The 105,753-nt window shown below is 36.0% G+C and overlaps 2 protein-coding genes and 4 long non-coding RNA genes across 6 annotated transcripts; 3 read left to right on the top strand and 3 right to left on the bottom strand.

The window, feature by feature from the left end:
• Nucleotides 1-5,940: 5,940 nt before the first annotated feature.
• On the bottom strand, nt 5,941-18,553 carry LOC123549048 (uncharacterized). Its single transcript, XM_045336826.2, has 6 exons — nt 18,183-18,553; nt 14,732-15,958; nt 13,044-13,283; nt 9,023-9,091; nt 8,526-8,724; nt 5,941-6,459 (listed from the first exon to the last, which is right to left on the bottom strand). Exons 1-6 carry the CDS (start codon nt 18,472-18,474, stop codon nt 6,087-6,089), a joined length of 2,400 nt encoding a protein of 799 aa, XP_045192761.2. The 5' UTR covers nt 18,475-18,553; the 3' UTR covers nt 5,941-6,086.
• A 2,637-nt stretch (nt 18,554-21,190) lies between these two features.
• LOC123549049 (syntaxin-16-like) lies at nt 21,191-50,945 on the top strand. Its single transcript, XM_045336829.2, has 8 exons — nt 21,191-21,349; nt 26,825-26,919; nt 34,352-34,404; nt 35,385-35,491; nt 36,733-36,895; nt 37,885-37,985; nt 38,751-38,894; nt 45,860-50,945. Exons 1-8 carry the CDS (start codon nt 21,269-21,271, stop codon nt 46,040-46,042), a joined length of 927 nt encoding a protein of 308 aa, XP_045192764.1. The 5' UTR covers nt 21,191-21,268; the 3' UTR covers nt 46,043-50,945.
• LOC128557711 (uncharacterized) lies at nt 35,751-51,540 on the bottom strand. Its single transcript, XR_008371342.1, has 3 exons — nt 51,402-51,540; nt 50,929-51,106; nt 35,751-36,065 (listed from the first exon to the last, which is right to left on the bottom strand). It is a non-coding gene; the product is annotated as an uncharacterized LOC128557711 (long non-coding RNA).
• A 595-nt stretch (nt 51,541-52,135) lies between these two features.
• LOC128557710 (uncharacterized) lies at nt 52,136-57,221 on the bottom strand. Its single transcript, XR_008371341.1, has 3 exons — nt 56,873-57,221; nt 55,568-55,846; nt 52,136-54,769 (listed from the first exon to the last, which is right to left on the bottom strand). It is a non-coding gene; the product is annotated as an uncharacterized LOC128557710 (long non-coding RNA).
• Nucleotides 57,222-64,030: 6,809 nt separating this feature from the next.
• Nucleotides 64,031-72,291, top strand: LOC128557709 (uncharacterized). The gene is made up of 3 exons (XR_008371340.1): nt 64,031-64,329; nt 67,705-67,790; nt 68,971-72,291. It is a non-coding gene; the product is annotated as an uncharacterized LOC128557709 (long non-coding RNA).
• Nucleotides 72,292-78,135: 5,844 nt separating this feature from the next.
• LOC128557708 (uncharacterized) lies at nt 78,136-101,623 on the top strand. Its single transcript, XR_008371339.1, has 2 exons — nt 78,136-93,496; nt 96,100-101,623. It is a non-coding gene; the product is annotated as an uncharacterized LOC128557708 (long non-coding RNA).
• The last annotated feature ends 4,130 nt before the right edge of the window (nt 101,624-105,753 follow it).

The raw sequence follows: 105,753 nt of genomic DNA, 5'->3' as shown, positions 1-105,753 counted from the left end.
TGTTTATATAAGATGAAGGCTAAATGAGGTTCAAGATCATCTATATACAGGTCAGTTTTTAGGTCTTGTCACAATGATACTGGTAGTGGAGTGTGAGTATGAACGAAATCGGGTCATTAATGTGGGTGGTAGCGTCGAAATCTGACTCAAACGGACTGGCGGACTAACGGACAAACAGACGGACAGTTCAATCCCAATATGCCGAGGGATTAAAAACGATTTTGATGGAGGTAATTTCCATTCTAAATTTGAATAATTTTTGTCATCAACTTTTCTTTTTAAAGAAAAATTCAATTTTGACTTTATTTGTGAATAATAAATTTGTGATTGTGGTTAAACCTTAAAGATATCTTAGTTAGAATAAAAACAACATTTCCACCAAAAAAATTCAGAAGCTGAATATTTATCGAAATTGTAACTTTGCCCACTTTTAGAATTCATATCCACTGTAAACGTAAAGCATGTAGTTGTTTAGGGCTCTCATCTCGCTAAAACCTCGGTCTCCGGGCTGCCAATCTGCCAAGCTGTGTCGAATTGTCATATGTTTGGTAGATTAGTTTATACATAATTTATTTTAGGTCGATTGTGAAGGAAGTTCTACAACTTTTATTAATCACTCTCGACACCTAATTCCTGGTGGAATCCATCGCCACGAGGGTATGAGAGAAGAGGCCAGTTTCTGCCCTTTTAATGCTGAGCGCCAAGCAAGGGAGCCACTGGTACCATTTTTCACGTCTTTGGTATGACGCGGCCGGGGATCGAACCCACGATCTCCCGCACTCGAAGCAGACGCTCTACCACTAGACTATCGAGGCGGTTTGGTAGATTTCTATTGTAAGAAAGAGAATGTTCAAGACTACATTTCGATACCATAGCTACACACACACTGAAATAATTTTATATATCTGTATAGTGGACGCAACTTGACCCCGATGGTTGACTTTTGCATTATAATACATAATAAGGCACAACCTATTATTGAAAAGGAGTGTACGTAAAACACGAGCTGCACGAGAAAAAGGAAATGTAATTTTGTGTAAATATAAATTAGTGTATTGGAAAGTTTTAATTGATCAAATGAAAGTATATATACTTTGATACTGCACTGTATACAAACTAATTCCATATAAATATACACGGCTACCCTAAACACCCTTGATTTCTATAATGAAATAACCGATATGAATAATCAGCCTAAGGTCAACCATCGCGGTCAAGTTGCGTCTACTTATAATAATAACGAATCGTGCAGCAAGTCCGTCCACAATAGCCATTTTCATACGTTTTTCTTAGTATAATGTAGATTTTGTGTTTGATACTCTTTGAACCAATTAAGAATCTATTTATCTTTGTGAATAGAGTTATTAATCAAGAGACTGTAGACTGAGTATGTACACTAGATCTTGCTGTACTGAAGACATAACTCAAATTGATTTCTGATTTCAAGTAACAAAACATGCTGAATAACTTGTGCATTACCAACTGCGCATAATATTTTATGAAATGCACATGACACCCTGTAAACATGAACAACTTTTAAAGCTTTTATTTGCTATATGATTATCAGAAAAACCGTAGACTGATGGATTTTGGAATGACATCAAAAAGAGTTCCAATATAGGTGATATACAACCACGGATCAAGGCATCTGCCTTAGGGCACACTGATTTCAAGATGACGGTCTGATGAATATACATTGTTGATATTAATCTTACAAGTACAAGGCCTTAAGTAGGAGTCTACCCACTGAAGAGCTGTTTTACAGACACCATACTGTGATTTTAGGACATTTACAAGAATGTCTTGGTCGACAGTGTCAAATGCCGCACTTAAGTCAAATGCAATAAGGGCCATGACTTTCTTTTTATCTGAAGGATATAGTTTTGGCGTTGTCCGTCCGTCCAGAGATATATCTAGGAAGTGGTGAAGAATATCTAAATAAAACTTCATATACATGTTCACCACTATGAGGTTATGCGGCCCGTCAAGTTTCAGTCAGATTGCCCAAGTAACACTAGAGTTATGGCCCTTAGAAGTTTCTAGTGTTAACTATATAGGGTACTATAAATATGGCAATTTCTGCTTCATAACTTGTGATATATTTGACCTAGAACTATGAAACTTTAACTGAATTTAGATCACCATAATGTGGTTGTGCACACACAATTTTGTCCGGATTTCTTTAATAACTTTAGAGTTGTTGCCCTTTAATTGTTTAAAAATCCACATATTTGTACATAACAAACTTACCATTTGGTAGAATTTCATTAAACTTCTTTCATTCTTTTCCATGAACATTTATTATAAACATGTGAAGTTATGTACCCACACCTGGTCACCCCCTTGCCTTGGTCACACCAAAAAAAATCTAATATAAGGAATGTGACCATCATTCCTTATATTAGATTTTTTTTTCAAACCTTCCATGAATATTTATCAACATGCAAAGTTGTACCGTTCCCTAACCTCGCTCCTCCACCCAGTCATGTCCATCACCCCGACCATGCATCCCTCTCCCAACATTTTTTTTTTGTTTTTAGCTCATCTGATTTTTTGAGAGAGAAAAAATGATGAGTTATTCTTATCACTTGATCGGCGTCTGCGTCTGTGTCGGCGTTACCTGGTTAAGTTTTATGTTTAGGTCAGCTTTTCTCCTAAACTATCAAAGCTATTGCTTTCAAACTTGCAACACTTGTTCACCATCACTAACTGATTCTGTACAGCAAGAAACATAACTCCATCCTGCTATTTGCAAGAATAATGGCCCCTTTTGGATTTAGAAAATATCAGATTTCTTGGTTAAGTTCCTTTTCTTCTAAACTACCAAAGCTATTGCTTTAAAACATGCAACACTTGTTCACCATCATAAGCTGACTCTGTACAGCAAGAAACATAACTCCATCTTGCTTTTTGTAAGGAATAAGGCCCCTTTTGGACTTAGAAAATATCAGATTTCTTGGTTAAGTTTTGCCTTTAGGTCAACTTTTCTCCTTTACGGTCAAAGCTATTGCTTTAAAACTTGGAGCATTTAGTCGCCATTAAAAACTTACACTGCACAGCAAGTACCGTAACTCTGCATTGCTTTCTGCAAGAATTATGGCCCCTTTTAGACTTAGAAAATCATGGGTAGGTCAATATTTCTATTATACAGAGACAAAAAATCAGATGAGCGTCTGCACCCGCAAGGCGGTGCTCTTGTTAATTTTCCATCAATATTTATAATCAACATGGGAAATTTTGTACCCTCACCCGTCCCCCCTGAAGCTAACACCTTTTTTTAATGTCAAAACCCTCAACATGTGAAGTTGTAACCACACCCGCTGCCAGCCATGTTTAAGATATCTTACGTGATTGTGCTCTCTTAAGGACATCTGTTCTTTTAAGTTAAATGCACATGTTAAACAGCAACACTTGGTGCCAAACTACTCGAAGACAATATTTCGTTCTAGTTACCCTTCAAGCTCACATTTCAAGTAACTCCATTTAATACTAGTACTTAAAGCGGAGCTTATTACAGTAAACATATTCGATTCAAAATTATTTCTTTAGTCAGGATCGACGTAACATACATTTATTGTGTACACTTTAAACATTTGTTTTCTGTTAAACTGATTTTGACTAATGAAATTATTTGCTTCTTAGTAACATCCTTAACTTTTTGCTGGATATATTTGTTTGCCATTCCTCACCACAAACCCTTTCGGCGGGAGATACCAATTCATCGAATTTGCTTGTTCTCCTTAACACTTAGAAGATCATTAACCAACCAAAACAGCGCAGATTTATAGGAGTGGTATTTCCTATATGCAGACTGGTTCCTTGTAGGATGACCTTTGACCCTTAAGTGTGACCTTAACCTTGAAGCGAGACATCCAGGACATACGCTCTGCAAGTCATCTGGATGTGATAAACATTTGTGCCAAGTTTCTTTATAATCCTTGAAGCAGTTCAAGAGTTACAGAGCGGACACGAAACACACTCATATGATTATTGATTGACTTTGAAGCGAGCCACCCAGAACATGCGCTCTGCACGTCGTCTCGATGTGGTGAACATTTGTGTCAAGTTTTTTTTGAAATCCTTCAAGGGGGACAAGAGTAACTGAGCGGACACGAAACACGCTCCTATTACCTTTGACCCCTAAGTGTGAACTTGACCTTAAAGCGAGCCGTCCAAAACATGCGCTCTGCACGTCGTCTCGATGTGGTGAACATTTGTATTAAGCTTCTTTGAAATCCTTCCAGAGGTCCAAGAGTTATAGAGCGGACAAGAAATTGCTAACGGACGGACGGACAGACGGACGAACGGACCGGAGGTATAACATAATACGTCCCTTTGGGCGTATAAAAATCACTGCCGGATTCATAATGGGTAACCGAGTTCAAAGAGAAAAAAAGTGCCCAAAAGTGACGGTCAACAATACACAGTACATTTCTTGCAGTTTTTCGATAGTTCTTGGATACTAAGTACGTAGTTCTTTCATACTGAGTAAGTGGCATCAAAAGTTAACGTTTAAAGGCCCATGACCGGAAACATTACAATGTGGGCCTATGGAAATCACTTGTATATTGTTCGTTTCTGTTTAATACACGGATTAGGCTTGCGCAAAGGGAAAAAAATATAGATCTACATACTGTATAATAAAGGTGTTAGCTTTAGACTGGATACATATTTAATTGTACATATCAAACTGTTTGTCCATCCGATATAATATTTCCATCCATTTGTTTTGGACATATCTGTATTGTTAATGTCAAAATTTCGTTATCAAATGAATATTAAAATGTTATTGATTGTAATATAGTTTTTGCGAGAAATAAATTTATGTTCTGTTCTGTTCCTCTACTAAAAAATGTGCTTCCATAGTGAAGTCGAAAAAAAAGTCTCTAAAAAATAGATGCAAAGTTTTCCATATGGGCATTTTTTTTCAATCGTGAAATGAATTTACATAAAATAAGACTTTATTTCGTGTTTATAATGCGTTTTGAACATCGTCTCATTGCCATATGACGGAGAGATTTGACCTTGTTGTTACCTTGATCTTTGACCTACAGACCTGATTGATGCACTGTGCATATCAGATTATCACCGCCTATGGTTATAAAGTTATACTCGGGACAGGAGATATGAAGGACACATTTGACAGTTGAGCTTCATTTGTAATATTGACCTTTGATCTACTAAACTGATTTGTGCGCTCTCTACATTGACTCATCTCCATAATTACATGTAACCCTATTTTTATGGAGCGCTGTACGGGTGACTGCTTACTTAGTATATGGATTTTCCTGTTGGACTTTTGTTCTGTGTTTTTTCCTATTTACCAAATTGTAACAAAGTCTTGCGTGTGATAAGCCAAAATACAAATGTATGTCTTAAATACACCCTGACCATGATGAATTTTTTTTTCACTTGTGATTATTCTTCCTAGTTTTCGTCTAAGTTTATTCCTTCTTCCTGTCTAAATATTTGTCTTGCCTTTGTAAGTGTGGTACTCTAAATTCTGTGTCCTAACTGCAAATGTTCTAGGCGTTCGATCTTCATTCCCGGCTGTTCAAAGCACTAGTCTTCGCGTACATCAACAGTGCAGTCATCCTGTGCCGTTGTACCAGCTGAGGAGGCAAGATAGTCCTAAGTTCCCATAAATCCGGTGTCGAGTTGAGTTTTTGGCATCAGATGCTGAAGCAAATTTAAGTACCCGGTTCGAGGTCAATGGACCACCAGCTTAGAATAAGCGAGACAGACGCCTTTCGCCCGTTGTATCCGAAAGATATCGTCATTCGCCATGTTTCGCTAACTTGGACATCTTGACTTAGCGATATATGTGGCACTGACGCGCATGTGACGGATGGTTTAGGTCAGAGGTTTCATATAAAGGCCTAATTTACAATCGCGTTTTATTCACAATACTTTTGGAATTTAGAAAAAACGAAACGGGTCTTGTCTTTGATTAATAATCTTTAACATTAAAAATAGATGCGAAGTTTACTAATAAATGAAAATACAGTCTCATATAAACAGTTTACTTTGAGAATATAACTTTGATTTGAAAATGGATATTTACATGAGAGTTAGTTTTTACATGTTCACCAAATAAATAATGGCCCTTTATCTTTATGAGCCATATAATGGAGGCAATCAAGGATTATAAGCATCTCTTCAAGTTCCTGTTCGTCTTCTGCAAGCTGATGTAACAACACTCTCAACACCGCTGGCTCATGGAGGCCAATATCCTCTATAGTACCAGGCTCTGGGGTGCCGTTCAAGAGCCCATATTTGTTGACCATATCTTGCGTGAACTCTGAATGGCGTTCAAAGTCGTAACTAAGGCGCTGCAAAGTCTCAAGAATATATTCCAGTCTCATTCTGAGATTTAAATCTACTCCCGGGTCATGGTCGGCGTGTCGAACCTCTTTCGCAATCAGCAGCATGATACTTGCAACACTGTAGCCATAGTAACTGAAAAAAATGTGTAAAATAAACATATCGATCATACATTCGTAATTTTTATGCGTGGACCTTTGTTAAATAAAAAAGGAGTTAGAAAAGGAGACTTCGACTTAAATAACATGTTCATGGACTTAATATACACTGTGATCTTTTCTTTTTCATAAGTATAAAAACAATGCACGACTGGAAATGTGTTAAACTGATTGCATACTGCGACTTCGCCGTCGCTTAGAAGGTAATATTTTCGTTATTGTGCTCAGAGACCTGCGGGTTTAGACAGTTTAGGCAGCATTGACTGATAGAGGACCAATACCCGAAATCGACATTTGACTAAAGCACTGAAAATGAGAGGTTAGCCGTCGATTACCAGACGTATCATATTCCTGTCCTTTTACACCACCAGTCATGAAACTTAACGAACTAATTCCGCAATAAACTGGTTATACGTTCTTTGTATGGCAAAATAACATTTTTTAATTAATTTGGTAATGAGGTAGACGCAAATCATGAGTGAAAAATAGAATATGCTTTTGTAAAAATGCACATGTCTCCCTCGAAAGCATAGTCATAGGCAAGAAGTCAACAGGGGACAGGAGCAAAAGTCAAGGTGACCTTAATGATTTGTTAAGCGATTGAAATGCAATAGTGATAACCTAGCCATCTATATGGATACGGTTTTCAATGTTCAGGTCCCTGTGGTCTTGGGTGGCGGGGAGACATACTCCTCAATAAGTCAAATCGTCATAGGAAGTGTCAAGGCTCAGGGTCAAATGGTTCTCAAGTTATGGATCAGAAACTGATATTCATATTTCAGGACCCTTTGAGCTTGACTTTTGACCTAACCCTAAAATCATTAGGGATTATCTGCTCGGCACGTCCAGTAAATCCTTTAAAGTTTCAAGGTTCTGAATCAAAAGGTTTTCAAGTTATTGTTTGGAAACGGGTTTTCTCGTATGACTTTGACCTTTAACGTAGTGATCTCAAAATCAAGAGGGGACATCTACTTGGCATTTCCAATCATCCTGTGAAGTTTCAAGGTTCTGGATCAAGTGGTTCTTAAGTAATGAATTAGAATTGGTTTTCCACGGTCTTGCGCCTGCGGCCTTAACCTTTCACCGAGTGACTCCAAATTCAATAGGTTCTTCTATTTCACATGTCCAATCATACCGTGAAGTTTCAAGGTCCTGGGTCCTTTGATTGAATTACCCAAAAACAATAAGTGTCTTCTACTCTGCATGTCCAATCATCCTATGAAGATTCAACATTCTGGGTCAAATAGTTCTCAAGCTATTGATCGGAAAAGTTTTCCATGTTCTTGCCCCTGTGATCTTGACCTTCTACCAAGTGACCCCAACAAGGAGTCATCTACTTTATATTTCCAATCAACCTGTGAAGTTTCGACGTTTTTGGTAGAGTGGTTCTTAGGTTATTGATCGGAAATGATTTCAATGTTCTGCCCCCAGCGACCTTAACCTTCCACCGAGTGACTCAAAAATCGATAGGGTCTTCTACTTTACATGTCTAATCATCCTATGAAGTTTCAAGGTCCTGGGTCGAGTGAATCTCAAGTTTTTGATCGGAAACGGTTTTGCATGTTCTGGTACCTGTGACTTTGACCTTTGACCTACTGACCCCAAGATCAATAGAGGTCATCTTCTATGCATGTCTAATCATCCTATGAAGTTTCAACATTCTGGATCTAGCGGTTCTCAAATTATTGATCGGAAACGGTTTCCACCTTAAGGTCCCTGTGACCTTGACCTTTGATGGAGTGACGCAAAAACAACAAGGGTCATCTACTCTGTAAGTGAAATGGTTCTCAAGTTATTGATCGGAAATGAAGTGTGACGGACAGACAGGGCAAAAACAATACGGGGAGACATAACGAACCTTCGTTTGGCCTCTTACAGGCCACTTTTGGCTACTTTCTTCATGCTCAGGAAGCAGTATGTCGTCAATACGACATACCTAAGCCGTGTGCACGAGAAAGACTCATAGATAAATCATGAGCACGAGACAGACGTATTATAAGTTGTGCGCAGTAGATATCCTGCATACAACATGGCATCGCTTACCGAGATCGCTTTGTACTACAGTGTCTATCATTTGTCCTGGCGAACACAAACTCGAGTATCCGTCTGTCCAGCTGGAATGCTATTTCTCCTATCAGACGCTTGTTTGGTTTTGTCATTGCCAGGATCATTCCGACTTCCTCGGAAATAACTGGGTAGTAACCAGTCAGAATATCAACCGGACGGTGAATTATGTACTTCGCTGCAAAATAGTACATATGATTTACATAGTCCGTATACCTCAAGCTTTGCACTAGCCTTTCCTAATTTTAATTTTAACCGATTATTTCCCTTTGTTCTCAAAGCACGGGTAAAGTAAGATTTGTATGAAAAAAATGAGATGATATTTAGTGTTCCGCAATTCCTAAAATAGTAATTTACATACAATGGTTTCGATGTTTCTACTGTACTTGTTTTCTAAATCATCGATCATAATCTTTTAAACAGGCATATACAAAAGCATATTGAAGAAAACGACTGGAGATACATGGCTGTCATACCCTTTTCAGTTGCTCCTCTACCTTTGATACCCATGATGTCAGCCAGTAATACAGTCGAAATTCTGTTCGCTGAAGAAAAAAAAATCATTAATAATTATTAAACCGTGTACTTAACATGTATATGTAAGTTGTAAACTAATAGGGGTCAGTAGCCGATTTATGCTGCAGTATTGGCACTTCAAATGTCTTATATATATACTGCAAATATATTTTCATTAAACGCTTTAATCTACTATTTCATTCACATATTAATGATATTTCTTAAGAAAAGTGTCAGGAATATAGAAAACAAACATCAATACCCGGGCTGGTGGAAGTTTTGGTACCAACGGTTTGAATTTTCAACATACATGGAGTCGTTTCTATTTGATAAGATATAAATCTTATATTTATTCATTTATTTCAAAATTGTATCTGTTTTACACTTATGTGTTAATTTTAAATTGCCTAAGCTAAGAAATCCGTACTTTGATAATGATCGTTAAAGACTCTGTGAGCCAATAATTATTATGGTTGCATATTTCTGCAACGAGAATGGCTAGGTAACGATCACGATAATATTGTTAACTTTCCCGGAAATGTGTGCATTTTTTCTGGAAACATTTCAGCAATAAATAATATTTTCTAGATATTTTTATTTATTTCCTGAAAATGTTTTAGCGAAAAATTTTGCGTTAATGCTTTGAACTGCCACGAGATGCTGGGGTATAGCTATCGCGATAATATTTTAAGCTTTCTAGCAAAGTTGTGCATTTTTATTTTATAAAACTTCATCGCAATATTTTTTTCTAGATATACTTTTTACTTCCGAGAAACTTTAGGCTGATGAAATAAACTTTTCAGAAAAGTCCGAAATATCAAGATAATTTTTGCAAGTATTGAGATAACTATCTAGCTGATAAATTGGCAGCTGCTGGCATTTACACAAAAGATATCGAGATAATATAATGTAAAATATCGCAATAATATTTCCAGGAAACCTTCGACTTTTCCAATAATCTTTTCAGAAAACTTCGTTTTATTAAGATAATGTTTTGAAGTATCGCGATAGCTACCTAGCTATCCCGTGGCAGAAATATGTCACCACCTAACTATCTCGTGGCAGAAATATGGCACCATTGCGACCTAGCTATCGTGGCAGAAATATGGCACCACCTAACTAACTCGTGGCAGAAATATGCCACCATCGCTACCTAGCTATCTTGTGGCAGAAATATGGCACCACTAGCTGTCTCGTGGCAGAAATATGCCACCATCGCTAGCTACCTAGCTATCTTGTGGCAGAAATATCTGCAGAAATAGGTCATCACCTAGCTATTTCGTGGCAGAAATATGACACCATCGCTACGTAGCTATCTTGTGGCAGAAATATGGCACCACCTAACTATCTCGTGGCAGAAATATGACACCATCGCTACGTAGGTTTCTCGTGGTAGAAATATGGCACCACTAGCTGTCTCGTGGCAGAAATATGCCACCATCGCTACCTAGCTATCTCGTGGCAGAAATATCACACCACTTAGCTATCTCGTGGCAGAAATATCACACCACCTAGCTATATCATGGCAAAATATGCCACCGTCGCTACGTAGCTATCTCGTGGCAGAAATGGGTCATCACCTAGCTATCTCGTGGCAGAAATATGGCACCATCGCTACCTAGCTATCTTGTGGCAGAAATATGGCACCACCTAACTATCTCGTGGCAGAAATATGACACCATCGCTACGTAGGTTTCTCGTGGTAGAAATATGGCACCACTAGCTGTCTCGTGGCAGAAATATGCCACCATCGCTACCTAGCTATCTCGTGGCAGAAATATCACACCACTTAGCTATCTCGTGGCAGAAATATCACACCACCTAGCTATCTCATGGCAAAATATGCCACCGTCGCTACGTAGCTATCTCGTGGCAGAAATATGGCACCACCTAGCTATCTCGTTGCAGAAATATGCCACCATCGCTACCTAGCTATCTCGTGGCAGAAATATCACACTATCTAGCTATCTCGTGGCAGAAATATGGCACCTTACCAAATTGTAAGATTTTGTAGGCTAAAATGCTTTGCACAACAGAAACACAAAAATGTAGGACTTCTCTAATTTTAGTTGGTATATCAGCTAACAAATCAGTCCGTGAGAAATCGCATGGGGAACATTTAATGGAATATTGAAATGTTGCTTTGAAGACGCGGTCTGATATCTAAATTAAGTCTGTTATAAACAGCATCTCTGATTAAAGCAAGTTTACTATCATTTATTCTTGTGATATCCGTCATCTTAAATATAAAGGGAGGTAATTTACAGACTCCTTACTTTGAAGAGGGATTGCAGGTATTTTATGTTTCTTTATTTCATGGTGCAGTCTGTCATCATTTACACTGTTGCAATTATTTAATAAGAGGACAGCGCTCTTGAAGTCCCACATAAATGGTATAATCGTTCAGTCAGACTTACAGAATGAATCCAAAAATCTGTTGAAGTCTTTCTACAGGCTTGGAATTAAAAAGACACAGAACATTTATTTTTCCGTTACAGTTTAACTTGTTTGAAAGAACTGACAAAACTTTTTGTGTAAAGTATATATCGATATAGGAACTGCATGGTTCTTCCTAGTCCTAACCTATGATTCTAATTACTTCCCCTGGCATTCTGTTTTACATACATTCAAAATTATGATAAAATACCATACATTTTTGTTTAGGCAACCGTTTCAATATTATTATTGTTAATTATGGAACAATGGAATTGAAATTTGAGATTTTCTCCAACTAAACTAAATAGAGTTTAGTTAACTGCATTTTAAATGACCCTGAGTACATGTGGCTTTCAAAGTTTTACAACACTTTCTTTCTGAACTGAAAAACAAACCATTTTAAAATACTCCAGTCAAATGCCTCGGTACTATTGTAATAAATTTCTGTTGTGATTTTTTTTTCAATTAAATAATATTTTCATGAGACTCGCAGTATCATATAACAGGAATGTGATTTTACGGACTATTTTCAAGCTTTGAAACGACAACTTTGAGGGACAACTGTTACAACTAAAATGATCTTAAGGAAGTTTATCAAATTTTATTCTCGTATCTCAATAACCGCTTGTCGGAATGTAATAAAACTTGTACATACACTTGTTCATTGTAATGATCTGAAACGAAATACACAGATGCCATAACTCTGTTTTTGCTTTTTTTTCCCACAAACTTATGCTCCTTTACGACCAAAGCATTTTGTAAAGTATTTGTATGTAAGCTGCAACAAGATTTTGATTACTGACTTACTTTCGTTTAAGCGAAAGTATTATCCTTGTCTACTAGTTATGCCACTGTATTCGTTCTTTTGACCTTTTGTGGCAATACTTTGAATAGTCGAACGTTGCTGTCCTCCGACAGTTCTTGCTCTTGTAAGGCATTCGTGTATATGGGCTGAAGTTTTTTGGCAATTATTTGTCAATATATCATCCGGTGTAAACAATGACATTGCATCGACCTCGCGATTTACGCAGACAACCCCGTATCAAAATGTATGTTGATAGGAAATAGTTCATCAAGTTCTTTTCTTCTAGAACTATATCATCTGATTAAAAACAAACAAAAAATGAATATAGTGAAAACCCTTTTGTAAATGTACCAAATTTCCGCGAAAGTATTAGTACCTATCACCAGCTGATTAAAAGAAGAAACGATGCCGACCTTCAACATTAAGAAGTGGCAGTCAGTCGCCTAATATGCTTCCTTAACCTTTACCCTGCTAAATTTCTAAAATAGACTTGTCCATCATTCATTTTGAGCAGTACCACTTATTATTTAAAGGGATGTTCACTGAAAATTTATTGCCCGAATAGCGAACAGTGCAGATCATGATCAGCCTGCACGGAGGTGCAAGTTGATCTTGGCCTGCACTGGTCGCATAGGCAGAATCACTTGCCATCAGCATGCTGGAACTATTACTTTGGCTTTCTTGTGCTGAAGATTTCAAGTTATAGTCTTTACATACGCAAATAGAGGATGTTTCCCTACCTTTTGGTGATCTCTGCTCCACTGTGATATTTGTATCACGTATTTCGGGGTTTTTCTTGTGTACCGTCGTTTTGTTATGCCCAATGTCCCTGTTGCCTGACAACTCATACCTCTGCAATTCTTCTTCATTGTCGTAAGGCAATACTGTGGTCTCTGCACTGCATTCGCATTGTTCACTTGGTTCATATCCGACAGTAGGGTTATTTGTCACACCCCGAGAAATATCGTTGAATTCCCTGTCTAAAATTTAAAGAGAAAAATGCGCCTTTTTTGTCTTTGATTGAATGGTTTGGATATGATTTAGAAAGATTGTGAATATCTGGCTCTCCGATATTTATTATACTAGTATATAACGTTGTCATTAAAACATTGCTACTAGTGTTCCTGTTACAACATACACTTAACAAAATTCCTAATTGGTCAGTTTATATTGTATTACTATTTTGTTAATAATGCATGTATTTACAAGAAATTTCACATACCGACATTTGAACAGGTACTGCAGCAATTATTGATTTATTTTGGACGACTCACGGCCAGCGTAACAGCATTAGGCGTTTTGACCAATATTGCATATTTTGCACGTGCAGGGCATGCGCACCAATATGCACTTGTTAGTGAACATTTTTGGCATTACTGACGAAAGTCCTACTAGAAAAACACATATCATTGTGAAATTGACACAAGAGCAACGCGCCCGGGCTGTCGGAATTTTACAACAAAACTCAAAATCGGTGACTTCAATGAATTGTTCTTGGGTTAAATTTTGCCAAAAGAGCGCGGATGGTAGATAACCAACGACTGAAGGTTCTTGTAAACGGAAATAAGGTTAAAATGGAAATAACCATCAAAATAACAGCTACAAACAAATTATATCAAAATTCCTTTGAAATTGCAAAAATAATTACACACGTGTCGTAAATGTGTCCCGGCTAGCAACATTCCGACAGCTCGATCGCGTTGCTTTTGTGTCAATTTCACCATGATATGTGTTTTTCTAGTAGGACTTTCGTCAGAAATGCCAAAAGTGTAAACGAACACGTGCATGTTGGTGCACATGCCCTGCACGTGCAAAATATGTAATGTTAGTCAAAACGCCTAATGCGGTTACTTTGGCTGTGAGTCGCCAAAAATAAATCAATAATTAGCTGCAGTACCTATTCAAATGTCGGTATGTGAAATTTCGTGTGAATACATGCATTATTAACAAAATAGTAATACAATATAAACTGACCAATTAGGAATTTTGTTGAATGTATATTTAAAATTATTTATATCTCTTTAGTTTAGACTTCAACCGTATCATGCCAAGGAAACCCGGATACAATGTTGCTTTAAGCAGTTGTTCCATATTGTCCCATTAAATCAAGAGAACTCTAGGCATTTAATGAAATGTTAACACGTCCGATTTTTTTTCCTTCTAGAGCAGTTTAAAATGTTTAATATCCTCATTATTTGCCAGTTGCTATGATATATGTTCACTGGGTTTTATTTTTATTCTTTCAATTTTCACTTTAGCCCAACAAAATTTAGTGTTAAACTACAGATCGATCAATAGCACAAACTATTGGCCTTCGATTTATATGTTTTAATACATTTTATTGAATCCAGACTCCTTGACAAAATAATTACAAGAGTTGTAAGATATTATTGAAGAGCCAGCATCGACAGCCTGTTGAAATACCAACCTTGTCTTTGAGTGGCACGATTTTGGATCGTTGGTCGCAAAGGTGTAGATGCTGCTTGCGGCAAACCGACCCTTCCGAAATCGTCCCATTGACTACCTGCTGAAGGCATTTGTGTAGAGACGCTCTGCTGAAATGAACTACATTGGAGACTGTTTGGGCCAGTACCAGTAGACTGTCTTTCCGAATCGTAGGCTGTTTGTTGTCTATCCTTTCTACTGCCTTTTGTATTGTTGACAAAGGAAGTCTGCGTGCCCCGGTTATACGCTTCTTTTGCTTCAGCCAGAGTATTTTCATCTCGTCCGACATTTTTGGTATATTGAGATTTGATCGAACAGTTTTGGGGTGCTACGGTAAAGTTTACAGATTTTGCAAGATGACGCTTTCCAGACCTTTCAGTCGCAGTGGTCGGCAGTTTTGACTGGTCACTGTCAAAAAAGCTGTCAAGGTTAGCAGCGACACTGTCATACAGTAAATGCTGTGCTGTAGGGTAATTACTAACTGATGTTTCATTTTCTCTAATTCTAGCAGGCTTTATATATTTAGGCGGCGGCATTTCCTTACCAATGTCCGGTATGGTAATGGCTCCTGTATCGTTTTCAGCCCACGGTGAATGACAGAAACACGTCGTCGGTGATATCTGCACACCGCATTCTTTGCAATGTTTTTCAGTTTTCACAGGCGAAAAGGCACTTTCTTTGATTCTCTGAAATTCTGGACTTTCAAATACACTTTTCAACCGCATGGACGGAGCGCTAGTTGGACGCTTGTAAACGCCTTTTTTCAATTGACTTCTGCCAAAAGTGTCGTCTGCTTGAGTCTCTCTCTCTCTTGATGTACTTCGTATGTTGTATTTGTTACGAGAGGGTAAGTCTTTTCCTCCGGAAAGCTGTGAATTTGGATGAAAAGAACTCCCGATCTTGGACTTTCCTGGCGATTTTTCGTAAGGACTTTTTCCCACGCCGAACCTCATTGGCGGACGTAGTGATCCAGCTGAAAGTGCAGGAGAGTATTCCGGCCGAGGAGATGATTTCGTAGAACGGAACGTTGACGTTTGTAAGGTGCTATTGCGTAGATCATTTAAATCAATGTCTTGAAACGATTTCCCGTAACTATTAGAAAGTACTGTGTTTTCATTCAGTTGTTTGATTCTCTTAGCTGACGATAGGTAGTCAGACGTTGTACTGGTGCCTGTTGCGGTAGTCCTTGTATGAGTTTCTGTAAGCTTGTCTGAAAAAATATAGTAATCTTTTGCTTAAATTCAAAACAAACCCATACATAAAAGTAGATTATAATATCATTAATTTTCATTTTTTTTTTTTGATAATTGGTGGTAGCTGTAGTGTTCAAAACCCTAGGGCCGTGGGCCAATACGGCTGCCAAAGGACAAAAAATAAGGCCAATAAAAATCAATCTTAGGGGAGCGGTGACTTAGTGGTTAAGATGTCGATCACTCAACATGTGGGTCGTGGGTTCAAGTCCCGCTGGGTCACGACCACGCCTTCTTTTGGAGTTTTCATCACAATCGAGCTAATATAAGATCACTTGGTTGATGATTTTAATATTCAACTCTGTATTGCGCCCCCACCCGCCTTCCCCCTCAATTTAACTGGTCAAAATGCTTGAAACCTTGAAAACCGTATTGGCAAAGCTTTCTCGTATTTGCCCTGTTTATTTTTTGTTGTTGTTTTTTCATACTGACGCTGACTTTCTCACATTGACTAAGATTAGTTTGATATTGGCCTAATCTGTTTCATATAATACAAAAAATTGCTAATTACGTTGCTGAATGATAAATTCTACGTAGTATAAATCTCCAGCACTATAAGATCCCCGAGGGGTGACTGCGATAAAGTTATAGTTCCCTGCTATTCAACACATTCAAAACGAGCTAAGATCAACTTGAAGACAGTAGTTTAAATGAACGTACAGCAGAAGAGAATTATACAATACTGACAATTAAACAGTATAGGCTGAAGTTGATTTAGTAGCAGAGTTCACGTGTTTTCAAGGTAAATGTGCTCGGCAAATTAAAAGTTCTGCTCACTTGAGTTTATAATTAGATAAAATTTGAATAAAGGATGGCACTTATATAACGCATATACCAAACGAAATGTTAATTACCTCCATGCAACCTTTTGAAGAAACCGATGTTGATATTTATTATATACCTATAAAAAAATCTTTCGAAAAACGGCTTGTATAAACAAGCAAATACGAACAGGCAGAAAAAATCCGTATTGTACCTTTGACGGACTACTTCAAAGTTTTGCACGACCTGACACAGTTCTACAAAAAAAAAACTTCACTCAGTTAAAGTAAAGATAAATTGAAGATTTCGTTCGATAACAAAACAACAAACAAAAAAGGGTGAGGTATAATAAAATGGTCATTATAACAGTAGAAAGATATGGGTATTTGTATTCATGCAGCTCCTGTGGATTTTGCCTGGTCCGGGATCACACTCGGCGCAGATCAAGCTACTATTATTATAACCCTATTTTGTTTAGATAAATACTTTGCCACCAAGCACACTATATATCGGGTGTCAGAAGTTGCAATACAACTGGCATAATATGCACGAATAATCTTTCGAACAACTTGAATTTGCAGATTTCATGCGCAAGCAATATTCGTTTGCTCGTACTATAGTCAAGCATGTTTTGCAACAAAATACCTCAAATGTTTACCAAATAAGTGTTTTTCTGAATTCCGGGCATATAGTATATGAAAAAAAAGTTTTTACACTACAAAAGAAAATGGACTGTAAAAGGCTCTAATGTCGTTGTTTAAAATGCGGCTATCATATATTCCATGGCAATATGAGCATTAAATATATTAATTTCTTGTTAAATCCTGTATCTGATAATTGTTTTCCCTAATATTTGTCAAAGGTTTGAATACTTATGAACATAGAAAGTTTGATTGAATATATTGTTTTTTTTTGGTTGTTTTTTTTGGGGGGGGGGGGGGGGGGGGTTCGGGGGGGGGGGGGGGTATTTTGTTTTACCTCTCTTTATGGCTCTTAACTGTGCAGTATTAAAAGTATCGCTTTTATAACCATGTTATTATCATCTATTTAGACAGCTGTTTTATCTGTTTTTAACATGAATGGAATTTTCAATCACTCAAAACAAAAAAAAATGTTTTTGTATGTAGATCTATAGGCTATAGTTTCAAGAGTTATAGTTTCCGAAGCGTTTTTTTTATTTATTTTCTACAATGTAGCATTTGATTAAACTTATATTTTTCAAACCTTCAGAGTATTCATTGTTCTTAGAAAATTCGGCAAATAAAAAAGCTACCATCGACTGCTTGATTTTTAGACTGAAAATGTGTTTATAAAAACGGCAAGAAAACACTAAATGTCTCTTTAAATGATTATAATCTTCAAGAATGTAAACGCCACGCCTTGATAAAGGCCCAAGACTAACAATTTATTAATACAATGTACCTGTTAAGAAGTTTCTAAGCTTGTCATCACACATAGACATGACAGAAGATAACACGTTCATTGTTTTAAGATCCGAATTCTCTAAAAACAATCGCAGGCAACGGCGTAACTTTTTATTCTCGGTGTATAACTGCAGATTGTTTGCGCCAATGCTGTTTGTGCGGTAACTTCTCTGGCCGTTGCAGGTTGCGGGTGATCGGTTAAAGGTTTGCTGTGTCGACTGTTTCTTTTGTGGAGTAACTGAGCGAAGTGCATCCAAAGGAAGAGTGGAAATGTTCCGATTTGTTGACATTTTAAGGAATTTCTCGACGGAACAAAAATGTCGCAGCCATCACCCTATTTTGGTGAGCAACCTCTGGCAACTGACGTACTTGTCGCATAGGAACGACGTCACATTCTCGTAATGCGTCGCGGTGATAATCAAATCTCGCGCTATATAACAGTTGTATTTTATTTATTGTTATCCAAATAACGTAGATTAAAGCCTGAATTCGGCGTAAGGAAATGGAATTCATTTTATGAATAAATGACCTTCCGTGAGTCAATTTATTACAACAGCAACATAACTATCTTTCTAAAGTTAAAATATGATATTTAAACATCTGACACGTTAAATAATTCCAAATAATGTCTTAAAATCAGCTGGAAATGTGGGGATCTTTTTAGTTATAGACAAATATTACAAAAACAAAAGCATGGATAGTACATTTTATTTTACCGTATTAAAGTTTCATCAAAATTTACATTGCAGAGAAAAAAATCTATTCGCGAACATGTTATCAAAATTGTTATTTTCCCACAGACTCCCATTATGAAAACTTGTATGAGGTCCAAGTTTTTCAAATCAGCAAAGCAAATAATCCAGCACACGACCCTATCTTTTTATTTGCCAAATTTTCTTTAAGTATATTCTTAAGTTTTGAAAAATCAGGGTTTAATGCAGAACTACCTCAATCCAAGTAAATGCTAGATCCTTCACATCACTCGCATCAGGAAAACCCTTGAGTCAATATAAGTCTCATGGTCAAACATTAGCGTCATTTAAAGATGCAAATTACCTTGGTGTCGATATCAGTAGAACACACATATATCAAGAATCACAACAAATGCAAACAAAACATGTAAAGATCAAACTTAAATAAGAGATGGTCCAGGTGCGTACAATCAGATGGGTCAAAAACGACTATTTCCGTCACGATAGTGTCACACAATTGAAAAACACCCTTGACTGGCTTACCCTTTACGTTTAGATTCTAACGTGTCATATTCTACTAGATATATCATCATCATATGTAGTCATCGTTCCTTAGTCTCCGGCAACAACATGTCAGGTCAAATTATTTCAAGTACTCCTTTTTCCCCAGTAAGTAGATCTATTCCTACCTTCCCAATATTGCAACACTACCTGTTTTATATTGTTCATGCTAAGGGAAGCGGTAGTCTTTGGGTTAATATGCCGACCCCTAAACCCACGGGTCGTGGGTTCGAGCCCCACTTGGGTCATGACCACGCCTTCTCAAATGACACCTGGCACTGGTTTTAATTCCAGGAAACGGACTCAAGTAAGGTTGAAGCTTTCATCACAATTGAGCTTATATGCTGCTTTTACTTATCAACCATATTATTTTTCAAGTTCTCACTGTAGCTGAAACTGTTTGTATGTAAGTTTATTTGTAATCACCATGAGTAATCTATATGTGCGACTCCTCCATACGACTGTTGGTAAGTGTTTCAGCTGCAAGATGGAACAATATACACAGAAAAAGAACCCCATCCAGTTTAATTATAAACTTCACCATCATACTCTAGAAACAGTTCAGTCATCAAAGTATCTAGGTGTAACTTCACTTTAAAACAACTTGAAATGGGATAAGCACATAAACTCAATCACTAACAAAGCAAATCAGTCTCTTGGTTTTGTGCGTAGAAATTTGAAAAAATAACTCTTCTAAAGTGAAAGAACATGCATATAAAGCTATAATAAGACCAAAATTAGAATATTCATGTACTATTTGGGACCACACATACTAAAAGCCATATAGATCAAACTGAAGAAGTTTAGAGAAGGGCTGCCAGACTTGTCACTAATCGCTATCATAATACAAGTTCAGTTCCTGATATGTTAACAAATTTAAATTGGCCATCATTAAAGATAAGAAGAACTAGAGTTCGCCTGATAATGATGTTCTTTAAGATTGTCCACCATGTAGTAGCCATATATCCTGATTTTTTTTTATTAATTAATACCAGCTGCTTCAAGAACAAGGCATGGACACGTTAACATCTACAGCTTAAACAGACACATTGGGACATCCAAAGATTCATATAAATATTCAATATCCCCTAGAACGGTAGGTCAGCAGAAGATGTTGCCCGCTGTCGCACATACAGCAGTCACAGTTGACTCCTTCAAAGCCTTTGTCACTGTGCCTGTCCCAATCTCTGCCCTAAATCTTTAAACAGCAACCAGTGTACGAAGTTTTAATAATGTAACATTTGGAAAGTTTTATTGTTTTGGCACATGTACAAACTTGATATATGTAAAAACACCATAAAATTGTATTCAGCGCCTACTGCACACATATAATCTTCAAAGTTATGAAGGAGTGTAGTAATTTGAAGAAGAAGATACATAAGTCGCTCCAATGCTAGAAGCTTCCCTGGTGGTATCATGAGTTCATATGTTGAGTCTATGAATAGCCTCTCGGTCGGTTAAAAAGTTCATTCAGAGTTTAAATCACACCTAAACGGGACTCTTATCAAAAAATTAGCTCAAGACCCTTAGTTTCGTAGTTAGTTTTTTTAGGCTTTTATCCTCATTAACAGACGACGCGTGAAAGAAAGATAGGCTGATTACAAGGCTACATATGAATGTTTTCTCGAAAAAAAAAAAAAAAAACCCTGGAGACTGTTCAGACTTCCTTGGACGCTGGCTGTTTTAGTGTATTACGCCCTATTAGTAATCTCCACAATATGATTTTCTAACGACAGTCCGGTTTAAAACCAAAATGGCCGATTGACAACACATTGAAAATTGAGAAGTTAAAATTGTTGCAGTTTTGGCTTTTTGTACAAAGATATATATAATGGCGACTCGAAGCTTAACAGAAGTTTTTATTTTGATGAGAAATAATGCACTGCAAAGTCGTAATATCTTCTCAGACCAAGTAAGTAGTTAGTGCGACAAGTTTTTTGTTGAAAAATTATTTCATAAATTTAGTTTGGAAGTGGCTAAGGGTCCGGTAACCGTATCTCTAGACCCGGAGTCTAGAGGTCCGGTACTCAATATACATGTACTATTATGTATTGTATTACCGCTGTATGAGATAATTGGTGGTAAATGTTATGATTAATAATTTGTCATAAATAGGCTGGTAACAATTTGCCCGATCGGGCTTTCGACATAAAAACTAATATTTCGTGAAAAATAATGAAGGTATTTCTTTCAAACTTGGTTCATTTATTAAGCAGAACACAGTTTTTGCTTTAACCGAAGCTTCCCGAGAGAGAGTTTGTACCAATCAAATTGATGTGTTAATTTCCGTATGACTACGAGCCAATTACGTAAATCATCGATATTGACTCACTGGTTACTATTTATGCTATTCGTGGACGCTTCATTGTCGGAAAAGTATTAGAATCATTCGCGCACTTGACCTTGACCGAAACTAAAAAAAACTTGAAAAAAGAATTATTCGTCAAAATATAACAACGTGTGGGAACTGGAATTTCCTTGGCTTAGAAAAGCAAACAGTGGACCTAGTTTTGCTTTCTGCAAGCTATGTAGGAAGTAAGTTGTATGCACAACCGTTTTTCAGGTGCAGGTTCAAACCGAAAGTACATTTCAAATCGAAAGTAGAATATGTAGATCAGTGAGACGTTTGTTTGTATTAAACATTTAGGTTCATAGATATCACGGCTGTAATAAAAGCTCAAAACAGTTTTACTGACAAAATCAGTTATAAAATTTGCATTATTAATTTTATTTGTTTTTTAGAAAAATAAATTTTCTTGTAGATCTATCATGAAATAAAATTAAACAAAAAAAATCATGTTTTTTCCATATAGACTGTTAAAGCAAGGCAAAAAAGAGTGGACCTGAAATTCATATTAATGGTCTCAGAAAGCACCAGAATGCATACTTTCATATATACTTTAAAAAAATTCTTTGAGGAGGGGGGGGGCAGGGGATCCCCCAACCCCGCCCCTCTCCCAAGAGGGAGGGGGAGTCCCTCCCGCACCCACCCCCATTCGTCACGTCGCTTTGCGACTCGCACAGATCTCACTCTTTCGTATTTTGGAAACTTGACAGGTATGGATCACATAAAAATATCCTTTTAACCTTGCGCTTTTTTGCGCCAACGTTTCCAAATACCCCCCTCGGGAGTCCCAGCAGGTGCACTCTAGTTATAAACTTCTAAGCAAATTACTTCCCTTGACAAATACTCTTCAGTTTTGCGAATAAGATTTGTCCTACTTTTGACAGATGAATTGCTGACAGGTTTAACTCATTATAACTTTTTAACAGATAAAGCTATTAAAAATGGTTTTCACCATTGTTTCTCTTAAAAATAGATCTTTCTAACAGTATATAGCGTGTGCCATTTATTTAAAAGAAAAGAAATTGTTTGTTATCCCTACCAGGGGTATGGATCCATGCCTCTAGAACCAGATTCCAGAGGTATTGATCCATACAGGGCTGGACAAATTCCTTGGGAACAACTTGTCCTGCATAAAATTTTCAACTTGGCCTGCTACAATTCTTACTCACCCTGCAGTTCACTAAGCAAAAACGACTGATACAGACAGCATCTTTTGTCTGTTTTAATTAGCAACCCTGATAAGCCAAGCGCTTATCAGCAAATCGTCTGGAAAATCGGCAAATTCTTATACCTTGTTCAGAAAAATATTCATAAAGTCATTATCAATTATCTCACTGTAATATGGTTACCACCAATAAAAAGCTAATAAAATTGCCTTCAAAGTGAAATTTTATGGTGCCCCTGTTGTGTGTGTTTATTACACATAAGCATGAATTACGCAAGTTGCGTAATAACGCAACTTGCCAAAATTTCGGCTGCGTTGTTAATTGCAGATCTGAAGCTACCGCCGGTGACACCTGCTTAAAGTTTTGTAAATTAACAAATTAACATTGCGACCACCTGCTTCTTTTTGAATATTGATGAGGCATACATTTCTTGAAAGCTGATTGACTGAAGTTTACAATGATGTATGTTTCCTTTGCATATCCCTCTTGAGAACAAAGAAATAGTCCACGCTATTCTACTTAAATTATAGAACTGAAATTTAAAATATTCTAAAATATACGGACATTAAATGAATCTACACACTCTAAATTTTATTTTGATACCAAAATCATTAAAGTCCGATGTGATTTAGCGGGTCGCATTTATATTTGAAGTTTGCCATTAAAGAAAATTTGTGCCAATGGCTGCCATTATTGAAATCGAGTGATTGACTGCATCGTCAAATTATTCGATACTAAATTTAATGGTGCAGACCGTAATTTTGTTCTAAACTATCGAGCGTATAGCTAATGCGATCATAATGCAGTACCATAGCAAAGCAGGACAGAATTTAGAGTTGCGAAAAACAAATCAACTTCCTGTTCAGATCCTCAGCTATCCAGCATCTGTGCTACTCCGTTGTAATCTGATTTATCATATTTTTGGTTAAAAATCGAACTCATCCTGCAGGATGAGTACTACACCAATTTCCACTCGCCCTGAGCTGATTTCTACTCGTATTTACTAGCGGACAAGTGGATTTGTCAAACCCTGCCATAACTCGTGACAAGTCTGCTCCTAGAGTTGGATTATTTAGTCTGATGTAACAGGTCTGTAAAATGGAACCTTGAATCTTAGTGTAGTCAGTCGAATCAGTTGAGAAAGCTGATGGATGAAGATGGGATCTTGACAAGAGTAATGCCATGTATCTGAAGCTTTACACATTATTATTATACCAGATTTATATAGCGCCCTTTTCATGATAAACACGTTCAAAGGCGCTTTAGATATAACAAACACAGCTACACAGATCTGGTATAATAACAATGATAATAACTTTAGGACCTCTTCTCAGTTTGAGAAAAAAAGCCCGGGTATATTTTATGCCAGGTTCTGCAAATTTTAGAAGTACCATGAGGTTAAAAAGGAGATGCTGTCTAGTTACACACATAAAATACATTCTTATCCATCAGAAGTTTTGTCATAGTTCTTCCACTTACTTGGTGAACATGCACACTCATTTGCAGTGATTTTAACCATTTAATGTCCTCTACACCATTTGTCATTTTGAAAATTTTGGAGCAGGGTGTCGATTTGTACTAAATGTCTGTTTGTATGATCTTTGGTATTAAACAGTATGGCATTCATTATTGCACAAAATTTATATTGCATTGTCAATTAATGGTCAATACAAAGTTTGTTTGATACCCATTTTTAAGTTGAGGGAGTCGGTTTTGGCATTGTGATTTTGTAGATGTTTATATTTTACGTTGCTTTGTTTTGCCATCTGTCTCCATTTCTATTGTTTGTACAGGTAGTTTATTCTTCACATTATTATTCTTTGAACAAATATTCTGTAGTGGTAGAAGATATGTATAGTGGTATTAAATATGTAAGTTCAATTGACAAAACCAACAAAAATAAGAAAAGCAGTTTTGTTTATATGTCTTATCTCTGCAACAGCTTTTCTGTTTCTAAAAGTTGTGTTTTAATGATATGGGTAGATTTAAAAAAAATTAATGAACAAGAGTTATTTTTGCATGATTAGTACAAATGATAATGAAATTTATACTTCTTGAACTCATTCTTAGCGCGATTATTCAAAGAATAGTGAGAACTATTACTTTTACCTGTTTGTTGGTGTTGGTGCCGCACTTCAGTGGGTTAAAGTTTTGCATGCAAGTTCATATCTCAGTGAGCATTGCATATATTGGATTTAAACATTACAAAAGACTTTCTAGACATCAAACCTACAGAAATAAGTTATTTAGATAACTCACTCTCTGGGTTATATTTGAATTCAAAATGTGGCCCTTTTTTTACTTCGAAAATTTTGTGGAAGTTTTGCGTGCAAGTTGTTATCCTTTTTAACTAAGAAAATACGGTTAAAGTTATGTGTTCAAGCTGTATCTCAGTAACTTTTACATTTATTTGATTGAAAACTCCCACAGTGCTTCGCAGTCATCAGAGCTGACATAATCAAGTTAGATAACTCTTGGTTGAATTAAATTCTAATTATGACCTTTTTTCAACTGAGAAATTTTGTTGAAGCTTTGCATACATGTACAAGTTGTTATTGTTGCCATAATTATTTAAATAGAATTTAAATTTGTTATATACTGTAATTAAAATAACTCAGTCTTGCCAAGTTATGGCCCTTGTTCGACTTATAAGCTGTTGAATAGTTGAGCAATCTGTCTTGTTGGATTTAATTTTTGATACAATTGTTTCACATATACACCGAACAGAAACAAAGACCATATTCTACCAAGTTTTGTTGTTTCAGAATCAGCTAGGGGATTCACATTATATGTCACTATTGTTACAAATTTCTGTGTAAAAATGTGTAGAGGCATAGCATAATGAACAAAAACACATTGGAAATAACCTTAATATAGGTGATAACGATACGTTATCGCTTGGATATCAAGCATACAGGTGGGAAAGCCGCTAATGGGGAATGAAGTGGGCTCATGTGATTCATAAACATAGGAATTTGGTGAATATCACAAGGTTGTATAGCAATTGCATGAGGAGCCTTGATAAATTTGTAACCAATTTATTGCATTATCGAAGAATTCGTAAAAAACACCGTTTTATGCCCCCACACATTTATGTGGGTGGGCATATAGCGTTGCTGCTGTCTGTCCGTACGTACGTACATCCCGGATTTCAGTTAGTGCGTACTTTCCAGTTTTGGCATATGACATTGTGTGAATGGCTCATTGGTCATAATACAAAGTTTCTTTTGGTTTGGTTTTGATTCCTTTTCAGTGTATATGTGTAATGGCCTTTAATTATGTAGACTTGTTTTTCATTTTATGGGAGATTGGGGCTTAGTTTGTTTAATTTGATATACAAAATGGGTAAGAACAGACAGATGTTCAAGATGTTTAATCATGAATAAAGTAAAACAAGAAATAACAATAATGTTTTTTTTTTCTGTTGTTTTTTTTGCAAACTACTGAAAATTGACATATTTGGTTTGTACATTTGCTTTTGTTTTTTTTTTTAGAATATATTAAATACATGTATTGTCTTACCAGTCAAGAATAATTGAATAATTATTACTTTAATGAAAGATTGGCAGAGATAACACTTTTTTCACCAGGTAATTACATTTGTGTAATGAAAGTTATAGTAAGTACCCCAAGCTACTTATTATTGAAATAAAATTTCTAATTGGTTTTGTTTAAAACTAATGCCTATGATGTCAGTTCTTGTATTTTAAGGTGGTATTTGGCACAGGTGTAGGCGTGACTTTCCCACAATGCAAAATTTACCTCGTACCCAGTTACTTTCCCACATTGCAAAATTTACCTCGTATGCAGTAACTAGATTGTTAGATTTATTTGCAATAAGAGATAAAGATGAAGTGCTTTTTTCTTCTAACAGATATCCGACGACAGAATGGGTTTGATGTCAAATGTCAATCTAGATCTAGAGGCGGGTACAGTTAACACACGATCAAACAGACTGCCACCAGAATGGTAAGTTTTTCACTTCCAGGTCTGATTTGCAGTTTGACATTTGTAATGTTCTGATTATATATATGAACATTTCGGACCCTTAAAGGGATTTGTATTCTAAATGACTGACCCAAGACGGGATTGTTTAACACTACGTTTATTCACTACAGCTAATACAAGATAACTGATTTAACAGTATAATACAAACATGTATACGTTCTTAGAACCGGCACGCTATACGCTAGTGCGGTGCAGGAGGGAGGAGCTACATTTCATGAATGAGAGACCATTACATCCCTCCTATCTTCAGATTTAAAATCTTATAATAATCGTATTTTCTAAGAACAAAATATGATGTGAAGCTTATAACACAAACAAAAGAAAGGCATCAAACTTTAAAGAAAATAAATATCAACAGTATCCGATCAATTCCCTATTTACTCATTTGTCATGCATAATGATGTGTTCCTTCTCATGAGGTTAGAGTCGTTTTCCCAGAATGAAATAAATGTCAGTGTCAAATCATTAAGCTTCATATATTCAGATTTACGATTCATTTATAAGTTCGTAGTTGTTCTTGAGAATGTCATTATTACCTGAATACAAGAAATAATGTCTGTAAAATTAAGGGGTTATCATCTAATGTTCATCATGACACCAGAATAGTCTGTGAAAACACCATGAAATTTTGTTTTAAATGCTTGTAAAGTTAATGTCCATTTTGTCCGACGCTCATTAATCTTTCCCCGTGATAGCGTTCGCTGATATTTTATTATCCACAGCTGTGCAAATTAAAGAGCTAGTTTGTGGAACTAGATATTTAGATTATAAACAAGAAAAAAAAACACTAGACATTAAATGACCACCAGCAGTGGTTATGCTCATTTGTTTCGCAATAGAATATGTACTTTGCAGGTTTTATTATGACCTGGCTATAACACTTCGCAGTATAATTGAACTTTTTGCACTTTACAGGTTTTATTATGACCTGGCTATTTAAAACACGCCACAAATAGAATCGCACTTTTTTTTGTACTTTCAGGTTTTATTATGACCTGAACATTAGAACACTTCCAACTAAATTAATCCATAAGTGTAAGAATTTTTTCTTTTGCAATTGAGACACATTTTTTTAGGCAATTTATACACACTGTATTTACTATTATTCATCTATAGCCTTCTAGGGGGTCTTCGTTTCCTTCCTGATTTTCGCAGTGAGGTACCGTCGGCGTCGGAAGAGGATTTACGCTGGTCGCTGTCGTTAAATGAGTTTACAGGTTTGAAATGGGATATGTCACGGGTAATTGTACAATCATTGTGTTGAACTGTGACCATAGAACCTTTTCTCGAGATTACCTTACCGACTGAATAGCTGAATGGTGTGTCAAGTTTATTCCTTATATTTTGTTTCACAAGTACCTTGTCTCCAGGTTTTATTGTTGAATACTTCGTTTTCCGTCGGATGTCGGCATAACGTTTATTTTTCATCTTTGCTTTAGTGTCTCTTTCTCTGACATACTTATCCTTTCTGAAAACTGAAAACTGGGGAAGTTTTGTTTTCATTTTTCTGTTAAACATGAGTTCATACGGAGAAAGCCCAGTGCTTGGATGTGGGGTACTCCTATAGTTCATGAGGAAACTACTGATTTCAGTTTTAAAGTTCTTTCCTGATGCTGATGCGGTTTTCATGGTTTTAACTAAAGGCTTCATAAATGCTTCTGCTGTACCGTTTGCCATCGGATGAAGTGGTGTTACTTTTCTATGTTTAAAACCAAAACGATCTGCAAAGTCCGAGAAGATTTGACTGTTGAATGGAGATCCATTGTCAGTTTTCACGACACTTGGGATAGAAAACAAACTGAATAATTTCTCAAGATGTGGAATAACTGTTTGCGCAGAAAGGCTATGGAGTTTTTCTACAACAGGATATCTGCTATAGTCACATATGACTACCATGAAATATTCGCCTGACGGGAAAGGTCCACAAAAATCCACGGATACTTCGTCCCAAGGTTGTTTTGGTAACGGACTGGGTTTTATAGGCTCTTGTGTTGTTGAGGGAGAAGCGGACATGCACGGTATGCAGTTTTTACACATTTCATCTACACGTGTATCCATGTATGGAAACCAACATGTTTCTCTCAAAAGTGCTTTGCAGCGAACACGACCCTGATGACCTTCGTGTGCTAGCTTAACGACCTTTTGTTGCAGCGAATCAGGAATGCACAGTCGCGTGCCGCGCAATAAAACATTTCCTTCATCGAGTGACACGACAGTTAGCTCTTCGCTCACAGTTTGATAACTCCTGAAGCTGTCATCTTGGTAACATAATTGTTTCGACCAACTGTTATTCGGTAACGCGTCCATTACGCACTTAATAACACAGTCTTTCTGAGTGGCAGTTGCGATGTCAGACATAGTTAATGAACTTGGCACTGACGTGTGAGCAATAAACCTGACGTAATCTTCAGCAAAGCTTTCAACTGGCTGCTGTTTAACTGGATGTCTGGAGCAGTAGTCTGAGATCATTTGGCTTCCGGCGCGATATTTCACTTTGAAATTGTAAGTTGTCAATTTTAACCTCCATCTTTCAAGGCGCGCTGACTGAATTTGCTTGGTGTTATTGAATATTGATTCTAAACAACGATGATCACTGATTAATGTAAACTCTTTTCCAAACAAATAAAGGTGGAAATGCTGGCAACCAAAAACACAAGCCAATGCCTCACGCTCTGTTTGGCTGTAGCGTTGCTCTACGGGTGTAAGTGACCTACTTCCATATGACACGATTCGATTATCTTGAACTAAGATCGCAGAAACACCAACAGGACTTCCATCAACCCACAGTTCTGTTTGTTTTGACGGGTCAAAGTATGCCATGACCTTGTCACTGACTAATGCATTTTTCAGTTGATGAAACGCGTTTTCCTGCTGTGTTGTCCATTCAAATGGCTGATTTTGCTGTGTTAAGCGTCTGAGGGGTTCTGAGATTGTAGAGTAGTTTTCAATAAATCTTGACACGTAATTTGTCATTCCAAGGAAAGATCGAACCTCGCCCTGATTTTTCGGCTTTTCAACGTTCTTGATAGCAGTGATTTTCTCAGGATCTGGTGATATTCCCGATTCAGAAAAGACATATCCGAAGAATTTTATTTTGCTTTTTCCAAATTCACATTTTTCTTTGTTGAGTGTCAGATTTCTATCTTGTAGCCGTTGCAGAAGTGCTTCTAAGTTCGAGTCATGATCTGTTTGCGTTTTCCCATGAATGATTATGTCATCTGAAATGTTCAGCACACCATTTAATCCATTTATCACTTGTCGTATTTCATTTTGGAAAATTTCTGGGGCTACACTTACACCGAAATTTAGCTGTTTGTACCTCCAAAGTCCAACATGGCTTGCGAACACGGTCATGTTTCTTGATTCCTCGGAAAGTTCGAGCTGATGGAACCCTTTGTAAAGGTCCACCTTTGAAAACACGGTGGAGCCATTTAGTTCCATTATTATGTCATCCACTGTAGGCACGACATGTCTTTCACGCTTTAATGCTAGATTCGCTTTTCTCATATCTACACAAATTCTGACATCATTCGGAGACTTTGTGTTTCGGAGCAACGACCAAGTTCGAGACCCAGGGTGTCGCACCTGTGGCTTTTTCAATTACATCAAGTTTTTCAAGTTTCTCGAGCTCTTGTGCAACTTTATCATGGACGTGAAACGGAATGCGTCTAGCTGGCTGGGCAGTAGGTATTACACTTTCGTCTATGTGGAATTTGATTTGCTTATCCTTTAATTTTCCTAGCCCATTGAACACTGGTTTGTATTTGTTATATAAGTCTGAATACTTCTCATTTTTTACTAGATATAGTCTGTATGACTGGTACAATTTCAAGCTCCACGGCGGTTTCATAACTTATCAAATTTTCCGATGCACCGTTCACGACATGAAAATCCGTTGTTGCGAATTTCGGACCCGATTCTATGACACATACGTATTTCCCTTTTATAGACAATGGTTTGTTTTGACCGAATGCATATGCTTTTGTTTTTGTTTTCTGGATTTTCGGCTTCGGTCTCATTTTGTCGATTAAAGACTCGTTGAGAATATTCAAGCTACTTCCTGTGTCAACAAGAAAAGTCACATCAACACCATTTACTTTTAAGTTTACTTTTGGCACTTTTTTGTTTGAAATTTTCTTTACAACACTAAGTCCAAAAGCCACATCCATTTCAGAACAAGATTCGTCTTCACTGTTGGTTTCATAGCCATTGTTATTTTCGGATATTTCGTGTAGTTGTCCTTTTGAATTCAGCCGTTTACGACATACCTCAATGAAATGGTTTCTTTTATGGCAGTAATTGCATTTTGCGCCAAACGCTGGGCATTTTCGCGCATGTGGATAAGTTCCTCCGCAGTTTCTACACTTCTGTATTTCTTTCTGATAAGCAGGATTTTCAGGCTTTCGTCGCTGGGAAGGATGTTTCTTAATTTTGTTTACCGGAAGACTGTCATGTCTGTCCATTGCGTGTGCTTGTTTTTCCGCCATTTCCATACTTCTTGCTAAAATTAGGATATCTTTCAATTCCTTTTCTTCTTCTAAGCACTTAATTCTTAATTTCTTTGATACGCATCCTTGTATTATCTGACTTTTAATTTCACCATCCTTATCACTGAATTCACAATGTTCCGCTTTCTGACGTAATTTCGTTACATACATATCTATTGTTTCGCCTTGATTTTGCTTCAGATTTCTAAACTCAAATCTTTCGAATTCTTTATTCTTTTTTGGCATGAAGTAGTCATGAAGCGCAGATTTTGTTTCTGTATAATTGTCGTCGGTAGTTCCAAGGTTGAGCGTCTCGTATATTTCAAATACTTCATCTCCGGAGTAGTGTAATAACAATGCCTTTTTTCTTTTATTTTTGTCTATGTTCATTCCCACAAATAAATTCTCTAATTTCGCGACATATTTGTTCCATCTTACACCTGCAGACTGTTCATCACTGTAAACTTCAAATTTCGGAAATTCCGGAATGCTAGCCATAGTTCAATTGTTCATAAATATCCACTGTTTTATTGCACTGATTAAATTGATAAATTGTATTCCATAATTCTTCGAAAGCACGCTTTATCCTCGTCGCCAATGTAATGTTCTGATTATATATATGAACATTTCGGACCCTTAAAGGGATTTGTATTCTAAATGACTGACCCAAGACGGGATTGTTTAACACTACGTTTATTCACTACAGCTAATACAAGATAACTGATTTAACAGTATAATACAAACATGTATACGTTCTTAGAACCGGCACGCTATACGCTAGTGCGGTGCAGGAGGGAGGAGCTACATTTCATGAATGAGTGACCATTACAACATTTTAACCGATCTGTTATGTATTTCTGAGTCAAATAGCACTGACTGAAAGGGGTATTCAGGTCAAGAAATATGTGGATGATTTTTTGTACAGTTTGTCAGTTCAAGGACAGGAAGAGGCTGTTTTGTAGAAATAAATTTTGATACAATGTTTGCTTCTTGACTATGTGAACTTTTGAAAATTCTTGACAAATCTCCTGTCAGGAATCTGAACGACAAAAATTGGGCACCTTAATTGTTTGTGGTAAAAATGAATAAACTTAAATAGAAAAGTGGAGTATGCTGCTTTAAAGCAATTTCCTGGTGTAATCCTTAACTTGACATGCATAGATCAGGAGGTTGGTATTTTGCTGCAAAATGTGCATTTACGTCATCAGCGTAAGAACTAGGCTTGTCAACGAAAGTTAGAAATAGTTTCTATAGCTGTCAGAAGGCCTTTATTTTTAGCTCGACTATTCGAAGAATAGTCTAGCTATTCTACTCACCCTGGCGTCGGCGTCACACCTTGGTTAAAGTTTTGCATGCAAGTACATACAGCTGTCATAGCTGTGAAACTTTTTTTTTCTTTTTCCAGGTCAATTACCAACCTCTTTGGGTCAAGTTCCATAACTCTGACATGTATTTTGAGCAGATTATGCCCCCTTTTGGACTTAGAAAATCCTGGTTAAAGGTTTACATGCAAGTAACTATCTCCAAAACTAATGCAGATATTGAATTGAAACTTCACATGTGTCTTTGGGATTATAAGACTAGTTGATAGCATCAAGTCCCATAACTCTGACCTGCATTTTGGCTAAATTATGCCCCCTTTGGACATAGAAAATCCTGGTTAAAGTTTTGCGTGCAAGTACATACAGCTATTTATACTAAAAGGTATATGGATTTAGAACTTATTTTTTCTTTTTCTAGATCAATGACCAACCTCACTGGGCCAAGTCCCATAACTCTGACATGTATTTTGGGCAAATTATGCCCCCTTTTGGACTTAGAAAATCCTGGTTAAGGTTTTACATGCAAGTTACTATCTGCAGAACAAATGCAGATATTAAATTGAAACTTCACATGTGCCTTCGGGGTTAAAAAACAAGTTGATTGCATCAAGTCCCATTACTCTGACTTGCATTTTGGTCAAATTATGTTCCCTTTTGAACTTAAAACTTCTGGTTAAAGTTTTGCATGCAAGTTACTATCTCCAAAACTAGCACAAATACTGGGTTGAAACTCTGTAGATATTTTAACATTTAGGGTAATATTTTCCTGACAATATTTCGAATAGTTGAGCACTGGCTGTCTTGCGGACAGCTCTTGTTTATTTCTAGCTGGACTGTCTGAAGAAAAGGTAGAGCTATTGCACTTGCTCTTTTGCCGGCACTCATATTTGGTTAAGTTTTTGGATGTAAGCTGATATTTCAGTAATTGTTTATTATAATGGATTGAAACTTCCATCACTTATTCACTGTGGTGAACTGACTTGCAGTGCATAGGTTTAATAAATCTACTTTGCATATTTACAAAATTATACCTCTTTTTCAACTGAAAGATTTTTGGTTAAGTTTTTGTATATAAATTGGTGTCTCGGTACCCAGTTATGGGACTGGATTGAAACTTCACATACTTGTCCACTGTGATGAACTGACACACATTGTATAGAGACTATAACTTTGTTTTGCATGTTTATAAAATTATGCCATTTTTTCGACTTTAATATTCATTCAGTTAACTTTCTTTAGTGACAAGGCTGTTGGATAGTCGTGCATTGCTGTCATCCGGCAGCTCTTGTTCTTTCAGCAGGCTGATAGTGATCATAATATTATGTATTATGTTTTATGCACATTGGAGCACAAAGACTGCTTGATGAGCTATTGTGATCAGTGGTTTTTATTGTCTGTCTGTCCAGATATCGGTCTGTTGTCAATAGTTGGCTTCTTAGCACTTGTGTGATCTTGAGACAAGTGCTGTATCACTTTGGGTTAACATATTTTGCATTTAAACTCATACTTTTGACAAAATATTTCCACAAATTTATGCTTAGTTTCTCAATATTATTGAATTAATATGCTGTGTTTTAATTGCAGGGTTGACGGTGTGGAAGAAATCCAGTATGAAATGACGAGAATCAAATTAAAAAGTAAGACGTTTTAAAATACTTAATAACATACATAAAAGAAATCTCACAAAATGTTGTTAAGTTGAAAAATTTGATACTTGGCTGATGAAAGTTGAAAATTTCTGGTTTATGTAAAAGTTTAGTCAATGAATTTCTTTGACATTAACAAAATTTAAAGCGTGTCAGTAGAGAGTTGTGTGCATATTATGTTGCAAAAATATCTTAGTACCATTGATGCTTCTAAAGACATTTTGATGTAATTACTGTGAAATCATTTAAATTCGCTGACATGAAATTTCGCGCAAACGTGAAAAAGGACTGTTTCGCACGGGCTTTAATTCACGCATTTTCAATTTTAGTAATGAAAAAATATATTGAAAAAATAATAATAGCGCGGTCTTAAATTCGCGCATCGGTCCTAGCGCGAAATACGCGAAAATTCGTCCTACGCGAATTAAAATGATTTCACAGTATGTAGCTAACTTTATGTTACTATGGTAACTAAATGATGTAAGAGTGTAAGATATTTTAAGTGAACTTAGTCTGCATATATAATCATTATAATTGAGGCATAAATTAAATTTTCTTTTGCATAACCTGACCCTATTTAGCGAAAGCTGCTTATACTACTACCGGTAGATTTTTCCCAGTACTTTTAACAACTTGCAGAACATCCCCTTGTCTTATCGCCTGTTTAAGTTTCGAACAACTGGGTTCAGGTGTATTGTTATGGCTTCATGGCAGTGCAGCAACTTTAAAATCCATACTTAAATCATTTTAGGCTTACGGAAGGTCGTTGGTTATACCCTGATGTTTGCCTGTGATAAAATAATGCCCGGATCGAAAGACGCCATATGACATCAAATTGTGTCGGTGTGACATTAAACAATACACAAATGAAAAAGTAAAATCATTTTAGAATTCACATTTTGAACAAATAAATGTTTCTGTTTTAAGCATAAAACTAAGTTTTATTTATTTAAATTTATTTTGTATTTTAGTGAAGGAGCTTGCAGCTTTACATGACAAACATTTAACACGTCCAGCATTTGATGACAGTATTGATGAGGAACATGCTATAGAAATACAGACACAAGAAATTACACAAGTAAAATATCCTGTTTTTGTTTATTAATTATTTTGCTCTTCCAGTCAGACATTTGCATTTGTACCACTTGACCATTTCAAATATTACTGTGAAATCATTAATGTTCGTAGGGGATTAATTTTCGTGGATTTCGCGGTTGAGTCAATCAACGAAATTTAATCCCAACAAAGGTAAAATTCCCATTCATTTATTGTTCAAAAGTTGAAATCCACGAATTCATATCTCCACGAAATTGCTGTTTTGACCAAAACCACGAAATTAAATGATTTTACAGTATCTAATTCTTATTGTATACAAGATAAACCATATTGGTTGATTTGTCTCTCTGTGTTGAATTCAGAGCTTGACGTGATACTTCTGTATGTGCTTCATTATCTCACAAGAGCACAGCGTACTTAAGGTGAGATATTGTGATGTCTTACCATTGTATGTCCTTCAACATTTACTTCAAATGACTTCCTGTCTGAAACCATTATTTGGAAATTGATGATTCTCCGCCTGAATGTTCCATGGGTGGTTCTCTTCTAAAGTTGTTCAAATGGTTTGGCTTGTTTATACATAAGGACAACCAGAGCTAAAAATAGAAAAATCCTCATATGACATCTCCTTGGCTACTGGTCTAGTCTTGAAATACTTATAGAAATGTTCCTTGACTCAAATTATTCAGATAAAATGAAGGAAACTTTAAAAATCTTTTTTGTTGTCAGAAACTGTTGGCTTGATTTTACAATGGTACAACAATGGTACAACTCATATGATCATTCAATGACTGTTTACCAATGGTTGATCCTTTACTAAGATTGTTCAGACTATTCTGATATGTCAAACAATATGGTTTCCAGAGGGCATGGTCACTCTTCGATTTATGTATATAGAGGAAAATTGAAAAATCTTGCCATAAACCACTAGCCTGTTTTTTGCTCATCTGAGCACAAAGCACTAGAGGTGAACTATTGTGATCACCCTGTGTCTGTCGTTAATAACATAACCTTGTTAACATTCTAGAGGCCATGTAGAAAATGTTTTCTACCTAATCTTCATAGAACTTTTTTGGAATGTTTGTCAAGATATGAAATTTAGGTTAAGTTTGAAACTGGGTAACCTTAGGTCTTAAACTAGCGGACTTCATTTACATTTCTTTTGTAATCAGATCTCTTTCATATATTGTTTTTGAGTGTGAATAAATATCCGTCATTTGAGAGATGGCTTGATAGAATTTCGTATTGTGTTTATATTTTCAGATGTTTTCTCATTGTCAAAGACTAATACAGCAGATAACAGCTCGGAGTAGACGAGGAACAGATCAGGAACTACTACTCTCGCAGAACATGGTTATGTCCCTTGTTAGATCTATACAGGAAATGTCAAATAATTTTAGAAAAAGTCAATCTACATACTTAAAAAGTGAGTCTGAAATCTCCAAACTGTTGTATTTTGAATAAAGGTGGGAAAATAACTGTAGACGAAATAAACAAGCTTGCTTTAGAGGAGAAAAAGTATTGACTGACCCCTTATAAGTTTTAATAAGAAGCTTTTATATGCATCAGAAGTAAGAGCCAGTGTTGTTTCAAGTATATTTGTACACTATGTACTTATTTTTTTGTCATATAAGGTAAATTTAGCTTTGTAAAATTTCTTGCCTGTTTTTTAAATGCCTCGATTATTATTACTTATGTTATTGTAATGTTAATGACTACTTGATTTCATACTGGCCTTTTTATTGTGCTGAGGCTTCAGGCCAATACAACTGCCTTCAGTACCATTAGAAGGCCATTAGAAACTGTTAAAATTATTGAAAATTATATTAATTGCCTATATAATATTAATGACTTTAACGTGAATTACAAAAACTCTTTTCTGAGAACTTTTTAATGTAACATTTGGAAGAAGAAGTTTCATTTTTCCAAGAAACCTACAAAAGGAAACGAGCAGAAGCCCGGTAGAAATCACTTTCTAAGTGTGAGTAAAGATGGCTTTTTATGTCTGGGTCATAGCGTTGAAAGCCATATTGAATTTCATGATTTGAGCCGTGCCATGAGAAAACCAACATAGTGGCTTTGCGACCAGCATGGATTCAGACCAGCCTGCGCCTCTGCGCAGTCTGGTCAGGATTCATGCTGTTCGCTAACACTTTCTCCAATTCCAATAGGCTTTAAAAGCGAACAGCATGGATCCTGACCAGACTGCGCGGATGCGCAGGCTGGTCTGGATCCATGCTGGTCACAAAGCCACTATGTTGGTTTTGTCATGGCACGGCTCAATTTTTATTTCAACTTGGATTTCAATACCTTTAAGTTCCTGTCAACTTAATCTGTGAAGAAAGTCATAGTTTTTCAGTATAAATAGTAATTGAAATGAATTAAAATGAAGATTTTTTTCATTGCAATTTACAGAATTACGGAGTCGGGAAGAAAGATCTCAGTTTTTTGACGCAAATATAGGTCCAGATTCTGGAGCACTTCAAGAAGATGACATGTATGCAAGTTATGATAGAGTAAGTAAAGCAAACAACATGGACAGATACAGGCAATATTGGCAGATACAGACATATCTAGGGATTTTCTGTCTAAAATACAGCTTGTATTTCACCTGCAAGTACAGAAGAAAATGATAGAAGAACTCCTTGAATTAGCTTTGAAATCAAATGGTACATCAGAAATGACATAATGGTGACATCAAATTCCATATGTTAAAATTTCACAATTTCAAAAGAGCATTAAGTCTTATATGCCTAAAATTAGAGTCAGTTTTGGCAAATTTTGCTGTAGAAATATGTAGGGGTTTATAGTAAAAGGGGGTCATTTAAACTGTTCATCTGTAATGATGCATTTGGCTCTCAAGGATTCCGTCAGGCTGTATCACATTCTGCTCACAGGAGGTGAATACAATAATGCAGACAGGGGTACTGTTATAATAACCCAGTAATAATCTGTATAAATACAGATATTCATTTACTCTCTTCAAAAGTCTGATTTTAGATTCATTCAATTCAACGATAATACAAGCCTGAATACATGTATTTTGTTTATCAGGTCGTGAAGATAGGTATTGATGACTTGATGTCTCATTATACATGTATTCCCAAATTATTGTAGTTGTGGGGAAAAGGTTTCTTGATTTTGTTTACTTGTTTTTTGAAAAGTTCTAGTTCTATTTTGATAAAAGAAAAATATCTTAATACTCAAGTAAGAAATTACCACACTGACTGGAAATGGGATTATTTCTGTCTTCTTGATGAAATTTTTTTTTGGTTTTGCAGGGCTTTTCCTCCGAACAGATGCAGTTAGTGGAAAACAATACAGAGGTAGTGAATCAAAGAGACAAAGAGATTGCCCACATTGTACGTTCTATACAGGATCTGAATGAAATATTCAAGGATCTTTCACAGATGGTTGTTGATCAGGTAATCCATTGTTTGTTGGTTCATTTTGTATTTAAATTTTTTTAACAGCTTTTGCGTATGAAATGGTGATCTTTTTTGCATTTATTTGATAAGGCCACACCAAATCGATGTCTTGTTCTTCGGATTTTTTTCAAAAATATTTGGGGCGAGTGAGCGAAAAAAAAAATTTTTTTTTTTCCAAATCATCATTCATTGAAGTGAGCGAAGAGCAATAAAATAAAAAAAAAAAGAGAGTAAATAATCACTTGTTTCAAGTTTAATACCAGATCAAGTGTGTTTCTGTTCATAAGCCGGATTTTTAAACAAATGTGTCTGGAGTAACATTCAGACAGCAATGTCTTTGGAGTATTGAATGTTTAATGTGTGATACATACATTAAAAAGTAAGAAATATATCAGCACTATTATTATTCTGGAATGTCTTATTTATCCCATATCACTTAACAATTTTCTCTGTTTGTGACATTAGACCTCCTAACCCTTAAAGTGCAGGACAACATATCTATTACAAATGCAGATCACATTGCACTCAACTGAACTTGCTCATCTGAGGTGGTACTATTCAGTGCTAAGTCAGCAGGCTGCATTTTACTGTAAGAAATGAAATGAAAATCCAACACTTCTAGGGTTTCCCTGAGGGTTTGACTATACAAAGTATACAAAAACAAAATGTTGACACTTTTGAGTGACATATAAGCAAATGTCTAGAATATCTGATGTTTTATCATGTATCATCTTTTATCACAGACCAAATAAAGAATCTTACAACAATCAATAAAAACCTGCATTCGAGAAACACAGATGCCCCCGGCAGGTTTTACACGACTGTATCTATGGAAAGATTCATCTTATTGTATAGCGCAGCAGCCCTAAACAAATCTGTAAAACTGGAGCTTGGGGAAATCTCAACAGCTGTTGCTGGAAATACTTTCCATTTGTTGAGACAACAAAGACATAGGGGGCTGCCATATTGTTATGCCCGATTTTTAAAGCGATTGAATATTACAAAAATTTAATCAAATAAACTGATACTGCCGGGGTAGGTACTCCTTCGGTGCGGTAGGGAGACTGTGGCTGTGTCAGAGAACATGTTCTTCCGATGTTTCGATAAATTACAAGTAAGGTGCGTTTAAACTTCAGAATTTCCTTTTTTTTTTAGCTCAGGTGAGTTTTTCTGATCGCTCGATGTCCGGCGTCCGTCGTCCGTCGTCTGTCGTCTGTCTGTCGTCCGTCGTCTGTCAACATTTAGCTTGTGTATGCGATAGAGGCTGTATTTTTCAATTAATCTTCATGAATATTGGTCAGAATGATAACCTTGATGAAATCTAGGCCGAGTTCGAAAATGGGTCATCTCGGGTCAAAAACTAGGTCACTAGGTCAAATCAAAGAAAAACCTTGTGTATGCGATAGAGGCTGTATTTTTCATTTAATCTTCATGAATATTGGTCAGAATGATAACTTAGATGAAATCTAGGCCGAGTTCGAAAATGGGTCATCTCGGGTCAAAAACTAGGTCACTAGGTCAAATCAAAGAAAAACCTTGTGTATGCGATAGAGGTGGTATTTTTCAATTAATCTTCATAAATATTGGTCAGAGTGATAACCTAGATGAAATCTAAGCCGAGTTCGAAAATGGGTCATCTCGGGTCAAAAACTAGGTCACTAGGTCAAATCAAAGAAAAACCTTGTGTATGCGATAGAGGCTGTATTTTTCAATTCTTCTTCATGAATATTGGTCAGAATGATAACTTTGATGAAATCTAGGCCGAGTTCGAAAATGGGTCATCTCGGGTCAAAAACTAGTCACTAGGTCAAATCAAAGAAAAACCTTGTGTATGCGATAGAGGCTGTATTTTTCAATTGATCTTCATGAATTTTGGTCAGAATGATTGCCTTGATGAAATCTAGGCTGAGTTCGAAAATGGGTCATCTCGGGTCAAAAACTAGGTCACTAGGTCAAATCAAAGAAAAACCTTGTGTATGCGATAGAGGCGGTATTTTTCAATTGATCTTCATGAATTTTGGTCAGAATGATTACCTTGATGAAATCTAGGCCGAGTTCGAAAATGGGTCATCTGGGGTCAAAAACTAGGTCACTAGGTCATATCACGTAAAAACCTTGTGTATGCGATAGAGGCTGTATTTTTCAATTGATCTTCATGAATTTTGGTCAGAATGATTGCCTTGATGATATTTAGACCAAGTTCGAAAATGGGTCATCTGTGGTCAAAAACTAGGTCACTAGGTCAAATCAAAGAAAAACCTTGTGTATGCAATAGAGGCTGTATTTTTCAACTGATCTTCATGAAATTTAGCCAGAGTGATTACCTTGATAAAATCTAGGCTGATTTGGAAAATGGGTCATCTGGGGTCAAAAACTAGGTCACTAGGTCAAATCGAAGAAAAACATTGTGTATGCAATAGAGGATGTATTTTTCAATTGATCTTCATGAAATTTGGTCAGAGTGATTGCCTTGATGAAAACTAGGTCGGTTTTGAATATGGGTTATCTGAGGTCAAAAACTAGGTCACTAGGTCAGATTAAAGAAAAATCTTGTGTATGCGATAGAGACTGTTTTTTTTCAGTTGATATTTATGAAATTTGGTCAGGTTGATTGCCTTAATGAAATCTAGGTCGAATTTGAATATGAGTCATCTGAGGTCAAAAACTAGGTCACTTGGTCAAATCAAAGAAAAAACTTCTGTATGTGATAGAGGCTGTATTTTTCAGTTGATCTTCATGAATTTTGGTCAGAATGATTGCCTTGATAAAATCTAGGTCGAGTTTGAACATGGGTCATCTAGGGTCAAAAACTAGGTCATATCTAAGAAAATGCTTGTTCTATCGCAAGAGACCAATTTTTTGGTCCAATCTTAATGAAAATTGGTCAGAATATTTGTTTCCATGAAATCACTAGGTCAAACATGTTTTACACTGTTATGGAGTGTTTCTTAGGTGAGCGACCTAGGGCCATCTTGGCCCTCTTGTTTACGTACCTACTGATTTCGACCCAGCACAATAAATACGCCAGGTGCGAGTGGTCAAAAAAAAATTTTCTTTTTTCATTTCCCGTCAAACTGGTGCGGGAAATCCGACAAACAGGTAATCAGTTTGGTGTGGCCTAAGTACAAATATTGTATTAAGAAGTCTTTCCTGTCATCATTTGGAGCGTTATACATAAACTAATACTGGTAGCCCTGGACATGTAAATAAGTTTTGAAGATGTGAAATTATACTTTGATGTACATATTTATACCCCCACCAAACATGTTTGAGGGGGGTATATAGGAGTCAGTTTTGTCACGTCGCGTCCTGTCGCGTCCCGTCCCGTCCCGAAATCTATAATCTCAGTTATTACCAAATGGATTTGATTCAAACTTAAAATACATGTTCCACCTAATCACCCACATCATTTGACACAAGGTGCATAACTCTTGACACCAAGTTTTCATGAATTATGTCCCCTTTTACTTGGAATTTAAGGTTAATTTTGTTGTATTTTCACTATATCTCAGTTATTACTAAATGGATTTGATTCAAACTTAAAATAGATGTTCCACCTCATCACACACATCATGTGACACAAGGTGCATAACTCTGACACCAATTTTTTATGAATTATGCCCCTTTTTACTTAGAATTTAAGGTTGATTTTGATGTATTTTCACTATATCTCAGTTACTACTGAATGGATTTGATTCAAACTTAAAATAGATGTTCCACTTCATCACCCACATCATGTGCCCACATCATGCGACACAAGGTGCATAACTCTGACACCAAGTTTTCATGAATTATGTCCCCTTTTACTTAGAATTTAAGGTTAATTTTGTTGTATTTTCACTATATCTCAGTTATTACTAAATGGATTTGATTCAAACTTAAAATAGTTGTTCCACCTCATCACCCAGATCATGTGACATAAGGTGCTTAACTCTGACATAATTTTTTATGAATTATGTCCCCTTTTACTTTAAATTTAAGGTTGATTTTGATGTATTTTCACTATATCTCAGTTATTACAAAATGAATTTGATGCAAACTTAAAATAGATGTTCCACCTCATCACCCACATCATGTGACACAAGGTGCATAACTCTGACACTAATTTTTCATGAATTATGCCCCTTTTTACTTAGAATTTAGGGTTGATTTTGATGTATTTTCACTATATCTCAGTTACTACTGAATGGATTTGATTCAGACTTAAAATAGATGTTCCACCTCATCACCCACATCATGTGACACAAGGTACATAACTCTGACACTAATTTTTATTGAATTGTGTCCCCTTTTACCTAGAATTTAAGGTTAATTTTGATGTATTTTCACTATATCTCATTCTGATTGGCTTAGAGCCAAAAGGAAGTAACCTTTTTAGCTCATCTGATTTTTTGAAAAAAAATGATGAGTTATTGTCATCACTTGAGCGGTTGTCGGCGTCGGCGTCTGCGTCGGCGTTGCCTGGTTAAGTTTTATGTTTAGGTCAGCTTTTCTCCTAAACTATCAAAGCTATTGCTTTGAAACTTGGAATACTTGTTCACCATCATAAGCTGACCCTGTATAGCAAGAAACATAACTCCATCTTGCTTTTTGCAAGATTTATGGCCCCTTTTGTACTTAGAAAATATCAGATTTCTTGGTTAAGTTTTATGTTTAGGTCAACTTTTCTCCTAAACTATCAAAGCTATTGCTTTGAAACTTGGAATACTTGTTCACCATCATAAGCAGACCCTGTACATCAAGAAACATAACTCCATTTTGCTTTTTGCAAGATTTATTGCCCCTTTTGGACTTAGAAAATCAGTTTTCTTGGTTAAGTTTTATGTTTAGGTCAGCTTTTATCCTAAACTATCAAAGCTATTGCTTTAAAACTTGCAACACTTGTTCACCATCATAAGTTGACCCTGTACAGCAAGAAACATAACTCCATCCTGCTTTTTGCAAGATTTATGGCCCCTTTTGGACTTAGAAAATATCAGATTTCTTGGTTAAGTTTTATGTTTAGGTCAACTTTTTCTCTTAAACTATCAAAGCTATTGCTTTGAAACTTGCAACACTTGTTGACCATCATAAACTGACCATGTACAGCAAGCAACATGACTCCATCCTGCTTTTTGCAATAATTATTGCCCCTTTTGGACTTAGAAAATCATTTTCTTGGTTGAGTATTATGTTTAAGTCAACTTTTCTCATAAACTATCAAAGCTATTGCTTTAAAACTTGCAACAGTTTTTCACCATCATAAGTGGACACTGAACATCAAGAAACATAACTCTATCCTGCTTTTTGCAAGAATGATGGCCCTTTTTAGACTTAGAAAATCATGGGTAGGACAATATTTCTATTACACAAAAAAAATCAGATGAGCGTCAGCACCCGCAAGGCGGTGCTCTTGTTTTAACTTTTGTACTGAGTTTCTTTCCCTTAAATTCCAGGAATTAGTCTATTTTTAGAAATCCTATTTTTAGATTTTCAATATTTTAGGTATTTTTATAACTTTTTTATTATAAGTCCTATGTAAAAAGTAAATACATTTTTCTGTGGTAACATGGGTCGGTAAGACATTTTTTTGTATTCACTTTTAGTGTATCTCTAATATTAGAGATTTAATATATTTACTAGTATCACTATACTAGTATTATACTAGTATTACTTATATGTGGAAGCCCAGGATGAAGTACTCCAAAGACTAAGTATTTTTAAGATTTCTTATGGTTGCCATTCTTCTGTGACAAGACCGTATGGTGGGGGTATGAGTCACTCCTGTGACAGTTCTAGTTCTTCCTGTGGTAATTTTGCAAAAGGATCAATTGATTTATCGATGACCATTTGATTTGTCAGTGATCAGTTGATTAATTGAGGTTTTATTGATATTCGCCAGTTAATGTGTCAATTCAAGGTCAATAATGGCCTTAAATACAAGCTGTGAAGTTATTCAAATTTGTTGGAAACTGATTTATGGTTGTGTTAATCCATAAAGTTTAATTTGACTGAACATATTAAATTATTTATCCCATTTTCAAAGTTTGCAATCCACAAATGTGTATTCCCATGCCCCCTTGAAGTACAAATTTGTCTGGAAAAAAAAAAACAACTACAACAAAGTTTTCTGTCAACAGAACTAGAAGATTCTGAGTACTGTGAAATCATTTATGTTTTGTGGGAGATTAATATTTAAAAAAAATTGTGGTGTGTCAATTCATGAAATAAAGTGGGAACAATAAATAAATGAATAAAATCCTATTCATTTTCCACATTTTTATGTCCCAACAAATACCTGTTTTTGCTTAAAGACATTGGTCCACCACACTTATCCTCATGTGCCATGGACAAATTATGACAGTTTACTGAATTTACAGTTAGACATAGCTATTAGTTTACAAATAAATTTTTTTAGGTCTGCATAGAGATATTTATTTGTTGCCATAACCGACTGTAATTTAAAGAACTTGTCCCACCGTAATTGTTTAATGAATAAAAGGTTGAAGTGATATGTATATTCTGTTTTAATTACGGAAATGTAATACCCAGTGAATTGCTGTAGCTGTCATAGTATGTGCAGTAACCTGAAATTATAACAAACGTACCTCAGAGGTAAACACCTGGCATGTAGGGCGTCAAATTGTAGACCATATTTACTCAGTTGTCAATCAGTGTATCCACTACTGTCAAATGAAAATTATTAATAATAATAGGGGCAAAATTTGAATAGGCTGGATAGATGTCTTTAATCCATATCATGCTGGACACAATTGATTCTGCCTTTGCCACCAGTGTAGATCATGATCAGCCTGCACATCCTTCAGTAACTATTTGGTATGCACCCCTTTTAACTGTTAAGGGTACTGTCCAAATTGAAAGATGGACAAGTTTATTATAGAAATTTACCAGGGTAAGGGTTTATCCATGAATTTTCATGGCCATGGAATTCACAAAATTTTATTTTCTTCTTTTTTTTTCAGGGAACAATACTGGACAGAATAGACTATAATATAGAACATGCCTCAGTACAGGTAGAAAAAGGACTGCAACAATTACAAAAAGCTGAAAAATACCAAAAGAAAAATAGGAAAATGCATATAATTTTAATTTTAGCATTATTGATTATAATTCTTATAATAATACTTATAGCAACAAAAAGCTAGTAGTTAGTGAATATAAAGAAAATATGTTTATTTATGGATCAATTACTCCTGTATATTTCGTACTTTTATTAGCTGTTATTTTTTACAGCAAAATGGCCTCATTTAATGCCTTTATTCTGTGATTATCCGCAAGGCCAAAAGGGATTTGAATAGTTCTTTAAAGGGGCAGGCCTCCAGATTAATTAAACAAAAAAGAAACTTAGAAATATTGAGTACAAATATTTATTAAGTTAGTGACCTATACAGTATTTACTTATTAAAACACTAGTTTTGGTACTAAAATATATAGAACTCTCAACTACTTAACTCATTTTAATGTAAAATACCATCTATTGCCTTATTAATGTCCCCAGGATGTTAAAGTGTTGCAGAAGGTTTGGTGCTGTTTGGTGTATTAAGGCTCTTAATTTTTTTGTGTGTGCAAAATACTGGATGGGGGAGGAGCATTAATGAGGGGGAGGGTGTTAATTAGGGAACATACGGTAGATTAAATTTAGATTTATTTCGTGTCATACTGCTACATTTGTAAATTGCTAAATTATCGATATAAATAATTCCTGTTTTATGATTTTTTAATCCTAAAGTAACCTTGTATATGCTGATATTTGTTTTCAAGATATGGATATTTTGTTGTACCTTTAGAGGCATGCCCCTTTAATTAGTAAATGCAAAGATAGGGTTCCCATTTTTATGAAATCAGGGTCTGCAGAGAAAAAAGAAATTCTGTTTGTGAAGTGTGATATGTATTAAATTATTATGATCATAAACCAGTTTGGGGTAAATAGATGCACAAAAAGCCTCACTTGTAAAGGCATCTTAGAAATCTGTATGATAATGCAATGTTTTTGAGAAGTGGAAAAATAATTATTGCAAAGGTTTATATGCATATTTATTAAAATATGATTGTGTAGTCTAACTAAATTTTAAAATTACTTTCCATAGTTAAATCAAAAGAGTGGTTATTTTATGGAATTTTGATCTAGTTTTGTAGCCCTCAGCCCTCACACACCCCACAACCCCATGGTTTGCGATAAATGTGCAATACTTAGGTTGTTGTAGCAAAATCTACTTAAATATTGTAGTACATGATATTATATTATGATAAATTATTCAAAATGTTGTTTAGTCAGACAAAGTGTTCAGTATAGTGTAATGTCAAGATAACTTCAGTGTAAGTGAATAGTTACAAAATGTGTGTTGGTGGAAGGAAACATGTCATACCTACAGCTGCTGTGTCATGATTCCAAAAGAAAGTGCCACGTTTCAGGACCACAAGAATTAAGATGCCATATTTCAGAATCAAAAGCATCAAAGTGGTTGGATTTATTGGATTCAGGAGAAAGGTTTGTGGTATTACTATATGACATTCTAGACTAAGTATGTATATTTCGCTTTGAAGAGTGCTATATTTCACATAAATTTTATATTGAAAATGAGACAAACTGACAAATGCAATGGTAAAAATGCTCAGTTTTATCACCTCAGGTGTTAAAGGGCTATTCATCCAGGTGTCAAACTATTTGAAATACATGTACATAGAAATTCTATTTGTCTGTAGATAAAAAGGTAGAAACAGTGGGCTTCAATGAGTTTTATTCAGCTTTTATTGAAAAGAAAACTTCAGTAGGCTTAAAAATGCAGAAAACCTATCTATTGCATCAGTGGCACAGTGAACATTGGAAATTTAACCAGCAGAAAATTAAAATTGCATAATGCTTTTTTGATAATCGTAACCTAATGTAAATAGTTCAGATTTTAACACCAGGGGGTCTTAATTAAACCATTTTAATTACATACTGGTAGATAAAATCTGTAGATACAATGGCTTTGTGCAGAGGCAATTTATTGCCAACAGTTAATTAAAATAGCCTAAATGTTCCTGTGATTTTAATGTTTGTAAAACAAAGTGTATTTGCTGTGATCTGAAATGTAGTTAATGTAAGAGAGGCCCAGTTGTTCGAAACTTTAACAGTTGATTAAGCTTAAAGTAATATTGCAACATTTTAGAAAACTTAGAAAAACAAATGTATGACTTAAGGATTATGAACACTAAAATGTCTTTACAGTAAAATTCAAACATCGTTCTAGTGTTTCCCACCGAGACTAGTATTTTGAATCAAACTTTAACAGGCGATTAGTTTAACAGTCTGTTAAAGTTTCGAACAACTGGACAGATACAGATAGATTATTTCTTACCTATTCATGAAAGCAAAGCTTTAAGTAAACATTCCTTGTGTAATACATGTACATGTATTTGGAAAAAGTCATTTATATATGCATCATGAAATGATGAGAAAATAAATATTTTTCATGAACATAACAACACATTTTAAATTTCTGGCAGAAAATAAATGAACTTTAAATTTGACAATGAAATTATGAAGTTGTAAGTTAAGGATTGTGATTAATGTATTTTATCAGACACTTAATTACTTTTGTATTACCTCCCATATGATTCTAGTATTTACAATGGTTACACATGGCTACCCCTATATTTCTTGGGAAAGTCAGTAGATTTTCATGTCAGTCTATGCTAAAAATAAGTGGTCGATAAAAAAATCAATTATAGGGTTTGTTAGTGACCATTCGTGGAAATATGTGGAATCAGTACGATAAATATGGGTGAGGCATTTTTCCCCATTTATCATACTGACCCAACATATTTCCATAGAGGGTCAGGAACAAACCCAAAAATTAATGTTATTGAGCATATAGTTACTGTAGAGTGATTAATTATCACACAGACTTTATATAGGGATTTCATGCTTAGCAAACCTCATTTTTTGTGTTAAGAATTCACGAAACAGAAGTGTTTTTAAGACATGACGATGAATATTGTTCACCATATTCGGGAGCAGCATTATTTGCAAATATTTATAGTGAAATTAAAAACACTGCGAACATTACCAATCTTCAGTAGTTGAACGGCCTATTTTTAGCTCTACTATTCCAAGAATCATTACTTTTTTCAGGTTTTAGGTATCTTGTATATGTAATAGACATTACTTACACTAGGATTCGCATTGAAGTCGGTATATAGGGATATAACATGATATTCTTTGTATTTATAGTAAAATCAAATTGATTCTACAAACTGTCTGTATTAAAATGGTATAAATAATAAGATTCCTATATATTTTGCTAAGTTATGGCATTCAGATGGATCTTACCACATTGAAGTCATAGAAATGTTGACATTCACACAGGTTTTATAGTGTTATGACATTAATGTGAAACTTACATCAAAATATTAAAATGCAACATTTCTTTGAATCTTTGCCGCATTCAAATTATGACATTCATGTGAAATTTACAACATTTTAGTGGGAAAAACATTCGATTTTTACCACATTAGAATGGTAGAAACTAGTACATCAGTATGGACTTTACCACATTTAAATGATTGAAATAAAGGCCTTGGAATGGATGTTACCACATTGAACTGGTAATTTGTTAGAAATCATGACATTGATATGGATCTTGCCTCATCAAATTGGAAAAAAAATACGATATTGATATCGATTTTAATACCTTGAAATGGTACAAATGCTGACATCCAGATGGATTAAATAATAATATCAGTATAGATGTTACCACATTAAGACAGTAAAAGTTATTCTTACCACAATGAAATGGTAGGATTTAATACATACAGATAGATGTCTTAATATTAAAAATCAGTTTTTCAACACTTAGGACTTTGACTACCTCAGTATAATGGAAGGTATTCTTACAACATTCAAATTTTGTGTTGTTTTTTTTTTTTTAGTATAAATAATATGTGACATTCTTACCTTTAGTAAATGTTTTTTTTTATCTTTCATTGTGTTCAGCAGAAACAAATCTGATGCAGTGACATTATTGACAAATATGTAGTTGTAACTAAAAAAATCTTAACTATGAAACTGGTTAAAATTAGCTTATGGGGAAAAAACTGGTATAATACCTGTTTAAATAAAATAATTACAATTTTATTCCATCATTATTATTGGTATATTGTCGTATTACATGTGCATTACTAATCTCACCTGAATGTCATTGTCTCACTACTGTGAAATCATTAATGTTCGTTGGGGACTAATTTTTGTTGATTTTGTGGTTGAGTCAATCCACGAAATTTAATCCCAACACACAAGTAAAACTCCCATTCAATGAATGTTCAGAAGTTTTTAATCCACAAATTCACATCCCCACAAAATTGCCGTTTTGACCAAAACCACGAAATTTCATGCCCACGAAATTAATTGATTTTACAGTATATCTAGAGTATAATTATAATGGTTATAACATGAGGCAGTTCCAGTTGATCCGAATGTAGTGGTTGAATAGACGAATATACTTTAAGTGGGTGTTAACTGATGGTTGCCCATAAATCTAGCCTCATCATAATCTAAAGTATTCAGTGGGTGCATGGTTTAAAGACTGTCTCCTTATTATTATGTCGATAAACTAAATTTTCCTTGTCTGTTTCTACTTGAAATATTTAATTTTTCTTATGAAATATGGGTCTTTTCTCAACCATAATCATGTAATAAACAAAAGAGCACTTAAACAGTTATAATAATGTGTGCTGCATCTCAGTATTCATGTGCATGAAACACAAACAGGTGACACTCTATGGCAAGTGGAAGTTACTTCTAAATTAAATTTTCTTAGATTTCAGTGTAAAATATCATTCGAATTTACTGCAAGTAAATTTGAAGCAAACTTGTTTTAAGTCTATTTCAAATGCAGGTAAATTTCATTCAACGTAAATTCCAGTAAACTTTATAATTTTTCCACATTGTTATATGCTACAGTTCTGAAATAAAACCTTTATTTAAAAGATTTTGGATTACGCATAAAAATCATAAAAAGTCTTTATATAAATGGATTAATATGCTTACCCTTCAGAAATATCTGATACATCTGGCAACATGGATAAAACTGGTGGCTGGTCTTCAAGGGGAGTAGATATTGTGGGTTTTGCTACACTGGTAATTTTTTTCTGGTGTTTTTTCTCCTTCAGTCTGCATAACTTCATGCCATTCCTCACCAAGTGATTGCTGATCATGTTTCGACTCCCTGTCATAAAAAATATTTTAAAATAGATTTCATTTTTCTTTTGGTAAATGCAGTTCAGAATGTGTAACGATTACTGAAGACCTGCGCCCCGTGGGGGGCCTCTTTACTCAACGAACTACTGTGATATTCAAAATACGACTGGTATATTGAAAATTCTACATGCGGATAAATAATTGACACATTATAGATTGACACTGCCTCTCAACATCCAAAACAATAGCAAAATCTTACTGAAAATAACTTACGGAAATACAACGATTTTGCAGCAAACCGAAAGTTGCACTTTTCAGCTTACCAAAGATTCATCAATGCCGTGGCCAGTTCATCGTGCGTTTTAAATCTATGTTTTGATTTATTCTGTTGCCACCTTTCCCATATTTCTGTTCTTAACCTCAGAGTGTGGTGACTTTCTTGGTATTCAAGTTTTCTTTCCGGATTATTTTAGCGTACTCTCGTTATCGTTCCTTCGCCACCTTCTGCCATTTTATGTTGTGTAAAGTAATGTACGCATACGCTAGCATAATAAATGAGCTAATTTACATCTCTCAAGATGAGGCATCAAAGTTTTTACCCGGTAATGATTTATCATGTACATTAAATATTCTTGTCCAATGTTTTCGCAGTTTCTGGCTTTATTGTTTGTTACGTATCTTTCCCTTGTTATTTACCCAATGACAGTGCTTCGCGGGAATTTTTTTATACCTTCCCTGGAATGTCGCTTTAAAGCTTTCTGTCTTATAATTAATGCTACTTAAATTATTGTTTGAATTTCTGGCAGCTTTGCATTCTTGCTTCCAGTGCCCTTGTTTTCCACATGAGAAACGGAGTTCCAGCTTACTATGATGCATACTAAGCATCACTGTCATCTGCGCAGGTGGATATGTAGGTGTATTCTGTCTGAGGGGTCTTCTGTACGGAAACGAACGTGCAGCATGTGTTTTCTTTACTTTCTCTGCCTTGGCCTTTTTGCTTGCCTTAGCCTCGGCCTTCAACATGCGTTTTTCATCATCATTGTGAAGTTCTTAACCAGTTGTTCTCTTTCTTTGTTCCAAAGATAAATATTCCTCTTCATTTTGTATTATTTCATTTACAATTCTGTCCCTAATTTCTGAATGTCGGTCTTCTGTCCCAAACGCAAGCACACTGCCTGTTCTTGGTAAGCAATTCATTAATACCTATGTTTGCTTTGAACATTTGCCAATTTCTGTCTTTGTTGTTATCAGATTCAGGTTTAACATTTTGATTCTCTTTGTTGGTTTGACCATTACACTCCTTTTGTAGTTTTTAGCTCCACTATTCGGTGAATATGGGGGCTATTCTACTCGCCCCGGCGTTTGCGTTGTTGTCTGTGTGAGCTTTCTTGGTTAAAGTTTTTCGGCAACCTTTGTTTTTCTTTGTTACTTTTGCTTATATCTTACTGTAACTTCACATTAACATTGTTCAGCATGCAGATAAAGTATGTGCAGGCTCTGGCCCATTATACCCAAGGTCAAGGTCACCAAGGTGTTATACTTGGGTTATTTTTAAGGTTAAAGTTTTTCGGCAACCTTTGTTTTTCTGTCATATCTTTGTTACTATTGCTTATATCTTACTATAAGCTCACATAGACATTTTACAGCATACAAATAAAGTATGTGCAGGGGCTGGGCTAATTATACCCAAGGTCAAGGTCACCAAATTGTTATACTTGGAATTATTTTCATGTTAAATTTTTTCAAAAGCTTCGTTTATAGACATATCTTTGGTACTTTAAAAGATAATGACTTGATATTACGGTAATACACTTTAGAAAACATGAACAAAACACCATTTACATGCATGAAACAAATGTATAATTCTCACAAATAAGGAAACAATTATTGATATGTATAAACAAGGGTATCTGTAGAAACAACAGATTATTAATTTATTATGATCCATACAATCATTCAGAACCATATATGATCAAGCGAGATAATTCAAAATAGTTCTACTGTGAGTAAAAGCATTAAGATAAACTGGCCATTTTCATAACGCTTTGGTACAAAAAAGTGAACAGGTCACAGAAAGACACAGATGGTCTCATCAGCTCACCTACAGCACTTCCTGTTCAGAGGAGAACTAAAAGTCATGAAAATAGACCACTATATCTATTGTGTTATCAACTTATCAGCAGATATTCCTAAGAAACTAAACAAACAATGACATTTTTCAATCAATCAAGGAGCATAACATAATGGCAGAATCATCAAAATTTAACTTAATAGTAGTATTAACATTAATGAATATTAAAATGGGAAAACCCAAGGAATGCTGATTTGGGATCACCTGAATAATGATCGGCTTAAACTTGAGGTACATGTGTAAAAATCAACCAAATGTGCGGCTTAAATCTGAGATACATAAATTTCAATTGAATAAAGCACTGCACATGCATAAAAATCTACTGAATACTGCCTAACTATTATTACATGTATAAAAATTACATGAAGAATCATATATGGTTAACTTTGACTCAATGTACATGTATAAAAATCAACTGAAAATGTCTGACTATGACTACAGGTTCAAGTAAATTCATCTTAGATTAATACAGGACTTGAAATTTAGGCAAAAGTATAAAAATGTATGACTAGGATTATAGATGCATGCATACAAATCACATTTAATGTTGTTTAGTCCTTGTCAAACAACTTAATGTGATTTACTCACTCTTTGTCGTGAGTAAATCAATTATTCACCAATTCCATGTTCCTAACTACAAAAACAACAAACACGAATATAGGATACAGGTCTTAGTATTTGACAGCATTCCAATCGAGCTAAACAAAGAAGGTAAAAGATTCATTTAGAAATATCAAATGTTTTAGTAGTGCTGTCTAAAGTGAACACAGCACAGCCAAAGTAAATGTAACAGACAACGCCTAAAAAGTATAAGAGCTTTTTTCTTTGTATTTTTGGGAGTTTCTGACTCATTTTCGGATACTTTACCCTCTTTTTCCTTCAGGATTGTAGCTTCTGCGGTAATAATCCAAGCACAATCACTCAAAATAATAAATTTGGCAAAGAAAATTCAAAATAACTGGTAAAAAGTTTTCTCAGTTTAAAAAACGTGTGACTGCAGTGGCGCAGAAAAATTAACTGGGGTATAGAGCATCTAGTGATGTAGACTACGCATGGTCGATGATGATCATCTAGACGCTCATTAATTTTATGCGTGTTACTCAATGGTCTAAGGGAGATAATCCTGATGTATATTTCGTATGGTAAGTTAACAACGGAATGAAATGAAATTAGAATTTGATAATCAAAATAATCAAATTCTATAATTTTCAATTGAATATCTTAAGTAGTTACAGAGATATGAAACTTGCATGCAAAACTTTTATGCAGACGCTCGTGCGAGTAGGATAGCTCTCCTTATTCTTGGAAATCACTTTAAAATGTTTATTAGGACTAGAGGTAATTCAAAATGTATACAAATCACAATGTTTGACTAGGAATGGAGGTGCGTGTATACAAATCACAGTAATAATTAACCAACTGAATCTTCTATTTGATCATTGATGCTTGTTCCTCCTTGTAGCCTGCATCGTTTCACAGTCTGTCTAGCTGAAACCATTTTTGTGTTCCAGCGCTTTTTAAAGACTGGTATAGGCACCTTCAGATGTTGTGTAGCATAAACTGAAAATAAAGTATATAAGAACTGCTCAAATGAGATGTAACAAATATGAAAAAGAATAAATATGTACTTACCAGTCAGAGGTGTAACTGTTTTAAGTTATGTAACCTATTTCAGTTACTTTTTCAAGCATTTTATAACTTGTATTAGTTATAAAATGTAAGTTAACTCAGGTAAGTTATTCAAAAAAAGTCTTTTTGCTGTTCTCACAAAGTGACCTATACAGTGAGATAAGTAGCAATCTGTGGTTAATCAAATTCTCTTTTAGTCTGATCATGACCTGATAAGCATAATGGGATGCTAAAAATTTTATAGCTTAAAACCTTTTGCGTAACACTTTATCAGCCTTGCGAAAAAAAATTTACTGCATAGCTGGAAAGATAAGAATTCAAGGATTCAGGAAATAATTGCATTAGTCACATTCAAAATGAGGAATTGGCACAGGAGGGCTTTGTAATATTTCATGATAACTGAAACAAGTTATGAAAATATAAGCAATAACTCAAATGGGTTATAAACTGCGATAACTTGAAACAGTTACACCCCTGACTGCTTATTGTTACCTGTTACTTGTCTCTAGAGAATATTTTCAACCATTCGTAGTGGGGATTGATTAACAGTTTGTCAAAGTGAGGGAATAATTGGTTCCTAGACATGCATTATCTGCCTGCCCCAGTATTTTATTTGCTCAATCAAGGACTATAGTTTCTTTAGCCTATTAAAGAATTTAACAAGCCTTTGAAAATAAAAATAAGTTTTAGTTTTATTGCTATCATAATAATGAATACAAATCTTCTTACACTGCAAAGCATAAAACACAGGGTTGTCCTTGAAACTTGTTCCTCCATCCACAGCAAGGTCAAAGGGATAAAAAACCATCCAGTATCGCTTTAAAATTTTGACATCCCTGTTTTCCCTTATGTTTGATCCCTTATTCTCTGCTTTTTTCTCCCTTTTTTTTTTTGTTTTGTCAAAGACGAAAGAATGCCATGTAACCATAGGGTATTTACCGCTATGTTAGCACCCGGGGCCAGTACATGAAAATTGTCTTGAACAATATCACTTGGTCCGATTTCAATCTGAAAATTCCAAAAAAAAACATAATGTAGACACAAACAGATGGACAGACATACAGACAAAGCAACAACAATATGCTCGCCCTTCAGGGAGCATAATAAAACATGGACATAATCTGCCATTTGTACAATTTTCTCTACTGGGCAGTATTTGGAACCTTAGTAGACTCTACAAAAAAAAGAAAATATTTTTATTCTGCTGATTTTATATGCATGGCACTTTAATTTTGTTTACTAAGTACTACTCAAATCAAGTATTTTTTTTACTTACTTCAAGTAAAACTTCAAGTAAAAAAAGTTGTCAGAAATTCAAGTAATTCATTAGTAATACTTAGCAATGAATTACTAGTTAATTACTAAGTAAAAGAAATACTTAGTAAAAACATTACTTGTTCAATTTTGACTATTTCATTTACGTCAGAAGTGCTATGTTAATTACATTATCAACCCCAGGTCATTTTTTGCACTAACTAATTTGATGAAATTTGGAATGCAGAGAGATCATTTACTACTGCCTTCAACAAGCACACTTAACCCTTACCCTGCTGTATTTCTATAATGGACTGGTCCATCTTTCAATTTGGACAGTACCATTTATTATTCAAAGGGGTTTGCACTGAAAATTTACTGACTGAATAGCGAACAGTGCAGACCATGATCAGACTGCACGGATGTGCAGGCTGATCTTGGTCTGCACTGGTCGCAAAGGCAGAATCATTTGCCGCCAGCAAGCTAAGGGTTAAAGGACATTAACTATAGCAGGACACTAACTGTGTCCAACACAGTAAACATGTCAAGTTTATTTTTTTCACTTCATATTTCATTTCTGCATGAATGTAAATCAACAGAGAAAATCAACAGTGTACTGTTGTGCCACATAATTAAACATTAAATAGCTATTTGATGTAATGACCTGCTAAAGGTAGGTGATTATACCTTAATTATATGATACATATATATACAAGTGCAATATCATTTAACGTAAATGTAAAAATTTCACGTCATGAAACTAGATTGACAGCTTCTAACTAAATTCTGATATCTGGTATCCGTCCCTCCCACATGCCGTCATAAAATGCTGTATGCCTGGACATAGCTTCTGGCTAGTTCCAGGTGTCTCGTTCCTATTTACCTTCAGGATGGAGTTTACTTTCTTTTCCACTATTACATCAAGTTTTTCCATTATTCTATTCACTATTATGTCAGTTTGGTCTGGGTGCGTTTCATTGGATTGTAGCTGCAGTGTTTGCTTTCCCAAATGTATTGTATTATTTTGCACCAAGTCATCGTTAATTGTATTTGATGTTGACCGAGTTGACACCTTCTGACGTTTTGGTGGTATTCATTTGGCTGAGGATTTCCCACGTTTCCTCGTCGACATTGCTGAAATTATAGTACACATGCATTAGTATTGTCCCTTAGTGCTGGTTTCATAACGTTGAGCCTCTGAAATATTTTCATATATGCGATAAGTATAGTTAAATGTGGAAAATATGGTGTGTATAGTATTTTTGAAAATTCGTGGAAGTGGCTGCACTAAAGACAAGGTTCAAGCAAAATAAATTATTAAGATTCCATTATATTGTTTTGCACACTAATAAAATAAGCTAATCTAGTGATCATTGATTGTAGGTGCTATAAACCATAATAACATTTGCATTAAAGTCATAAGACAGTGTAACGTGCAGCTGCATATTCTGGATGACTAAACATTCAAGTGATAGTGCCGAAACATAATAATAAAAATAGGTATTAATCCACTCCGCTTACAGTTTAAGAGGCTGTGATAAAGCCTAAGGCTCCCAGACAGTGGTTAGTTTAAGAATTCTCATAAACAGAGCAATAAATAATGACACTTCACCATCATCAGTGGCTGCGATAAAGCCCTAAGGCTCGCAGAAAGTGGTAAGCACAAATATTCGCAATAACTTGGCAAATAGAAATCAAAGCCACTCCACAAACCATAAATGCGGCTGTGATAAAGCCAGAAGGCTAATAGAAAGTGGTCATTGCAAAATGTTCCTAATAACTTAGTAAATAGAAATTTAAACCACTCCACAAACCATAAATGTGGCTGCAATATAACACCGGTGCTTGCAGAAAGTGGTAGTTACAAATATTCGCAATAACTTGGCAAATGAAAATGTGACATAAATATATAGTTAACACTCGACAAACTATAGCTGTGTTCAAGTTACAGTGTCTTCTGTAAATTTATTATTATTATTTATCTATTATTTTTTATTTATTTATTTATTTTTACAAAATTAAACTTAAAAACACATGTATTTAGAGGCCATTTCGTTAGAATGCAAAATACCCGACCTTGACCTTTCCACACACAATAATATTGTGTGGCTAATACCAAAGAGTAATCCTACCAATATTTATCAGCTGGAATAATCATTATTTTACGTTCTTGTATACTTCATGAATAAGTCTAAATATGAGGAAATTATTCCTTACATGTATATATTTCAAATTAATTGCATGTACATGAAGCATTCACCAACACACCGAAATGTGCATACATGTATTGCTTTATTATAACACACCAAACGTGCATACATGTATTGCTTTATTGTATAAACTTCTACATGTATAGATGTCGATCTATATGAAATTTGTATCATTAATCAAAATATACTCCCCTAGTGCCCCTGTCTAACCGCTGTCATTATAGCATGCCTTAGCGATCTGTAGAAGCGCCGTTGTCCAAACAGGACAACATGGATACCATTGTAACTGAAGATGGGAGATTGGGCTCCGAATAACTGCCTGTGTGTCCAGAAGCGTACATGATCATGGATGACCAGCAATGTTTTTAAAATGTGATTTGCTTGCATCCTCTTTTCTTCGTACTGTTGAACTGTCACAGATCTTGGACTGGCTCGAGTGAATAGTTCACATATTACAACTTTTATAGTCTTTTACAAGCAGTCATCAATACGACGAATAAAGCTATGACCAATTATACCGACACGAATATGTGAATATGCCATTCTGTGCTCTGTATCATTCACACAAGAAGCGAAACAAAGAAAAAATTGTTTAAGATAGTTAATTTATATGTTTATCCATTGTAAAAATGTTCCAATCTTTCAAAATCTTGTTGTTTATGTCAAACGTAATCAATTTTGCCTTTTGCACCAATAAATTTCAGATTATTCAGGCTATATAATCCACAAAAATCGAAATGCTTTCTTTGTTTACTGAGCGCCCATGCGAAAAAGGCTGGTCAGAACTGGTTTAATCCAGTTTGATGATTGACAGCTTCTAACTAAATTCTAATATTTGGTATCCGTCCCTCCCACATGCCGTCATAAAATGCGCTATGCCTGGACATAGCTTCTCTATATACATTTACAAGTCTCTGTAATGTAAATTTCTTACATTATACTTGTACAACCATTTTACCATAACTAAGATTATAGTCTTCAGCATTTTACCATAACTAAGTTTATAGTCTTCAGCTTTCAAAAGTACACATATTTGAACTTCTCAAATATTTTTTTCAGTACAGTGACTGTCATTGATAGGGAATCGGGATCGAATCCCACTACGGTAACATACGAGGGTATCCAAACAACACATACTATCCAAATAAAAAAATATGGAGTTCCGGTTTAGACCATGGGCGTGCGACGACCCAGATGAAATTCGGGATATCACGGTCTTCGTTAATGTTAATAAGCGTCCGTCAGATCAGTAGGCGAAACGCAATATCCGCACAATAACATGTCTGCGACCCGAAAGAATATTCAAAGTAAGCTGTTAATTTTGTTGCGTCAGAAGCTAATCAGCCGGTAACGTGACTACACTGATATAATTTGAGATACAAACATGCTTTATTCCATACTGAGCAGCATTTTGAAACGGCGACATTTTGAACTTTTTTATATTTAGAGTGAGAGTGGATACACGTTACACTGGCGCCGACATTTTGAAAATTTGAGGAAACAAAAACATTCTCCAACGAGTTCTTCAGCTCGGGGAATGAGAGAATAGATTCACCTTTGTGTCGCTTTTCAGATCGTATTTTAATTCCTTTCCAGTACTTTAATTTCTTTGAACTTCTCTGTTACTAAGCCTATATTGAATTTTTAAAATTAAGGGTGCTTTTGTTTGCAAAAATCCGGTTTGGGTTTTAGGTTTTGGTTTGGATAAAAAATAATGATAAACTTAAACTGGTTTCAGTTAAAATGAGTTCTTGAACAAACAGGCGGTTTGTATGAACAAAATGACGAATCTAGAAAAAATGGTGATTAAATTTATTCTAAATGGAGATAAATGACAGATTTTGTATCTAAGAGCCAAACATATTAAATAACATGTACTACTATTACCACTCCTCATGTGCCGACACTATTTAACATGTGTACATAGCAAGGCTAATTATGGCATAGACAGTTGAGTCACTGCCTTTTGCACTCAACAACATTAGACCAATTGAGTGAATACAAATGATAGTTTTTGTTAAGTTTAATGTCAGACTGACAGAATTATAGGTCATATATCAACTTTCAATGCATTATTTAAGGCATGGGCGGGCAGCTAGGTTAAGCCCAGCTGGATTACTTAAAAATCCACACATGAAAGAATTCTACACCCTGAGCAAGGTTTCGGACACACAGCAGTGAAGGACAAATAATTTAAAATCAGCTACCGTAACCATCCGGCCACAAAGACTAAGACTGAGATGTAATCATATAACAGTATCCACTATCCAACAGACTTTTTTTTTTATTTCAATTTGATGAAAATTAGAGATTAAGTGTTTTGTAACAGGGATAACTCCTAAATTGAAATCATTGCTGTTTCCTTGTTTTGAACACACTCAGCAAAGTTTGACAGTTGTGATGGAGTTAATGTGCAAAAATAGATGATGTTATACTACTCAAGGTTCAAGCAAAGCACATATACTCTGACACTGGTGCTGGACTGATTTAAGTAACCAGTTGTATTTTAGGCCAGCGAGTGTATCTTACCTCACAAAAACTTGTTTAAATAAATATTAATTAAGATTCTTCAAAAATGGTTGACATATTTAACCTCTGACATTTTTTTCTGATGATGCATTGTACATTCAAAATCTGGCAACAATGAGTTTGATGGCATCCAATGACACCCCTGACTTGATCAGATAAAACTTAATACTTTGAACTTTTATGTCACTGTATTAAGGTGGGGGCGGGGGGGGGGGGGGGGGGGGGGGTCAGAAACCATGGATATACATTATTAAACATAACTGATACTTATGTATAATATAATTATATGTATTTCGGTGAATTGAAATTTCTCTACACTACACGCAGCCACAGGAAAACACTGCAGCAATTACAAGGCAGAGACTGAAGCACTCATGAAGGCCGTCTCAATGATTGAAGACTCGGCAGAAGAAAGTTCCTCAGTCGTCTTTCTTACAGATGCACTGTCTGTCATGGAAGCTCTGATCAACAATAAAGCTCCGCAGCTAGCCAGGAGAATGCAGCGCCTGAGTATAACCTGCAAAGTAGCACTTCAGTGGATTCCATCCCATTGTGAACTTGCAGGCAATGAAGAGGCAGACAAACTGGCTAAGTTAGGAGCTCAGTCAGAACAACCAACAAAACCTGTGAGTCACAAGGGGAAAATCACCATCATCAAGACACTAATGAGACAATGCATTATCAATTGAAACAAACTTGTGCAAACTTGTTTTCGAAGTTAGCATTGTAATAAATTGTACATTTGACAACATGGATCAGCTCTTTTTACAGACTTAATAGTCATTTTATTTTTGTTGTTGATAACTGCTTTGTCTATATTAAAATGGCTATTTCATGAGGACACGATTTTATAGAATTCAACTTTTGAAGATAAAAACGATGATATTCATGGCTTGTTAGAAATTAATTACACAACTATGAAATCCATGAAAATTAGTCCTCCACAAGTATTTATGACTTTGCAGTGTTTTACGGCCATTTTTCTGCATATGTTAACAGGTCATAGAGCTGTCAGTCAAGTTATTTTCAATTAATATCTTGTCAGGGATAAAAAAAATGGAAATTTATTTGGAAATTGAAATGTTCATTGATATGAATAGTTGTATGCATGAAAATAAAAAAAATACTCATTTTGCTCTTAAAATTTAGTCAGACTAGGGAACTGCTTTGCATATGTATTTATATACTAATGATGTTTATGTGCATATAAAGTTATGTCAATGTGCATAGGGCTTCTTGCTAGGACTTGAACCTAGAATTCTTACAAAAGTAAGTGTGTTTCTTTACACTACAAGAAGTGATCCCTTTCTTAGCAACAGAGACATTTATTTAAATACAAAATATTGCATATGTATGTTATCCTTCAAAAACAGACACATTTACTATAAATTAAAACTTTATACTATAAGAGATCACAGAGTGATCTTGGCGCCCACCAATGTGCCATTTTTGAGTGTTCCAAATTTCAAGACTTACTGACTAGCTCAATGTCAAATTTCATTTCCGCACACAACACTGTGCACGTGGTCAAAATTTGAAAGCTGTAGCTTGAGAAATGTGAAAGTAGGTCACTAGATCAATTTCAAGGACAAAGTTCTTTGTTACACAAAACTATGCATGTGCATCAAGTTTGAAGGCTGTAGCTCGAGAAATGTGAAAGTAGGTCACTAGTTCAAAATCATGGTCAAATTTTATTTCAGAACACAGAACTGTGCATGTGGTCCAAATTTGAAGCCTGTACCTTCAAACATGTGAAAGTAGGTCACTAGATTAATGTAAAGGTCAATGTTTGTTTCAGTACACAAAACTATGCATGTGGTCCAAATTTGAAGGCTGTAACTTGAGAAATGTGAAAGTAGGTCACTAGGTCAAAATCAAGGTCAAATTTCATTTCGGAGCACGAAACTATGCATGTGGTCCAAATCTGAAGCCTGTACCTTCAAAAATGTGAAAGTAGGTCACTAGGTCAATGTCAAGGTCAAAGTTTTTTTCAGTGCACAAAACTATACATGTGGTCCAAATTTGAAGGCTGTAGCTACAGAAATGTGAAAGTAGGTCACTAGGTCAAAATCAAGGTCAACTAATGTCAAGGTTCACCTTGCCACTCAAAACCATACATGTGGTCCAAATTTGAATGTTGTAGGTTATTGACAAGAAGACTTTAAAAGCTTTTCCCTATACAAGTCTATATGAACCATGTGACCCCCAGGGCAGGGCCATATTTAACCCTAGGGGGATAATTTGAACAAACTTGGTAGAGAACCGCTAGATGATGCTGCATTACAAATGCCAAAGCCCTTGGCTTTGTGGTTTGGACAAGAAGATTTTCAAAGTTTTTCCCTATATAAGTCTATGTAAACCATGTGACCCCTGGGGCGGGGCCATATTTGACCCTAGGGGGATAATTTGAATACTCTTAGTAGAATACCACTAGATGATGTCACATACAAAATATCAAGGCCCTAGGCCCTGTGGTTTTGAACAAGAGGTTTTTCAAAGTTTTTCCCTATATAAGTCTATATAAACCACTTGACCCCCGGGACGGGGCCATATTAGACCCCAGGGAAAATAATTTGAATTATCTTGGTAGAGGACCACTAGATGATGCTTCATACCAAATATCAAAGCCCTAGGCTCTGTGGTTTCGTACAAGAAGATTTTCAAAGTTTTTCCCTATATAAATCTACAAATGTATGTAAATTATAGAAATAAACAAAGGGCTATAATTCACTAAAAAATTGTTGAACAAGCCTGATTTTCAGGGGGACACAACTAGGGTACCAATACATCATTCTGACAAAGTTTGGTCAAAATCCCCATGGTAGTTTCTGATGAGATGCGATAACGAGACGGAAGGACCACGTACCACGGACGCAGAGTGATTTGCATAGCCCACCATCTGATGATGGTGGGCTAAATAACAGTAGTTGGAGTTTGGACTGTTGGAGGTCGAATAATCTTGGAACGAAATGAATGGAATATTTCGATGGTTAGAGAAACTGATTATAACGATGTATACATGCCAATCAAAGAGAATGTTTTCAGAAGTAATTATTGACAAATTATTGACAAATGAATTCGGCTGAGCATAAAGATTACCAGAAATGAACCAATTCTTATTTTTTTTTCTGTACCCGTTTCCATTGTGGTCCACACGGTCCGCCATTTTTTCCCGAACTGCAATAAATTTCGGATACAACAAACCGAACAAACCGCCTCCGGGGGCAGTTTGGTCGGTTTGACAAACCGGTTAGCGGTTTTTGAAAACAAATGACACAAACCTTTTCGAGATCAAAACCAGTTTTACAAAATAAATCGAAAGTTTGGCAAACCGGTTTGAAACCGAACTGAGTTTGTTACAAACAAAAGCGCCCTAAGAAATCCGTGATTTTACTTGCAGGCATGACTGATTAATGGAATTATTTTACTTTTATATAGAATATGGACGGCACTCCAGTACAGCATGTGCATGGTTGGCCTGTTGACAATTTTAGAAACGTGAGTAACTAACTTTCCATTGTATAATAATAATGTAAACAAACACCCCACCCATAAATAGCATAGAAATTCCTTATTTTTTACATTTTTATTTATTCATCAATTTGAAATGGGCCTTTTAGATTATTATTTCTTAAGGCTCGATCACTGCATGTATACACAGCAGTGTGCGAAATTCAGATTTGAATCCACTAGACCATTTGGGCTACCAGATAGGAAATTTTTCAAGCCCGACACTTAGTCTAAATAATGAGACCTCGAGTAGACCGATATTACATTTTGATATTATATGTTGTCTACCTAGAGGAGGCGGATATCGACAAGTCAAAAAAATATAACGATATTCAACTCTCGAGTACAATTATTTGGACTAGCCCGACACTAATTTCACTACCCCGAACTTTAACACCTTAAAATATAAAATACTTAATTTTTGCACCATATAACATTTTGTAAACTATAACGCCCGATTTTTTTAGGATCGGCACTTGACAATTACTGCTACTCGGACTTTTGACAATTTGCAAGATATAATAACGAGTGCTGAATACACATTTACACACACACAGATAGCATAATTTAAGCTCTGCCTACTGCAGGTACTTGTGAGAGGTGATTGTATTCAGCCAATTAGCGCTGTGGTTACATCTTTGACACTTCGTGTTTGATTGTCAACACGTGAGAGAGCAAAAAAAAAAACACAACAATTCAATAAGCATTCCTCAGTCTGGACTATGCGTGATGCCTTCTTAGTGTTTATTAATGGAGATCATATGAAATCACCATGCTGTACGAGTTTGTTTAATTAGCATGATTTTTAAAACAAATTTATAGGAAAATTTAGTAGCCTGGTCGGGCTTGTACCTGCGGAAAATCGGTAGCCCGAGTTGAAATTTGGTAGCCACAGGCTGTCAGACTACCGCGAATTTCGAACACTGACACAGTGATTAAGTTGAGCTTATGATTCTGCCGATAAGCTGTGCTCGGCCTAAATATAGGGAATCGGATCGGCTTATAGAAAAAAATATAGATTTTAAACAGGCTGGAAACATTGCCCGATCGGACTTTCGACATAAAAACTAACATTTTTTGAAAAATAGTAAAGATATTTCTTTCAAACTTGGTTCATCTGTTCATATGACACAAATTGAAATAAAAATAACTTGGTTGCCTTCAGTTTTGGTAGAATTATTTCCCCTTTTCAGATTTTTATGACGCATAATTTTTGAAGTCCAAAAAAATTATGTGTTAATGCATTACATTATGCTATTGGCGTTTGTTTCATTTATTCCACACTTATTTGACACCGTGCAAATTGTCAACAGTCAGGATAGCGTTGATAAGCGCAACTTGGCGCAGACATGCAATTCGGCTCGATCTTTCTTTGGAATATATGTAATACTGTTTACATGTCCTACTGATACAACCACATTTTAAAATAAATTCTTCTTGATACATCCACATTTTAAAATAAAGTCATATCTGATCCCTAACAAGTTTGTAATTACAAAACTACAGCCCTTAATCTGGAGTTCTGAAGCATGCTCGATTAGTTGGTCAGAATTATGAAGGAATTGAATTCAAACTGTTCCATAAATGCAAGAGTTTAAGAGTTTGTCAGAACCATAATCATGCAGAAGATGTAATTACTTTCACAAATCACAGGGCTCAAATTTTGGACTCGCTAAATGCAAGTCAGTTTCATGGAATGCAAGTTAAAATCAAAATTTCACACAATTTATTTTGCAAATACAAATAATTTAGTCAAAACTGTTGCGGTTTTTGTTAATGTTTGTAGATTCGCTTTAAATCTAGAATGCAGGCTATCTTACTAATTCGTACATGTATACAGTTGAATAGCTATTTATAATATTAGGTACGAAAATTTGCCTTGCCGTAGTTTCAGCCAGTAGTTAAGTTACGCCATCAATGATGCGTTCCGAATTACTTTGAAGGTTATTTTGAGTTATAACGAACAAAATTGTACGCCAAGGAAAACCGTGCAAACAATATTGATGTTCTAGCATGATTTTTTAGGATATTCTAATTCTTAATTGAAAGTCTAAATTTGCAAATAGATTTCAGACTAAGCAACAAGAAAAAAAGCTACATGCTACAATTTTTATGTTGGTCAAAAAAGTTAAACTGAAGCCGCTCACATTACTTTTTGGTCCGATGCATTCAGTTCCTGTTCTCCTAGGAATCCCCAGTCGAGCATGTCCCCAACAATATGATGAAGTATTTTGAGGGTATGAGCTAGACCAGTTGTTTTATGGTTCAAAATTCAGCTTTAAGTTCAGGCATGTGAAATTGGTGTCAGGCTTGGAAAATTTTCTATCTGGTTGCCAGCATGGGTTAGTTGAAATCTGAATTTTGTACACTGCACACATACTCAAATACGTTTAAAGTTATACGTTTATGAATCATGACCATCAGATACCAATAAACAATTGTAGCATTTTGTCAGCTCCTGTGTTCATACTAAACTGAGGAAGGCAGAACAGATTCTTCTAGCTGATTACCAGTCTGTTTTTGCCTTTTAATGATACCGAGCAAAGTGAAGGTCATAGACCACCAAGTCAGAAAGGTACCTGGAATTCACTGGGTTAAAGTAATGTTTGGCTGTTCTGGCTGGTCAGTCGTGTAAACAAACCTACTCATACAGTGACTTTTCTTTTTTCAAAACTGAAATTTTTAACCGCATTTACTTCGTTTCATTGTACATTTTGACAAAATTTGCTACTGTTTTATTTTCATTAAAAAAAGTTTTATTTAAAGTGGTATTATGCGCATCTTACTGCACATAGTGTGTTTTGGGCGAATGTTCTATAAACGCAATTTTCGGTTACTGTACATTAAAATGTGTTAAATCAACGATGATGCCGCATAAGCATTTGAAATTGATGCTTTAGAAATAAAGAAATGGACTAATAAAATAATAGTTATTTTCTTCAATCTTCTACGAAGTGATCTCCCTTACCTATAGGTAAAGATTTCTGAAGTTGAAGGGAAGCAACTCTTTCGTGCAGTTCGACTTTTTTTAAAATGACCGCCCCAGTCCAAATAAGAAAAGTCATATTTGGAAAGTTATTATTTCGTACAGGTAACAAAATAGTTTAGTATATTGGGTTAAAAGCTATAATTTTCTACACCCTGTTTACACACACATTTATTTCAGCCAGATTTTTATTTGAAAAATGTCCATAATTCCACTTTAACAAATTTCTCCCGCCATGCCAATGATATAATTGGGGTCATCTTATTGGCATGAAAATTGAAAAACTGCGAAACGGATATTAGCTCTTAGACCTTTGAAATTTCAAAACAGCTGGTTGCCCATGTTTTCTTAATTTGCTCCCTTTTCACTATTTTCAGGCATCTTGGTCTATTATACAGAGTATTGTTGTACTGCTCCAAAGTGCTTGTTGACAGACTGAAACCACTTGCTTGCGGCTCATAAGGTATTTCTATCATTCTGTTTCTTTATCATGTAGTTGCAGCTGTGGGAAGCAGTTTCAATCATTCAAAAAGTATGATATACTGTATACAAATTAGTATTTGGGTGAACAGATTTTTGCGATTGAGTCAGTGCATAGAATCAAATACCAAGGAACATTAGGCATAAAAAAATTGTCTGTTTCCTGTATCCTGACCTACCATAAATTATTGGCCCGACCCTAAATGGACGGTCCGTCCGCCTTTGTCTTTGAGAACATTTTTTTCAACTTTTTGATAAAAAGTTGCAAAACTGCACTTTTTATGCTTTAAACATGGACAGTGATGTTATAAATCAACTTACTGATGCTCTAGAGGCATAACCCCCCCTATTTGTATTCATTTTTTGACACAAAAATAATTTCCAAAAAGTCTCCCTAAAAATAATTTTAAAAAATCCGAAGAAAAAGTTTTTCCGACCGACCTACCCTAATTTATTTTAGCATGTTACTGGAAACAAATTTTTTTTTAGACTTAAGTAAAGACTCCATTTCATTTTCTTGATGATAAAGCATTTCTGGACAAAACCATAAAATTTAATACATGTATGCAAATTTAAACAATTATTAGCTCAATCACCTGTCACAGGGTGACAACATGAGTTGATGTCCGTCATGTGCCAACAATTTGTAAAAAATCTTCTTCAGAACCTCTGGGCAGATTTACACCAAACTTCACAGAATGATCTTTGGGTGGTCCTCTTTCAAAATTACCCAAAGAATTTAATTCCATATAGAACTGACCGGAAAGAAAAACTTTGAAAATGATTTCTTGTCAGAAATTGTTAGCTGGCAGGGCTTTTCATCCTTATATGACAGAGGCCTGTATTCGGCCACTTCCCAATCCAAAAATATTGCATTTTTTTCCCAACATCCCAAAATGAAAGGTAACATTTCCCAAAAATCACATCAACAAATGGTTTAATTTGTGACAGGAGGAAGCGGTTCTCAGATATTGATTTTTTAGCTCACCTGTCACAAAGTGACAAGGTGAGCTTTTGTGATAGCGCGGCGTCCGTCGTCTGTCCGTGCTTCGATAAACTTTTGCTTGTGACCACTCTATAGGTCACATTTTTCATGGGATCTTTATGAAAGTTGGTTAGGGTCTCTTTTTATCAATTTACAATATTTGATTTCTGTTTTACAGGTTCACTTCTTGAGAGCAGGCAGCTACAAAATGGAAGGTCAACAAATCCAGTATACTTGAAAAGCAAGAAAGAAACACCAGAAAATATAAAAAGACAGAAGAACAAGGGAACTTTAAAAAAAAAAACTTTTAAGGATAGGAATTCAGGATTTATTTAGAAACTAAATTTATTTTGAGAAGAGCAGTGTTTGACAAAGCGCTCTGTTACTTTAAGAGATAATGTATTATCACATTGGTTTTGTTATTGTCGAGCCCGCTTGTGGAAGCGAAGACATAGTTGTCCAAATGTCTATTTGGCATATGTGCGTGCGTGCGTCCGTCCATCCGGATTTGTTTGTCCGGACCATAATTTGGACATGCATGGAGCAATCTTGTTTATGTATAGTATGAATGTTAACCTCAGTGAGACGGAGTGTCATGCGCAAGCCCCAGGTTCCTATCTCAAAGGTCAAGATCACACTTACAGGTCAAAGGTCAAATTCAGAAATGACTGTCCGGAGCATTTCTTCTTCATGCATGGAGGGATTTTGATGTAACTTGGCACAATTGTTCACCATCATGAGATGGAGTGTATTGCGCAAGAACCAGGTCCCTAGGTCTAAGGTCAAGGTCACACTTAGAGGTCAAAGGATACAAGAATGACAACTTTGTCTGGAGCATTTCTTCTTCATGCATGGATGGACTTTGATGTAACTTGGCACAAATGTTCACCACCATGAGATGGAGTGTCATACGGAAGAACCAGGTCCCTAGGTCTAAGGTCAAGGTCACACTTAGAGGTCAAAATTCAGATACAAAAATGACTGTCTGGAGCATTTCTTTTTGATGCATAGATGGATTTTGATGTAACTTGGCACAATTGTTCATCATCATGCGACGGAATGTCATGCAAAAGATCCTAGAATTACTTCCCTTTGTTGTTACTATAAATAGCTTACATTTGTAACTTTTTTATTACTGGTCGTAGGGAAAAATCAAGACTACTTTTCTGCAGTACAACATGCATGTTACATCCAATTTTTAGGTGTATTTTGACCTATCTCTGCTGGTGCGGATTTTTTTTAATTTTTTTTTTTTTAATTTTTTTTTTAAATTTTACGTTCCTTTGTTGTTACTGTAAATAACTTATATTGTAACTTTTTGCAATCTCTTTTATTTGGCATAAATGTTTGCCTCAATGAGACAAGGAGTGTCATGCACAACTCCCAGTCCTTTTGACAGCTGGCGGGCTTGACATATTGCCCGTGGGTATCTAGTTCTCATATTTTTCATGAGATTTTAAAGAGAATGTTCTGTTTTACCCCCATGTAGTAAGCTTGTTTGTCTTTCAGTCAGTAGGTTTTCATGGCTTCCAGGTGATAACTCATGAAAAGCTTGACCGCTTTAAATATTTTTTGTACATAGTTACAGGTCAAGTTCGACTTCGGGGTCAGTAGGTCAAAGGTCAAGATAACTTGCAAACGCTTTGGCCTGGGATCATAGCTTTTGTAACACAGGTGTAACATGATAAAATACAGGTTGTTTGAATTTGAGGTCAATAGATCAAAGGTCAAGGTCACAGTGACCTTGAACAGTTGAGCCGTTTCTGAATGATAACTTGAGACCTTGAGCCTAGGATGATAAAGTTTGGTACACAGGTGTCACATCATGAAATACAGGTCAAGTTTTATTTTGAGGTCAGTAGGTCAAGGTCACAATAAGGCAAAACAGTGAAATGTTTTTCAGATTATAACTTGAGAATGCTTGTGCCTAGGATCATGAAAATTGTTAGGGAGGTTGATTATGACCAGCAGGTGACCCCTAATGATGTTGAGGTCACAGGTAAAGGTCACACTGACCCGGTTCTTTAAAATGATGCACGGAGGGGCACATGGGGTCTTCCTCCACCATTAAAACTGGAAAGTCGCCATATGACCTATCCTGTGTCGGTGTGATGTTAAGTTCAACAAAATAAATAACTGTTCTTTAAAACGGGTTTTGGACAATAACTTCAGGATGCTTTGGATGAGAAACACAAAATTTAGTACAAAGTTGGTTTTGACCAGCAGATTACCTGTATTGATTTAGAGTTCCAAAGGTCAGGATGACCCGGAACATTTAAACCTTTTCCATACAACAACTTGAGAACACTTTGGCGGAGGATCATGAAACTATAGAGATTGAATTTGAGGTCATTAGGTCATAGCTCAAGAAAATGCTGCTTTGATATTGGCTTAGTTCTGTGATAAGGCCATATTGTAGAGTATAATTCGTCACTCCTGTGACAACTCTAGCGTTTAGCTCACCTGAGCACAAAGTGCTCAAGGTGAGCTTTTGTGATAGCCCTGCGTCCGTCCGTCGTCAACAATTTGACTGTTAACACTCTAGAGGTCACAATTTTGACCTAATCTTTATGAAACTTGGTCAGAATGTTACCCTCAATAAAATCTTGGACACATTTGATATTGGGTTATCTTGGATCAAAAACTAGGTCACCAAGTCAAATCAAAGGAAAAGCTTGTTAACACCGTAGAGGTCACATTAAAGGCTATATCTTCATGAAACTTGGTCAGAATGTTAATCTTTATGATCTCAAGGTCCAGTTTGAATCTGGGTTATGTAGGGTCAAAAATTAGGTCACTAGGTCAAATCAAAGGAAAAACTAGTTTACACTCCAGAAGCCAAATTTATGACCATATCTTAATCTTAATGAAACTTTGTCAGAATTTTAATCTTGATGATCTATAGGCCAAGTTAAATCTAGTTCAGGTGGGATTAAAAATTCGGTCACTAGGTCAAATCAAAGGAACAGCTCGTTAACACTCCAGAGGCCACATTTATGACTGCATCTTCATGAAACTTCACCAAAATGTTAATCTTGATGATCTTTCAGTCAAGTTTGAATCTGGGACATGTGGGGTCAAAAACTAGGTCACCAAGTCAAACCAAAGGAAAAGCTAGTTAACTCTTTAGAGGCTACATTTATGATCATATCTTAATGTAACTTGGTCAGAATGTTGATCTTGATGATCTTTATGTCAATATGTCAGGTGAGCGATACAGGGCCATCATGGCCCCTCTTGTTTATTTGTTCTTGTTGTAAGAGAAATTGTACATTTTAGAAAACAGATTACAGCAAGTCACATTTTCTTTATTTTGACAATACTTATTTCAAAGCCTGACAAAAGCATCCAGTACTGTTATTAAAAGTTGTTATTCACAGTTCAGCTATATTTCATGTATGGATAAAACAAGTTGTGTGATCTGTGATCATTATAAATGTGTATACAGATAAAACTTAAACATGTGAACAGTTTATTCAATAAATAAAGTGTAATGCAATTCTTTTTGATGTGTATATAAAAACAAAATTAGGATTTGTTTTACCAGTAATTTCAGAATTACAATTAACACAAATAGATAAAACCAAGCCTGCACAAGAAGGCTAATATGTCTCCCTAGACTGAGCTCTTAACCTGCCGTGGTGCAAATACATTGTTGATGTGTGTCTGTCTGTTAAGTCTTGTTAACAGTGAGTTGCAATCTAGTAACTTTTCAGTTTGTATGATTTTTAGCTCACCTGAGCACAGTGTGAGCTGTTGTGATCACCTTAAGTCTGTCATTGTGCTTCTCAACAGTTTGCTTGTTATTAAACACCCTAGTAGACAGTTTTTTTTTTAAATGTTAAAGGGATGAGTTGAAGTCTGATCGATTCCCGATTGAGGCAGTGCCTTATTTCATATTAAACCATATTCTGCTAGAATTCACACAATCTAGAATAAATCCAGCCTTTAAAACAAAAGTGTGTTCTACTGTTTGGACATCTTCTCTACCTGGCCAGCTGAAGTAATGGGTTTCCTTGTTGGTGCCATAAATTTTACAAGAATTTTCTTTTCATTTTGTATAGTTAACACAACACCAGGGTACCATCTGTCCTGATAAGCAACTGCTATGTATTCATTTTGATTTATCTCATCAAAGCTTGGTAGAAGTTCAAGAAGTTCATCTGTGGAATTTTCGTTACATTTTCTTGTCTTACCACATTTTAAATTTAGGTCATTTTTGGCTTTTCGTTTGTTTTTCACTTTATCACATTTATTGGTAATCTCTTCATTTATTTCAATTAGGACATTGTTATACCATGAAAAAGACAATTTATCACTGATTTATTACATATAAGTTTTTTTTTAATGTCAGTTATGAAATAAGTTGATTTATTTTGAGTTTTCTGAACCTGGTATCGATTTTTTGTTAAATTCTTAACAGTGAGGGCTTATCAGCCGGGGTTGCTAATTACATTGATAAAGTTTCAAAAAGAAATATAAACCAGAAAACATTCAGAAAAAATTCAAGGAATTATCCTCTCACTGTTAGTTGGCATATTTCTAAATTCAGAAAATTTCTAAGAAGACTATAATTTGGAAATAAATGTCTTTTTGCATGTTTTAAAACAATATACATGTATAACTGTAAACTTTAATTTTTCAATCCATATGATAATTACTGTTGAATGAACATAAAAATCACAATATATGCATTTATACTAATATACTAATGAAATTTTTTGACACGTTTACTTTAATACATTCTACATTATTGAATATTACAGTCCAACTAAATTGTTCATAATTATGAACTCACTACGCCAGTCAAAATTTGTTCCAAGCCATAGGTAGTTCGAGTTAATCCACTTTACATTTATTAATGCCATAAAGGTCAAACTTACCAGACAAGCATGTAGATCTAAAGCACACCTAAAGCACAAATGTTTATCACTGAGAAACTTTTTCTTTTCATTCTTTTAAAAACTCAGCACTTTTCCAACTGTGTGGAGTTAAGTGAATTGGACATTTATCATCTGTAACCATTGTTTTCTAACAGTAACTGGTCTGTTGTTCTAACTATATGTGGATCTTGGAGTCGCAGTTGCAGTTGGACCCGATATATGAGCACCAAAGTTGAAGCTTGGGTCATTTCTGATTCTACTTTGCTCTCGAACAAACTTTGCGAATTCGCTAAACGGAGGAAAAGCTACATTGTATAAATGTTTGTATCTTGTTGCTGTAATCGTCCATTTCTCTTGCAAGAAATGCGGAAGCTTGCTCACGATTGGATTTACCCCGATAGCAGCATCAAAGTACACCAGAATCTATGAATACTTGGAATCACATTTGTCAATTTCTGATAATATGTCAGAAAGATCATACAACTGTAAAGAGGTTTTTGCAGATATTTTGGGAAAGGATGACAGTTTTGTCATAATGTCGTGATAAACATTTTCAGGAGTTCCAAATCTTTCATCAAGTCTTTCCCAAATTTTACACAGACCTTCAGTTGGATCAGATATAAAGGTAGCCTTCAAAGAAGTTGCTTGATTCTTGGAACTGGTTCCTAACCACTTGATAAGCAAATCTGTTTCCTCACTTGGGTTTGCATCTATTTCTGTCATCACTGACTTAAAAGTTTGTTTCCATTACTGATAAGTTTCTGGTTTTTCATTAAACACAGTCATTCTAGACATTAACAGATCTTTCTTCTAGAGCTTTAAAATGTATTCCAGATATAGATATATTAATTAAGGAATATCCGGAGACCCTTAACAGCTTCTGATAAATTATCTTATTTATACTATAATTCAGAACAATCATACCAAAACACATTTATCTAAAGAAGTTAAAGGCAAACGAAAAATTGAAATAAATTAAGACAGTTATGAAATTATTTTAAATTGCAAAACATCGAACAATATCACGTAATTATAGATAATTTAACCTTCCCTAAATTACCACCTTTTGTTGGTAGAGCGAAAAGGTGTTATTTATGTCTCCCACCACACAGTGGTGTGGGAGACATATTGATTTACTCCAGTCTGTGTGTGTGTGTCTGTCACAAAGCTTGTCCGCACTCTAAGTCGAACATTTCTCATCCGATTTTCACCAAACTTGAACAAAATGTGTTTGACCATAAGACCTCGGCCAAGTTCAATAACTAGCCAAATCGGTCCAGGCATTTTGGAGTTAGGCCCTTGAATTACCAAAAATCGGTCTTTTTACTCTTGTCCTTACTATAATTCGAATATTTCTCATCCAATCTTCACCAAACTTAAACAAAATGTGTTTGACCATGAGACCTTGGCCAAATTCGATAACTAGCCAAATCGGTCCAGGCATTTTGGAGTTAGGCCCTTGAATTATGGAAAAATTGGCCTTTTTACTCAAGTCCGCACTCTTAATCAAACATTTCTCATCCGATCTTCACCAAACTTGAACAAAATGTGTTTGACCATGAGACCTCGGCCAAGTTCGATAACTAGCCAAATCGGTCCAGGCATTTTGGAGTTACGGCCCTTGAATTATCGAAAAATCAGCCTTTTTACTCTTGTCCGCACTCTAAGTCGAACATTTCTCATCCGATCTTCACCAAACTTGAACAAAATGTGTTTGACCATGAGACCTTGGCCAAGTTCGATAACTAGCCAAATCGGTCCAGGCATTTTAGAGTTACGGCCCTTGAATTACCAAAAAAATCCGTCTGTTTACTCTTGTCCGCTTTTCTCATTCGATCTTCACCAAACTTGAACAAAATGTGTTTGGCCATAAGACCTTACCCAAGTTCAATAACTAGCCAAATCTGCCCAGGCACTTTTGATTTATGGCCCTTGAATTACTGATTGGATCCACTCATCCAGACCATCTAATTGGATCCACTCGTCTAAAACATCTAGAGAAACTAACATTTTTCAGAGGGGCAGTTGTGGGAGACATGCGCTTTTCTCAAAAGCATCTCTAGTTACACTATAATATAATCGTCAGGACAGCAGATATGGTTCAAAAGTTATAGCAATCCTTGTTTGTGTGATCTGAGGTAGAACAATATATGTAAAATATAGGGATTTTGACGCAACAGCATGTGGAGTTCCAGCTAACGAAGTTGGACTGTACTATAAATCATAATTACTCATTTTTCAAATTATGTTAACTGTCTTCAGTCTTTTGATTTTTATCATTTTGTACAAAATGTTTTCTTCCGGCACAATGTCTATAAATGATTGATAAGATTTCATTGCTTTGTTAAGTGTTGCAAGGTCCTTGTCATGTATCGGGTCTTGCAACACTTTCTGCTGAATGAACAGCAACAGATCCATTCAGGTTACTTGGATATGGAACCTCTGCTAAATAATATGCCCCCATAAGTGACAGAATGACCTCAGCTGCTGAGGAGCACTACAGCAGCACTTCTTCTTTATTGAATAAAATAAATGCCATCCTGTCTCCTATTTTTTGAGCCATGACCCAAAAGCTCGCATCTGCTTGGCTTCTGTGTTCTCGCACCACATTCTGCCAGGTGTCCTCAACCTGTAAAAACATATTATCTGTTTTGAATTTTGTTCCTAAATTTTACAATCATGATTAGATCTACAACTTTTTTAAGGTTTCCCTTGATACACAAAAATAATTATGTATTTTAGCACACTATATTTTCAAATTACCCCACAAATTGCTCTGAACATTTCACTGAAGACGTAAATGAACTTACAACATACAGAATTTTTGCCAGTGGGAATTTTCGTACTGGAATTTTAATGGCTTACCAGTTAATAGTCAGAACTATAATTTTAAGTGTGTTATTACATGACATCATGAATAAACTTTCATAATTGTTCTACAAGTTTTGACTTAGCCAAGCACAATTAGGTGTTGAACTACAGTCGAAACTCGGTATCTCAAACTCGCTTACCTTGAAATTCCGCTTAAGTCGAAGAAAGTTTCAAGTCCCGTCAAATTTCCTTCTTTATATATGTAATTCAACTCCGGTTACGTCAAAATTTGACTTACCTAGACTCCGGATGTGTCGAAAGGGATTTTCAGTCCCGTCAATAAAATTCAATTGCATTATAAACTCGGTAAGTCGAAGTGAGAAAAATATGCGAGGAAATTTTTCACATGTCATTGTGAATGTGGTTGGTTTTTAACACACGTCCATGTTTGTTGCCTAACCAGTAACCCGTGATGCCGACATATCAAAGGTACGGGGATTATCAAAATGAGATGATGTCATACTTGTTTGCATGTGCCATAATGATAATTGTTTGCTGTAAACATTAGATTTCTTTAATCAGCGGTCATTTGTTTTTGAGACGTTCTGAAAATTGCTTTTGATTTAAAATAATGAATTAATCAGTTTGAACAGTTGGGGTCTTGAAGAAACTTAAAACTTTGATAAACACAAACTGTACGGAATCGTGTACGCGTTAAGTGCCAACAGCGCGGAGTTTACACGACATCAAGGAAAAAGATTTTATTTTTCATTAAATCTTTTCGTATTGTGTCGAAACCAGAGATCAATTTTGTAAGTTGTGGAAAACTGTCCCGCATATCCAAAGATTAATAGACTGAAATCAGTAAAGTTAATGTTTCTTCCTCTGAATTCACCCAGCGTCACGCAAACTATGGATCAAGGTGTTATAAAGACCTTAAAAGTCCATTACAGGAAACTAGTAATTACAAGAAAGATTCGCGCCTTGGATAGTGGCACTGATATGTGTATCAATGTCGTATACGTTCCTACTCATAACTGGAATTTCGGTTATCTCGAAATAAAAAGCATGGTTCTTGAAATTCGAGATACCGAGTTTCGACTGTATATAGACCAGTCAATAGCACAAACTATGGTCTGGCAACTAATATAGTTTTTATGGTTGTTTTTTTATTAGTTCAATGTCCCAGCAAGCAACAGTATGTATAGCCAGTAAAGCAAGGAGAAGGCAGAAGAAAGGAAGAGGGTGGGGGTCACATCCATGCCAATTGCCTGAATTAAGGATAATGTATAAAGTTTAGGTAACACTGTTAATTAAAGTGTTCCAGTCTGCTTCAGTAAGTGTTACAGGATGCTTCAGTAAGTGTTTCAGTCTGCTTCAGTAAGTGTTTCAGTAAATGTTTCAGTAAGTGTTTCAGTCTGCTTCAGTAAGTGTATCAGGATGCTTCAGTAAGTGTTCCAGGATGCTTCAGTAAGTGTTTCAGTAAGTGTTTCAGTCTGCTTCAGTAAGTGTTCCAGGATGCTTCAGTAAGTGTTTCAGTCTGCTTCAGTAAGTGTTTCAGTAAATGTTTCAGTAAGTGTTTCAGTCTGCTTCAGTCAGTGTTCCAGGATGCTTCAGTAAGTGTTCCAGGATGCTTCAGTAAGTGTTTCAGTAAGTGTTTCAGTCTGCTTCAGTAAGTGTTCCAGGATGCTTCAGTAAGTGTTTCAGTCTGCTTCAGTAAGTGTTTCAGTCTGCTTCAGTAAATGTTCCAGGATGCTTCAGTAAGTGTTTCAGTCTGCTTCAGTAAGTGTTCCAGGATGCTTCAGTAAGTGTTTCAGGATGCTTCAGTAAGTGTTTCAGTCTGCTTCAGTAAGTGTTTCAGGATGCTTCAGTAAGTGTTTCAGTCTGCTTCAGTAAGTGTTTCAGTAAGTGCTTCAGTCTGCTTCAGTAAGTGTTTCAGTAAGTGTTTCAGGATGCTTCTGATCAAGTTTGGATAGAGAGTTAACGGAAACATGCACAAGGAATCCCTATGTGTTACTAGTAACACAACTGTATATGATAAATGGTGAATTAGGCATCCCTCCATCCAGTTTCTGATGATATAAAACATGGAAATTGTTGTCTGATTCTTACCCAAACTCTACAAAAATGCTGTACAGTCTTGAATTAACATCAACACCTGGCATCGTCTGAACTTTGGCCGATGTAGCTGGGGTTCTTTTTAATAATAATAATATAATTATTTAACAAAAAATGATTTCAGAAGGAGAAGAGAATTTCAATATGTAATTGTGTGTCGAAGTTGGAAGATATTTCATTGTAACATAAAGAACCATATCTATTTTGACATTTAAAGTGTAAGACTTAATGTAATGCTTTGATTAACAGAAACCTTGCTTGTGAAAATAAGAGCAAACATGAGTGCAGAAAGCTGCTTATATTGCACGAGGTCAAATCAGAGGAAAAGCTTATCCTAATGAAACTTGGTCAAAATGTTTATCTTGATCATTCCTATGCCAATTTTAAAACTGGGTCATATGGGGTCAAAATCTTACTCATTCGGTCAGATCAAAGGAAAAGCTTGTTAACACTTGAGGCCACATTTATGGTCCCATCTTGGTAAGAATATTTATCTTGAGGATTCCTAAGCCAAGTTTGAAACTGAGTCATGTGGGGTAAAAAATTTGGTCACCACTCAAATCAAAGAAAAAGCTTGTTAACACAGTAGAGGCCACATTTATGACCCTATCTTCAGAAAACTTGGTCAGAATGTTTATCTTGATGGTTCCAATGCCAAGTTTAACAGGTGAACGATACAGTGTCATCATTACCCTCTTGTTAAAATAATTATATTTAATAGGGGCTAATAAGCCATGTACTGTCATAATCTTCTAAGTACAAAGTATAAAAGTATTGTATAGTGTTTTATTTCACTCTGGAATAACGCTTCGTTCTTTGGCCACTGTTTTCTTTTGTGTCCTTTGTTTGAAGTTATGACAATCTTTAATTTAAAGATTAAAAAAACAAGACTGTGTTGAAGCAACACCAATGTCCTGCATCACAGTCTATTTTTAACCAAGTTTCTTCCCAAGGAAATATTGGTCCAAACAAAATACTTGCAGAAAGCTCATACCCTAATGAACATGTGTGCTAGTTTTCAAGTTCCTTTGACTTCAAGTTTTTAGAAAATTAACTTCAACACAAACCTCAACCTAGCTTAAAGAACGCAATCCTAAACCTGAAAGAATTGATGGAGGAACAGACATGGACAGAATATCTATGTGTCCCAAGAACTTTGTTTGTTTGATGGCTCAGATGACACAGGTCTAAAGTTAATATTATTAGGTGTGAAGAAATGATTTATTTCAAACCAATATTGTTGACATGATCATGCATTGATGATTCTCAAAACATGCTGGGGTTTCTATGTTCATATTACAGAAGTCGCATGAGCTTGATGTTGATATATTACATTTATATAAATATTCATTTGTTGGGATGATCTGTAGATATCTATTAGGTATCTATATTGAAATACTCTTAGCCAAGTGGCTATTGTACATTTAAATTGAGCTAATTCTACTTTGTACCTTTCAAGTTCTGAAAACTGCATGTTCCATGATAATTCTTAGAGAAGAACTCCAGTAAGCTGCAGATAGGTGATTTGTTTGTATACAATGACATTCTTTCAGATTGCAACTAGTGCATATCTGGTCTGTATATTGGCGATGTCTGGATGGGTGTACATGGTGTTTCCTAAAATTATTTATAATTGTGTAGGAATAAAGCAAAGGGTGCTTTGATCATTCTTAGAAGATCCAAATGATCCAAGCAAACTACCATCAAATAGGAACGAATTAATATCCCTTGAGAAACTTCTGATGCTTTGACTGCTGTTCTAATAATTGCATGGTGGAAGCATTATATTCCACACAATTTGTTCAGTTTAAGATCTTGTCCTTTTTCTAATAATTTCGTTCTTAATTTTGTTTACTTGCACTTTTCGATAACCTGGTTCCTAATTTGTTCATTGGTATTTTCGAATTCACAGTGAATTGCTTTTTGCCTCAATCTAGACACATATTGTTCTACTGTTTCCAAATTTCCTTGCGTAAGTGGCTTTAAATTGATATCTTTCGTATGGTGTGTGGACTTTTGTGATAAAGTACTTGTTTAATGTGTTCACTGCTTTTAAGTGTATGTTAGCGCCTTCTTCTTCTTGTAACGTAAAGTAACTGTCTTGTACGTCCATACCTGCGCAGTGCAACAATACTGAATGTTTTTTTATCAAATTTTGTAAGCCTGCGTCCCTCCACGAACAGTTCGAACGATCTGAGCCAACGCTTCCTTGTTCTGACTGCTCACAATAAACATTAAAAGCCTCGATGCCAGTCAAGTCCACAAATTTTGCCATCTTAATTTTTCAAAAACATCCCATTTTCCTGGCCAAATTGTAGTGTTATATAGACAACACGTTGTGCGTTAAATACTTTTAATACACAACCATACTCATAGATGACAAATATACAACTAATAATCAGCATCAAGCATGCATACCTATTTATACATAAGATTCCCGCCAGTACATAACCACATGATGTACCATATAACTACAATCACCATGTCCAGTTATAGGCAAGAGTACATTACTCCATCAAGGAATTTGGCTGAATTATGGCCCCTTTCAACTTACAAATCTAACGTACCATTTCATATTTTGTGTACACTGTTTGATATATGGCTTTGAAACTTTTATCGCTTGTTTATTATAACGTCTCAGCTGCAATGTAATAAAAAGTTGATTTGAATTTTTACCTCGACTATTCAAAGAACAGGCAGAGCTATTGGACTCACCCATGCGCCGGCGTCCAATTGGCGTCCGCGTCCTCATTTGGTTAAGTTTTTGTATGTAAGCTGGTATCACAGTAACCACTTGTGAGAATGGATTGAAACTTCACACACTTATTCACTGTGATAAACTGACTTACAATGCACAGGTTCCATAACTCTATTTTGCTATTTTACAAAATTATGCCGCTATTTCGATTAAGAAATTTTTGGTTAAGGTTTTATTATGTAAGCTGGTGTCTCAGTACCCACTTATGGGAATGGACACTTGTTCACTGTTATGATCTGACATGCAATGCGCAGGTTCCATAACTCTACTTTGCATTTTTAGCTCACCTGTCACAAAGTGACAAGGTGAGCTTTTGTGATCGCGTGGTGTCTGTCATCCGTCGTCCGTCCGTGCGTGCGTCCGTAAACTTTTGCTTGTGACCACTCTAGAGGTCACATTTTTCAAGGGATCTTTATGAAAGTTGGTCAGAATGTTCATCTTGATGATATCTAGGTCAAGTTTGAAACTGGGTCACGTGCCGTCAAAAACTAGGTCAGTAGGTCTAAAAATAGAAAAACCTTGTGACCTCTCTAGAGGCCATATATTTCACAAGATCTTCATGAAAATTGGTCAGAGTGTTCAACTTGATGATATCTAGGTCAAGTTCGAAACTGGGTCACGTGCTGTCAAAAACTAGGTCAGTTGGTCTAAAAATAGAAAAACCTTGTGACCTCTCTGTAGGCCATATATTTCACAAGATCTTCATGAAAATTGGTCAGAACGTTCACCTTGATAATATCTAGGTCAAGTTCGAAACTGGGTTACGTGCCGTCAAAAACTAGGTCAGTAGGTCAAATAATAGAAAAACCTCGTGACCTCTCTAAAGGCCATATTTTTCATAGGATCTGTATGAAAGTTGGTCTGAATGTTCATCTTGATGATATCTAGGTCATTTTCAAAACTGGGTCACGTGCGGTCAAAAACTAGGTCAGTAGGTCTAAAGATAGAAAAACCTTGTGACCTCGCTAGAGGCCATATATTTCATGGGATCTATATGAAAGTTGGTCTGAATGTTCATCTTGATGATATCTAGATCAGGTTTGAAAGTGGGTCACATGCCTTCAAAAACTAGGTCAGTAGGTCAAATAATAGAAAAACCTTGTGACCTCTCTAAAGGCCATATTTTTCATGGGATCTGTATGAAAATTGGTCTGAATGTTCATCTTGATGATATCCAGGTCAGGTTCGAAACAGGGTCATGTGCGGTCAAAAACTAGGTCAGTAGGTCTAAAAATAGAAAAACCTTGTGACCTCTCTGGAGGCCATATTTTTCAATGGATCTTCATAAAAATTGGTCTGAATGTTCACCTTGATGATATCTAGGTCAAGTTTGAAACTGGGTCACTTGCCTTAAAAAACTAGGTCAGTAGGTCAAATAATAAAAAAACTTTGTGACCTGTCTAGAGGCCATACTTTTCATGGGATCTGTATATGAAAGTTGGTCTGAATGTTCATCTTGATGATATCTAGGTCAAGTTTGAAATTGGGTCAACTGCGGTCAAAAACTAGGTCAGTAGATATAAAATTATTAAAATCTTTTGACCTCTCTAGAGGCCATATTTTTCAATGGATCTTTATGAAAATTGATCTGAATGTTCAACTTGATGATATCTAGGTCAAGTTTCGAAACTGGGTCACGTGTGGTCAAAAACTAGGCCAGTAGGTATAAAAATAGAAAAACCTTGTGACCTCTCTAGAGGCCATATTTTTCAATGGATCTTCATGAAAATTAGTGAGAGTGTTCACCTTGATGATATCTAGGTAAAGTTCAAAACAGGGTCACGTACCTTCGAAAACTAGGTCAATAGGTCAAATAATAGAAAAACCTTGTGACCTCTCTAGAGACAATATTTTTCGATGGATCTTCATGAAAATTGGTCAGAATTTTTATCTTGGTAATATCTAGGTCAAGTTCAAAACTGGGTCACATGAGCTCAAAAACTAGGTCACTATGTCAAATAATAGAAAAAACGACGTCATACCCGAAACTGGGTCATGTGGGAAGAGGTGAGCGATTCAGGACCATTATGGTCCTCTTGTTACAAAATTTTGGCCCTTTTTCAACTTGGCTGTTTTTGGTTAAGTTTTTGTATGTAAGTAGGTATCTCAGTACCCTCTAATGGGAATGGATTGAAACTTTACACACTTGTTCACTGTCATAATCTGACATATAGTGCACAGGTTCCATAACTCTACTTTGCATTTTTTCAAAATTATGCCCCTTTTTTGACTTTAATATTCATTCAATTGACAAGACTGTTGAATAGTCAAGCATAATGCTGTCCTCAGACAGCTGTGGTTTATATTTCATTCAGTTGATTAATACTACTAGCTTCATTTTGAATTAACATATTGCCTCAACCCATGTGGAAACATGTTAATAAACCGATGCCAAAATGTATGGCATATCAGTAGAGGCAGAACTGGTAAGAACGATAAGTTGGGAATAAATATCAAGCAAACAAACTCTTTTTTGCTGAATTGAAAACAATTTTACTGCTTCTTGGAAAGGTGATGGGAAGTCTAAAACTTGATTGCCATACTTGTCTGCTTCATGATTTGGCATCACGTGCAATTGCACTATGCGTAAAATTGCAGATTTGTATTATTCAGTAGATATTTAATGAATATCTCGTGACATCGAAGACAATAATTATTGCAGGAATTGGATTAGCATATCTTGGTTACCTGATAAAGTTGCAGTTGATTCCAATTTAATAATTTATAAATCAGTTCTGTCATCCATGTTGAAATTTCATATAGAATGCAATTTTTAGCTCGACTATTCGAAGAATAGGGGAAATAGGGGAGCTATCCTACTCGCCCCGGCGTCGGCGTGAGCGTCACACAAATGTTAAAGTTTGCGTACCATTCCAAATATTTTCAACGTCCATTGAGATATTGCTTTGATATTTTGCATACTTGTTTACCATCATGACTCCAGTCTGTAAAAAGGAGGAGGCAACGCTATCAAGCATTTTGACTGAATTATGGCCCCTTTTCAACTTAGAATAAATGTTAAAGTTTGCGTACCACCCCAAATATTTTCAAAGTCCATTGAGATATTGCTTTGATATTTTGCATACTTGTTTACTATCATGACCCCAGTCTGTAAGAAGGAGGAGGCAACTCTATCAAGCATTTTGACTGAATTATGGCCCCTTTTTCGACTTAGAATAAATGTTAAAGTTTGCGTACCACCTCAAATATTTTCAAAGTCCATTTAGATATTGCTTTCATATTTTGCATACTTGTTTACCATCATGATCCCAGTCTGTAAACAGGAGCAGACAATTCTATCAAGCATTTTGACTGAATTATGGCCCCTTTTTGACTTAAAATATACTTATTGTAATGTTAAAGTTTTACTCATAGCTTATATTATATTATCAAGCACTGAGAATAGTCAAGCGCGCTGTCAACTGACAGCTCTTGTTTATTAGCTCGACAATTTGAAGAATAGAGGAGCTACGCTACTCGCCCCGGCGTCGGCGTGAGCGTTACCGTGAGCGTGAGAAATCATATATCTGCAATGTCAAAAGCATTCTCTGTAACATAGCTGAGCTGCAAATAAAGATTTTTTAAAAATTGCAGACAAGGGTAAATAGTTCAAGTAGTAGTAGTAAATGTATCAAGTTGCAGAATTGGTTCGACAGATGGGATTCCATTTTCGTACAGGCATCTTGCTCCTTTGCAGGTCTTCCCATCACCATCGCTGGTCAGATATTTGATATCAATTTTTTTCAGTTTTAAGGTCCTCAAAGCAGTAGTCAGCCCATTTGGCCTCATCCACAATATTAGTCTCCATACATACAGTGGCCAAACAGCTGTCAGACTTTATATTACATTCTTCTTAACCCTGTGTATGAAACCCGTGCTTTGAGCATAACTTACTTACTGTCTCAACAGCAACAATCTGCTTTTTGCGGGTTAAGTTCTCGCAAACAGTTAAAGTACATTGTGTCGCTGGCTGGAATGGTGTCCGTCCAATATCGGAATAGAGGGAATTGTTATAAACTCTATCCACCTGAGCCGCAATATGTGTCTCTGGGTGCCCTTTCCATTTGTTAATTTTCTTAAGTTGTTGCAAGCGTACAGACATGTCCCTTCTGTTTTCAGTTACGATTTTATTTCTGAGCTTTTTATTCATATTTATAATTCCTCTGGCTGATATAGTGGCTTATTATTTCACCAGCAAGAATTTTAGTGAGGCCCAAGGCTGCTATTGTAGTCTGAGTGAGTGCAATATTGATGCTTACATAATCTGCAGCAGCCTTACGACCACAGGTTTACCCAGTCTCAACGTTAAACATCTCAGATTTATATTGACAACTATCACATGTTACAGCTTCTCTCCAAACAATGCCCTGTTGCTCCTCTCTGGCTGGGTCGAAAGCCAAGTCCCCACGACAGCTTGGGTAACTCTCATGATGCTGCCGGGTCACACTGTTTATCATTTCCCACAGTTTTCCAAACATGAAATAGCTTGTTGCAGTCAGTGGTAGTGCTGAAGTACATGATACACACTCCTACAAAATATAATTGATTTCTAGGGATGGTCAGATTGTCTAGTCATGCCTTCCGGCGTTCATACATTTTCCTACTTCTTTAAATGCCTCCTACTTTTTCCTACTTTTTGATGAAAACCTCCTACTTCTACTTTTTTGCTTGACATTATTTTTGGTGCCTCATGCAATACATTGCCTGACATGTCAAGGTGCCTATAATCCTACCAAACCATATGGGCACACTGATTCAAGCACAGAAACTGCCAGTCAAGACATCTGGGGTCAGTTGTAATTCATGAGACCAAATTTGGTTCTGTCTGCACATCTGCTTGTAATCTTTGTAGTTCCTGATTCAGTTTTTTCCAACAAACTCATCTCAGCAGGTTTATGTTTATCTTTTATACCAAGAAAGGCAGTAGTCCTAAACGATCGCCATACCTTGGTAAAAAACATCTGAGTTCTTCGTCTGACATATGTTTAACACAATTAGTTGAATCAATTGAAAATCAAATCAAATCCATATTTATGTCTCCCCCCACTAGGGGAGACATATTGTTTTTGCCCTGCCCGTCCGTCCGTCCTTCCGTACGTCAAACTTTATTTCCAATCAATAACTGGAGAACCATTTGACCTAGAACCTTCAAACTTCATAGGATGGCAGGGCTAATGGCGTAGACAGCCCCTATTGTTTTTGGGTTCACTCCATCAAAGGTCAAGGTCACAGGGGCCTGAACATAGAAAAACATTTCCGAACAATAACTTGAGAACCACTTGACCCAGAATGTTGATACTTCATAGGATGATTGGTCACGCAGAGTAGATGACCCCTATTGTTTTTGGGGTCACTCTATTGAAGGTCAAGGTCACAGGGACCAGAATATTGAAAACCATTTCTGATAAATAACTTGAGAACCACTTGACCCAGAATGTTTAAACTTCATAGGATGATTGGACATGCAGAGAAGATGACCCATATTGATTTTGAGGTCACTCTGTTAAAGGTCAAGGTCACAGCGCACAGAACATGGAAATCCATTTCTGGTCAATTGCTTGAGAACTATTTGACCTAGAACCATCAAACTTCATAGGGTGATAGGATTTACAGAGCAGATGACCCCTAATGTTTTTTGGGTCACTCCATCAAAGGTCAAGGTCACAGGGGGCTGAACATAGAAAACTTTTTCCAATCAAGAAGTTGAGAACCACTTGACCCAGAATGTTGAAACTTAAGAGGATGATTGGGCATGCAGGATAGATGACCCCTATTGATTTTGGGGTCACTCTGTTAAAGGTCAAGGTCACAGGGACCTGAACATGGAAAGCCATTTCGGTCAATAACTTGAGAACCACTTGACCTAGAATGTTGAAACTTCATAGGATGATTGGACATGCAAAGTAGATGACCCCTATTAATTTTTGGGTCACTCTATTAAAGGTCAAGGTCACAGCAGACAGAACATGGAAATCCATTTCCGGTCAATAACTTAAGAAACCATTTGACCTAGAACCTTCAAACTTCATAGCGTGTTAGGACTTACAGAGTAGATGATCCATAATGTTTTATGGGTCACTCTGTTAAAGGTCAAGGTCACAGGGGCCTGAACATGGAAATCCATTTCCAGTCAATAACTTCAAACTTAATAGCGTGATAGGACTTACAGAGTAGATGACCCCTAACGTTTTTTGGGTCACTCTGTTAAAAGTCAAGGTCACAGGGGCCTGAACATGGAAAACCATTTCCAGTCAATAACTTGAGAACCACTTGACATAGGATGACTGGACATGCAGTGTAGATGACCCCTATTGATTTTGGGGTCACTCTGTTAAAGGTCTAGAACGTTCAAACTTCATAGCGTGATAGGACTTACAGAGTAAGAGTAAGTTTGACCCCTGTTGTTTTTGGGGTCACTCCATTGAAGGTCAAGGCCACAGAGGGCTGAACGTAGAAAACTTTCCAATCAATAACTTGAGAACCACTTGATGATTGGACATGCAGAGTACATGACCACTACTGATTTTGGGGTCACTCGATCAAAGGTCAAGGTCACAGGGGCCTGTACATGGAAAACCATTTCCAGTTCATAACTTGAGAACCACTAGGCCCAAAATGTTGAAACTTAGTTGGGTGATTGGACATGCCAAGTAGATGATCCCTATTGCAGCCGTCCATCAGTGTCTCTTTTACTTTCGCTCCTGTCCCCTATTGATTTCTTGCCTATATGACTATGCACTGGGGGAGACATACGCTTTCACTATCCATAACAATGGCGGGGGATATAGCTGTCTTTCGGACTGCCTTGTTTTTTGTTTAATACAGTATAACTTCAGATATAGCTACCACGATAGTGTCTGAATGTCAGATGAACTGTTTCTTCTTCTTGCAATAGAAATCTCTTTCAGCATGTCTGAATTAAAATGAATTAAGAATCAATACAGAATAATACTTTTTTGTACATTAAAAGACACATAAAATATGTACAATTTTAGTAAAGAAAATATCAAAGAATCACAGCATAATTATTATGTGTATAATTATAAGCATTGTTCTTTTTGCATTTCAAGGAACTAACTTAAATAAACAGCAAAACATAAAGGTGGTTTTTACCAGTGTTTAGTCATGATATCCACTTACAATTCATTATAAGCTGATTGGCTGTGGTGCGGCTTTTACTCTCCATTTACTGCAGCTCGGCATCAATTGTCTTGTAGTTGTCCTCTGTGGCCTGACCAAAAATATTACTAACGCATCAATTCTTAAAAGTTATTAGTGCTATTGTGTAAGTAAATATTTGTTGTATAAGTTATATAAGTATTAAAAGTAGTCAAAACTACAAAAACTTTTTTAAACAAGTCACTTCATTTTTCACCAATGTTTTGGCTACATTAGCCTCCTTCAGGGTTCAATTTAATCAACATAACAAAGTTATAAAATCTACAGGGTTTCTGATCCATAGCGTCATTCATAACAAGGCTTTCCTGTGTCAAACTCTGCATCTTCAAAGATTTTGGTAATATCTGTTCTTAGATATAGGTAGCTGATTTACACTTGCTGAGAATAGATTATTTTACTCTATAAAATCTTACAATATGATCCATAGTGTCATTCGTATCAATTTTTTCCTGTGTCTGAGGCTCTGTAGCTTCAGAGATTTTGATAAAATCTGTTCTTAAAGAAATGCATAAACAGCATCACACTACTATTGTAGTATCTAGTTTTACAGTAAGAGTTCATTCAGTTATTAGTCTTCTTCTCTTCTGATTGCGTCACTCACTTACCTGGTAAACATACGTCATTCTAAGTGCTCTAGGTAACAGTGAATGGCATCGCATTAACAAATTCTTTTTTCTCCGACGGTTGACACGATTCGCATCGAAATATAACCTTGTCTTCCCCTTTTTAGCTCACCTGTCACAAAGTGACAAGGTGAGCTTTTGTGATCGCGCGGTGTCCGTCGTCCGTCGTCCGTCCGTGCGTCCGTCCGTGCGTCCGTCCGTCCGTCCGTAAACTTTTGCTTGTGACCACTCTAGAGGTCACATTTTTCATGGCATCTTTATGAAAATTGGTCAGAATGTTCATCTTGATGATATCTAGGTCAAGTTCGAAACTGGGTCACGTGCGGTCAAAAACTAGGTCAGTAGGTCTAAAAATAGAAAAACCTTGTGACCACTCTAGAGGTCACATTTTTCATGGGATCTTCATGAAAGTTAATCAGAATGTTCATCTTGATGATATCTAGGTCAAGTTCGAAACTGGGTCACGTGCGGTCAAAAACTAGGTCAGTAGGTCTAAAAATAGAAAAACCTTGTGACCACTCTAGAGGTCACATTTTTCATGGGATCTTCATGAAAGTTAATCAGAATGTTCATCTTGATGATATCTAGGTCAAGTTCGAAACTGGGTCACGTGCGGTCAAAAACTAGGTCAGTAGGTCTAAAAATAGAAAAACCTTGTGACCACTCTAGAGGTCACATTTTTCATGGGATCTTTATGAAAGTTGGTCAGAATGTTCATCTTGATGATATCTAGGTCAAGTTTGAAACTGGGTCACGTGCCTTCAAAAACTAGGTCAATAGGTCTAAAAATAGAAAAACCTTGTGACCTCTCTAGAGGCCATATATTTCACAAGATCTTCATGAAAATTAGTCAGAACGTTCACCTTGATGATATCTAGGTCAAGTTCGAAACTCGGTCACATGCCTTCAAAAACTAGGTCAGTAGGTCTTAAAATAGAAAAACCTTGTGACCTCTCTAGAGGCCATATATTTCACAAGATCTTCATGAAAATTGGTCAGAACGTTCACCTTGATGATATCTAGGTCAAGTTCGAAACTCGGTCACGTGCCATCAAAAACTAGGTCAGTAGGTCAAATAATAGAAAAACCTTGTGACCTCTCTTAAGGCCATATTTTTCATGGGATCTGTATGAAAGTTGGCCTGAATGTTCATCTTGATGATATCTAGGTCAAGTTCGAAACTCGGTCACGTGCCATCAAAAACTAGGTCAGTAGGTCAAATAATGGAAAAACCTTGTGACCACTCTAGAGGTCACATTTTTCATGGGATCTTCATGAAAGTTAATCAGAATGTTCATCTTGATGATATCTAGGTCAAGTTCGAAACTGGGTCACGTGCGGTCAAAAACTAGGTCAGTAGGTCTAAAAATAGAAAAACCTTGTGACCACTCTAGAGGTCACATTTTTCATGGGATCTTTATGAAAGTTGGTCTGAATGTTCATCTTGATGATATCTAGGTCAAGTTTGAAACTGGGTCACGTGCCTTCAAAATCTAGGTTAGTAGGTCTAAAAATAGAAAAACCTTGTGACCTCTAGAGGCCATATATTTCACAAGATCTTCATCAAAATTGATCAGAACGTTCACCTTGATGATATCTAGGTCAAGTTCGAAACTCGGTCACGTGCCATCAAAAACTAGGTCAGTAGGTCAAATAATAGAAAAACCTTGTGACCTCTCTAAAGGCCATATTTTTCATGGGATCTGTATGAAAGTTGGTCTGAATGTTCATCTTGATGATATCTAGGTCAAGTTCAAAACTGGGTCGCGTGCTGTCAAAAACTAGGTCAGTAGGTCTAAAAATAGAAAAACCTTGTGACCTCTCTAGAGGCCATATATTTCATGACATCTTCATGAAAATTGGTCAGAACGTTCACCTTCATGATATCTAGGTCAAGTTCGAAAGTGGGTCACGTGCCATCAAAAACTAAGTCAGTAGGTCAAATAATAGAAAAACCTTGTGAGCTCTCTAGAGGCCATATTTTTCATGGGATCTGTATGAAAGTTAATCTGAATGTTCATCTTGATGATATCTAGGTCAAGTTCGAAAGTGGGTCACGTGCCATCAAAAACTAGGTCAGTAGGTCAAATAATAGAAAAACCTTGTGACCTCTCTAAAGGCCATATTTTTCATTGGATCTGTATGAAAATTGGTCTGAATGTTCATCTTGATGATATCTAGGTCAAGTTCGAAACAGGGTCATGTGCGGTCAAAAACTAGGTCAGTAGGTCAAAAAATAGAAAAACCTTGTGACCTCTCTAGAGGCCATACTTGTGAATAGATCTCCATAAAAATTGGTCAGAATGTTCACCTTGATGATATCTAGGTCAAGTTTGAAACTGGGTCACGTGCCATAAAAAACTCGAAACTGGGTCATGTGCGGTCAAAAACTAGGCCAGTAGGTATAAAAATAGAAAAACCTTGTGACCTCTCTAGAGGCCATATTTTTCATGAGATCTTCATGATATTGCCATATTTTTCATGGGATCTGTATGAAAGTTGGTCTGAATGTTCATCTTGGTGATATCTAGGTCAAGTTCGAAAGTGGGTCACATGCCATCAAAAACTAGGTCAGTAGGTCAAATAATAGAAAAACCTTGTGACCTCTCTAAAGGCCATATTTTTCATGGGATCTGTATGAAAATTGGTCTGAATGTTCATCTTGATGATATCTAGGTCAAGTTCGAAACAGGGTCATGTGCGGTCAAAAACTAGGTCAGTAGGTCTAAAAATAGAAAAACCTTGTGACCTCTCTAGAGGCCATCCTTGTGAATGGATCTCCATAAAAATTAGTCAGAATGTACACCTTGATGATATCTAGGTCAGGTTTGAAACTGGGTCAAGTGCCATAAAAAACTAGGTCAGTAGGTCAGATAATAAAAAAACCTTGTGACTTCTCTAGAGGCCATACTTTTCATGGGATCTGTATGAAAGTTAATCTGAATGTTCATCTTGATGATATCTAGGTCAAGTTCGAAAGTGGGTCACGTGCCATCAAAAACTAGGTCAGTAGGTCAAATAATAGAAAAACCTTGTGACCTCTCTAAAGGCCATATTTTTCATTGGATCTGTATGAAAATTGGTCTGAATGTTCATCTGGATGATATCTAGGTCAAGTTCGAAACAGGGTCATGTGCGGTCAAAAACTAGGTCAGTAGGTCTAAAAATAGAAAAACCTTGTGACCTCTCTAGAGGCCATACTTGTGAATAGATCTCCATAAAAATTGGTCAGAATGTTCACCTTGATGATATCTAGGTCAAGTTTGAAACTGGGTCACGTGCCATAAAAAACTCGAAACTGGGTCATGTGCGGTCAAAAACTAGGCCAGTAGGTATAAAAATAGAAAAACCTTGTGACCTCTCTAGAGGCCATATTTTTCATGAGATCTTCATGATATTGCCATATTTTTCATGGGATCTGTATGAAAGTTGGTCTGAATGTTCATTTTTGGTGATATCTAGGTCAAGTTCGAAAGTGGGTCACATGCCATCAAAAACTAGGTCAGTAGGTCAAATAATAGAAAAACCTTGTGACCTCTCTAGAGGCCATATTTTTCATGGGATCTGTATGAAAATTGGTCTGAATGTTCATCTTGATGATATCTAGGTCAAGTTCGAAACAGGGTCATGTGCGGTCAAAAACTAGGTCAGTAGGTCTAAAAATAGAAAAACCTTGTGACCTCTCTAGAGGCCATCCTTGTGAATGGATCTCCATAAAAATTAGTCAGAATGTACACCTTGATGATATCTAGGTCAGGTTTGAAACTGGGTCAAGTGCCATAAAAAACTAGGTCAGTAGGTCAGATAATAAAAAAACCTTGTGACTTCTCTAGAGGCCATACTTTTCATGGGATCTGTATGAAAGTTGGTCTGAATGTTCATCTTGATGATATCTAGGTCAAGTTTGAAACTGGGTCAACTGCGGTCAAAAACTAGGTCAGTAGGTCTAAAATTATTAAAATCTTTTGACCTCTCTAGAGGCCATATTTTTCAATGGATCTTCATGAAAATTGACCTGAATGTTCACCTTGATAATATCTAGGTCAGTTTCAAAACTGGGTCACATGCGGTCAAAAACTAGGCCAGTAGGTATAAAAATAGAAAAACCTTGTGACCTCTCTAGAGGCCATATTTTTCATGAGATCTTCATGAAAATTAGTGAGAATGTTCACCTTGATGATATCTAGGTAAAGTTCAAAACAGGGTCACATACCTTCGTAAAATTGGGCAATAGGTCAAATAATAGAAAAACCTTGTGACCTCTCTAGAGACCATATTTTTCAATGGATCTTCATGAAAATTGGTCAGAATTTTTATCTTGATAATATCTAGGTCAGGTTCAAAACTGGGTCACATGAGCTCAAAAACTAGGTCACTATGTCAAATAATAGAAAAAACGACGTCATACTCAAAACTGGGTCATATGGGAAGAGGTGAGCGATTCAGGACCATCATGGTCCTCTTGTTTGATTACCTGGTAAACATACGTCATTCTAAGTGCTCTAGGTAACAGTGAATGGCATCGTAATAACAAATTCTTTTTTCTCCGACGGTTGACTCGATTCACATCGAAATATAACCTTGTCTTCCCCGTTTTGCTTCATGAAAAATTTGAGTTGAAAAAAACAAGCTTTGTTCCTGTATGATCTGTCACTAAGATCTGACACATTAATTCAATAAAATGTTTAGACATTTAAACACAATGTCCTGGTCTCATGCAAGGGCATATGTGTCTGATAGACACATTTTTAGCTCACCTGTCACATAGTGACAAGGTGAGTTTTTGTGATCACGCATCGTCCGTGCGTCCGTCCGTAAACTTTTGCTTGTGACCACTCTAGAGGTCACATTTTTTGTGGGATCTTTATGAAAGTTGGTCAGAATGTTCATCTTGATGATATCTAGCTCAAGTTCGAAACTGGGTCACGTGCCGTCAAAAACTAGGTCAGTAGGTCTAAATATAGAAAAACCTTGTGACCTCTCTAGAGGCCATATATTTGATAAGATCTACATGAAAGTTGGTCAGAATGTTCACCTTGATGATATCTAGGTCAAGTTTGAAACTGGGTCACGTGCCTTCAAAAACTAGGTCAGTAGGTCTAAAAATAGAAAAACCTTGTGACCTCTCTAGAGGCCATATATTTCACAAGATCTTCATGAAAATTGGTCAGAACGTTCACCTTGATGATATCTAGGTCAAGTTCGAACTAGGTCACGTGCCGTCAAAAACTAGGTCAGTAGGTCAGATAATAGAAAAACCTTGTGACCTCTCTAAAGGCCATATTTTTCATGGGATCTGTATGAAAGTTGGTCTGAATGTTCATCTTGATGATATCTAGGTCAGGTTTGAAACTTGATCATAGGCGGTCAAAAACTAGGTCAGTAGGTCTAAAAATAGAAAAACCTTGTGACCTCTCTAGAGGCCATATATTTCATGAGATCTTCATGAAAATTGGTCAGAACGTTCACCTTTATGATATCTAGGTCAAGTTCGAAAGTGTGTCACATGCCATCAAAAAGTAGGTCAGTAGGTCAAATAATAGAAAAACCTTGTGACCTCTCTAGAGGCCATATTTTTCATGGGATCTGTATGAAAGTTGGTCTGAATGTACATCTTGATGATATCTAGGTCAAGTTCGAAACAGGGTCATGTGCGGTCAAAAACTAGGTCAGTAGGTCAAATAATAGAAAAACCTTGTGACCTCTCTAAAGGCCATATTTTTCATGGGATCTGTATGAAAGTTGGTCTGAATGTTTATCTTGATGATATCTAAGTCAGATACGAAACAGGGTCATGTGCGGTCAAAAAAGTAGATCAGCAGGTCAGATAATAGAAAAACCTTGTGACCTCTCTAAAGGCCATATTTTTCATGGGATCTGTATGAAAGGTGGTCTGAATGTTCATCTTGATGATATCTAGGTCAAGTTCGAAACAGGGTCATGTGCCGTCAAAAACTAGATCAGTAGGTCTAAAAATAGAAAAACCTTGTGACCTCTCTAGAGGCCATACTTGTGAATGGATCTCCATAAAAATTGGTCAGAATGTTCATCTTGATGATATCTAGGTCATGTTCGAAAGTGGGTCACATGCCTTCAAAAAGTAGGTCAGTAGGTCAAATAATGAAAAAAGGTTGTGACCTCTCTAGAGGCCATATTTTTCATGGGATCTGTATGAAAGTTGGTCTGAATGTTTGTCTTGATGATATATAGGTCAAGTTTGAAACTGGGTCAACTGCGATCAAAAACTAGGTCAGTAGGTCTTGAAATAGAAAAACCTTGTGACCTCTCTAGAGGCCATACCCTTGAATGGATCTTCATGAAAATTGGTCAGAATGTTCATCTTGATGATATCTAGGTCAAGTTTGAAACTGGGTCACGTGTCTTAAATAACTAGGTCAGTAGGTCAAATAATAAAAAAAACCTTGTGACCTCTCTAGAGGCCATACTTTTCATGGGATCTGTATGAAATTTGGTCTGAATGTTCATCTTGATGATATCTAGGCCAAGTTTGAAACTGGGTCAACTGCAGTCAAAAACTAGGTCAGTAGGTCTAAAATTAGACAAATCTTTTGTCCTCTCTAGAGGCCATATTTTTCAATGGATCTTCATGAAAATTGATCTGAATGTTCACCTTGATGATATCTAGGTCAGTTTCGAAACTGAGTCATGTGCGGTCAAAAACTAGGCCAGTAGGTATAAAAATAGAAAAACCTTGTGACCTCTCTAGAGGCCATATTTTTCATGAGATCTTCATGAAAATTAGTGAGAATGCTCACCTTGATGATATCTAGTTAAAGTTCAAAACAGGGTCACGTACCTTCGAAAACTAGGTCAATAGGTCAAATAATAGAAAAACCTTTTGACCTCTCTAGAGACCATATTTTTCAATGGATCTTCATGAAATTGGTCAGAATTTTTATCTTGATAATATCTAGGTCAAGTTCAAAACTGGGTCATGTGGGAAGAGGTGAGCGATTCAGGACCATCATGGTCCTCTTGTTAGCTTTACATGGCCCTTGGAGTTTTGTTTGTTAGGCAATACATGAAACAAAATTTAAATTATTCAGAGTTATTTAAGAGAGTGGCATTATTACAATAATGTCACCACATTTACATTTGTTGTTTCACCAGTTCCGTATTAAAGCAAGCATGACACAGTTCCAGTTGATCCAAATGTTTTTGTTTTGCTTGGCTTGGCTTCTGCAGACTAATATCTTTACTTTGTTTTTGTTGCTTCAGAAATTCTCAAAAATGAATAATATATGTATAAGAAAAATATATAATATATTACAATATATTATAAAGTCAGGACTTGCTCCAACTTATTGAGCTGTTTTCACCCCAGGCCTCAGCTGGCTCGGATTGATCAATACCTATTTCCCCCAGTCCAGTGACTTCCCGAAGTTTGAGAACTTCCCCCAGCTTATTGAACGCTTTCTGAGTAAGCACCTTCCTAGGATGGAGTCCCACTACCTAAATTACAGTCTAGGGAGATTTTGTTGATCCTGCTCAGACAGCTGGAACAAGTGTCTGAGTTTCTCAACTTTGTGTCGCTCCAGTATCAACACCGTTGTCACTTCAGCATCAACACCATTGACAAAAGGAACCGCCAGTGCACCAAAGCAGCAACACCATTACCAGTAAGCTTTAGCATCAAGTCTTTAGGCACTGGCACCCCCAATGCCAAACACAAATCCTCCATAGCCTGCAGGCATCTGGCTGCTCAACAGAGGCCTGTGGGCTCATGATGGTCTGTGGGCTCAGTGATTCAAGGTAAACTAACAAATCACTGGGCATCTGGGATGCTTCCAAAAGCCAACTGGAGCACAGCCTCAAGGCGTTTAATCTCCTTTGAGAGATATCTTCTCCTGAAAGATCAAGATTAAACACACGGGGCATGTGACAGAGAAGCGCATGTTTGCAAATTACATCTGCCCAACACCCTCCAGCCGGGCACCTATAACTGTATTCCGGTTCCTCTATTGACAGCCTGGGCTTTTTAACCAAGCTGTCCCTAGTCGGTGAACACCGAGCAGCCAAACCTTTACCTTGGGATCCTCTCCCTGGCCTAAGTGGCTGCTTACCTTTATTCAACACAGTAGGTTAGTACTGTCTGAGCCAGGCCTTGCCTAACAGAGGGTCTTGATACCCTAACTGCCAGACTAAGTGTCCTAGATTCATCTGCAACAGGCCCTTGGGGAACCTTCCCTGTTCCAGTAGCACTGCTTGGGGCCTTACTTACCTGCCCCACTTTGGCCTCACCCCCCCAGCAAGCAACTGTTGCTCTGCTAAAGGATGTTCACCATGTGGTTCTGGGACGATCTGTGTATGAAAAGAATTGGAACCACTGCCTTACCCTTGCATAATCATAAGAGGCATCTAATAGGGTCTTAACACTTGGTTTTGCTGTAACTCTGATTCCAGCAGGTATGCAAATTTTGATTCCATACCTCATGTTTTTATTTCGATGTAAATGAGATGTGGAACCAAAATTTGTAGTCTTGTTTGGCGCCATATAACCTATACTGTGTTGGTGCGCCGTAAAACCCAAATAAATAAATAAATCACCAGTCTGTCCCTAGATGGATGTCTCAGATCTGGCTGCATGGGGCATCCCGCCAAGTGGATTTGTGAATGGGCCCTAAACTGCTCACATTCTGAGAAATCCACTCTCTAATGAGACTGAAGAATATCAAGCTCCCTGGCCAGATCCTTTATCCACCGATACATATGCCTGTGTTTGGCCATATGGACCAGGTCCAACAGGATTTAAAATCTGTTTGGTCGCCTACTCAAGATGATCATTTTGGCAAGTTCCTTAGGGTTCCCTAAATTGCCCTGCTAGGTTGCTTCGCCACCTTCCCAAGACCATCTTCATAATTTTCAGTCATATCGGAAAACACATCCAAAAATATTTGTCACTCTCTTATGACTTCCTGGACCAGCAATAAACTCTGTCGCTGCCCTTGGCAGCTGAAATGTGGCCTGGATTTTGCTCCCAGTGCTTAATCCACAGGGGCACTTTAAATGCAAGTTAAAAGTAAAATGTATGAAATAATATTTTTAAGTAATTTTAATGATAAACAAAAATTTAATTCAATAAATATATAAACATCCCAGTTTTACTTGCTAATTTTTTTGTCCTTGTAAAGTGTAGAATTATTTGGTACAAAGATGGTCTTACTTTATCTAACTGGTAACTATTTCCAAGGTATATTAATATCCAATTAAAAATGCTAATTCAAATTATGTAAAGTGGTAAGATTTAAAATATATAAAGATGGTGGTTATAAAACAGTAAGATTTGATAAATTGATAAATAATTCGAAAGAAATAAAAAAAGCGAAATTTCAGGGGGAAAAATGAAGCAAAAAGTAGAGTGTTAAAACACTAGAACTTTTACTGTTACTGCATGATTTTATAGTGGTAAATGTTCAAGTTCAAACACTTTTAGTATAATAATTGTGGTAAGGATTCAAATTGGTGTGATTCACAGTTACTGTAGTAAAGATTCTTCCAAAACCATTATGGTATGATTGCCTGTAGTAAGAATTCATGATAAGTTAATTAACATGAGTTAATGGTAGGAGTCAGTAATAAGTATACAAATTCAAAATCTTTTGGTACGATTCAATGTGGTAAAGATTCAAATTGACAAAAATATGGTATGAGTTACTATGGTAAAGATACAAATTCAAAATCTTTTGGTATCATTCATGTGGGGAAAGATTCAAATTAGCAAAAAATGTGGTATGATTTACTGTGGTAAGGATACAAATTCATATTCTTTTGGTATGATTCATGTGGTAAAGATTCAAAGTAGTAAAAAAAATGTGGTATGATTTACTGTGGTAAGGATACTAATTCATATTTTGGTATTGTTCGCTGTGTTAAGGATTCTTATCAGGATATAGACTCAATATTTTCAGTTCAGGACCACAGTGGCCAGTGGTTAAAAATATAGAATTTATGTAAGTTTTCAAACCAATTATCGTATGTGTTAATGTGGTAAGATTTCATGACCAGCATCATTCAGTATAATTTACTGTGGTAAGAATTTAAATTCAGAACTATTTTGGTAAGATTTCTTTGGCAAGGATTCAAAGTCATTATTCTTGTTATTATACACTATGGTGAGGATTCAAAAACTTTAGATCTGTAACCCTTACCCTGCTAAATTTCTATAATGAGCTTGTCCATCTTCTAATTTGGTCTGTACCATTTACTGTTAAAAGTGGTGCTTATGAAAAAAGATACTGACTGGATGGCAAACAGTGCAGACCATGATCTTGGTCTGCACTGGTTGCAAAGGCAGAATCACTTGCCGCCAGCAGGCTAATGGTTAAAGCATTGTGGGAAGAATTTGAATTCACACTTGTTATTGCATGTCGCAGGCTTAGCGCAAAACGGTTGTAACTCCTTCTTCATTTCATATAAGTTACAACCGTTTTGCGCTAAGCCCGCGATGTGCACTGTAGTAATTTAGGAACATTTTGCAACTCCGAACTATTTCTTGTGAACTTTCTGCGGGTCTGTAATGACACAATTAATTCACAGTATGGAAAGAAATTCATAAATTTCTCCAATATTTCACCGATTTCAGAAAATTTTCGATAATAATTCAAATGTTTAAGGTTAGTAATGACTTTTGTTTAGCAATAAGTTGCTAAAAGACGAGTTAGAAGTATGAACGTGTTTCAATGTCAGTGTTGTTATCGCTATAGGTTACAATGAATGTAGGCCCTTAAATGCCTTCATAGATTGGTAGTGTTAAGAAAGGTCTAGTCTTTGAACAGGGGATTATGTAAAGCATGAAGGAATATGAATAATGTATTTTTATTAGCAAAATTCATATAGAATTTTTTAGACAATCATTGTATATTAAACCTTAGTAGATTAGCATTAGAAAGGTATGTCAGTAATGTTCATTATAATAGACTCATTTGTTTAGTCTTTCTTAAGTTACAATGGAATCTTTAATGCCAGTGTTTTTCTTGCATTGATGAGTACATTTCATATTGGGTCATTCTGCTGTGTGTTGTCTTGTTGAAAACTTCAAAATTCTAGTCCCGATTTCACGAAAAAAATTAATTGCTTAGCTAAGTCTGTTATTTCAAATGCTTGTTTTTAGAAATATCATATTTGCATGACTGAAATAAGTACTGCAGACAAATACTACTAACCATAGTAAAATTTAGCTATAAATATATTGTTATAAAAAAAATCAACATTAAATAACAGTAACTTAACCAATTGCATGATTTTAAAATAACAGACCTAGCTAAGTAATTCCTGAAGTTTTTTCCTGAAATTTGGGCCTGTTTAAATACGCTGTAGGTAACTGTACATGTTACTGTATAATTATAATAAAAAGATAATTTATGAATTCTGCATCGAGAAATAAGTACTCATTCCTTTATATTACATTGGGCTAAATTGCCCGTATTTTGTGCATATTTCTCAGTACAATGAAAACCTATATAATTGTTGTTAAAATGTTGCTATAAAATTTTGATATTGACTGCTGACTGCATAGGCAACATTCATGAAAATTATAGGCATTTTGGATAACATTTGATTCCTTTGGTTGATGGATTCTTGCTGTATTATCAGCATATCTGTGCAAAATATCAAGTTTCATGTAACGTATATGCAAATTCTTGCAAATGATGCCGACTACCAGAACAAATTCAATTTGACGAAGTATTGTAATACCTTTATATAACCTTCAAATATCTGTATTCGACTGATTAATATCTATTTATTAGTAGGGCTTTTATATTTTTACTTCTTTGGTGCTCAGACATTCCTAGCTGGACTTGTGTGTGCTGTTAAATTTCAGATAGATTGGTTGAATGTCTCAAATAATTTTAGATTCAGGGGCTTTTCATAGAAGTCCTTTTAATACTGTTCTGCTCAGTTAATGAATATCACATTGCTTTGAGTGGGACAGTAAAGTCCTTTGAAAATCAGTGTGGTATTTATTTTGTTACGTAACTGAAAAAAAATCAGGCATTCTTATTGCTCACATTTTATAAAATTTAACTAATAGTTCCATGCAGTATGATAGAGACATGTACATTGTAAATCATGAAAAACTTGTGGCAACGTCAGTAAAACCTGTTAATAAAAAGACACGAAATAAGAATGTCCGACATTAATTTTTTTTATTTTGAATTGTGAATTAGACATAAAAGTGACGTATGATAGTATTAAGTGTAGTTAATTATCTTTTTGTGTTTGAAGAAATTGTTTCACACCCCTGATAAATCCTATAGATTTTATGATCATCTGAACCAGGTAATAACCAGTGTACATGGTTTAATTTGAGAACTTTGCAATAAAAGTTCAGAGTAAATGTACAATATGTATTACAGCATATTTTATTGAATCTTATGATAATATTGTTATATGTAAACCTTTACAAAGTAAGGGAACAAAATAAAATATGAAAATATGTGTGCTTGTTTGTTTGTTTTTGATTGCTTAATTTTTTAGCTCACCCGAGTACACAGTGCTCAGGGTGAGCTATTGTGATCGCTCACCGTCCGGCTGGCCGTCAGTCCATCCGCACTTTTCTTTGAACAATGTCTCCGCTGAAACCATTGGGCAGACGTTGATGAAACTTGGCCTGGATGTTTCTTGGGTGGTCCTCTTTCAAAATTTCTTCAAATGGTTCCTTGGTTGCCAGAGTTAAAAACAGAAAAGTCTTCGAACAATATCTCCTTTTAAACAACTGGTCCGATTCAAAATAATTTCACAAAAATAGTCCTTATGTAACCCATTGCCAAGATTGTTCAAATTATGATTCGTCAAAAGCATGGCTGCCAGAGGGCGTGGTCACTTCTCCTGATATGAATATAGTGGAAACTAATAATCTTGTATGAAAGTGTTTGCCAGATTTTTAAATGGTCCTTGTGTTACCATCAACCAAGATTGTTTGAATTTTTAAGATTTGTAAAAAAACATGGCAACCAAGGGGGGTGGTCACTTTCCCTATATGTATATAGTAAAAACCTGGTAAATAGGTAGATTTCATAGAGACCAACTCTTTTGCTTCAGTTTAGCTTGGTCATTGTTACTAAATATAGAAAAATGGTTTTTATCAATAATTTAAAATAAGTATCTTTCAAAAAGACTGAAATTCAATTGCATTTAGTATAAAGTGCTTTTTGTGAACTTTACCCCAATCTGACTTAAGTACATGATCTTCTAAACGAAGATCTGAGAACGACTTATTCACATATGTCTTCACTATATTTTGGATTTCCAATAATGCTATTTTTGTTTTCGCAAATTTATTAGCCCACCATCATCAGATGGTGGGCTATTCAAATCACTCTGCGTCCGTGGTCCGTCGTCCTTCCGTCCGTCATTCCGTCCGTCCTTCCGTTAACAATTTCTCGTTATCGCATCTCCTCAGAAACTGCAAGGGGGATTTTGACCAAACTTTGTCAGAATGATGTATTGGTACCCTAGTTGTGTCCCCCTGAAAATCAGACTGGTTCAACAAATTTTTAGTAAGTTATGGCCCTTTGTTTAATTCTATAATTTACATAGATTTATATAGGGAAAAACGTTGAAAATCTTCTTGCCCCAAACCACAGAGCCTAGGGCTTTGATATTTGGTATGAAGCATCATCTAGTGGTCTTCTGCCAATATGATTCAAATTATTTCCCAGGGGTGTAATATGGCCCCGCCCCGGGGGTCACATGGTTTATATAGACTTATATAGGGAAAAACTTTGAAAAGCCTCTTGTCCAAAACCACAGGGCCTAGGGCTTTGATATTTTGTATGTGACATCATCTAGTGGTCTTCAACTAAGATTGTTCAAATTATCCCCCTAGGGTCAAATATGGCCCCGCCCCGGGGTCACAGGTTTACATAGACTTATATAGGGAAAAAATTTGAAAATCTTCTTGTCCAAACCACAAAGCCTAGGGCTTTGATATTTGTAATGTAGCATCGTCTAGTGGTTCTCTACCAAGTTTGTTAAAATTATCCCCCTAGGGTCAAATATGGCCCCGCCCTGGGGGTCACATGGTTCATATAGACTTATATAGGGAAAAGCTTATAAAACTTCTTGTCAATAACCTACAACATTCAAATTTGGACCACATGTATGGTTTTGAGTGGCAAGATGAACCTTGACATGAGTTGACCTTGATTTTGACCTAGTGACCTACTTTCAAAATTCTGTAGCTACAACCTTCAAATTTGGACCACATGCATAGTTTTGTGCACTGAAATAAACTTTGACCTTGACATTGACCTAGTGACCTACTTTCACATTTTTGAAGGTACAGGCTTCAAATTTGGACCACATGCATAATTTCGTGTTCCCAAATGAAATTTGACCTTGATTTTGACCCAGTGACCTACTTTCACATTTCTCAAGCTACAGCCTTCAAATTTGGACCACCTGCATGGTAATTGTACCGAAACAAACTTTGACCTTTACATCGACCTAGTGACCTACTTTCACATTTTTGAAGGTACAGGCTTCAAATTTGGACCACATGCATAGTTCTGTATTCCGAAATAAAATTTGACCTTGATTTTGACCTAGTGACCTACTTTCACATTTCTCAAGCTACAGCCTTCAAATTTGGACCACATGCATGGTTTTGTGTACCGAAACAAACTGACCTTTACATTGACCTAGTGACCTGCTTCCACATTTTTGAAGGTACAGGCTTCAAATTTGGACCACATGCATAGTTTTGTATTCCGAAATAAAATTTGACCTTGATTTTGACCTAGTGACCTACTTTCACATTTCTCAAGCAACAGCCTTCAAATTTGGACCACTTGCATAGTTTTGTGTACCGAAATGAACTTTGACCTTAAGATTGACCTAATGACCTACTTTCAGATTTCTGTAGCTATAGGCTTCAAATTTAGACCACATGAATAGGATTGTGTACCAAAACAAACTTTGACCTTGATATTGACCTAGTGACCTACGTTCACATTTTTGAAGGAACAGGCTTCAAATTTGGACCACATGCATAGATTTGTGTTGTGAAGTGAAATTTGACCTTGATTTTGACCTAGTGACCTACTTTCTCATTTCTCAAGCTACAGCCTTCAAATTTGGACCACTTGCATAGTTTTGTGTACCGAAATAAACTTTGACCTTAAGATTGACCTAGTGACCTACTTTCAAATGTCTCAACAGTCTTCAAAATTGATGCACATGCATAGTTTTGTGTACAAAGAACTTTGTCCTTGAAATTGATCTAGTGACCTACTTTCACATTTCTCAAGTTACAGCTTTAGAATTTAGACCACATGCACAGTGTTGTGTACGGAAATGAAATTTGACCTTGAGCTAGTCAGTAAGTCTTGAAATTTGGAACACACAAAAATGACACATTGGTGGGCGCCAAGATCACTCTGTGATCTCTTGTTTTTATTTGAACCAATCAGACGACTTGTTCCAATGTCAAAGAGTAAGAAAAATGTGCAGTCATTCCAGGGCTCGAACCCGGTTCCCCCCGCTTACAGAGCAAGTGGCCTACCGACTGAGCTAACCGGCTATCTGACACATTACGATATAAGATTTGTAAATATCAAAAATCAAGGCTAAACAGAGATTTGCAAAATGTTGTAAGTTAAGCTCTGATTGGCTAGCGAAATGGTCGTCAGAACGAGGCTATCAATAGCTCGTTCTCAGATCCTATGCGTAGCGTAATAGGAGAGATCGTGTTTGTATACAAATTCTATTTTTAGAACTGATAAGACAGTGATCGGGTGGGCAGAAGCCGACCGTCCATGTTTTTTGTAAACAGTGATGTTTTTCTAACGGTCTAAACTTTCTTAAAACACAAATTACATAAATAATTTTTTGATCAATGGAAAGGTTATAAAACAAGCAATTTATTGATTACTTTTAATTGTTATTTCGAAATAAAATGGATTAATTATGAACGCTTAACTTACACTGTTTTTCTAAAGGTTGTGAAAATCACTACGCCGCTTTTAAAATTATATGTCATTTAAAACGGTTATTCATTGAAAAAAGATATTTGGATACAAAAATATGAAGATTGTTAGTATTTCAAATCTTTTTGAATTTTGAAAATCCATAAATGAGCAAAAAAGTTATTAAAAATTAAAAATTCTGATTCAATAAGCAAACGGTGTTAAAATCATTTGTTTTGCCAACCACCAGATAAACAGATGTTAATGCGTGACGTCACGGCGATCTCTCCTATAGGAGATGCACTTTAGTCAGATTGAACATTACCCAACCATTTCAACCTTTTAATCATTTTTGTCACAGCTGGAAACTGAAGGCTATCTGGGATAATATAAAAAGAAGTTAGAATAAAAGATCTTTCACATTTGAACATCAGATCTTGCACTAAAGCCCTTGTAAAAATACTGCATGCAGAACACATATTAATCTCACACCAGCATAGTAAAATATGGCTTTTGACAGTAGCTTGATCTGGGATGATGTATTTGTCTCAATTGGAAATTTTTCAGGCAGGATCATGAGATATTGTAAAAGCAAAAATTATAGCGTCTGTTTAATTTTCGCTATATTCGCAAAGCCCTACATCTCGCGGAAATTAATCC

The sequence above is a fragment of the Mercenaria mercenaria genome, chromosome 6 (genome assembly GCF_021730395.1).
Source record: "Mercenaria mercenaria strain notata chromosome 6, MADL_Memer_1, whole genome shotgun sequence".
Classification (NCBI taxonomy): Eukaryota; Metazoa; Mollusca; class Bivalvia; order Venerida; family Veneridae; genus Mercenaria; species Mercenaria mercenaria.
This window is presented reverse-complemented; position numbering and strand designations above follow the sequence as displayed.

Coding starts and splice junctions, on each gene's coding strand:
- LOC123549048 (XM_045336826.2), bottom strand. CDS start 18,474: ATGTCAACAAATCGGAACATTTCCACTCTTCCTTTGGATGCACTTCGC. Junction 15,959..18,182: donor GCTTAGAAACTTCTTAACAG/GTACATTGTATT, acceptor ATATTTTTTCAG/ACAAGCTTACAGAAACTCAT. Junction 13,284..14,731: donor TCGTGCCACTCAAAGACAAG/GTTGGTATTTCA, acceptor TTTAAATTTTAG/ACAGGGAATTCAACGATATT.
- LOC123549049 (XM_045336829.2), top strand. CDS start 21,269: ATGGCGACTCGAAGCTTAACAGAAGTTTTTATTTTGATGAGAAATAAT. Junction 37,986..38,750: donor TGTATGCAAGTTATGATAGA/GTAAGTAAAGCA, acceptor TTGGTTTTGCAG/GGCTTTTCCTCCGAACAGAT. Junction 38,895..45,859: donor CACAGATGGTTGTTGATCAG/GTAATCCATTGT, acceptor TTTTTTTTTCAG/GGAACAATACTGGACAGAAT.